This window comes from Pholcus phalangioides, unplaced genomic scaffold (assembly GCF_987345545.1).
Source record: "Pholcus phalangioides strain wild (caught in Gottingen) unplaced genomic scaffold, Ppha-v1.0 ptg000010l_1, whole genome shotgun sequence".
In the NCBI taxonomy this organism is placed as follows: domain Eukaryota; kingdom Metazoa; phylum Arthropoda; class Arachnida; order Araneae; family Pholcidae; genus Pholcus; species Pholcus phalangioides.
The window spans coordinates 10,083,034-10,221,782 of record NW_028301603.1 but is presented as its reverse complement, the minus strand read 5'-3'; the positions used below and the strand labels follow the sequence as shown (position 1 = coordinate 10,221,782).

Below are 138,749 nucleotides of genomic sequence, written 5' to 3'. Positions count from 1 at the left end.
ATATTATGATAATTACAATTATTAATAAGAATATGAATCTCTCACATTTGTCTTAGTGAACGTTTATTTCGTGGAATTCATTTAAATCCACTGCAATTTGCAGTAATGCTTTATTTCCCGCCATTTTGATTTTTACGTAATTTCTCCAATATTTGGCAACTTTGTTTACTTTTGACGTCATTTCTGGCGATAGTTGGCAATGTCCCGTGTTTTCCCGTATTTGGAATTCCGATTTCCCGTATTTCTGTCGAGGAAATATGGTCAGCCTAAGCATTCCTGTATATTTTGTAATAACGTCTGATCCCCCCCCCCCCACACCTCTTCCATAGAATACGTAAAATCGGAACTAAGTGGGTGCTCGGCCTCTGCGGGAGACTGAAAGGTTTCAGCCTAGTTTCTTATAATTTTTGTTTTTTTCACACTAGAAATTCTTTATCGAGGGACCAGTGAAAAATCTGGCCTCTTAGGCCTCAACAAAGATCCCAGCCTAGCGACCACTGCTGCAGGATGTGGGTGCAATCATAGGCGTAAACTTATTGAAAATGTTGGGGGGGCTCAGGCTCTAGTGGAACCTCGTTTATACGACGCGTCGTATAAATGCGAAAGCAGTACTGAAAAACGAACTTTTTCCGAAAATTACCCTCCCCCCCACTTTTTTTTTACAGACGTTTCCGAAAAAAAATTTTGTGAAAATCTGTCGTTTTGATTCAAAATCTTATGCTTGAGAAGAAATATACTTATAATACTATCATAACATTATTGTTGCTAAAGTCTCAAGCAATTTTACGGTATTCATTTCAAGATTTAACAGAAAAAAAAGCGTTATTTAAACGTTATGTAAAACGTCCTTTACTTGACAGAGAACACCGTTACAAAATTATCGAATGTGGGGGCGACAAAAATCCCAGTTACAGCCCTGGCTATCAGCATACCGTAGCCCGTTCAATAATTATTTCAGTACCTGTCAAAAGCCATGGAACACAGGGCCACAACTAGGGAGGAGCAGGCGGGTCTCGTGTCCCGGGCGCTAGACCGGATGGGGTGCAAATTTCATTCTAAAACCTCTCCTTCAACATTACAAGGGGGGCGTCAAAATGCGCGCTTGCCCCGGGTAACCAAGCATCTAGTTGCAGCCCTGATTGAACCAGTCAATCATTTTAAATTTTATTACTTTTTCAGTAAAAAATATGCATGAGAAACTACAGTCGATCCCGCTTAGTTTTTTCGCTTACAACGTTTCTTCATGATGGGTTTTTGAAAACTGTAAAACACTGTATTTCAGTGACACGTTTTCACCAATTGAAAAATTATGTGATTCGATTGATAGAAAAGGTGTTTTCCAAAGACTTGGGAGTTCGAATCGAAGTGAAAACGTCGATTAATTGAAGTGTATACAGGCAGGGCCCTGGGTAAAGCAGGAATTAGGAGGCTCTTGCGACAAGAGTCAAAGATGTTAATTGGTCAGTGAATGTATGTTGTTTGAATTTCGGGGGCTCAAAGTTATAAAGGCTTCATTTGCCCATGAAGAAATTAGGCCCTGTATACAGGGATAATGTATAGAAATGTATAGCAACTGAAGCAAAACCTCGTACAAATAAGTAAGGTCAGAAACGTAATAGGGAGATATATACAAAGGGTTCCATTACATTTTCCTAAATACAGTAAAATCTCCACAAATGATCACCTGTACTCAAACACAAATATGCATCAGTGGTCGCCTCTATTCGGCGTAAAATTTCTATGGTGGAGCCCCGTACGCTCTCCTTATATTCATTTATCGAATTTACTGATTTATTTTCTTCGAGTGGGTGCGGAGCCCCCGGGAAGTGTACACGGAGCACCGGTTGAGAACCGCTGCTTCAGTGAAAAGTCTCCCAAATTTTTTGTGTTCCATAGCTCTTCTTTAAAAAAAATTTCTTTCTCATTTCTCCCAACTCAAGCCCACCCATAGGATCCTATACTAAACCCATAGCTTCTATCGACCCTTTGGACAATTGCATCGACCCCTTCCCCCAGGGGTCGATATTTCACACTTTGGAAAGCACAGCTTCAGTGGCCATTCTTGGTTATTATACAACTTAATTTAATGAAAGGTCACGGGAAATTGACCTTTTTAATTTTGATTTATTCATTTTTTTTTTTTTGCACTATTTATAAATTTGTTATGATTAGTCCTGTTTGTTGCATTTATATAAATTAACCTCTTTTTAGCATTAATGTGTATATAAATGTATGTAATTGAAGAATTTTCAGAATAAGTGCAAATTTTCAAGTTGTGCGGAAGATTAATTAAATTTTTGTAATTTTTCAAATTAATATTGCTCATAATACAATAAAAGTTCGTTATAACAACAGCTCACAACCACAAGAAAAGTTCTCGCTGTAACGTAGTTCTCATTATAAACGAATTTTCACGTTTCGCTCTGTAAGGACATAAAATTATTGAAAATTGCTGCTTTATCTGCATTGGGACGTCTTTGAGATCATTTCGTTCTAATATTAACGATTGAATGGAACTCTAGTCATGTGAAATTGATTTTTGATCTCAAATCAGTTGATTCTCTAAGAGTATAAGACGTTTTCCATAGAATTTCGTATCATCAAAGCGGTTTAGATGACCAACTGAACAATTAAAAGTCTGAACTTATTACATTCATGCTCACTTCCATGGATTTATGGATCAGGCAACATCGTCTATCGAATCGGAAATTCGACATTTTCAAATAGTTTGGTTGCTCAACTCCAAGGACCTTCTAGCTACATGGACCATACCCGAAGCCCGGGTGCTTTATTTGCTTGTCATTTCTTTTTTTTCAAGTAAAAAGAAGTAAAATCTCAGGAGAAAAATCCGCCCATTTTTGACATTATTCATGTTTTGTTACTTGTGTGCACGTGTAGTTTGCTTCTTTTTCGAGCAACTTTTTCTTTCTATTAGTGAGCAGCTACAGTACTAATAAATAGAAATTCTTAAATAAAATACATGTAGAAATCATTTGCATGAGAATGTTTTTGCAAATGAATATGCACCGAGATAAATAGAAAAGATGCATTTAAAAACGCATTTGCGTTTTTTGCTTGGTTATTTGTTCTTTAGCACATATTTTCTCAGTTTTATTTAGCCATTTTTTTTAAGTGGAAAATTCGGGCTCCAATTACAGGCGAATCCCGTTTTAACGAATACCGTTACAGCGAAAATATCGTTTTAACGAATGGTTTTCTAATCCCTCTAATAAGTATACATAGGAACAATGCAAACAATCTGAAATTTCTTTATAACGAAGTGTTTTCTCCGGTTTCTTGGACTTCGTTATAACAGCATATTCGACTGTATAACAATCATTTAATGTATTGTTACCAAAGTGAATGGGACAAGGGCGTAGCCAGAAATTTCGTTCGGCAGGGGGGACCAAAGTGATAGAACAATAGATTTGGTCATCTTTTTCCCTTTTTTCGGTCATTTTCTCACATTTCGGACGAGGGGACCAGACCCCCAAGTTTTCCTCTTCGCTACGCCCTTGGAATGGGACTACCCCTGAGCATGAGCGTACCCAAGAAAACCAATCTATTAGGGGGGGGGGGACACGGAATTTCTTTCAGAGAATTTTTGAGTTGGTGCCAATTTCCCAAAAGCATTTAATTAACAAAAATTTATTTGATTGTTGGGGGCGTAGCCTTTGCCCTTGAGCCCCATTCTAGTTTGATCACGGTCCAAGTAAAAATATACTTTCATTCTCTCTCTCTCATTGAAACGAGCACAACTCCGGTCTATCGCCATAGGCAATTTATTCAGATCTAGTCATGCCGTAAATCTGAGTATATCCTCCCAGGATTCCCCCAGATCTCATGAATCCCGAAATCCCCTGGGCGGGGTCATGAAAATGACTATATACAAAAAATATATTCAGAACAGTATATGCATCTTTATTTATTCCAGGGTTGGACAAACCCCAAGTGCCAGGTCACCATGGTGACTGGAAAATCTGTATTCGCGCCTAAAATTTTGTATATGTGATTGCTAAATCAGAATCTAGTGATGGCTCAAAATTTTCCGATTTCATAATTGTCTTCCAACATGGAAAGGAGCAGAGCCACAACTAGAGAAAGCAGGTAGGTCTGGTGCTCCGGACGCTGGACCAGAATGTGAGTCGAATTCACCCTTTAACTGCTTCTTCTACATGCAAGGGACGCCGAAATTCCGAATTGCCCCAGGTGACAAAGTATCTAGTTGCGGCCCTGGGAAGGGGGTCATCAATTCCCAGAAAGGTTGAAAAAAGATTATTTAAGATACTTCTCTCGTGAAAAAACCATGCTTGGCTCTTACAAAATTTGGCTGGTGCCTAGATTTTTTAATGATTTTTATCGAGCCCTGTATTTATTTATATTTTATGATACAGTGTATATTTCCCCCAAAATCAAATTACATGTCACTTATTTAAGATTTATTTTGCTCTCATATATTGAGTCATATATCAGGTTTTAAATTAGAAAAATAATAATTTTTTTAGTTGCATAAATTTCTTATTAAAAACTCGATTCAAATATTGTCACTTTTACAAGTATGCAAGCCAAATGGAGTTTAAATTTTTCTTAAATAAATTTTAAATATGATTGAAAAAAATAAAACATGGTAAGTTTTATTAATTTATTGATATGTCTAACAGAAAAAAAAGTATTTTATACTACGCTTTATTGATTATAAGTATTAGAGGGCTGCAAAATCTAGATTGTTTTTGAAGATTCTGAATAAATTATCATTAAAGAAAATGTTTAAAATGCATGAATTTATCAAAAATGTGTAGCTATATTTAATATTGCTTACTTTTTCTGTCAGGAAACTGTGCGGAATCACGAGGAACTTTTCCGTTTTCTTGTAATACAACATGTTTTACTAACAGAAGGTTATAATGTACGTGCACAACCGAATGTGGTCCACACAAACCATAAAATACTGTGGAACTGTCTATCTCAACATTTGTGGGGGTTTTTTTTTCAGGGGAAAAACAAGGAGTTTACTTCAAGTGGCTCCAAACACAGCTATTCTTATTTTGCAGAATCGCAAACCTCGTCTAGATTTTTCTTCACCACCGTAATTTCTTTATATTCCAATTAGGATCATCTATGTCGGCGTCCTTCACGGATGGCCATCCATTAAGCACAAAAGCTTTTAAAGCCTTGACCGGCGGCGTCAAGAAGAATGTAGTTTTCAGGATCAGAAGGGGGGTCCCCATATGGACGGATGCCTCCAGGTGACATATTCCCCACATAAGGGACACGCTATACACTCCCCGTCCTTCTAATTAGGAAATGGTGATTGTATTCAGTAAACCTGCATTGAAGCAGCCGAAACTGAACCCTATTGAAATGCTCTTTGTCAGCTGCAGAAGGTGCGGCCCCTTTATCATGGAAAAAAAAAAAATACATGGAATAAAAAGTCCGTCAAAGCTCCCAGGCTAGAAGCCCTTCTCCAGTATGTGGGAGTCCATGGCCGTGCTTATAGCTCGCTGAGTGCCCCCCCCCCCCGGGAAACACGCCACTAGATGCCACAGACGGGCTGTAACTAGGAGTGAAGATCATTTTATTGTCGGGAAAGGGGGGGGGGAGCATCGAAATACCTCCTTGAGATCGACTGTGATGCCGCAAGATATTTAAAATTTCTAACAGTGCTGCGAACGTAAACAGGGCATGTAAAACCCCCTCTTTGCGGTCACCGGCTGGACAAATAGAAATTCGTCCGTAAAAAAGAATTGATCGGGAAAGGAGGAACCCTATTAAAACCTTGAGAATAATTCTTCATTTTGAAATAAACACAATTTTTCGAATAACATAAGTAAGAAATACTACATCCTTTTTGGAAAAATTCCCCAATTTAATTTGCAATGGGAACATAGAAAAAATTACAGTATTTTCCGATAAATAGAGGTCGCATCCTGTAAAATGGCCGGAAAAAAGTGTTTGTGGAAAAATCGCCACTTTTTTTTTTACATGTCACAGCTTCGTATAAAGGCCCAAACTCACTGTACTGACCGTGACGTGATTATTCCGAGTCTAGGTGTGGAAAACGTATCCATGCGATTTTTTGGGGGGGGGGGGGGGGGAGAGGGGAAGATTGAGCCAGCTCTCCGAAATTAATAAGAGGGGGGGGGGAGTCTCGATCCCATTGGCTTAAAACAAGTTACGACAGGTAATATAAGTTACGACTTAATGCACTTAACATACGACTTAATACAAGTTACGCTTACGACAGGTCCAAGCACTTCCCTGTGAAAAATCGGGGTCCTCGCGAAAGATCTGTCCAACGGCGACAGGATCATTTTAGTCGTGGAGGGAGGGAAGAGTATGTAATTTTTTCACCCTCTCCCCACTAAAAAAAACGATCGAAACGATATTTCTCGTCTTCCACCCCCCCCCCCCCAGAATTAGCAGTCCCCACAAGAATTCCGCCTGTGAAAACTGCCTTCTTCCCCAGTTCCGGCCCTGGCTACCTAAGTGTTGGAGTACTGGAAACAGGGCTGGGGGGGAGGGGTCGAATGTCTAGGGTGCCGGACCAGAGGGGGGGGGACGCAAATTTCACCTTTTAACCTCTCTTCAACATTTATTGAAATACCGTATTTAAAATTTCTATATAAGAGTGCTGCTAACGTAGATAGTTTGAGAATCCCTGATTTATAAGGAGGAAATTTCATATTCCTAGTATTAGAATGCAATGGTACCCGGCTCAGGGGGCTTTGAAATTTTCCATTCATTTCTTATTTCTTTTTTTTTGTGTGTTAATTTTATTTTACTATTATTTATTTGATTCCCCTCAAAGGCACCGGAACCTAGGAGTGGAGGATATTTGAGCCCAAAAAATTTTGTAAGGTGGTTGAGCCCCCCCCCCCCCCAATAGTTTTTAGAAGAACAATGCAGTGCGTCCTCTGTTTCCTGCGTATGTGCTTCATTTCATCCCCGTATATAGGGGACGGCCAGCAACTTTCAGCGCTCTCTCCCCACCCAATGTTAATTTCTTCATGTCAGCGCCTCTGTTGTGAAGAACTTGTTAATAAGCTTAATCATTGTTCACTTTACCTCCTCCCACTTTTTTTCTTTTTTGTGTTGTATCATGTCCCGGTAGCGAGTCAAAATCGGACGGGACATATGCGGACAACATGGAAATAGGGTCAAAATCGGACAAATTTTGCCGCGCCCTCGATGTTGGCGCTGTATCTCCCATTTGTTTCTCCAACCTGTTAAATGGCGACAAAATGGATACAACAAGAAACCGGGTCAAAATCGGACAAATTTTGCAGAGCCGGCGATGTTGGCGGTTTATCCCTAATTTTTCCACCAAGCTGCTAAGTGGCGATTTTCTCTTGGATGGACATTATAAAGACATGCAGAGAAACTTTTGATGAAATTTGAACAATGAAAGACATGAGTCGTCTACCAGTTGCCAGAACAAGTTAAGAAAAACCCGTCCTCTTTGAACCACTGACAAGTGACGGAGGTCACTTGTCCCCAAAGGTCACACTCAACAAAAGAAGGAAGAGATGCTCTTGAGTTTACCGACAGTGCAAGCAAGAGAAAGGTTCCGCCCCCCCCCCAAGTTATCTACACTGGTGCCTTCAGGCACCACTCTGGGAGGACGCAATTTAGGATGAATGGATGCTGGATTGATTCGGAGATAAGACTACTATTGTCACAGAACAAGTGCGTTGAGATTCTGAAGAAAAGTAAAAAAATAAAATTTCGAGCAGATGGATTTCTACTATTTAAAGAAATTTTTTGTCAAAAATTTTTTTCTGAGCCAAGTGTGAAAAACTTATCCACTCGAATTTTTGGGGGGGCCGAGCCGGCTCTTCTAAAATGTTGGGGGGGGGGGGAGCTCGGGCCCATGGGCCGGATACAAGTTTACGCCTATGTTCTACCCCCACCCCCAGTCAAATTTTGTTGTAAAGGGGCTTGAAAAATGTTTCGGCATCGGTCCTCAAGATCTGTTATGAATGGGCATTTAGAATGTGCTTTTTTCCCCAATATTTTTCAAAAAAACATTGGGGGGGGGGGGCTAAAAGTTATTGGTCCTCCCGCATATACCAGACTCAAACGTGTACGAAGGAGAGGAAGAATGCATTGCACAATGGTTTTTTTCAGTAATTACTGGGAGGCTCAGTCCCCTTACAAAATGTATTGCGGAGAGGGGGGGGGGGCTCAAATGGCCTCAGCCTCTAGGTTCTGGCACCTATTCTTTATAGAGTGTAATTTATTTCGGTTTCAATATCATTGCTTCCCAATTTTCAACCTTCCCCCTCCCCCCACCATGCATCTTTGGGCATATTTTCATGTTGGCGCCATGGCCGTCCTCCGGTCGCAGTGAACAAAAGAAGAGACACTCAGTTTTTGCCACAGGCAAAGAAGAAAGAGCCCCCTCAACACCTCAAAGAATCTTCCTCTCAGCCGTGCCTTCTGGCAGTAAGGATTGGAACCGATGGAGGGTGCAATTGGGGATTGAACGGCAGGGAAGAAATGAGATAAACGTATTGTCATGGAACAAGAAAGACAAAGACCATCCAGATTTTTTAAAAGAACTAAAATTTTGTGCAGATTGTTTCCATTAACTAATTCATAATTAGGACAACTTTTGGTTAAAAAGAAATTTTCATCATTGCAAAATGAAATAAGCCATATTCATACGAATTTTTGGGGGGGGCTGAGCCGCGTCTTCAAAAATGTTGGGGGGGCTCAGGCCCATGGGCCCTATAGAAGTTTACGCCTATGGGTGCAATAAATGAATCAGAAGTTCCTTATGTGGTGATGACGAAGCTCAGGTATAACAAACTAAATTCTTTATTCAGCTTTGCTCCTTATAAACCAAAGCCGCTTGTAAGTTAACTCTTAATGCAGCTTTGTTATAAACTGACCTGGAAGGTCAAACGTCCAGTTCAGTAATTTTTTCAAGACCCAAGGAGACTTCCAAAACAAAGGGCCTACACACAAGCAGACGACAGGTAAGATCGTAAAAAGTGAATTTTTCCCACTTTATAGTAATGTGCTGCCATCTAATCTCAAATTTAAAAGTGACTCATGTGGTGATGATGAAGTTTAAATTAAAAAAAACTATATTCTTTATTCCGCTTAGATCCTTATAAACAAAGCTCATAAACTGAACTGGAAATTCGAACTAAAAGCTCGGTTATTTTATTTGAGCATAAGGAGACGTCCGAAACTAAGAACCTCTTAATGAGCAGACGACAGACGGTTTGTTCGGTTCCCTACAAGCTAAGCTCACAAACAGAACTGGAAGTTCGAACTGCCAGTTCAGTAATTTTTTTAGGACACAAGGAGACGTCCAAAACAAGGAACCTAGAGAGAGAGAGAAGCAGACGACAGAAATTCTGAGGCTTGATTTATGTACTGTTTGTACTGCCATCTAATCTCGAAGTTTCAGGTACTCATGCGATGATGAGAAAAAGAGAGTTTTTTTTTCTTTGTTGTTTTTTTATTGCATAAAAGTTTTTATGTGGACGAAAATTTCGGTAACAAAATTCGCACATTTGCAACAATAGATTTTATGTAGAAAAATAATTTCTTTCCACAAAAAAATTTGGACAATATGTATGATCAAACAAATAAGTGAAAATACGAATTATGTGGCTTTCAGATAGGGTTACTAGATTCAAAACTCAAAAAAGGAGGACGCCCTGTGCGAACCTTAAGCAGTGCCGTCTTATAGCATGCCTCCCCCATCCCGCGCCGTGCCCGAAGGGCCTCAAGAGAAGAGATGCCTCAGAAAAACGAGACGTAGTTGAATTTTTCAGGTAGGCCTCCAAAAAATTCCTTGGCTCGGGGGCCCATGATGCTTTTAAGACAATCCTTTCTGTCAGTCCCACCCTTGTGGGCGTCATGGAATTCCAATACTTGATTCCTTCGCTTTTATTAATTTACATTAAACAAAAACAGCAATAAAAAATTCGAAAAATGATCAAAGTTATCGAATTGCAACATATATTTGATGAAGAGATGATGGAGCGCTTTAAAAGCATGACAAAAATTTGTCTTCAATATGATTCGAGCCCCGATGAAGTGTTAGCAGGTGGACCACACGCTAATTATTATTAATAATTTATGAATTTTGTAAAATTAATTTGAATGCTATTCCCTCTCTATGGATCGTGTATGATTACGATCCAGACTATCAACGCGTTCCTTAAATAATGAGTGTAATAAATGAGTAATAAAAGCGTTCTTTAAAAAAAAAAAAACCTTTTAAGATTTATGTTCGTAACTCGGAAAGTTTGCAAGTCGGAGAGCAACTATATAAATTTTTTTTAGAGGGGCCGCGAAATCCTAAGCCCGGACATGTGTTCGATTTTTGAATATAAATATCTCGGGGAATAATGCAGTTAAAAACGTAATTTGTTTGTTGGGCGCAGAAGAGAAAGTGCAACAACTAATTAGAAGTTAGAGGACGGGGTGGGGGGAGGATTCGTATAAACATTTAAATTTTTTTTATTTTGTGTACACTATATTTGCATCCTCAAAACTCGTACAGGGTGATTTCTGGTCGCATTTTGAGAATTTTTAAAATTAGAACCATACCACTATGACGAACGGTTGATTAGATAAAGGCTGTAACAACATTCCAAGAAGAAAACATTGAATCTTAAAATGGCCATAATATTACCAATAGGCAGAGGGACGCATCACAAAAGGGGCGGAAATTTAACCTATCCTTCAGCATTACGAGGGGCTAACCAAGTATCCTTGCGGCCCTGCCAATATATAGGTACCTTTCCTGTATAATATTGGGTATTTTTTTCTTTTAGATACATTCTCAAATTTGTAATTTACACCTGGTAGCATTTTTTTTTACTTCTATAGATCATACACAGTTGATCCACTAATGACTCACAAAAATCATGTCCTTATGTTGTAGAACTTGGTTTACTGCATGGGCCCATTTGGCACCGGGATAGATCTGGTTCCGATGTTCAAGAGTAAATATGCAAAAAAGGAATATTTAGCTAGGTAATAGTGCCTCTCAGAAAAATCGCTTTGTATGTTGGTGTAGGATAATGTTAAGAGAGCCCGGGGCGTACTTTATTAAAATTGTGAAAAGCTAATCGCGAAAAAAACTCAGCAATAATTTGTGATAATGATCTTCAACTATACAATCAAGTGTTCTTAAAGTTTTAATATGTTCTATAAGATGATCGATGTTAGAAAAAAAATTTTACATTAAAAAAAAAAATACCATTCAATATATTTTTCTGGTGTCCTTTTTGTGCCGATGTCCTAAGCACGTGCTTATTTGGCTTAATGGTTAATCCGGCCCCCTGGGTTGCTCCATTCTGTTGCAAAACGTTCATTTTCACCCAACAGTGCGATAAATTAAAAGATATCTCCGTACAGTTCCCCATCCACTTGTTTATTTTAAAAAAAAATGAACCCACACTTTCCTACGGCGTGAAATTGAGCAACACACCGATTTTCATCGAATACAAAGGCTTTCCACGATAGACGTGCAGATTCTCGATGCACCAAATTCTGGCATTTGATCTGGAGCTTTCATCTTCGTAACACGACAGGGTTAAAAATCAATTTCTTCAGTAATTTTTTTTAGTTTTTTCCTCTTTAGTTCACGCATTCGATGATGCCAATCGGAAGAATGTTGTCTTATTGGGCACAAACATTTCTGAATGCCTCAATAACAGCTTCAAACCGAAATGAGTTGAAAAATATTGTTCAATCAAAAAAAAAAAAATTCTGGCAAAAATCAATCTTGATCATACAGCAAAAAAGCCAGATTATAGGTGCACATCGAAAATTAAAGAAAAACTTTCCATCTTGAACAGTATAGTGCTGCTGCCTATGAAAAAAATTTCATTCACATCAGCAGAATTTGTCAATTTTTTTTATAACTGGTTGCGGCTTTTGGATCACCCTGTATAATTATTAAACATCTCAGCATCATGAGACTCCCCTCTCCCCATGCAATTAAGCCAGCCCTGTCGTTAAGCAAGATGCCTCGGGTAAAATCGGCACCTCCTAGAGATAGGGGCCTCCGCACTCTGCTTGTAACGTCAGTAAGTAGTCCGTTTCCCTCAGAATATTCAGAGGGAAAAAAATTCCCGGCTCGTGCCAGTATCATCGTTGTGAGGAAAAGAAATGATCGGGCTCAGAATTGGCGATTTCCCACATCCAATCACTAAGCGGTATTTGTGAGCCAATCAGGAAGATTCTACGCCAAAATAAGAAACGAAATAGGATGCTGTGTTCCAAAATGTAGAAAACTTGCTAAGTAGTCTGAATGGCGTTTATAGCAAACAGTGCAGAGGCCTTCTATCTCTAGGAGGTGCTGGTAAAATGCGCTCAATATAATTCTATCAGAACGACACCAACTCGCAGTTGTTAGGGATAATTATTTTTTTTATTAGCTTACACAAGAATATATAAATTACTTTATTTGAAGCACCAATATTTCAATTGAAAAAGGGGAAAAAAAGGAAGCACACGCACAATTTTTTTAAAATACAGTAGTTTTGAATAAATTCAAAATGAAATGGTTTTTTTTTTCATTTCATGGTGTATATATAAAATATTTCACTGTTTTTTTTTTGATTTGATCACATTTATACAAACATTCCATGATGTCAAATATATTTCAATACCCAGTATCGAGATCTCTACAAAATACAAGCACACCGTTTCGAAAAATTTATTGCTCCGACAATAAAACTGGGAAAAGAGATTAAATATGAATGACATATTTCACAAGTTGAAAGATTTTTTTCCACTTTTGTTAATTATGTTATCAATGTAGTTTCACAAAAAATGAAGTTAATTATATTAAATGTATTTTTATTATACATTTTATTACTTTCTTTCATAAGCTCTTAATCCGAAAATACTATCTGCTTCCAGACTCTTAGAATAAATATATTACTCTTTGAAACGCAGTCGTTTTTTTAATATAGTAAATACTCAAACGGCAGAATCGACTGTTCCAGATATAGAGATGTCTTCATACAAATTATCCCATATTCAGAAATGCAAGCATCTCAAGAATATAAATAGGCTTTCGACACAAAATATTGAGCTGAACAAAAAGTTCATATATCGGCACAAGTCGGTTACGAGCAATAAAATTAAGTGCATTTATGATAATACTGATCCATTCTTTCAATTTGTTCGCAAAAAAATAAAAATTATCACCACACGATTCTTGATCAGTGATTATGTAGACAATCATGATTTTTTTTTCCCCATAGGAAAACTACCAAAAAATATCACAGGCAACAGAACAAATTTCAAGACATGCATAAAATATAAAGATAATAAAGGTCAAAATTTAGGTGGGTTAAAGACATGATCATGATTGTTTTGACAAAAAACAAAAATCTGCACAATATAGGCATCATTTATATTCTACGCTAGATAAATAAAAAATGAAGATGTTAAAAATTACCCCAAAAAGTCTGATCATTCAAAAAAAAAAATTAATTTGTAGACTAATTGACCTATCCGCCTTATTTGAGGTTACTATACATCCTATTCCCCCCCCCCCCCCCAATAATGCTTCACGAAAGTTTTATGATTATCACGTTTTAACGAACAATCTGACTGAATTAAAACAAAAGAATTTTGTAAACATTCAAGAGTTAGGAAAAGTTACACTGAGGAGGATGGAATTAAGATTGTCCTTGACTTTTGTGAGGTGTCGGTAGGAAATCTGTTTTGCTGAACACACAAGGCAGTTTTCAAGTAATAACGTCGAAATACAAAATGTAAGTCCACAAAATATAAGTTACTATTAGGAAAGAAGAATGCTATGACTGTTATATTTAGTCTGACTTCATTATTGAAAAAGGATGTGATCAGAGCTGCGGGAAGAACATTTAAATAAAGTTTCTACCAGCTTATATTGATAACAGAGTGAACTATAGTTTTACCAGTTGCTAAAGCATAAAATATTTAAATTTATTGCTTCAAATAATATTGCATTCAAAGTTATTAGTAAAGACATCAAGGTTACTCTCGGTTAAAATTTCAAACAAAATCAGTCCTAATTCTGATCATAATTGTGTTATTGATTAATATCTCCAACAATATAAAATCAATTTGTGTTTATGTATTATGTTCAAATCTGTGAAATTCTACCCTCTAAATGCTTCCTTCAGGAGTCGCGACAAATAATCAAATTTTCTATAGAAGGAAAAAAGAATGCTACCAACCACAAAGTACAGTAAAAAAATCATTACAATTTGTAAAAAGGCGAGTTTGCATAAACATTAATAATAGCAATAAAATATGTTTATCAAAATTTAGCCTAGTGGCACAGGGGACACCATCGGTTTGCCATCTAACACTGCCAAAATGTTTTCAGCTGCGAGTTTGGCCATGTTAACTCTCACTGAGACTTCTGCACTGCCAACGTGTGGTGTCAGAACTAGAAGAAATAATTATTTCATACATGTGAGAATGGAAATGAACTTTCGGAACAAAATTTTAAATTTTCAAAAAGACATATTTCATGAAAGAATTCAAACTACTTACTGATGTTTGGCAATGTTGTCAGAGGGTGATCCTTTGGCAAAGGTTCTGGAAGCATGACATCGAGCCCAGCACCCCTTATCTTCTTGTTCTTCAATGCAGTAAAAAGGTCTTCTTGATTGACAACGCCTCCCCTAAAAGAAACCACCGTACGAAAAATTTAACTGAAAACATCAATCTTTTATGGATAAATACAAACTTGCAAATCAAATATTCATAAATCCAGCCAGTACTTTGGGAGCTGTTTATACCCTTTCCCCAGGCAGTTAAATATTTTATGGCCTAGCCAATTACAAGGATCTACACATGTAACCCTTTTCAACTAGTTTGGCAAATGCACATCAAATCATTCTCATCTGAAATCTTCTTCGCTATTCTGACATCCTAGCTCAGATTGTAATGCAAAATTGCATGAAACTGAGGGCATGGCAGAAATAACTCATTAAAAAAAATTTATGCCAAGACAGGAGTACCAACACAACCCCACTGAATTTTCCCTTGTCTCTTCACCATACAACAGACCCCGATTCACAAGTATACAGAGTCTCACACTATGTATATTAATGATCACTACTGTCCTGTGCAGCGCTGCTTTAACACATGGACCCACCCACAGCCCTCATAAAAATGAAGTCTGTTCAAAATTTTTGAGTGTAAGCATGCAAATTGAAAGGTGCAAATTTATAGCTAAGTAAAGAAGTCTCGAGAAAAATCAATTTGCCCGGGGTCTATTATGCTCTTAAGACGGCCGTGTGAAATACAAGATAGACTCGATTTATATTACTTGCTTATTAATTACCCTCTTACTGGGTCTGATCACCTGCTCCATTCCTCTCCCCTAATCCACACCTACTGACAACTGACTATCTAGCAAAACCATAATTTTGCTAGATACAACCAACCTCTAGCATTTTCTTTGGAGCAATCATGATTTCAAAGTTACGAAATTCAATTTTGAGCAGACAGATAATATTCAGATTTTTAGAGAAGGAAGAAAGTAAGTTTTGAAATGATACTTATAGCAGTCAAGTCCTTTCACATAGACATGCATTTCCCATTGCTTAACCAACAATATGGGCTACCGTGCGTTTTTTTCTGCGCCAACTAAAAATCATCTCAATTCTGAGACTAGTATAACTATGGGCACATGTGGAATTTGGACTGTCCTATTTAATATAAAATTGATGAGTTTTTGAAAATAACTTATCATTCCAAGCTTGTCATACAGTAGAAGCTCAGTTAACCAAACATACAGGATCCAAAAGTCGCAGATAACGAGATCCTTTTTAACAGAGGCACAAATGTAAGAAATAGAAAATTTATACAGACCCCACCAGTAATTTTATTTATCAACAAATACAAATCAAAATTTGATAATCAAATGCCAATTCCAAGAATATTTCCACTTCACACGTTCGATTGATTTTGTTACCCAAGGCATATACTGGGTGCCAGTTAGGTATTCTAATTGGTTGGCATTGGTCTGGCCACGAGAAAGTTAAGGTTTAATTCAAATCAAGGTATTTTACTGGACATTCTAATGTTCAGAACTAAATTTACCCTAATGAAATACGTACCTGCTGGTATTCACAAAAACTGCGGTTGGTTTCATGGCATTGAAAGCTTTCTCATTGAAAAGGTTACGTGTTTGGTCAGATAAATTACACATAGCCACAATGAAGTCAGCCTGCTTACACAGCTCTTCGAACTCAACATAATGGGCACCCATGTCTTCAGCTGAGAATGAAAAAAAAAAAAAAAAAAAAAAAAAATCACCACTATAATTCAGTAATTACGGAAAATAAATACCATTAATCTTTTCGCATCTGATTATAAAACAATCCTGCCCTTACGGTAATTTGTTCTAACTACCCACACATGTAGCTAAAACTTAAATATTCACATTTCACTTGGGATAGTGCAACATTTGTCAAACTTTATCATGCTTTATGCACATAGAATTCCAATACCAACTTGAAACCACAATGCTGATGAAACTATTTGTAACTTACTTCTGTCCCACCCGAACAATAGCATTCAAGTATACTACAAAGCAGGGCCTTAACTAGAAGATGGGAGTTTTTTTAGATGGGAACAAAGAACACCATTACAAAAAAATTTTAAAGTTGTGGGACGGCAAAAATCCTAGTTGCGGCTGTGCCACAGTCTCTTAGGATTGTGCACAGGTGTGGTCACAATATGGGACCCACAACAATATAATTTTTTCCATAAATTCTGAATTTTCATCAATTCCAGAATTATATAAAAATTCTGCATTGTATAAATTCTGGAATTATTTCTTTCAATTATTGAATTATCATGGATGCTTGAATTATTTATTCTTAATTTTCATGGGTGCTGAAATTACCTCTAAATTATATTTTTCTTATTTTCAATTCATCAACTTTGAAAATTTGTATTAATTCCCAGATAATTTCTTTAATTAGGTCCCGATTTTATTTGGTTTTAGAATTATTTCTTTCGTCATTTAAAGAAAGTTACGAACTAAAGAAAATTTTAAAATTTTTTGCTAACTTACATTTGATTGTATTTTCCAGCATCCCTGTGTATTTTGTAATAATGCATTGATTTTTGAATGCAGATTTCCCTTTCGCACATCGGGGATAGGGAATCCAAAATCAGGACTAAGGGCACCCCAAAATTATTACAATGCCTCCCACTATTACTTTCTCACTAGGCCCCACATCTGGTAACAGCAGTCTTGAATATACCAGAGTTATTACATCCACAATATTGCTTAATCTTAACTAGTAGCGGCCAAACAGTTACTTTGGTACCAACGCACGTAGAATTTAATACCTTTTTAGAAACCTAATTTCTAAAGAGCAATACCTGGCTTGATTGGATGGAACACATCAAAATACAAAACTTTGGAAACACCGAACGGTAGAAGCCTTTTCATCACAGCTTGACCTGTTAAAACAAAATTAAAGTTCTGAAAAAAGTTTATCGATGAAGGTTTGAAAAAAAAAAATAGACACTAATTTCTTTTAAATAAAAAGTTTTAATCCACAATTTTCAGAAGCTTACCAATACGTCCCATTCCAACGATACCAACAGTTGCATTCAGCAGACCCTGTCCACATAACCAGAGAGGGCTCCACGAATAGACCCATTCACCTCTGGAAAATATATTTCTTGAATTAAATATAAAATTCTGAAATATTTTTTCTGAATGAACACAAACGTCAATTTCTAAATACAAAACCGTGGCTGCTGAAAGTTATCTTCAGATATATTAAAAAATAAAACTTTAAAGTATTATGTTCTACTGAATGTAATATTTGCACATCCCTACCACTTTCATGATAAAAGAAAGAAAATTCTGTGGTAAAAAAAATAAGTCTCCCATAAAATTGCTCCTTTTTATCGCCTCCTTCCTATATCCAAATTGATTAAAAGAAAATATACTAATTTTTATATTCAGTTGATATATCCAGAGTTAAAAAATAAAACCATACAATTTAATTTTGATTTCAGACTGAATAATATTGTTCATCACGAGTATATTTAAAAAATATCCATCGGCAGCAGATGGATATTTTTCAAACGTGAAATACGAGACTAGCTTACTTTTTTATTGCTTGCGAGGCATCTATTAATCTACGTCCAACAGCTAATAGTAACGTAACAGTCAATTCAGCAACTGAATCAGTTGATACATCAGGTGTGTTGCTCACTGGGATGTTCCTGCAATGTATTGGAAAAAAAAAAAAAAATGTCAACTCATTACAGATGTAATTATTATGCAAAGTAATTCTGTTCTTTAAAACGATCATATGTAAAATCAGCTAGTGCAGGAGATGTTGAAATAAAGACTGTCTCAGGTTCATCAAAGAGATTCATTTCAATTTATGTATGGTAGCATACATTTGTTTTTGAAATATCCATCTCTTGTACAATATATTCAATAATATCTTAAGTTACCCTACATAAATATGACAAGCCTTTATGACTCGATTCCATGCAAAGGCTCCAAAAGTCAAGATTCTACTGAAAAGTGTTAAATGTATTTATAGAAAAAAAAAAATTCATAACAAAAGAAAAAACACAATTTTTACACTAAAAAAAAAATTTTTTAACAATTTCAATAGGATACCAATTACTACTATCAACTCACAGTCACTGAATTTCAACAAAAATTAAAAAATTTCCACATTACTTTGCTTTACATTCTTTCGTGTCTATATGGTCAAATCCAACAGACATAGTGGCAATTGCTTTGAGCTGAGGTCCTGAAAAGAATCGGTTTAAAAATAATAGGCTAATTAGTTTCTTTTTTATTTGGAACTCAGAAAACTGCATATTAAAATATTTTAATAGAAGTAAGACTACAATCCTACTTTTAACATTAAAAAAAATTACATTATTCATTAAGAAATCTATACAATTCGGAGAAAAAACTAACTTTTGTATAAAGTCAATATTATCAGTATATAAATAGGTGTAAAAATTTCTATCCAATAATGTCAGCAACACAGCAGGGCTCCCACTGAAAACATTAAGACAGGGAGGGAGGCCTCCCAGACAACGTAATTGTAGCATAAAAATCCTTAAAAAATTTTAGAAAGGAAAAAAAAAAAATTCATAGAGCACTATTTCAGTATCCTGTAAGATTGACTCAAGCCAAAGCAAAATGACAGAAATGACTTGGTAACAAAAACAATTTTTGGCCAAAATAAGGTATTAGCACAACCACAGATAATTCTTTTCCATCTCTCTCTCCTTACACAATATATATTAATTTTTTTTTTATGGAGTCTTCCACAGTCCAGTATATCAACTCTCTTTGACAATGTACATAGCAAATTATGAAGACATTAAGATTTTTAAGAATGACGCTCTTTCGAGACCACTTCCAAGAACAGTACAAATGTGTAAATCACACACAAGGTCTGATATAAATAATTCAAGGTGGACCAGATAGTTTTACTGTGTTGTCCCATCCTTTTTTTAAAAGGATTTGTTTAAATTTTAGTGTTCAATGCCAATGTAATCATTTTTGATAAATAAAGCACTTTCATTTCTAACCCTTGCTGAGCATTGTAAAGATCACTTATACTTGTGCATGCCCTAAAAATACAGAAGACAACTGAATGTTATCAGGTAGCATCATAATCACAAACCTTGAATAAGCTTATGTATCCAACTGCTTTATTATGCAAACTGTTGTCACCTATACACAAAATGTACACAATTTTGAATGATGAATGTTACTGTCCAAGACCATGAAGTGTGTGAAGTAAATATAATTTTTTTCAACCAGGAGAAGTTTTTAAATGACTACTCTGCTTGTTGAACCCTTAAAACTAACCAAATAGTCCACATACCCTCGAAAATAAAAAATATAATTTCTGTAATTAATGATTCTGCCAAAACAATCTACTACATTTGCCTAATTTGGCATTACATTGACGATTCCCTTTACAATTAAAATCGATTACACAAATTTTATTGATAGCTTTTGATAGAAAAAGTAGAACAAAACCGAGAAAGTAGGATATTTTACCGAAAAGTAGGATGAGTAGGAGCCCTGACACATGTTTAAAATTTGAATGCATGAATTCAAATTTTACCTCCTGCCAAAAAAACGGATATATAAATTATAAGGATAAAATTCATTCCGAGAGAAAAACTATCTGAATAAGGTTTTAAAACAAAGAGCAAAAGATTTTCAAAACTACATTTTAAACTCTTCAGAAAGTTTTATAATCAACTGTATAAAATATGCAATACAGAATTACTTCAAACTCTTAATTGTAAAAATCTAGGTTGGTTTATGCAGTTATTGCAAATAATGGCACATGCAAACATTTCGTGCTGATGCAACAGCCTATCATGTCTGATGTAATAAGCTGATGAAACATTAACTAAGAGTGAAATAGAGATGGACATGTTTCCTCTCATTAGTATCGTTTAACTCACGCAATCAACTGCTCCTTCATAAAATCAATTTGAAAAAAACTGAATCAAGACCGATGTCACTGTTCATGAACAACTGAATCTTACATACATGTCTAGAAAGGCTGCATATCTGATCAACAAGCTCTGGTGGTAATGCCGCAACCAGGAGTGCTGTTGGTACTTGAGCACTCTCAATGTTTTTTTTAGAATAGGACAGAGCACTCCTGGGGGAATAATTCTTTAATCAGAATTTTCTACATGTAGCTTGATCTGAACACACAGGCAGGGCAGTCTTGAGAGCATCACGGGCCAAGTGATTTTTTCTGAGGCCCTACCTGCCAAATTCTCAAAAAATTCAACTACTTTTCATTTTTCTGTGACCCCTCTTCTGTTAAGGTACCCGGGTGGACCCATACGTTAAGATGGCGCTGCACCAGGGTTTAAGCTGGATAAAAAATTCCTTTCACTAAAAAGCAAAAATGGGGAAAAGCTTTAGCAAAATGCTAATGTAATGATTGATTGATGGATGGATGTCTACTCGTTTTGTACCTCCTGTACGCATTTTTGCGAAAGTGACATTTTTCGCAAAATTCGACCGTAGCTTAAACCCTGCACTGCACACAGGTTTAACCCTTAACTAGTGTTGTGGGGGTCATTTTCACCCCAGCAAGTATTAATAATAAAAAAAAAATCAACAAAAATTCTTCATAAAAGCGATGGGTTTTTTCATCCATCAATTAATTAGTTCATTAAATAATTTTAATTTCTCTGTGTGTAATTATTTTCCCAAAAATTACTTTTATTAAGACACATTCGAAAAAAAATTGAGGGATACATGACTTTAAATTATATATTAAATTTTTAAATGCAATTTTCATGATTAAAAACTGAACAAATACAATTAAAATATATTTGGAAAATGAAATTTACATAATGTTTACTATATTTTCACAAGCATCAAAATTAATCTTATTCCAAGTCGGAAACACAATACTTGCAAACAACACCATGAAATACTAATCACACAGATCTTGTGTACAATTCAACTAACAACGTTACCTCATGCTAACCTGAGATATACGATGTTTCACCATTAACTTGAAACAATTAGAGAAAACTGGCACTCTTCCATAACACGATTGCTATCTCAACACTATGGCTGCCAGACAAAAAATGTCTTACGTGAATGGTGAGGTGGGGTCATGATCCCATTGAAACTGACAAATGAAATTCCGGAAAACAAAAAAAAAAAAAATAGAACCTCATAAATTTGTCAAACATTTGTAAACAACTGGCTTGAAAGATACTGATAACAGGATGCATCTTTATCAAAGGAGTGACATGTTGAGCAATGCATGGGTCAAAATGACCCCACCACCCCAGTTGATAGTTAAAACACTTCCGACACCCTTCAGGTCTATGCAGTATGATTCTCCCCTCCCCCTTCAACTAACACATGGAACTGTGCAAGGAATTTTACCTTTATCCATCATAAAATCCAATCGTGTTTGAGATACAAAGAATTGTTCATCAGGCTCAAATGATACAAACGGTGTCATCACGATTTCTCAGAAATGTATTATTTTTATTTCTAAACCCTTCAGGTGGTTTTTAAAATTTTACTGATCCACATTATAACTGTTATTTGTGCTGTACACTTAAAGACATAAAACCTCGAGGGGGTAAAAGGAAAAACCATTTCTTTCTCCTTCTGTCAGACTTTGAGCAAAAGCCGACTCCGCCCACTGGCAGTCTATCAGAAGGTGAGGGGGGGGGGGGAAGGAAAACATGTTATCAAAGGAAACTTTACAATGATATCTAGGCTCCTCCGTGCCGAAATGAGATGATGTTAAGAATCCAAGATACAGTCAAATCCCATTTTAACGAATAGCGTTACAGCGAAAATCTCATTTTAACGAACATTTTTCTAATCCCCCAAATAAATTGACATAGGAGCAATACTAGGTAACCCGGAATTCCTTTATAACGAAATTTCGTTTTAACGAAGTGATTCCTCCGGTCTCTTGGCATTCGTTACAACAAGATTCTACTGTATTTCAGGATTGCCAAAATAAAGTAGATCAAGTTAGACAAGATATCTCTGGATTGCCGCTGCAAGGGTCAAACAAATGTTTAATGATGAAAAGATTATGAATTTATGTTCGAATAAACCTATTTAACCCAAATAATTTTTATTACAGGTAAGTAGAGCCAAATTTAAAAAAAAACAATGAAAAATATTAAAAATCAACTTGCCAGCACACTGGATGACATCTTTATCGATAGGATCGGTCAAAAGACAAAATAGGGCATCTTTTCCAGGAAGCATCTTCAGCAAGTCTGCCTTTGGAATAGGTTTTTCTTCGCTGTAAATTTCTACATCGCATCTGCGAACAGAGAAATTCATATTTAGAGAAAGATTAAAGTCGCTCTGGTATCAAAATCACATGTAATGTTTCCAGATACAAGACATTTACGAAAAGTCTAAAATCTTTCTTCATCCAAATCTAACTTGTAAAATTATTCAGTTTCATAAAAAAAAAAAACTCATTCCCATAAGCATATAAGTAAATTAGAAATACACAAAGTCAATTATAATAAAGACCTCTACTAAGCGCCATCTAGCAATAAGGACAATGTTTATATCGTGGAAATTTTTATCCACACAGCGGAACCTCACACAATGAATCAGGACAGTCTTAAGAGCATCATGGGTCCCAGGCCAAGTGATGTTTTTTAGACCCCTTACCTCGAAAATTTCAACCACTTCTCATTTTTGAGAGGCCCTTCTCTCGAGGCCCCGGGCCGTGCCCATGCGTTAAGATGGCATTACAGTGAATACTCCCTGTTAGCTGCCACTTTTTAGAAAAAGTCAATAGATTTCAATGTATATAATTATTCATTGACAGACACTCCACGTTAGCGGACAAAATTCTGTCCCAAAAGGTGTCTTATCAAGAAATTTTGTGGGGGGGGGGGGGGGGGGGCAGACACGATTTTATCACCTCCTCTCTACTGTGAGAAATCTGTTTATTTTATAAAAGTGTTATTGATTCCCTCTCAAATTTACCACGAAAGGCAGCTCCCCACTTTTGGCCAATCATACTAAACTTGTCTTTTCAAAAAAAGTTTTTTTTCAGAGCAACATGATGTTGATGGTATGCTAATGGTGCTGCGATTTCCATGAACAAGCATATGTAAAATTGAAGAAACATTAATTTGCCCAAGGGCACACAGACGTCTCTGAAGTCCGGGCTGTCGTGGGAGTGCCACGAGTCCTGGGCCGATTGATTTTTCTGAGGTCCTATCTGGCAACTTTACTTGCTTATTCCTGAAAATTTCAACCAAATATCATTTTTGTGAGCCCCCAAGCCCCCGACTGGGCCCATGCATTAAGACGCGACACTGCTTCAAGTAAAACTCTGATACCTATGGGTACTCAAAATTGCTACATAGTAGCTACGGGCTATAACAAGAGTTATTGTGAATGCAGACATCATTTTGCCACTCCCTTCCCTACAAAATTTGACAACTTCACAGTGTTTTTGCCCCCCCCCCACCACCTAAAATTTGTTACCCAGAAGTGTAAACTGCTGTGAAAAGTAAACCACTATATTGTGCTGGATACAGTGGTTTTATGGGCATCTTTTCTCAGCCACCTCGTCAGGCATTTTGCCTGTTGCGGCATTGTATTTGTAAGTGCCATATTAGAAGGTTCTTATTTGTAATTTTGTTTTGCATGTTATTAGCTTTTAATCTCCTACAGAATGAATAGGGGGACCCCAGTAGCACAACGATATAGTACAATATCTGGACCATATCGTTATATATCGAAATGTCAGAGGAATATCAGATGTCATAACTATGATATAGAACGATCTCGTCTTATATGGTGCAAATTATTTATGATGTTAATTGATCAAATGTTTAATTTTTCAGCCGAATATGTATTTGATTCCATGTGAATAATCTCTACTTTGAAGGACAACAACTTGGGACAATAAATTATTTTAATATAGTTTGAAAAACATAGATCTATATCGTGCACCTGACAAAGATCTATATCAGATTCTCGATATAGACCTGATATAGATCTATCAAAGACGACATAGCTCTATATCCTGAGCATGACATACATCTATATCGTGAACCTGACAAAGATATATATCAGATACACAATATGCTGATATATCACCATATTGTGTGTCTTTAAATAAAAATATTGCCTTGAAATAAAAATTTGGAGAAAATTTAAAGTCGAGTGTACAATTTTTTGTTTGAATTGAAATTAAAAACGTTTGAATTTTTCATATGAAATTTTGATTTTAATAGGATTAATTATGTTGATATATCAAAATCATTTCGTCAGTTATGATTGAATCCTTACTGTGTATGTTTTACATCGTAGATGTTGGTATTTTAGAAGGAGCGAGAACTTATCCACTCTAACTTTAATTGCCACTTTATAATTGCACATATTTTTTAATTAAAAAAAATTGCTTTTGTTTTTGTTGTATGTGTGTTTTTCTTAAAATTATTTATTTTTTTCCTTTGATGTTTTTTTACCATACTTTGAGAATTTTAACTCTTTTGTGATGCATATTTTTTATTCAGTATTTTTTGTTTTATTAGCATATAAATTAATAATTTTAAATAAATGATATACTACACAATACATTAATTTATTTCTTGTGTTTTTTGTATTATATATAATTTCCTCAATTATAATATAATTTTTCTATTATCTGCCTCAAAATGATAAATATGTCTCACAATTTCTATTTTGTAATTTTTGTGCAGACATGAAAATGAATAAATTTGATTGAAAATATAAGTAAAAAAAATATCACTTGTAATTTAATGTTATAATACGAAACTGTAACCAGTGCTGTAGTGGTGGGTTGGTAAGATACAGAGTTAGAGATGGGAAGAGTTTAGTGTTCAGGGTACACGGGTTCAAGTCCACCCACCTCCAAATAATTACACTTTTTTTTTCTTCCGAAAGGGCGCCATCTATCGTCCAAAATGTGAAGTATTTGAATATATCACATTCACGATATAGATCTATTTATCTCCGACTATGCCTTTTTTAGCCAGAACGATATCGTGGCCCGATATAGATCTATATTGGAAACTGAAATTTTACGATATAGATCTATATCTTTGTGCTACTTGGGGACCTAACAAAAAAAACTTGACTTCATTGGCAACCCTGCTAGGGTAAAAAAGCATGCAGTCTTAAAATATCCCTCAAGGCATGGGTGAGAGTAAGGATTCAAGTGCGTCTCGGCAGGGCTCGTGTAAATGATATCCGATAGTCAGGGCCTGTCATTTGCTCCGATAGTTTGCATAAATGTTTTTTCACACTATAAATTCGCTGTAGAGAGCCCATGAAAAGTCTCTCTGGCCTGGAGGCATAGTACAGGGGCCCTGCTCTAGGATGAAGGGGATCAGTTTTACACATAGGCAAACGAGGCACGTGTTCTGGGGCCCCCCCAAAATTGACTGCATTTTTTTAATTTTAAGCACAGCCCACACATGCTCCTTTTCTCGTGTACGTCTCTCTGCCTCAAAGACCAACATATAAGGGCTCCCTCTTCCCCCCCCCCCCCCAGAAAATTAATTTGCCCAAGGCCTGAACTTAAGAAGAACAATCCCTGCTGATTGTAACAATGCGAATTGGAGAATTTCGTAAACTGGTACTTCCAGCCGGGTAAGAAGCCCCAGAACATTATTTTACCAGTGGCCATGGGCCGAGATACGGGAGGGCGTGAGCCCCCCCCCCCCCCAGCGTTAAGGGTGGAGTCGACTGATCTAATGTATATATGAGCTGACATCGTCATCATTGTGTCCCCCCAGCAATAACGACCTTGCCGCCCACCCCCCCCCCCAAAACTTCCAAGTCAATCTCCGCTTATGCCCGTGGCCCTGCTGATGAAGGAAATCTAAATTTAATACAATACTTACGCAACTGTAAAATAAAAATAACATATAGTTGAAACAAAAGCATTCACAGAGATGATAGATTCAATGGGGGGAAAGAAAATCAAATAAACATGGAAAACTTGACACAAAACATGAAAGATGGTGCCATTTATAAATAAATCCAGATAATTGAGTGGATATAAATCTTACTTTTCCTTCAACATATTAATTCCCTCGATAGGCACATCCGGCCTCGTTACCAACACTTTCGGCCTACTCATATTTCTTTACGGAATCGGATAATCTCGACTTAAACCGAAACTTATCACACACTCACTCACTGACAGGGAGAGCGGAAGCTGATCGGTGACAGCCGCCGGCGACACGACAGGGCAACTGATACAAAAGTCACCTCTACAACCAGAGAGCAACGGCGCTGAAGGTCAAATCCGAAAAGTCCCCGTGACGTCACGGATGATGACACGTGACCGACTAATGACGCAACCGGGCGCGAACCCGCACTTCACATATGGCGGGAGTATTTTTAAAAGAACGAACGCGACCCAGATTTTTATACGTAGGCCTATACGTTCGTTTTCTCCCCCTCCCCTTCCCCCACAAGCTCTAAATTTGCATCCGAGTTCGTAGCATGCCCTCTATCTTCCACGTGACGATCATCACGCCTTTTAAAACTGGTTTTTTTTTCTAACCGAAGTGGCACGGAACTGGTGAAAAATTTCACGCGTTCCCAATAAATCACCTTATCAAAAATTAGGGATAAAAAAACCTATTATGTGTGTCCCAAAATAAATTTTAGGGAATTGTGAACACTTGATTCTAGGCAGGGGGGGAGCCTTAAGCAACACGAGGTCTTAACGCATGGAGCAGAAGGGTCGAGCCTGGGGGGGTACTCAGTCAATACCTTCTAGAACAGCGGTTCTCAACCGGTGCTCCGCGGAGCCTTTTTAATCATAAAAATAAATCTATCTTTGACGAATAAATAAAAAAAATATGCCAACGGGGCTCCGGCATAGAAATTTTTTATTAAAAAGGGCTCCGTGAGTGTCAAAAAAGGTTGAGAACCACTGCTCTAGAACAGTGGTTCTCAACCTTTTTTTTGTCCATGCCCCCCCCCCTTTCAACCATTTCTCATTCCTATGGCTCCCTCTTGCGAACATGAATAATTTTCTACACCCCCCTCCCCACATTTTTCCATTAGAAGATAGTTATTCAAAAATTGTCTGAAGTATATAAATATGGTTGAATTTAATTTGATTAATTTTTAATCTATGAAAATAACGAAAGAGCAAAATAAACGTAATCTATTACGTTTATTTATTCTATAGAATACAGTAAAAAAATAGAATAAATTATTTTCAATCAATGCAAACTCTGCGCTTGAAGACGACACGTCATCAAGTACTGGATGAAATTTGTATTATTTCAAATTAGTTTATTTTTGTGTAAAATGATTATGGTTTCGTTGAGAAAATGTCAGTTGTAGCTTCCAAAATACGCATTCTTGTAGTGATTGATAAAAATCGCAAAAAGTGGTTGCAAGGAGTGTTATTAATTTTATTATCTTCATGCGGATAAAAGTAGTATATAATGAGGGAGTAGCCACACAGAAATGAATCACAATTGAAAAGTTCAACCTTTCACATCGTTTTCAATAATGTATCAAGGATATAGATTCATGTTGTAGCCATACTATGAACTTAAAAAAATTAACTAAAATACGTGTGAAAAATTTTTAAATATTTGTTTGAAACATTCATTCCAGAGAAATCATGTGCGCAGTCACAGGGCCGGACTAACCATTAAGCAAAATAAGCACGTGCTTAGGGCATCAATACTAAAGGGGCGCCACCAAAAAAATATCATATGGTACTTTCTTTTTAATGCACGATTTTTTTTCAACATCCATCATCCGATAGAAGATCCTAAAATTGTAACACTTGATAATATAGTTGAAGATCATTATCACAAGAATGGCACGAAAGATGAGAATCTAATAATATTGCAAACTAGACTTCACATTATTGCCAAGTTTTTCGATTAGCTTTTCGCAATTTTCATAATGTACGCCCAGGGCTGTCTTAACATCATCATACGCCCACATACAAAGCGACTTTTCTGAAAGAGGCACTACTACCTTGCTAAAAATTCCTACCTACCTATTTTCATATTTACTCTTGAAAATCGGAACCAGGTCTAATTGTCACTTGACACCCCGGTGCCAGAAGTGCCCAGATGGGCCCATGCAGTAAACCAAGTTCTACAGAATAAGGACATGATTTTTGTGGGTCATTAGTGGATCAACTGTGTAGTTTCATTCATAGAAGTAAAAGAAATGCTACCAGGTGTAAATTACGAACTTGACAATGTACCCAAAAAGAAAAAATACCCAATATATAACGGTGATTCGTCAGAAATAAGATACCTATTGGCAGGGCCGCAACTGGGTAGTTGGTTAGCCGGGCAACTACTCATTTATGCACACCCCCCCCCCCGTAATGCTGAAGGATAGGTTGAAAGGTTGAATTTGCGCCCACTTTTGTAATGCGCCTGGGGCACCAGACTCGCCTGCTCCCCCCCCCCCCCCCCACTAGTTGCGGCCCTGCCTATTGGTAATATTATGGCCATTCTAAGATTCAATATTTTCTTCTTGGATTGTTGGTACAGCCCTTATTCATCAACCGTTCGTCGTAGTGAGATATGGTTATAATTTTAAAAATTCTCAAAATATGACCAAAAATCACCCTGTACGAGTTTTGAGGATGAAAATACAGTGTACGCAAAATAAAAAAATTTAAATTTTTGTACGATTCCCCCCCCCCTCTAATTTCCAATCAGACAGTTATTGCTGTTTCTCTTCTGAGCCCAACAAACAAATCACATGTTTTTAACTGCATTATTTCCTGAGATATTTAAATTCAAAATCGAAGACAGGTCCGGGATCAGGAGAATTTCGCGGCCCAATGCAGAAAAAAAAATTCGCGGCTCCCTCTAAAAACATTTTATGTAGTTGTTCCCGACTTACAAACTTTTCGAGTTGCGAACATAAATCTTGGAGGGGAATTTTTTTTTCAGAGAGAACGCATTTTATTACTCTAATTTTTTTCATTATTTCAGGAACCCGTTGATAGTCTGGATAATAATCAAACACGATCCATTGAGAGGGAATGGCATTTAAATTAATTTTACAAAATTCATAGATTATTAATAATAATTAGCACGTGGTCCACCTGCTGACACTTCATCGGGGCTCGAACCATATTGAACAGACGTAAACTTTTGTCATCATCTCTTTATCAAATATACGTTGCAATTCGATAACTTTGATCATTTTTCGAATTTTTTATTGCTGTTTTTGTTTAATTAATGTAAATTAACAGAAGTAAAGGAATCAATTACTGGAATTCCATGACCCCCACAAGGGTGGGGCTGACAGGCAGGATCGTCGTAATAGCATCATAGGCCCAAGGATTTATATCATATAGCGTCATAGCATCATATAGCCAAGAGATTTTTTGGAGGCCCTACCTGAGAAATTGTCGAAAAATTCAACTACGTCTCGTTTTTCTGAGGCACCTCTTCTCTTGAGGCTCTTCGGGCACGGCCCGGGGTGGGGGAAGCATGCGTTAAGACGGCACTGCCTAAGGTTCGCACCAGGCGTCCTACTTTTTCAGTTTTGAATCTGGTAACCCTATCTAAAGCCCACATAATCCGTATTTTCACTTATTTGTTCAATCATACATATTGTCCGAATGTTTTTGTGGAAAGAAATAATTATTTTTTCTACATAAAATCGATTGTTGCAAATGTACGAATTTTGTTGCCGAAATTTTCGTCTCATAAAAAATTTCATGCCAAAAAATGACAAAGAACTCCATCTTTCATCATCTCATGAGTTTCCTGAAATTTCGAGATTAAATGGCAGCACCAACAGTATATAAATCAAGCCTCTGGAGAGAGTATGACGTCAGCGGTCTCCGCCTTGGCAGTGCTGAGAACTGTGTTCCCCAATATCTTTCGTCGGAACATCACGTGACTCGGTGGAAACAAACACGACCCCCCCCCCCCCCACCTCCTATTTTCTTATGGCATAAATAGGAGTTTAAAACAATAAATGAAAAAATAATTTCAGCTTGAACGAGATAATTCCAAAATTAATGAAAGTTATAATTTCAGAATTAAAGAAAGATAATGTCAGCATTAATGGAAGAAAATATTCTAGAATTAATGTAAGAGATAATTACAGCATTGATATAAGTGATAATTCCAAAATTAGTGAAAGAATTAATGAAAGCGATAATAATAAAGTTAATGAAAGATAATTCCAAAATTAGTGAAAGAATTAATGAAAGCGATAATAATAAAATTAATGAAAGATAATTCCAAAATTAGTGAAAGAATTAATGAAAGCGATAATAATAAAATTAATGAAAGATAATTCCAGAGTGAAGGAAAGAGATAATTCCAAAAGTTAATGAAAAAGAGATAATTCCAGAGTGAAGGAAAGAGATAATTCCAGAGTGAAGGAAAGAGATAATTCCAGAGTGAAGGAAAGAGATAATTCCAAAAGTTAATGAAAAAGAGATAATTCCAGAGTGAAGGAAAGAGATAATTCCAAAATTAATGAAAGAGACAATTCCAGAATTAATGAAAGAGACAATTCCAGAATTCATGAAACATAATTTCAGAATCAATGAGAGAAATAATTCCAGCATTAATAAAAGAAATATTTTCAGCATTAATGAAAGAAATAGTTTCAGCATTAATGAAAGAAATAATTTCAGCATTAATGAAAGAAATAATTTCAGCATTAATGAAAGAAATAATTTCAGCATTAATGGAAGAAAATATTCTAGAATTAATGTAAGAGATAATTACAGCATTGATAAAAGTGATAATTCCAAAATTAATGAAAGAATTAATGAAAGCGATAATAATAAAATTAATGAAAGAATTAATGAAAGCGATAATAATAAAATTAATGAAAGAATTAATGAAAGCGATAATAATAAAATTAATGAAAGATAATTCCAGAATGAAGGAAAGAGATAATTCCAAAATTAATGAAAAAGAGATAATTTCAAAATTAATGAAAAAGAGATAATTTCAAAATTAATGAAAAAGAGATAATTTCAAAATTAATGAAAAAGAGATAATTTCAAAATTAATGAAAAAGAGATAATTTCAAAATTAATGAAAAAGAGATAATTTCAAAATTAATGAAAAAGAGATAATTTCAAAATTAATGAAAAAGAGATAATTTCAAAATTAATGAAAAAGAGATAATTTCAAAATAAATGAAAGAGACAATTCCAGAATTCGTGGTATAATTTCAGAATCAATGAAAGAAATAATTCCTGCATTAATAAACGAAATAATTTCAGCATTAATGAAAGAAAAAATTCCAGAATTGATGAAAGCAATTATTTCAGAAGTAATGAAAAAAATAATAATTAATAATGGAAATAAAATTCCAGAATTAATGAAAGAATATTCAAAAAATAATGAAGGAAAATCCAGAATTTATGAAGGAAAATTCAAGAAATAATGAAAGAAATGATCCTAGTATTAATGAAATAAATAATTTGATATTTTTTTCACCTTTAGATGAGTGCTCGATCTTTTTTTTAAATCTTTAAAACCCAATATTTAGAGACCGAAATTCTATGGAAAAATTCTATGGACCATTTCTATGGAAAAATTGCCAGGCGGGAAGTTTGTTTTCACCGAGTCCCGTAATTTCCTTGCATTTGATGTCCTTGCAGTCGCGGTGGCTGGATGCTCCCTCTAGTAATAAGTCCGACCAGTAATGTCGTCTGCTTCTCTCCAGGTTACTCGTTTTGGGCGTCTCCTTGTGTCCTGAAGAAATTACTGAACTGACAGTTTGAACTTCCAGTTCTGTTTGTGAGCTTAGCTTGTAGGGAACCGACTTCTTCACTGTCGTCTGCTCATTAAGAGGCTCTTTGTTTTGGACGTCTCCTTATGCTCAAATAAAATAACCGAACTTATAGTTTAAGTTTCCAGTTCAGTTCACGAGCTTTGTTTATAAGGAGCTGAGCGGAATAAAGAATATAGTTTTTTTCACTTTGAACTTCATCATCACCACATTAGTCACTTTTAAATTTGACATTAGATGGCAGCACATTACTATAAAGTGCAGTGTGAAAAAATTCACTTTTTACGATCTTACCTGTCGTCGGACGTGGAGGTCCTATGTTTTGGATGTCTCCTTGGGTCTTGAAAAAATTACTGAACTGGAATTTTGATCTTTCAGGTCAGTTTATAAGCTTTGTTTATAAGGAGCGTAGCTGAATGAAGAATTTAGTTTTTTATACCTGAGCTTCTCGTCATCACCACATAAGGCACTTCTGATTTTGAAAGTAGGTAGCAGCACCAACAATATTTTTAAAAATGAATTTCTTAAAGTATTCTAGAGTATTAAATTAATTTTAATTCCCTTTTAAAATTGTTAGTGCCATTGTGAATTCGCGGCAAATGCTACAAGGCAAAAAAAAAAAAACCAAAAAAACTGCTATTGGCGGATGGCGTAACAGTTCGAGTCACCCGGTATATACGGATACGGATTTTGTCATTGCGTAACCGAGTGACAAAACTGTTCATGTGAACATAATAATGATTCATTATCAGGATGTCAAGCCCATCGGGAAATATAAATAAGGGGCCATTCAAGTATTACGTAAGCAGATTTTCAGCCATTTTTGACCCCCCCCCCCCCCCGTCAGCAAAATATTTCGTCAGCAGCTTAGAATATTTCATATCTTCAAAGAGGGGTGGTTGATGACGTACCCCCCCCCCTTACCATCAAAAGTCAGCAAATCCGAAACCCCCTCCCTCCCCTCGATGCTGACGTAATACTTGAATGACCCCCCTAATCAGATTTTCAAATAAGAAAATTATCAATTTGTTGACTTCAATTTCGATACGGTGAAAATCTGATATTTCGTTGGATGACAAGTTACCTTCAAGTGGCTTTTTGGTTCGTAATATGGCCGCTCTCTCGCAGGCGAACGAAGCAACGTGCGAGTTGGCTTAAACACAACACAATATTTCACATAATAATCTGTACTATATTTAATATACAGGGCGCATAGGTAACGGGGAATATGGCATTTTACTGGCGAACCATTGGTCCTAGAGGCATAATTCCAGTTGGAAAAAGTTCCCGAATAATGTGTAGTACTCAGATATTTGATTCATGTTGCCAGGGGGTTATATAGTTGTTGAAATAAAAATATTAACTTTTTATGTGCACACCCTGTTCCCCAAAATCCAATTGGAAAGTTGTTTCCCGGTCTCCAACAAAAAAATTCATCGTTTCTAAGTGCAATATTCACTGAGATATTCGAAGAAAGTTGGAAAAAAACATCATTAAATGCGAGGAAACCATTCTACCCGCGTTTAATGCTATTTTTTTCCCTCAAATTTCCTCAATTTTTCGAATTCGCATGTCTCGGTGAATATTGCATTTAGAAACGTGAAATTATTTTAGTTGGCATCGGGAAAGACAGAGCAACAACAACGTCTTAATTGGGTTCTTTGGCACACGGGGATGGTATAAAAAGTTTTTTATTTTTACTTTATAACTACACAACCCCTTACAACATGAATGACATATCTGAGTTTGGCACGTGATTCGGACACTTTTTCTAGTTGGGTATGTCTTTAAGACTAACGGCTCGCAAGTGGTGCCATACGCCCTGTTACCCATGCAGTCTACATATACACGTAAAAAAATACAGTCGACTCCCGTTTTAACGAATACCGTTATAACGGAAAAAATATCGTTTTAACGAATACTTTTCTAATCCCCCCCGGATAAGTTTACATAGGAACAATGTAAAAATCTGAAATTTAACGAAATTTCTTTATTACTCCTGTCTCTTGGAGTTCATTATAACGGGGTTGACTGTATTCCCACCAAAAAAATCTGATATTTTTGCAATTTTTGATGTGGAAGCAGTCCTTTTTATAATGATTATGTCATTTTACTTTTATAAATTTAAGAAGGAAACAAAGGAAAGAAAGGGTGGGGGAGAAAAAAAGAAAAAGGGCCAAGGGGGCTCGGTTGTGCGTAAATGCCTTGAAATTCCACTTGTGCGCAAGGGGATTCGGGCCTCACTCTCAGTTTTATGACAAAATTTCACATTTATGAGACGTTTGACTACGGTCACGATTAACCTCTTTATATAGCTCTTTCATTATTAAAATATTTCATTTATACGAAGAATAATTTCAATTATTTGACATTTTCATTTTTATTCGAACTCTCTAAATCTTTGGCATTTAGACATCATTTCGAACTATCAAATCCACGCAGTTTTTGCAGATTGTGAAAACGCGTCGCTGAATTGGTTGTGCATGCGTATTATCAACACTAAAAACCACAAATTTTAGGTTGACAGATACTAAGAATGAAGACTTGCGTGAGAATTTATTGCACTTTTCTGAGAAATCAACAGACGCAGTGAGTCTCAAATAAATGGATTTAAATTGCTTTAAATGGGGTCATACGCTATTTTAGATTTTTTTTTCTAATGCCCACAACATTGTTCTTGCAGGATAGGAAAATTGTATTGAAATTATTTGGGATGTTGCAGGCCAGCAGCAGGCTTACGTAGTAGGGCAGTTAATAGGAAGCATTACAGTATAGATTAAAAAAACTTTAAAGATGTGGTGTCAATCTTAGTCCTGCTAAGTCTCAATACATTATCTGCTTGGATTGCATATAGAAATCAATCAGCAAATCAAATGACGTTAAGATCGTCTTAAATATGTTTAAAATCACGTTTTTCCTGTTAAATTGAAATGAATGGCACATGAACACTTGCGATTTTGAAACAACAGCAAATTTATGCAATTACAGTTTCTTGAGTTATATAGCAATGTAGTTTTAAAAAATTTAATTTCGCGGGTATTTTTCCTCGTGTATGATTTGGTCTCTTGCAGTTCGTTATAACTGAATTCGACTTTATTTCTTTGCAGTGGAGGCAATGGGTGTTGGCACACCCCTCCCCAAAAATTCATTAAAAAAATACCCCGGAGCAATCCTTCTTTATTCAATTTTTATAAATATATTCCCCATCAGACCACTCAGGTTTGGAGGTTTCGCGAGTTCGATACCCGGTTCGTCCTTGTCAGAAAACTTTCCTGACACGGGGGTACAACAAAAAATGGCGACTTGACCGCAGCAAAAAATTGCTACCACACGGAGTCCCCCATCGAGGGGTTAGCGCACCAACCTCTCGATGAGTATAAGAAACAAGCCTGCCGTTCGGAATCGGCAATAAATTGCAGGTCCCGGGGTCTAATTAGCCCTGGTGTGCAGAAAATGACCGTGGTGCGAACCATGTCAAAATAAATTTGACATGAATTTTTGAATTTGACTCTTGTCTACAACAGCGAGTAACTCCCGCTATAAGGAGTTTCTTCAATATTTTCTTTCTTCTTTGTTTCTGCTACTGATGAAGGAACTTCATACAGTTCTGAAACGCGTATAGCCGTGTTCGTTTTGGAATTTTGGGTAAACCCAAGTGTCGATTATTTAATCGTATTAAATTTGCTAGAGTTCGTAATTTGAATTTTACACACAAAAAACTTTTTTTTTCAATTTTTTTTCCTTCAATTATTTTTCCCCTTTACCTATGATTTGGCGTTCCTCCTATCGTCGCGTCCTTTGCAGCCGCATGGGTCGTACAGCCCTATAGAGCCACTCCTGCACGGGGGGGGGGGGTATTTCAGAACATGAAAGAGTTAATAATCCTTTAATTCGAAAAACCACGAAATTCGTAACGCGTTTAGATACACAATGGGTGCCGTCTTCAGGTGATAAACCACGCTGACCGGAGATCCCACTTGGGTTGGTTACCGAATATTAACTGTCGGTTGTTAAACGGAAAAAATACGTCTGTTAGTGTCAGAAATTCTGACCCCGACGATTGACAAGCACAGACGTATTTTTTCCGCTGAACAACCGAAGTTGAGATTTTGTAACCAACCAAGTGTGATCCCGGTCAGCGTCATGGTGGTCCGATTTATCCTCTAAAATGGCACTCATTGGATGTCGAAACGCGTGAGAAATTTCGTGTTTTTTTTCCCTTTTATTTGCTCCTTTCGTTGGTTGTTGTTATGGAGGCAATGCCCCCCCCCCCCCCCCAGCGTCAAATGTGGGGTCGGCTGGTCTAATGTAAGGCGACTGGATAGGGGCTTATTCTAGTGGCTATAGGTAAGACGCCTTCATATACGTGTATTAAGGAGTTCTGGCTATAGGGAGGAGGATCTCCCTTTTTGGCGACGTCAAAATGATGCTTTTTGATTGGTTGCTGGTTTTGGGTCTATCGCAGGCTGCAGACGCACGTCAAATTTACTCTTTTTCCTTAAAAATTGTAGGAAGGAGGTTGCTGAAGTTGATGCAGTTGAATCCCGTTTTAAGGAATAACATTATAGCAAAAATCTCGTTTTAACGAATAACGTTATAGCAAAAATCTCGTTTTAACGAATAACGTTATAGCAAAAATCTCGTTTTAACGAATAACGTTATAGCAAAAATCTCGTTTTAACGAATAACGTTATAGCAAAAATCTCGTTTTAACGAAAAACTTTTCTAATCCCCCCAGATGCGTTTACATAGGAACAATGTACAAATCTGGAATTCTTTTATAACAAGTTTCGTTATAACGAAGTGATTTCTCTGGTCTTTTGGAATTCATTATAAAGGGATTCGACTGCACTAACCTGGACGGCAGAGTAAATTTTCGTTTCTAGTTTCGGCTTTGAAAGGATCATGGCCCGCCTCTCCCTGCGAAATAACGTTTCTACCCATGGCTCTCCTACAAGGTTGGGGGCTGACAGAGCTCCAGCCCTGTTGGCCAGAGACAATTATGTTTTTTTCATGCTATAAATTCTTCATAAAGGGGCTCGCCAAAGATCCTAGTCTATGGGGGGCCCTGCCTCTGGACGTCTGGACGGGGGGCATGTTCCTACCTGTTACTTCTAGCCAGGTAGGAATATAGGCTATTAATAGCCTATCAATTTGAATACATATAATCTCGAAAAAATTGAAACGGATCCCATTACCATAATGTGGTTTGACCCAAGGTCCATTCGTTAAGACGGTATATAGGGTATCTCATCAAGATAATTTTTGTTAGGGTTCGTTCTGCCACCTCGTCCACTGTAAAAAGTCACTTATTTTTATATTTTAGTAGCTTTTTTTTCCCTAAAAATTTACCATTACCCCCAAGATTGCTAATACTCAGTGCAATTGATCCCGGTTCCATCCTTACTTTCAGCCTCCCATGCCCCCTCCCCACAAGAGGGGCTGACAGGGCTTCAGCTCTCAGACGATTCTCAATATTTTTTTAATGGTGTAAATTCGCCATAGAGGGGACCCTTGGAAAGTTTTCTTAAAAAGTGGGGCCATGAGCCTTCCCCCTTATGCACCCCCCCTCCGACCATGGTTGGGTTTTTTACACGAGGATCCTCAAATGACCATGCACAGCACATTTAAGATTGATTGCAATAGACTTCGAAGTAACCTCAGAGCATTAGTCCCGGGAACCTATGATACTAATGAGATGGCCCTACCATTTATTGTTATTCCATCATGACACATAGCAATGAAAGGAATAGCAGGATGAAGAAAAAGCTCTGTGCGTCTTGAGAGGTGGAGAAACTGTTTTTTTTAGCACGGTCCAAGAACGATCCGAACAAATACAATACAGCTTTTCTCTCATAGACGAATGAATCTTGAAGTGTAGATCAATCTTCACGTCTGGAGGAAGGGCCGAAACTACGGTGATTGATTACAGTTTCCCCCAGGTGGCAAATAATTTAGGACAGGGGCGTCGGAAGTGTTTCTAAACTGTGGGTGCTCGTCTTTAGTTTTATATCAGAAAGTTTAAGTTCTGAATCAATACTAGGGGTGCTCGGATCCATGCCGCAAATTACTGTGGGTAAGCACCCAAAGCCAGTGCCGTATTAACGCATGGGCTCCTCCAGGCACGGCCCGTGGGGACTCAAGAGAAGGGGGGCCTCACAAAAATGAGATCCGGCTGAAATTTTCTAGGATTTACCAGGTAGGGCCTCCGAAAAACCACTTGACCTGGGGGCCCATGATTTAAGACGGCCCTGCACACAGCATCCCCGGCTCCGACGCCACTGCTTCAGGGGGGAAACAAAATTGACACAATAAAATACTCTCTGGGTTAAAAATAAAAAAAAATTCGTTCCCCACCTCCACCCTCCGACAAAATATATAGAATTCTAACTTGAAATTTTTACTTTAGAGTATTGGCATTAACTTGTATTGTTCCTAAGGTGCAAACACACACCCCCGCCCCTTTACAATATTTGTGACAATCTTTAATACCTATGAAAGTATAGGACCCGAGAGAGAGACCCCCAAATATTTTCAAGCTCTCTTAACATTTCCAGCAACTTTTGCAACTATGATTCTGTGGATGCAATGCCAGTTACTGCCGTGATTGTAAAAAAATTGAGTAATTATAATGTGCTTGCTAAATAAAACTCAGCAAATACACTCACAATAGGAAAAAAAAGTTTTATTTACACCCCCAATGTATATTTTCAGCATAGGAAACTATTTAGCATATGCTCTCCTTCAAGAGTATTTATTTATAAACAAAAGAAAAACATCATAGCAAATTACTGAAAATGGCAAACAAGGATGCGGCAGGAATATTGGTCTTGGCAACAGTTCAAAAATGGCAATACTGTTATGTGTATACTTTTCATTTTCTTTCTCAAGTTGATTGATAACACTGGACAACAATGAAATTGCATCTGACATGAAAATTCATACAATAATCTCACATACCATGAATAGAATTCCAAATTGTTTTGATCTGCTGAACATGAATACCACCACAAAGAAGTTTTATTGGCTCTCATTTAAGATACATTTATTAAGTGAAATGTTTTTTAAAAAATGCTTTACAAGTGGTATCATTTTGGGGAGCAATGGAACTATCTCTCCGCTCCGCATATAAATAAGAATTTTGAATGATTTCGACCTCCTGAACACGACTATCACCATGAAAAAGTTTTATCGACTCTTATTGAGATATTACCCAGTTAACGTTTAAAATGTGCTTTACGAGCGTTATTGTATGGTGAAAGAGAACAATGTTACCAGGAAAAATGCTTAACCTCAATTCTGGCTAAGTGTTGTTGGACAATTTTGATATGCTCCTTATGGTCAGTACAAGCAGAATGTAAAATGAAGTATGTCAGTCGCAATAAACAAATTATTATGCTGTGATACACTTGTTATTTCTATGAGAGAGAATTTTTGTTTTTTTTTCTTTACATTTATTTTATTTTCCATATATTCATGTTATGTTTCACTGTGTTATTATGTGTAAAAAAACTGTATAATTTCAAAGAAAATCATAGCCAATCCATTTTTTTTGTTTAATGGCAGGATTCGTGTTCAGCACACCGAATAACATACAAAATGACTATTTTTTGTTTTGAACACAGAAACTTCGTCAAAATTTGTTGTTCAGTGTATTTGGACAAACCAGAATTTATAAATTTTTCGGGAGAAACACTGAAAGTTTTATTGAAAAATTTCTTCTTCTTGACATTACAGAAAACTGCTCTCTCTTTTCCTTTTTCGAAGGAATTATGAGATTCAAACATGGTCATAGTCTACAAAGCAACACTTTTCCTTACATAACATCAAATACAAAGCCAATGTACAACATATGCAATTTGAAGAGAAATTTATTTTTCACTATTGTGTGGGATTATTACCACATCAACTACTTGCAAAAAACAGCATGGCTTGTGCAGTATAATTATCCTACATGAAGTGGCAAAGTTAAGAATCATTATGAGGTTACCCGATTCATACAACAATTTCGTTGAACTTGAAACAAACCACGCTCTGCTACAACTATTTAACTGGGCATGATAGCCTAGGCCAGAGCTTTTCAAAGTGTGTGTCATCACATCAACTTGTGTCACACAGTTGGTTTAATGATTTATGCCTGTTTGATACTTTAAAGTGGTTTTTTTCTGGGGAGCCGCTGGTCAAAAACAGTTTGACAACTACTGTCCTGGGCCAATAAGACATTTGTGAACTGTACCTAAGGCCCTAGTATTTACAAAAACCCAGACAATGTGATTTTTCATGATACTATAAACTTCTGCAATTTTTTTGAACTCTTTTGGCCAATTGCTCACTTACTTTAATTTTTGCAGGTCATATTTCCTATATTTTCAAGGACCTTTTAATGCAGGGCCAATCAGGCATGGACCCCAGGAGTCTCAAGTTCATAACATTGCTACTGATCAAAGGGTGCTCAGAAGTATCACAAGTCAAGTATTACAGTATGACCCTTGTCAGCATATTTCCAGTCACTAAAGTACAACTCACATGTTGCGATTTTTAGATAACATAAAGACTTTTTTTTTATCCCACCACCAATGCTACCACAAAACGTTTCCACACCAATATGTCTGGGAAAGATATGACGGAGTAGCCACACCAAATTGGCTACACACTGACAGCCCCAGCCTAACAACCCCTCATGTTTACAAAATGACTGCAGGCGACAAAAACGATCAAATTAACTTTAGACATGCCCTTAATAAGAGTGATCTCCACATATAAATGGGAATTCATTATAAAAATTGTTCCTCATCAACACTGGAATCAGTATATATCATGGAAACATAATATATATGCTAATTCATAACATATGCATAGATGAAATGGAAGCACATATAGTTTACAAAAAAAGAAGACAATATACAGTGACGATTGTCTTTAAAACAGTAGAATTAATCAACCTGCTTCAAACAACAAGAACATTTCCTGTTTAATAGCCTCATCAACTCAATAATTAGCATCAGCAAATCTAAACAATGAGAGTTTATAAATAACATGAACATGACAATAGGAAGGTAAGTTAAGAAAAAACAATCCAAAACAGTTATCAGGATTTTCAGCAAAAAAACCTGTTTGGTCATTTCCGTAACTAAAACTCCAGAAGAAAGAAGTATACAGTGCACATAGCTTAATGCAATATCAGGACTCTGAGTGTCTAAGAATAACCGATTGATAATTATATCTGAAAAAATCCTGGTATCAAGAATCACGATCATATGTCCTGTGTGGTCAAACGGGATGTATGAAAATGGTGCGGGAAGACACCTTTTTTTTTTTTATATGCACAACTGGCTTTTAAATATTGAATCCTTTTTTCATATTGTTCTAAAATGGGATCGTTTTCCTTTTAAACAAAAAAAATCTTTTGTTTTTATTCAGAAATTGTGAGGAGTGAGAATAGAACTGTCTAATGTATACCACAAATTTATACTTTTATAATGTAAGTTCCATGATCCCTTGTGAAAGTCTTCCAGCAAAGGAACTGTGAATATGGTCAGTTAAAGGAACTGACTAAGAAGAGAAGAAAACAATTTTTTTTACCTTACACATGCCTTCACTATAGAAAAGCAGCGCTATGCATACATGGATCATATCATGGACCAATTAGAATACTGTGAACTGAGTATGCAAATTTTTGTCAACAAGGAAACAATTTGATCTCATACATATCTTGCAGGTTGATAATAACTTATACAGAAAAAAAAAAAAGAGTCTGATTCAACCTCAGTTTCCAAATATTCAAGAACGGGGAAAAAACTTTTGACAAAAAAAAATTGATAACTGTAGTCCTAAGTAACAACATCAAATTTTTTCTCATGTTATGATATTGGACTGTTCCGTACTTTGCAAAAGTGATAAAAATACCTTAATGATAACATTATCCCTGATTCTAATAAGCAACGTATACTGTAATTCAAAATCTTAACCTTCCAAATTTTGCTTTCAAGTGTGTTTTTTTCCTTCTTCTTTCATGGACTTTTATCAAATATTTACATCTTTCTCCTGACTTTTGACAAATATTCAACATTTCCTCCAACTTTCCAGTTTGCTGAAAACCCTGAGTAAAATATCTCTATGATGTATCCTTTCTTCCCAGTTTTATTGGTAAAAAGTTATGTTTGTAATTTTCTCATCTTGAAATATATCTCTGAAACCAATGCACGGAACTTCCATGCATTCCAATGCATGGCACACTAAAAATGAAAAGTTCAACCAAGTCCACAATTTCAAATTGAAATGTTACAAACATATACAGTTTTTCTTTCATGATAAACAAAAAAAGGCTAAAATAAACAATTTCTGCAGACATATATCTAATGCACCAGATTTGAAATCAATGGACAGAGACTTTCTCGTGTTATTACATTTTCCCCTTCAAAATTTCCAAAACCTTTATATATCAGTGTAAACACAATTTACAACCCCTGAGAAAGTCACACTAATATTTAACGGAAGAAAATTGCATTCTAAGGAACAATTGCATGAATTTTTGCATTAGTCAAATGATCCTGTATAAACTATAAACTTAATATATATTGCACATTAAAAATTTATACAGGACAGTCTTTATGGAAGGTTTTAATGGCAGGAAACAATATCATACATTGCTCTATAAACATAGTGGTACCTTGAGAAATGAGTGTCTTGACAGGCAAAGTAATACAAGTTACGACAGCAAAGTTGTGCAAGAAATAGTTTAACTTGTGAGCTTGAAATGCAAAAGAAAAAGCTCACTTGACACTCTAGAGCTTGGGTGCTTTGAAAAAGATGATGCTGACAATCAGGGGTTATTGTTCGATCCGTGTTGTTGTTTGATTACAATTGTTACGATTTCTAAATATTACGATACTGAGTATATACATGTAAATTACATTATCTTGCTTGAGATGTTATGCTGATTTTTGTGATGTTGAATCTTGAAGCTGGCTTCTGTGGTTGTGCATGACTGGGAATTTCTCCTTAAATACCAGTTATGTGCTGTCAACATTCACTTCCTTTTCTGCTTTCTTCTACTTATGATCTGAGTAAAAGCAAAGTGCCTGGAGCACTTTCTGATCATATGGACGTTATTGGATATGTTTTACATTAGATGCCCACTGAAAGGTAATGCAGACCAGCATAGATTTCCTAGCAGTTTGGATGGGATTGCGTTGTCACAAAAAGGTTGTTGTGGAGCAGAAATAAACTACCAGAAATATTCTAGTTGGATTGGTGTTGACCATCAATCGGGTGAGATCTATCTAAATTACTGTGATAAACTAATTTTTGATATTTTATTAGTGTAAACTTTAAATTCTTGCAATGCGATTGTCGTGATTATTGAAAAGAAAATTAAAACTGTTGATGGAACTCTAACTAATCAATTGTAATAAATGATCAAGTGGAAAAATTTGTGCTGTGTAATTCTTTATTGTTGTCTATCAATGATTTTATTTTGGAAAACTTGAATTTAACCAGGCATGTACTGGATTGTTGCGCAGTTTGTATTGATTAAACTAGGTATCTATTGCACTGAATAGGCAAGGTTGCTTCAAGATACGAATATTTTTCCAGGGGTAAATTAAACCCATAACTCAAAGTACCACTCATTTACATTCAGTGGCATACATCTTGTATGCATTTACAATCACGAAAAATACATATAAAATAAATTTCTGAAATTGGCATTCAAAACACGAATTGAATTAAATAAGATACAGAAAAGCAAAAAGCCGTAACAAATCATAGCCCTCAGAATAACATTCAACTAACGTGTCTTGCATCAATATAAAATACTCATTTCCTTTGACGCAGTACAATATCCCCTCGTTACACCACACATGTCTGGAAATGAAGAAAAAACAGACAATTTTATCTAGGGTCTACTGCAGGAGTTCTTACTTAACCTATGGATTATGACCCATAGGTTATATGATAATAAACTTGATTTGCAGCAGAGTCTTCCTAGATGAGTCATACAAATTTACTTACAATAATAAAAATAAGTTAAAAATACACTTTTTGCATCACTGGTTTCGTTAATTTTGAAGAACAGTCTAATGGGCCGCAAAGATGATCTAGTTGATTTTGGGTCACTGCTAAAAAAGGATAAAAACAATTGCTCTAATGCAAGCTAAATTTTCAACAGCGCTTCAAATATTAAAAAAATCAGTTTAATATCCAAAGATGCAGTATAATGAGGGGTTACTGGTTTATGTATTTGCAAACCTGGAAGGTAACCGCGACCACAATAATAAAAATCTAACAATGAGAAAACATATATTTAACGATACAGTGGATCCCACTTACTATGTTTTCCATAAAACTGTCACGACAAAACTGTAAGCAAAAAACACTTTAAAACAGGAAATCTTGATGAGTATTAGTGAGAGTTGGGATGATGAAAATAAGTCTTACTAAGCGGGAAAACGTTTCAGGTAAGAATGTTATAAGCAGGATCCACTGAATTATCACCAATCAAGGAAAAGTAGAACTTGACTACTTTATTCAGGTGACAACCAACAAGATTTTACTGTACCGTTCAATATGAAAATGGAAGGATGAAAAACTACACAAATTTTTTGATATACAGCAAAGCAGATATACAAGCAAATTACTGTAAATGTTTAGGCAGGACACTTTGTGATAACAAAGAACGTGAAAGCGAATATTTTTGGCCTCTCCATAAAATTTTATCAAAATTTTTTTTTGAAGTTTCAAGCACCACAATGTGCAATAATATATTACTAATTGCATTCAATTAATTAATACTATAACTACAATATTTTTTTGCAAAATTCTAACACTGATTATAAAACAAAGCACTAATGAACTATTCTTTTGTGAACTATTGATATTAATCTGTCAGTACAATACACTTCAAATTCTAGGTAATATAAAAAAATTAATGGGGAAAAACTTGTACCATACTCAACAAAAAACATCATAATGAAGAATTGTGAAGCTATAAATGCAGTTCGTGAATTTAAAAAATATATGTGGTAAACAATGAAAGCTCCGCACTGTACATGCATATTTACATACACTTCTTATTTTCATATAGTAATACTGAATGAGAGATATGCTTTAACTAGCGGCGGCAATGATAATGTACTGAGATGCCTCAGGAAACGTGGGCCATGTAAGGAGTACATATGGTGTCGAATTTTCATTCTACAAATATGCTTCAGCAGTGACGGCTGACCTATAAGAAGAAAGTTCGATCAAATTTCTTTTTTCCAATATATAACAAATCTAGGAAAAGGTAACACATATAATCGAAATCAACGACTGCCTGACACTATCAAACAAATTTCAAAAAGAAAAGACAATGTATTGCAGGCAAACAATAAATGTAAAAAACTCTAATCAGTGTTTTGGCATCCATGGGTGCCATTTTCAAGGTAAAAACAAGAAAGGTTAAGCAATCAATGAAAAACATGATCAGAATGAGTCAGTATCTGAGTGGTCAGAGTTGTTTCAGTTCAGTATTTAATTCTCATTCTTGGCATCAGCATTCTTGCTAATCCGTTGTTAGTGATTTCATGATTAAATTGACCTCAACTAATTATGTTTAGGTGTTTTTTCAAAATTAAATTGTGGAAAGGCGATGGAATGGAGGGTGTTGATTTGGTTTCATTTAATAATTGTTTTTCTAATAAAAAGCTTCCAATATAGATACCCTCACTGAAATTCAATCATGTTTCAGGTAAGAATGTTATAAGCAGGATCCACTGAATTATCACCAATCAAGTAAAAGTGGAACTTGACTACTTTATTCAGGTGACAACCAACAAGATTTTACTGTACCGTTCAATATGAAAATGGTTTTTAAAATGGTTTTCCGCTTTAAAATATTTTTAAAGCGAATATTTTTAAAAAGTTATATAGAATATTTAAAAAAATATTTTCTAAAAAGCAAAATCAGTATCAAACTTTTTGGATCTCCATCACAGTCTCTGAAAAAGTAAATCTGTGGTTTTCACTCCAGCTGTTTAGTCACAAATTAAACAAAGTTTACCACAAATTTAACTTTTTTGGAAGCTAAGCTGATCCAAAGGCATGCATGAGAAATATGTAGGAGGTTAATTTTTAAATTTATTATTCTCCTGCAATATATATATATTTTTTTTCAGTAACACATATCACTAAAATGTAACTACCCCAATTTGAAACTTGATATTGCATTATGTTTCCATCATCATCTCAAAGAGAACAGGAATATGCAAAATAAAATAAGTTGATGCTTTAGTGGCTGCTTTTTCCCCCCGGATGGGCTTGAAAAGATGAGTAGCACTATTGATTTTAATATTGAAATTGCTTCAGAAATCGTTTTTGGTTTGACTAACAAAATTCAAGCAACAGATGCTGAACTTTAATGAGCTTTTGATAAAAATTTGAGACAAGTATTGACAAGACATTGTTACTCTTAGAATCATAAAAAATCACACGTGAAAAATTTATATCTTTCAATTCAACACGTGTATTTCATCTATAATCATTTTTCATTCCTTCAGCCCCAGCAAAATTATCATTGGATGTAGTTCAAACCAGGGAATGTACCACCTTCTGATTCTTAATAAGAATCTGCTTCTTAACTATGGATTTGGTCTTTAGTTAAGAATTAAGAGGGAATTTTGCTACCACATTCTTAACTAAGAATCGTTTTTGTTCCATAGTTAAGAATCGAGTTAAGAACCAAGGCTACCCACTTCTTAGCTTGATTCTTAGTAAACAATTTTTTTCTTCTATGCTAGATAACTTAAATTCTTTCTTTAATAGAAGTTTCTTTTATGATTCATATTTTAAAAAATGGAAAAAAAAATTAACAATGCATTTTTATTTCCAAATAAGGAATTCCTCAGACTTTTTAAGTTATCGAAAAGTTATCTGAAGGTTGTGTGGAAGGAGAGTTGAAAACAGTGTTAGTCTATATACAGCACATATATGTAGATAATAGTGATAAAATATCGGATTATTTCAATAAAGTTTGATATATTTTGCTACATTTATCACATTTACTAGTAATTATGCATAATTCTCAAATGTGAGAAGCCCACATTACAGAAGCGGTGACCATTTTTAATATTGATGTATTATCTGATCACTATTGTTATTTGACCACGAAGCAGCTATGCAATACATGTACATCACCACGTTCAATTCACCATGACAATTAATTTAAAGAAACATGAATATTATAAAAATTATTGTTAGTCTTGTAATGTTAACTTCACTTACATACATAATGTAAACACAATGATGACTCATTTATACCATTAACCATGGTTTGACAATTATGCATAATGACCTAAAAATGTGATAGATTCACGGTATATGAGCAAAATTTATCAAATTTACCGAAATGGCTAGTGATTATTCATATAATAACAGCTCTTTAATTCGAATCATATCGGATGATTAAGTATGGATATGTTTGTTTTTTACTGCAACATGTTAAAAAAAATATTATGTTTTTATAATTTCTTCTTCAACCGTATTCACATTTACTGAAATAATCTCCGCCATTTTTTCAGGCTAGCGTCCTCTAAAATTTCTTTTCCTCTCCATCTTGTCAACAACAAGTTATCGTTAATTTTTAGCTAGGCGCTGATTGGCCAATGGTGAAATTCCCCAAAAAGGGAAATTTATCGGCCTGCCCATCGTCACGTGACCTTAAGAATAACTTTTAACAATCAAACCGTGGTTGCATTCAGAGCTTGATTCTTAACATGATTCTTACGAACCGATTCTTACGTATGGATGATTGGTTATTAAGAATCAGAAGGTGGTACCCCCCCAGGTCTTACTCGATGATTCAGATCTTAACAAGTGTGAATCTATACTGTTTATTTTTCCAACAACAACTCTTCACTGTGTTTATGTTCATGTTTTTCATCTCCATTTAATATCATTAAACTTCAGTACTAAATGCTGATGTGTGTATGACAGCAATTCCCCCCCCCCCCCCGTAGCCCATAAACATATCAATCTTAATTCATTGTGATTGAAGCGGTAATTACACTTTTCCATAACAAAAAAACTTAGTCTACAAGAGGGTTAGCTTGCTTTATTTGTGTACTAGCTATAAGTATTACCCGTGGCTTCTCTCGCAATGATTTTGTAATCTGAAAATTCTGCCTTATAATCCTGTTAAGGGTTGAATTTTGAAAAATCAATTCTTAGTGAGTCTTTACATTGTGAAATAAAATTACTGACCAAATTTCATATTTATAGCTTCAGCAGTTCCGGCTTGGCAATGATGAAATGGTCAAGACATGTTATTTTATTATTTGCTTATAGCTGCCCTGCTTGAGGTGGGGAATAATAATAAGTCAATCTATTTTCAAGTTGGTGTAAGCTACTTGGAAGTTTTGAACAAACAAAAGAACAGTCAATTCACACAGGGCTGAGGGCTATTCAAGAAATTTAGTTCAACAATTAGATCTTTACAGACATCTTGAATCATACAGCGTCTGTGCCCTCAAACTATTTTACCTGTATGATTAATTATTAAAAATTTAAATTTTTTATCAAATAACATGACCTAAGAAATTTGCCTAGGTGGAATTGGGATGCAGGCATAAATTTGGAACTCACTTATTTGGGATAGAATCTCTTGTTCGAGACTTTCGGGTTCCGAATGGTGATGCTGGATCCTGGCTTTTTTGGCAACTGCATGACAAGCATTTTGCACGGATTCATTAACTGTAACAAACTGTAGGACAAACTGAAGTTTCCTAATCAGGGTTAATCTGTCTGTGTTCATGACTATCGCAGTAGCAAAAAAATTAATACTCTTTTTATTTTGAAAGCAAAGTTGTGGATCACAACCACACAGGAGAAGCAGTTCCATGTGATACTGCAGCACAAATGAAGCTAAAAATATTTCGTTGGTTTGGATTGCTGGGCGGCAAAAATTAACATCACTTCCATGATCCAACAGTAAATTTAGCATATCGGGACATGGTAGAGCAAGAGCTGTAATAAAGAATAAAAATGAAATCAGTTATCTAAAAATTATGGGTCTTTTTATCCAACAAATTTATTATGAACAAAAAATTTATTAATCTTCAAATCAGTGTTTCTTTTTAAAATATTGGTTTTATTGATGTGAATTGCAAATCTTGATCATAATAGTCTTCACATATTTTTTTTGAGTATTTATTGAGTTTTTTGAGTTATTTATGATTGGTGACAGAAAAAAAGGAGCATCCATGTGGTGATTTTAACATATGCACTAATTCTGATTAGTGTAATGTGAATTCTTGAATTGCACCGGGCTGGTTTAATTAGGAGTGCCAATCAGAACCTTGAGAACATGAAATACGGCAAAGCCATAGAGCACTTGGATGCTTTAGTGAGCACAGAGTTGATAAAGAGCAACTAATTGAAAATATCTGCTCTAGACTTCAGAATCCATGATTTGAATAAGGAAAAATTCAAATTATCAAACCCCCTCTTGCAATGGAATCAGTGTGATCTTGACTGTCCAGCGATGACTGCTAAATCATCTTTGAGCAGTCTAACATAAGTAGACAAATCACATGAAACATAAGAAAAGTAGATATTCAAGACAAATTTTTTAGATGTAAGTTCTGAGAGGAGAAATGCATTTGAAAATTTTCTATTGATTTACAGAAAGAATAAAATCAATTACATTTTTTGAAAATTATATTCAATATATTCATACATGATACATCACATTCCCCACATTTTATGACCACACAGAGCTGACCAAGAAATTAGATTCAAAAATCCTAGAATGGCAGTAAGAAGCATAGTAATAAACTGCCCAGAGCATACAATGAAGTGAAATGGGCTGAATTATGTTTTTTTTCTCATTTACCATTTGTCATAAAAAGCATAAACTTAAGCTTGATAAAAGTCATTGATGAGGAAGAAACAAAAAAATCCCTAATCAGCACAATCAGAGATATAAACATCCTAAAGATGAATTAATCTTAAAGAGATCATAACTATTGAGAGTATGAATGATAAAAACTTTGCAGACTTACCTCGCACAATGGGATGCAGAGTATGTGGGTATGTTGTCGGAACATTGCAATTTGCTCCGGCATCAAAAAGGACAGTCAAAGCTGTTTTATCCTCCTTGCAGACAGCAAAAGATACAGCCGAGTCATAACGACACATAAATTCTGGTAAGAAAAAGTCTGTTGGTAGATTTGTTTTAGGATGGATGCTGTCGGGTGAAAATCCGCAGTCCAACAGCATTTTCAAACAATTGTGACTGAGAAAAAGAAAAAAAAAACACTTAGCTGAGATCAGTCAACTTGACCAATGTTATCTGAAAATAGAATTTCGAAGAGTAATTTCAGTGCTCTCTAAAATTTTAGGGGGGGGGGGGTACTTTTGTGAAAAGGGGGTATCTTTTTAAATGAAAAACAGAGGAATAACTCTATGGGGAGGGAAAAACTTCCTAAAATTTGGAGTATTTTCACTCCTTAACAAAAGTTGGAGCAGTAAAATCGAATTTTGATGCGCATTGGCAAACACTGCACTTGACTAACAAGAAAAATGTTTGTTATATCAAATACAGTAAAACTCAGCTAATCCAAAAGCCCGCTTGACCCAAATGGCTCTTAAAAAAATGATGTGTGTGGGAGAGTTGAGAAATAAACAACAGAAAAAGCAAACATTCATAAATTCTGTATTGTATCAGATAATATTTTACATGATGGACAATGAATACATTATCATAGCTCTTGATAATGAATTACATAATTGAATTGGAAAAATCTTCCATCTTTATTTGACGAAACAATGTATACCTAGCAGATGATGCAGTTCATTGTCTCAGAAACATGTCTGCGGGGGTTGCATTACCATACTGCTCCACTTATTGAAGGGCAGTTTCAAATGCAGCCACAACCTCTGAATGAGTCTTCTTTGGAGGTGGAGCATCATAATCTAACCCATCACTTGGAGATTGCCAGTTGAACTCTGGAGACAATTTCTGCATCTGAAAATTTGACGGCTGTTGGAGTCTAATGATAGTACTTCACCCACATCTTTTTCTTCTGCATTCTTGCAACCAGGAATGTTTTTTAAAAACTGGAGGATTTTGTCTTTGCTGTTTCTTGATTAGCGTGGAAAGTGTTGACCATAGTTTTTTGCAGGTATTCTTCAGCAAGATTTCAGTCATGTTTTCCCATGCTTCAGCAACCAAGTATAAGCTCTACATCTTTCTCTGAAATTTTCTTCATTTTTTGGAGAATGAAAAAGGGAATCATTCTCACCTTGAATGAGATACCAAAGCAACATTTTTCTATACACTTGTTTGATATTTTGTAATGCTCCTTGATGCATTGGTTGAAGAAAAAACATAACATTGGGCAATGAAATCCCCTTTAATTTTCCTGCAACATAATTTTTCTGGTGAAGGACAAGTGGGTGCATTATCCAAAAGGAGTAAAAAGCCATTTCTTTCATTGAATTTTTCTATGCAGGAACAAACTGACAGGGGGGGTGGTGGTCAAAAATGGCTGAAAATCTGGTTACATAATACTTGAATGGCCCCTTACTGATTCTGTGATACATCTAAACAGTTTCAGTTCAAGCAGCAGCTGATTTTTTAAAATGGTATTAATTGCATAAATATTTCTCATTCTCACATTATTTTGCTAAAATTAATGTTACCGTAAATAGAATAGAAAAATTCTAGTTTTTATACGACATAAATGCATTTGTTATAGAGCATTTTCAACCAGTTTTTAAGACATAAAAATCCTAGCCCTACTCATAATATACCAAAATATACGAAAGGATTTTTAAACTTTTAGTCTCGTCTTTCTATTGGATTTATTGGTAAACAAAGAAATAAAGATAAAGCCGCCAAATATACCACATGATTTTTTTCCAAATTGTTTATATTTCCTTACACTAAACTCCCGATTCTTTTTACATCCTTCACATTCAACAATCAAGAAAAATTGAATTGAATGGGTAATTTCAACATTAAATTGGATAGAAAACTTGAGAGTTTTTGGAGATTTGAAAAATTTACAATAACTACATTTAAATCAGCCAAGTTCTGCTGTATCATGCACAACACAACATTGTGTAATAATTATCCTGAACACACTGCATCATAATGACACCAACCTACATAGTTACATATAACTAAATATTCTGCACAACTCAAATGACAGTAAATTAATTACTCAAGGGCAGTAGAGTTGAGCTATACACATAAATATGCATTTACCTTCCCCATTCCAAGGCCAAATGAATAGGGCTTGTGAAATCATCTTGCAAATTTTGATAATGTTCAACATTCGCAGGGTGGCACATATCAATAAAAGGCTTGAGATCCATATTTTCCATAAGCAACTGCAAGCATCTACATACATAAAAATCATGAGTTATCTAATAAGCCAATAATAAACAAATCAATGTTCTCAGATTTAGTAATAAGAAGTCATCATGAAATCAAAGAGATTCCCTTCACAATATATGAGGAAAAACTGAAAGTATCACAATCATACTCATGGAAATCCCCTTGAACAGCCAGGTGTAGAGCAGTTATGTTATCCGTTGTTCTGAGATCCGGGTTAGCTCCGTGAGACAGTAGAATCTGTACACATGCTTTGTAGCCCTGTTGAGCAGCTATCATCAGAGGAGTGGCCCAATCTTCTGCGCCAACATTCACTATGTTTTCTTGGCCTATAATGAATTTTGACAATGAAAATAAAAGCTGCTTAAATAAAACTGATGTATACTCATGTGAAAAAATTACAAAGTGATCATATTCAATAGCTTCGCATAAAAGAACAAAAATCTGTGAGAAACTCTCACAACAATTAGAATTTTTGAATACAATTTTGCATGTCATTACAAGTTGAAACCTTTTTGCATCATACAATGAATTTTTAAACACAGGAAGAATGGAAGAGAAAAAAAAACCTGAGTATTATTTTTGAAGCTACACATACTCATTCAAGAACATGATTCATAGGTTATAAAATAACCAGTTTATATTTCTTCTTTATATAAAGGGGAATTTCACTTGATCTTCCAAATGGAAGGGGTTGATAGACAAACTCACATGGAGCATGAAACACTACAGAAACTCTGTCCTATCTCTAACCATTTTTGAGCTTTGGTGGATAGAAAGGAAACGTGTCAAGTCTGAAAAAAACCTCAATTTGTGAAGTTTTGAAAGACCTACACGCCAACTAAGTACATATTTGTAAAGAGCAGGAAAAAATCGTATAATGTGACACCATTTCATAGATATCTGAATTCTGAATGGGGAGCTACAAGAGATAAATTGAAAATTTACTTTTCTTTTAAATTGATGGCTATAAACTCTAATATCTTTCCATACAAATAACTTACACAAAAAAACATGAAATTTTTAATTTGATTCAAATGTTTAGCAAAGACTAGAAATCAACTTCTTTTACCTCGTTCCTTTGCTTCCCTCAACAGCTCCCATAGACATTCAGCTTTACCATGCTGGGCAGCAGTGAAGAGTGGAGTCATCCCACACTCATCCTGTACATCGATTCTGGCTTTAGCTTCCATGAGACGCCTGAGTATTTCTTTGTGACCACTCATTGCAGCCTGGTGAAGAGGTTTCCACCCACTACAATCGCCGATATCTGGATCTGCACCATTAGCAAGAAGCTGTTGGACAACATCAAGATTCTTGTTTTTTGTTGCTGCAAGAATGAAAAAAAAAACCATGATTTTCTTTTACTCCATCCATATCACTGAATCACTTTTTTCTGAAAATCATTTTATTTAAATGGAATATTAAAAAACTATCATTTTGTTCATCATCAAGGACTATTGGATTATGTGGGTTATAGATACTTGGCAAACATAATTTTTGTTCAAAGTGCTACCATCTGTCTCCTAAATCACCAGTGAAAGATATGGCAGATGACTGAATTTTTATGTTTTGTAAGTATCTTGCAGTGGGTTTTGCAGTATTCCTTACAGACAGAAGCAATACAGCAGATTGTGTAAGAAAAACTCACAATAACAATGCAAAAATGGCACAATCTTAAAATACAATAAAAGCATGTGGAATGTCGCAATTCTGGTTATTTCTTTCCAACCCCTCATAGGGCTTATAGCCCATTATTTAGAAATGTATATCTAGATATCAAATAATGTAAATTAAGAGGTTTTAACCATATGGAAAATCTTGCAATCTAGCATACCGACTAAAAGGGCTGTTTCTTCTTCATTGTCAGAAAGATTTGGAGAAGCACCATACTCTAATAATAGTTTAACTGCATCGCTGATTGTACTTTCTCCTCTTCGCTTGCATACAAGAAGTAATGCTGTTTCTCCTTCATGCGTGACCCAATCAACATTTGTGCTGTCTAGAGGTAAAAAATATTGTTTTTTTAATTTTTTATACAGTTACAAAGAGAAAACAGCATTAACAAGCTTCTATTAAAAATGAAGAAAACAAATTATAATTGATTTTACATTTTTATCTTTTATAGCAAAAAACTAAAAAAACAATGCAGTAAAACCTATCTTTAATAAAATTTGTATTAACCTCGTTACGATTGCAGGAATAATAATACGTCCAAATTCCAGTGGAATAAATTCAAACAAGTTCTCTGTGTTTTTACTCTCTTTCCCCCCATCGCGAAGCTTTATAACAACCCTATTATCTGCGGAAGATTTTCCCCCACACATAACATATCTATCTACTATACATGTAAAAGCGAAAGAGAAAACCTAGGGTAAGGGTGAAAAAAAGGACTCTTAAAAAAATTCTTATCTATTAGCTATACTTTTTCCTTTTATAATTATTTCTCCTTTCCCCCTTTTTGTTTTTCTAACGTGTGGTTGGGTTAGGACAAGGTTATTTATCACAAATTCGTTAAATATAGATAATCCAAATTTTTTGCCAAATGCTTGGACTTCCTGAAGAAGCATGAATTTTCTTTGGGCATTCAGAGTGACCAGTTGCACATATTTAAAAAACACTACTTAAATCGTCCTACTAGGTGGTGGTCATGTGATGAAGTCCTTCTGCGGAAACTGGTGGCCGTTCATAAAGCAGAAATCTCCAACAGGGCATGGACGATGCTGGGATCAGCATTGTCCTCTTGAGAAGGCCAGGTGGCCAGAAGAGAGGGATTCAGCATCATAATGGAGCATTGCGTGCAGATGCTGGTGCCTTATTGAGGAGACCATGCCCACAGAACTGCCATCATTTCCTCAAGGCAGAAGAGAAATATCGGCCTACAGACCCTATAGTGAGACAGCTAACATTTCAAGACTCAAGTGACAAGAACACTCAAAAGGCACAACTGGAAAATCCTGACATACAAGTGGTCATATATTTTAAGGAATCTACTGGGAACAGCAGATCAACTTGGGAAGATGTCACCTCTTCCTGTTCCAACCGTCAAGATATATGGTCCTCTGGGACTCCTTAGAGATGAGGAACTGCATGCTCTAATGCCGTTGGGAGTCAGGGGCTGGAAAGATTTTCATAAGACATCATCATCATTGCCCCAGACACCGTGTAGAAGAAGTTTTGAAGAAGTTCCATGAAAGCCGACTGATGGACATTTCGGCATCACCAGAGCACTACAGAAGATTTGTGCACAATTCTAATTGGACAATTTTATTACCGATGTGGAAAAGTGGTGCAAAAACTGTAACACCTGCGCCAACCAAAAAAAGACTCCTAAGTGGACCTGTGCCCGTCTTCAATGAGATAATATTGGTGCATCTTTTCAAGAGAATTTTCCTGGACATCCTAAGACTGTTACCTAAAACCCATAATGGTTACAAATGCATACTTGTGGTAATGGACTGTTTCACCAAGTGAAGGCTGACACCGAGATACTGACACAAGTGTTGGTGCAGAATTGGGTATCTCGATTTGGAGTCCCCATGCTGATCCATTCTCAAAAGGGAATAAACTTTACGTCAGCTGTATAAACTTCTGGGAATGGAAAGAATACAAACTACTTTGCTTCATCCGGAATTCGATGGGATTTGATGTGGAGATATTTAACAGAACCATCCTGAACCACCTCTCACTGTTCATGTTGAAGTACCAACAAGATTGGGACTTGAAGTTACTGTTTTTCTTGCTGGCAAATAGGAGTGCTGTCCACGAGAGCATCAGATTCGCACCATCACATATGCTCATGGGATAGGATCTTCGGTTGCCAAGCAATCTACTGTTTGAGCAGGCACTCGATGCTCTCTCTCTTCTCATGGAAGACTAAATTAAGGAACTCCAGGTGCACCTCGAGGATGTACATTGCATCGCCAGGGATGGGATCAACCTCTGCTCGGAGAAGATGGGAGTTTGCCATGATGCAAAGGTCACGTCTCATGATTTTAAGGAGGGAGACCTTGTCTGGCTTTGGAATTTGAAACGGCAAAAAGGATGGTGTGTCAAAAACTTCTGACTTCACGGGAAGGACGTTATCATGTCATGAGGAAACTGAACATCATGATGTGGATTCAAAGGGCACCAGAGTTGAAGGTGGGTCAATGTTAACTGATCTAGCTTATTATCACAAGGATTACAGAAGATTAACCTATTTTGAAGACACCATTGCCTGGGACGAGCAACTGTCGAGAAGGGAGTAATGTCACAAAGGGTAGAAATTTGAAGAGGCTTTTTAACGCATGTAAGATACAGTATGTATGGCATGCGATTGTTTGAATAGAAGAGCGAGATTCTAAAAAATTCGGACTGGGGATTTTGAAGAGAGAAGACGTGTGTTGGGGAATTCTAGTTCCTGTAAATAAAGCTGTGTCTTGGTTCTCAAATCCTCCTTCTTGTGGGTTTTTATGTATCTGAAGTCTCTGGCGAAGAAGTAAGATGAGAGATTCATGACAGAACAATACACAATGCACTGGAATATTTGTCATTACATTTTAGGATTCTAAAGTCTTAACGGGAAATACAATCCTGATGAATATTTTAGTTACATGCATGTTAATGTGATCCATGGAAAGAAATAACAATGGACATGAGAAAATACAATAGCAATGATCGAACCAAAATGATTAAAAAAATACTGTGTTTGAGGAGTTCTTCCAAACAGTCCAAGTTTTCCGCATGAACAGCTGCTTCATGGAGTGGTCTCCACCCTCTATTATCAGCAACATCAACACAAGAACTTCTGATAAGCTTTTGCAGTTTCCTCATATCACCAGCTCTAGCTGCAAGGCCAACAGCTGAACATGTGTCATCCCATGCTTCGCAAAATTCCATCCTTCTTCTTTGATGTTATTTCTATAAGTGTAAATAGAAAAGTTACCATTGGCACCACCTTAGATATCATTCTAAATAGCATAAATAAGAGGGTTCATTAGCAACATACAACAGGAATTCTAATGTATTTTAGACAAATTTGCAAAAGCTCATCATTATTGATTATGATGGACATATACTAGCATTGCAATAGAATCAAATGGTGATACCATTCATAATTTTACATCAGTTTGGCAAAATATTGATAACATTGCCACCAACAGATTTGCTGATATAATATTTAGCTTTAATAATTTTATTTCATATTGTTCTTGCTGCTTATAGATGCCTCAAAATTAATTGTATAATCATTTTATCGCACCATGGTCATTTCCTAGCACATGAGGGCTAATTAGCCCGGGACCTACAACTTATTGCTGATTCTGAACAGTAGACTTGTTTTTTACACTCATTGAGGGGTTTAGTGCACCACCCCTCGATGTGGGACTCCCTGCGGTAGTAATTTTTTTTCTGTGTTCATGTCACTGTTTATGTTGTACTCCTGTGTCAGGGAAGTTTCTGACAAGGATGAACCAGGTGTCAAACTTTCAACCCCTCTAAACATCCTTTGGTACTTTAGGTGAGTATCTTATCGACCTGGGCTACCAACCCGGTAGCCCAGGTTTCGCTGGGAGGTTTTTGTTAGTTATTAATACCTTGTAACGGTTGTTGACAAGACCCCAACTTTGACTTGAGCTAAACACACGCAGGTATAGAGTGGGGGCATCCACAGCTAGAACTAAAGATGCATGGTTGATCAGCAAATATTTAAATTTCTGGCCCTGAACATCTAGAAATCAGGTCCTGATCATAGAGCTAAAAACCTACTGTTACTTCACTGCACACCAACAGAGTTCAAATAACCATACAGCAATTTACTATCAATTAAGTTAGGTCAAAAATGAATTTGCCATCTTTCTGTGGTCACCTCAGGATTGGGAGGTTAACAACTTGTTATCTATGTTCTACCTGCAGACTTGATGGTAACATTCACGGTGGTAGATAAGTATCTTACTACTCCATCACCTGGGTGCTAAAAGACTACTGCTGCTGCTGAAACGTTTCAGATAATTGAATGAGATTTATGTAATGAACACAACAATTGCTTGCTCATTTTCTCACCCTACAGACAATCCTCTTCCCAGGGTTGAATCATGGTGTGAGATCAGTATTGTAAATAAGGGAAGGTCAGGGAGAATTTAGAGAGTGGCACCTTTCTTGAACAGCTAAACCACTAGTACTCGATTTAGAATTTCTTTCCCATCTCACCCTACCAGTTTGTACTGGAAGGATTGGCAGCATCCAGTTAACTCTACATTCCCATATGCATGGCCCCCACATCCTGGAGCAAGCCCCCCCCCCCCCGCCAGCATTTTCACGGGCCTCTATAGTTATTTTATAGTGTGAAAAAAACAAAAAATGATGACAATCATCTCCAGCCCTGTCAGCCACACCCTTGTGGGGGGCCATGCCCCTATGGTTCTAAGGGCTGGGCCTGGCAGTGCACAACTATGTATGTATCATCATATAGGTACAATCATGATAAAATATGATTTCGCATCAAAACCACCTGCGGTGTCCCATAATCTGAAATACCAATTATAAATCTGCTCAAGCACTGAATTTGTAGTGGGAATTGGGGGTGCTGTGCAAAGCAAACATTGGGTGGGGGGGGGGGGGGGTAACTTAGGTCAAAGATGTTTGGTCAGCCAGTTGATGCATGTTAACTTTAGAGGTTCCCTAAACTATGGGGCTGGTGCATGTATGAAAACATGTTTATTAAAAAAGCATTAACTTGATCATTGTTTTTCTCACGCAATTAGTAATTCATAATTAAAGTAAAAAAAACTAGAATAGTAAAAATCCTCCAACCTAATCAGTTAAAAGTTTATCAGCGGAATGGCTCAAAATTACGTTGTGGGAATTTATTACCGAGCATAATTATTTCATATTTAAAAAATCTCACTCCAATTGCTTCAATACTTACTTAAAAACAATTATAAAGTAAAACTAGACCCATAGTTGTTTACATTTTGATTAACCTCACAATATCACTGTCTGTGACTTGACTCAACTGATTTTATCTCTTTCATTGTCTTTGCGTTCATGAGAGAGGGACAGGAAAACGAAACCCCAGAGAGGAAGGAAAAATTCTAAAAAATATTGAAAGTATGTCTAAAGATATATTTAGCATAAATGATTGAACTATAATCTACAATAAATTGTTTATTTTCTATATTTTATACATTTTATTCAAATATAGTCTTGAAAAATATTAAAAAGAAAAAAAAAAGTTATACATACACGGTTACGAAAGCCATGTAGGGTTTCAGCCACTATATTTTTATACAGTTTTTTTTAAATGAATTTTGCTTTTCTTAGTAATTTTTTCTTGAAATATGATTTTGGATTTGAAAAAGATAGATATTGTGATAGAGCCGTTTGTGTTCATAAATATTGTGGTTGCAGCCGTTCGTATTATGATAAGTTGTATTTTCTTTTTTTTTTGTCCTTTCATTATAAACATGTTTCTGTTTAAATGTAAAATATTCGAATTTCCAGCCAATATTCGATTATTATATAAATGGTAAATTTCATTTTTCCGATATAGTGTCAAATAGTTCATATATATTGCATCAAGTATTAATCTATGTTTAATACAAGGTGTCACTATCGCAAAGTCATTTATACTGACAAATGACATGATACTGCGAAAGCCTGAAGTGCGGGCCGGCAACTTCGCGAATTAGACAAGAGTTTTGGTCAAAGTCCGAATTACAGAAATGATTCGAACTTTGGCCGGCCATTTCGAGAAGTGGCAGGAGATCCCGGGCCAAAACTCGATGTGCCGATGCAAGACTGACTGGTAGGAGTCAAATCCATTTTTTTAAATCGCCAATGTGTAGTACACGTCTATATGTGGAAGTTATATTGGATTAGCCTAGCTCCATGTGACGAGAGAGAAAAATAGGTGAAATTTGAGAGAAAAACTATAAAAATAATTATATAAACATAATTTTTTTCTCCCAAATTTTGGAGAAAAAAACATTACTGAATCGTGACTGCGGTTTCATGAGTTGCCATAACTAATGTGGGCATAATTATCATGAAAAAATATGCCAACTTGACGATGATCCCGAATAATATTGTTTGTTATCAGACTTTCGCTAGGGATCACCGGCAATACTGTCTAGAGCAGACTGTCTACTCTAGACGGTATTGTCACCGGCCACTTCTCAAGCTGGTCAATATAACGTTCATTTTCAGCGGAACAAAGTTGGTCGTTACATCAAGCGTCTACTGCATATATATCAATAGCAAACAGGACTTAACTGAAGGGGGGGGGGGTTGGGAAGGGTAGGTGGATCTTCTGCCCCTGGTGTCAGACCAGAAAAGGTGCTAATGGGGAGGGAGGTGGGGAAAAGCAAAACATAGAGAAAGCCCAGGGTGGCCAATTTCAGTGATGAGAATGAATTAATCAAAAGGCAGCAAAATTTGTATTGCTCAACAGGTGGCAAAACCATAAATAAGCCTCTGCCTGTGTGGGCATACACATTTTTCGCTCAAGTATTATTGCTCCTGATATTGAACTTTGAAGTTTTTTTCTGCATGCAAGATTGGGTAGAAGAGAATAGGATATTTCATATTCGATTCAGATGTTAAATGTGGTTGAGCATGTATAGTTTATGTGGAGCCATTCTTTCCCAAGAGTGAGGCGCCCCAGGCCAAGATTTTTCACAAGCCATTTTTTAAATAAATTTTCAGAATGAAAAAAAAAAATTCCTCCCAGGGTTGAAGTCCTGGCAGTGTCATCCATGTCTAGGCCATATGCTTTTTTGATGTGGCTAGCTGTAGCTATCTTAGAGCTTAATTGAATAGGGTGGGAAATATGTTGTTGTTCCCATTTAAGAGAGAAGGACCTCCACAGACAAAGCTGTTGGAAATTTATTGTAAGTTATTCAAATCAAATCAGTATTTATTGAATTTTTAATATAGGAATCCCGTTTGTTAGTCACCTCTCTTTTACAGATAAATTTTCTGGTCCTGCTAATGATGAGTGGCCCCCTATATCATGAGTTTGGTCCCTAAATCATGAGTGGTATTGGTATTTTATGAGTGTTTTTCCCGAACATGTACCATAATTTTTTACTTTTTTTTCACACAATAAATAAAATATTAGGCCTTTGTAGTTAAAATTCTAATTTCTTTTCTTATCAAGTTAGTGCTGGAATGGGATGATGAAAGAAACTGGCTTCTGCAAAGACGGAATCATGGCAGAAAATAATAATTACAGAGATGATTTGTCGACAGAGACAGAAGGTGATTTAAAATTATATAATTAGTCTATATTATTAGCTGGTAAGTTGAACTCGTTGAATTACCATACATCCCACATTTTGCAAGACGAAATCATTATTTTTAATATTATTTTTGGCTCTTGGTGAGGAGGGGATTGCCCCTAACCCCCACCCTGGATCCATGTCTGATCATTACCTTTGAAGCTGAAGTTGAAGCATTTTCTCTTGCTGAGAAATGGGGGAACTTAAACAAAATTATATCAGCAATGAAATAATTTTATTTAATTTGTTCAGCAGGAACAGCTCAGCTCCAATGTTACGGCATTGAATGAAATCGCAAGTTACCCCGTATTTGCATGCAGAATTTGAAGAATCCTTGGCATATATATTATCCGCAGGATTAAAAAATAAATTTAAAAAACTTAGCTTGTGTTTCAATAATTGAATCACATTAGTGCACTAATTAATCAAATTTATTTATGAAACAATAGCATTATTTACACACGAAACAAAATTTACAGTTGAATCACAAACCTTCAAATTCAGACTCATCAGGCTGATATAATTTTCTGTAGATTGTCCGCAGCAGTAGATAATCCATATTTTTTTAATGTTTAACCACTTTTTTAACAGATAATTCGCAGATTATACAGAGGAAAATAGGGCATATTGGTTTTAAAATATAATTTTTTGCACGGCTCCTTAAAACTTGGCTGGAATTGATGTGTTTGATGTATAATGAAGATGTCTAAAATCAGAAAAAAATTCAGTGTTTCATAGCTTTGTCATTCAGGGTTGTAAGAAAATGAACTTTGTTTTATTCAATCTGTAGATGCACAATGCACAAAGAATTTTTTTCTCACGAAGTTTGACTAATAGAACTCGGGGAACATATAAAGAAATTAAATTTTAAAAGAAATTAACGTTTTCTTAGATGATCGATGACAAAATTTGAAATATATTTTGTCTTCAGAAGTTTTCCTCCAAGGTCAACAGTTTAGGCATTGGCTAGTCGACTAGTCAATAAGCCTGTATTGTATAGCATTATTTAATAAAAAAGAAATACTTTTTTTAAATACATCGAAACTATCTCTTGGCAATCATGATTACATTTTTTCTTGGAAATCTTATTGTAATAAAAGTGTTTCTTTCTAACAGTAACTGGAGAACTGACAGTTGCTTTGATTACGACTGGTTGGATGCCTTTGCATCATGCAGCTGAGACTGGAGAATTTGAATTGCTGAAATGTCTGCTGGACCATGGTATACCTTTTATTACTAAGATAAGAACATGCTAACTTGTGTACATATAGGGAAGAAATTTTCTGTGGGTACATAATAAAATAATGTTGGGCTATGTCTAGTTAGCTCTCATATGCATGAAATTACCATTGAGCAGGTGTATTTAATTCAAAATAGAATGGTTTTGCAAGCAAATTTACAGATATGTATATAAGAGAACAAGGGAAATTTTTATTAATTAGGTATAGAAATCGAGTATGAAATATGTTACTTCTGTACTAAACTTTTAATATGCCAATCAGATAATTATTTTGGAGCTTAAATATATGGTTTTGTATTTACACAGGGCATACAGTGAATGTATGCAACATGGATGGTAGAACTCCTTTGATGCTTGCGGCTGAAAATGGACACAGCGACTGTGTAGAAATTCTTCTTCGTTCTGGTGCAGATCCTATATTCAATTGTCCCAATGGATCAGACGTTTTTCATACTGCCCTGCACTCGTCTATTATGCAAGATCATTCAGAGTATGTGATGAATACCACTTCCTTATCCTCAGAAGATTCTAATTTAGTAAATCTCATTATATATTCTATAGTTCAAGTGCTCTAATTATATGCTCTATAGTTTATGATAGATTTTCATTATACATGTAAATTATACATACAGGGTGTTCTGTTAATGGACCGACAAACTCAAGGTTGTTAGTAGGCATCAGGAGAAACAAAAATTGCAATGGAACACAGTGTCGCAAACCACGTTGAGAGGGTGAAATTCACAAAAAACACATGCAGGCTCTGAGTCCAGAGGAGACAAAAGGTGGATATCAGTCGCCAGATCTCAATCCGTGTGACTTTTTCCTATGGGGTCACCTTAAATCACTCGTTTATGCAATGCCTGTGGACACGCTGGAAGATCTCATAGCACGGATTGTCGTTGCTGTGGCAGACATCAAAAGCATACCTGGTATCTTCGAGCGTGTCTGAGAATAATTTTTACGTCGTTGTAGACTGTGCAATGATTTCAGCGACCATCACTTCCAGCAACTCTTGCAATAACTAATCAAATAAATCTCTTTGTAGTTATTATTGTACTTTTTGTCATTCCATCGTGACATCGAAACCTGCATGCGTTTTTCACGATTTTCACCCTCTCAACGTGGTTTGCAACACCATGTTCCATTGCAATTTTTGTTCCTCTTGATGTCTACTAACAACCCTCTGAGTTCGTCGGTCCATTAACAAAACACAATGTATATCATATGAAATATGTTCATACAAACCTAATATTTTAATTTACTAAGTTTTTTATTAATCTTTTGGTGCATTTAGCTGTTTAGAATTAGTTGCATCAAAGACAAATCTAGAGTATTTCATCATGGCCTGTCATCCCGGCCCAAATGCTGGCACTTATTCGATGGCAAAGAAAAAAGCCTGTTCGCATTATACAAACTTGGTGTCTTTTTCCATCGAATACAAAAGGTGCATTTTTTCAATCTATACGTTTTTTTTTATTCATTATGAATTTCATTCCATGAATTTTTTTTCAAAAATTTTCCAAACATCAAATTTATATCTTTTCAGTTACAAATGTTTGAAATTCTTGCTAGATCGTGGGTTTTCACCGGATAGTTTGATCCTTTGCAATGACCTTTCTGTTGGACTCTTGTCACCCGTAGACCTTGGCTGTCTGGAGCCAGCTATATCGTTTGCTGTCAGCAAAGAAGACGCCAAAGCCATGTCTATTCTACATGATGCTGGTGCTATGTCTGATACATCTCCTGTTCATAGGTGTTCATGTATTCATCCGATTGTTAGAGGTAAAATTATAGTTTTTCCACTTTGAATATTATGCCCCTCTGCTCCCCGCCCATCTGTTATATGGTGAGAACATTTTCTGAAGAAATCCTAAGAAGATGCTTGAGAAATGGTCTGGATAAAAGGTTGGATTGCATTTACACACATAGCACATAGAATCATGAATTTTTTATTATGTCAACCAAGGGTATCACAATCTTGTAATGCCTATAAATAATAATCCAAAAGACGTTCCTTATCCACACTGTATACAGAGCAAGGGGAAATTTTGGCACCAGCTCTGTGAACAAGCAGAATATTCACTCCATGTGTACAGAGAAATTCAAGGAGTACAGGAAATCACTCGCTGAGATTCGGATTGAAGTATTTTACACTCGTAATGGGGCACATTGCATTTGTAAAAAAAATTTTTTTTTTTTAAATCGCAATACAGTGACAAAAACATTAAATACTTTCATTTTATTACATGAACAGTATTTTTCATTGCGAAAAAAAAGGTCTATTGATGCGTTTTCTCTCCCTGAATAAAGTATTTATTTCCAGCATTTTACAATTGATCGAGCTCTATGAAATTCACATATCAAAATGTATTGACATGGAAAAAAATTCGTAAAACTGCTGCAGATGGTTGTATGGTATATTAGTGTTAGGTGTAGTTTTGGAAGAAAAATATGAATAAGATGGGACTCGATATGTCAGATTATCAAAACTGTTCTTCTGATTGAGGAGAACAGTTTTGATAATCACAATTTTTGATGGAGTAATAATATCACATTCAAGAAAACCAAACAATTTTAACTAACCACTGCAAAAATTTATGTGTAAAAATCAAAGCAGTGAGAAAGCGAACATAATTCCAATCATCCAATTACTGTGCACTTTTTGCAGGAATCATATGTTCACATAATTTCTCTGAATTATTAAGCTGAAATATCATCATGAATAACTAAATTTATGCTTAAATATGTGTACTTAGCCCTCTATAATTCATCCCTACAAGAACGTATATTGAAAAATGTTTTTTTTATAAAAATGGATGTATACTCATGTCCAAAAGTTAAGCATAATGCCTAAACAACCAGTCTGGACTGTACCTTCTGAGACGTATGCAGACTCGAATTTTGGTAGGGGATACAAAAGATTCGGGAAAGGAAAACACAAGAAACTCCTCTAAAGGAATTTTGAGTTACTAATCTTCTTAAAGCATTTTAAATTTACAGAAATTGATTAAGATGACATGCATAGGTGTTTTCTTTTGATATTTTCGATGTGAATATGTCTATTTAATCATCTGACAATACTTGAGAGCATTTGCAAAAAGTTGTGTGACGAAATCCTTTAAACGCTCATATGTCAGGAAGTATCCAACGTAAGCCAAACACAATGGTATCATCAGATGCACATTGCAAAGGGGCATTTGATGATATCACTCCGATTTCACTATCTGTACCCATGGAGCACCAGGCCCGCTGCCCTGATTGGTAACAAATTTTTTTCTGCCATATCTCGAGCAGTTTACAAAAAAAATAGACGGCATTGATATTGTTTGTTATCCATTCAAAAAACAAAGCCGTTGATAATGACATACTTGCATTATGTCAGTATTTACCACAGGATTCAAAGTACAAAAAATGTATTCACGTCAAAACTTGTGGTCATGTCTATGAGACAGCCAACCCCTATTTTTTTTCAATTATTCAAAAATGTTTTCAATTTCCAATGGTTTTGTGGGAGAGCACGTGCCCCCCCCCCCCCACATGTCCGTATGACCACATCCCCACAAATTCTGATGGGGAAAATCACCAAACACAGTATTACACTAGTATTTCTTAAAGTGAGCAATTTCGTCCTCTGGGTGAAGGTAATAGTTATGTATGCAATGTATGATGCCACTCAGGGAAGGGGGGAGGAGGTGATAGGAGGAAAAATTTTCTGGGGTTGAGGAGGTGATGAACAAAAAAGATTTAAAAACTACTATGATCTACACAAATTTGGTGATTTCCCCATCAGAATAGGTGGGGACATGGCAATAGGGGGAACGCCCGGGGGGGGGGGGGCACGTGCTCCCCTTCCCACAAAACCCTCAGAAATTGAAAACATTTTTGAACAATTTAAAAAAATTAAAATATTAAAAGAAAACGCCTTTGCATACCATCTTAATAAATTTCTGTAAATTTCAAATGCTTTTAGAAGATTATTAATTCAAAATTTTTTTAAAGGAGATTCTTGTGCTTCCGCTTCCCAAATCTTGTGTGTCCCCTCTGAAAATTTGATCCTGCGTATGCCTCAGAACGTACAGTCCATAGTGGTGGTTTGTGCACCGTGCTTAACTTTTGGACATGAGCGTCAATTGGTGCTATTACCATATTTTTAATTGAGACACTACATCAACAGAAATTTAATTAGTTACAGTGGATATTTTGATTGGTTAATGATTAATTAAGGGAAATGTACAGCTTGCCTTGATTTCCATGTTATCTGTAAACAGATAAAATCTTGCTTAGCAAAGTTGAATAGTTTTTTACTTTACACAATTTAGTGTGATTTCATAAATCTGTGAATATGTGAAATTCCAGCAGCCCTCAAAAAATAAAACTGAAGAAATCAACTCTTTCTAGATTTAAAAAAAAGTTTCACTTATAATTGCTGTATTTTGTACTGAAATGACATGAAAAAATACACTTTCTAATATGCCAAAAAAAGAAATAATAACTTTGAAAAGAAATAGGTATAATGGGGTTTAAAAAAAATTGAGGGGCGCAGTAGCCCATGATGGATAAGATATTTGCCTGAAGTACCAAAGGATCTTTAGATAGAGGTATTGCGAGTTCAATGCCCAATTCACCCTTGTCAGAAACTTTCTTGACACGGGTAAAACAGAAACAGAGACGTGACCACAGAAAAAGATTGCTACCGCAGGGAGTCCCCATTGAGGGTTAGCGCACCAAGCTCTTGATGAGTATAAAAAAAACCTGCCATTCGGAATCTGCAATAAATTGTAGGTCCTGGGTTAGCCCTCGTGTGTAGAAAATGACTGTGGTGCGACAAAAATAATCAAATGATTAAAAACAAAAGTTGAGAAAAGAAATAGGTATAATGGGATTTTTTTACTGCATAACCCCCACCATGTATATTCACATATACACAGGACCATAGAGTAGTGATTTTCAAACAGATAACCTGCAGCCCCCTTTGCCCAATTCATGATTCATTGAAGGCTCCCCAGAATAGTGTAATAGATACTTTCCCGCATATAAAAAAAGAACCTTTTCAAAGCATGAATAGGCACACAAAAAGTATCTCTAGCTCACCCTGATGCCCCTAGGAGCCATGATGCACTTTGAGAAACATTGCCATAAAGGGTTAACTATGAAATTCACTTTAAAAAAACCCACTCATTTTCTTACTTACTTACTCTTTCATACTTTGTATAAATGTTTTTGTTGCTGATAAAATTTTGATTATTTATTTATTTTTTCCACAATGTTTCAGCTCTCGATCTTTCGAGTCCGGACATGCTGAATACTCTTTTCAAATTGTATGGCAACAACTTTGGTCAGAGGTATTTCGAATGGCACGAAGTTTTTCTGGGCTCAGTGGTGAAGACTAACCGCATCAAGAACTTACTCATGCATGGCTACAACCCAGAGAACTATCTGGGACGTGATTTGCCTTTCACTGTTTTCCGATTTGCCTCGTTCGTCATGACCAATCAGTTATCACTGGTGAAGAAACTAGAACTCATCCTCGAATTCGTTGTGATGAACACCTTGATACAGGCGGAGTGTCTGGCTGTTATAGAAATTTGGAGGTCCCTCGCTTGCTTCGACGAATGCTTGTGGCGGAGTGTCATTTCAAAAATAAGTAAGCCTTATTTTTCTGTTATTCCTTTTCATTGTTTTATGGTGTTTCTTTTTGTTCCCTCGATATGCCAAGATGAATTGCACGCTTTATGTCAATACTATTTGAGTAAAGAAGACTCTTTATAGTCTGCCCATGTGCTAGTCTGGCTCTTTCAGTAATTTGAAATTTTAAGTCTCCTTCTTTCAAGTATGAAAGAGGAAACATGTCACTGCATGTCTGTGTGTAGAAATTTATTTTATTGAAAGAGATTTTTCCCTTTGACCCTCCCAAACTAAGATTGGTCAGAGATGATGCCACTTTCAGTTATTTTCTACTCAGTGCTTCACACTACTGTATTATAAAAGAAAGGAGTCAGTCTCTCTCTCTCTCCTTGTGGTATATTAATTTGTACATACATACTCAACCCATAACCCGCAGGCCAAAAATGTAACCTTCAGAGCCATATGAAGTGGCCTCTGACCTCAAACATAATTTTGTAAAAGTGAAATAAATTTTCAGATCAATTAAGTTACCCACAGTGCAGTTACACATCACTTAATTGGCCTGTGACATGTTCCCAGATCTTTTAAGTTATCTGTGGCACAGTCATACAGACCAATTTATACAAAGCAAGTGACCCATGCTGCTGTTTCACATCACTCAAGTGGCCTGAGGCACATTCCCAGATCATTGAGCGACCCTTTGCATATTTACAGATCACTCAAGTGGCCTGCATTACATTCCTAGATCACTAAAGTGGCCCACAGTACATTCACAGATCACTTTAGTGACCACCGGTATATTTACAGATCACTTGAGTGACTTGCAGCACAGTTTCAGATCACTCAAGTGGCCCACAGCACATTTACAGACCATTTAAATGATCCATGGCACATTTCCAGTTCCTTAAGTGACCCGCTGCTTATTTGCAGATCATTTGAGTGATCTGCAGCACGGTTCCAAAGCACTTAAGTGATGAGCAGTCTATTTACAGACCACTCCAGGGGTTTGTAGTACATTAACAGATCACTTTAGTGAACCACAGCATATTTACGGTTCACTTTAGTGACCCACATCACTCAACCCACCAGTGGTACATTTTCAGATCACTTTAGTGATCCATGGCATATATACAGATAACTTCAATGGCCCATTGCACAGTTCCAGATCACTCAAACGGCTCGCAGCACATTTACATATCATTTAAGTAACCTGTAGCCCTGTTCCATATCACTTAACTAAGTGACACTTTTTTCCTAACAAATGAAGTAGCCTACGCTCGTCCGAAAATCACCATCATCCTTGACTTGTTCAAAGCATCTGAGCTTTCATGTGTCAAATAAGCTTTTCCCTCATGAAATTCAGTCATGTAAACCGAATACTTGTTCACATGATAACAAAGATTGTTATTATTGATCTTTTTTTTTTTCAGGCAAGCCTTCGCTTTTAACACATATCTGCAGAATGACTGTGCGGCATCATTTGTACGCAGTTCATGGCCCTGGATTTGTAAGACTTCTCAGCAGTTTGCCTCTTCCGCCAAAACTCAGGGACTTTATGTCATTCACAAAAGTTGCCAAAGAGAATCTAAATTAGGGAAGGTTTAGTCTGTATGGAAGACATTAGGTTGATTACTTTTTTTTAATCGGTGCCATTTTTGTGTATTGTATATAGATTTTGCAGTTCACACATGAGTTGTATAGCAGGTGAGTAGAGATTTCAAACGAAAACAAGAAATGCTCGAGATATCACATCATCAATCAATCCCCTGGCAACTTTTTAGGGTGCCTAAATTATTTAAATGTCAATGGTTGCTGGGAAAGTTCACTTGTTTTTAGGTGTTTCTGTTTGGGGGGTGGCATAGAAGAAATCTGATACTTTGAGCATGTTCCAAAATTCGTGGCAGAAATGTAAAAGGGTGATAAAACTCGACTAGACAAGCGTATATCACCTTACAATGCATGCTTAATACTGAAGCGATGAAGCTCTAGAGGTACGGCCAATGAGGTACTTGCTGTGCCATTAAATGATGATTATTGCAGCAAACTACTGGAATGTGCGGTCACCAACAGTAATGGTGTGTTTGGCTCCACACCATCATATGCAAAACATGGATGGCTTAGAACATTTTCAGCATTTTTCATTCTGTAAAAATGTGTTTTCTGGCTGTCTACCATCATGGGGAAAAGTCACAAAATAAGAAAAAAGATCATGGGAAGTTAAGGAAAGATCACAGAGAGGAAGAAAGAAAATAAAGTCGCCAATATTTTTTAAATTAATTTATTTTCAGATTTATCCCGGTAAGTTCCTGTGCTAGATTTTATTGCAGAAAAGCATTGCCCATTTATGATGGATGGCTTTTGTTATGAAGCCTAATAGGCTTCCATCGCAAAAGCCTCATAGATACCTTAATTGTGCAATCATAGTTGGCTGAAAGTAGGTTCTCTCTGCTTTTTCAACTTTAAAGTGCAAATACGAGTCAATTTCTGTTAAAAAGAAAAGTCGTCGCCTCAGTGAGCAGCAAAAGCAATTGGAAATTGCTGATCCTCATTGCACCAGATCTTGACGATTTTTTTTTTTGTGAGCAAAAGAGCTATTCTGCCAAATAATGGCTGCTGAATCACCAACATCACCAAATAACAAATGTTAAATTGCCAATGATATCACCAAATAACAAATGTTAAATTGCCAATGATATCACCAAATAACAAATGTTAAATTGCCAATGATATCACCAAATAAAGATTATTGAATCACCAAATAAGTCACAGAAAAGACAACATTTTCCTTTGGGTATTTGGTAGACATCCTGCTTTTGTTACTTATGGTGTCCTGCTTGTCATTCTCAAAACACTTTTTTTGCTGAGTTGTTGGTGCAATTTTCAAAGGGTAACTCTGATTTGTCATGTGTTTTGTGTTTCGTTGGAAAGTGCTCTTGGTACAATCTTTGAGCTTTTCTTGCATTTCCATTTGTAGTCGTGTACATGCAATGCATATCAGGCTATTGGAGATTAGTATATGTATCCATCTCATTGGTAAGCTTCCACACAAATGGTAACTACTGCTGTGAGCAGCTCCAACGTTTGCATAATGAATTTTGGAATACATTGTATATAGATCAGTGGTGTTACAAATGGGGCTTTAACATACTGTGTGTTTTCTTATAGTCAGTAAGTGAGTCTGTGTTAACTTTTCATTTATTAAGCAGGGTAATGCATACTCTCATGTAAAATATTAAACTAGATTTGTCAAAGATGTGTACATGTGCAAACTTTTAGAGTGTTGTAATATAATCTGCAAATACTAATTGTTACGTGTTTGCCCTGATATTGTGCAAGCGTATCACTTTTGCTATCTGCGTCGTCATTAATTTTGTAACCTACGGAGAAATTGGAATAATTGTGTTTGATACTAGTATGATAAACAACCGACAATGAGGGCAAATAACAAGGAAAATCATAAATCCTAACTTTTGGATGCTTTATGGGTTTTTAGAACAGAAATGAAAGGATTCAAATACCTTAAATACAGTTAGACACACAGTAGGTGCCATTGAAGCCTTACTTTTCGACTTTATCCCTCTAATGACATGAGTCTATTTATCCTCATAAGGATAATTTGACCAACGACATCCTTTAAGCTTGAAAAGTTGCTCTTTATCTGATGATGGCTAGAAAAACCTTATCAGATACAAATAGGTGCCATCTTCCAAAGACAGAGATAGATAAATAATCTCTCTGATCAAGGACTAGCTTTTTTAGCAAGGACCTTTTCGAGGACTAGCTTAACACTTCTCCACAGGTTGCTTTAGCTGACAAAACAAAAATAGGCCTATGTCTTATCAATTCAGATGCCAAGGCAGAAATGAAAGGGAGCTCCTGTTTATGAATTTGTCAACGATGGTGCTTTCCTGTTTGGTCGTTGTTGTTGTGTTTTCATTCTGAAAGGGGAGCAACACGGGAAGCATCAGGGTATTTCTGACGGAGACCCCAGGCCAGAAAAATCAAATCATATGATCGTTTGTTTGATATCTCTTTCCTCCAAAGATAGCACCCCATTGTGTGTCAAATTACATGTAAGAAAAATAAATCCTTTTTATTTTTAATATTACTCCTATACCCTTTTCTTAACATTCGTGCCTCTGGGTCTGGATGCTTACCTTGGGAGGGCCAGCTTATGAGTATACACAGTAGATTGATTTTTTATGGGATGCATAGTCTTATGTTGGAGAATTCACATCTTTACTTAACTATCACTTTCTGTATTGTTTTATATGTTGTCAATATGTAGGTCTGTACTGTGATATCAATAAACATGACTTATGTTGTTCAAATCACTCTGGCTTCATGCAATGCGGACAAGCTGGTAGATTTGCTTTAATCCCAATACAAGACCTTTTAAGTAACTTCCAAAGGGGTTGTATAGTTATTTGAATTAAAAAAAAAAACTTTTTATGCAGACACCCTGTGCTCAAAAACCCAATCAGAAAGTTGTTATCCTGTCTCTCCTGATTCCATCAGAAAAAATTCTGTTCCTAAGTGCAATATCCACTGAGATATTTGAATAAAAAAACCGGAGAAATGTTGGAAAAAACAGGATAAATGCAGGGTAAAATGCATTTCATTTTACCATTGCATAGCTATATCAAAAAATTTGCATTGGGCATGACTTATTAAGATAGGGTTATCAGATTCGAAAACAGAAAGGATGACGCCTGCGAACGGGTGCTCTTGGTAAGTCACTTTTCCCAATTTTCACAACAGATGGTGCCTCTATACTGCCAAAAAAAAAAACAATAATTTTTCTGTTTTATAACTGCTAAAAAAAGGTACAACTGTCAGATCCTTCCTACCTTTAGAATAAATTTCTCCCACCATCTGGACAATTTTACTGCTGATCTTGGAGAATAACGAGAGATCCTTTTTGTGTTACCTATCTTTTGCTTCTGTATCGAAATGAATGTTGTGGTTTCTCTAATGTCTTTCATATTATTCTAGAGCAGGCTGGGTCTTAGAATAGCATCTGCCCTGCTTAGAGGGAACTTGGGTTCTTGTATTCTGTAAATTTCGACGATGATTGTTCGAAGTGTGGAAAAAAAACCCACTCACAGAGTTGTCTACTGCTACGGATTGTCTGTAGTTACTACCAGGGGTGTCAAATTTGCTCCCCGGGTAGATACCCATTCCCCCCCCCCCCCCCCGGGCTGGGTTTTTTTGGGGGAAAATGGGTTTTTTGTAGGAAACATTGTTTGTTTTCGAAGAAAATGTGTTACTTTCAGGTTAAAATTTTAGTTTGAGCTTAGTTTATGCATTCCAAAAATTGCTGCATAGTGCAGTGTTTAGAATATGTATATTTTGATATAATTTTTAATGATTTTTTAGGAACAAAAATGTGATAATAAATAATTTCTTGGAATTACAAACACCCTTTTTATAATTCTTCTACCTTTCTTATGTAAGCATTTAGGTATGAGATCCACATATTAAAATATTTTACAAGAAATCGCAAACAGAAAATTGTAACCATGGACCTTAGTTTAAAAAATATACCTGATATATGTGATAAGCATACCTACAGAAATTTATTTATAATACACAATAATTTTTCACACACACACAAATCCTTGTATAAATAAATTGAAGCATCTGTGAAGAAGTAAACCAATGTATGTAAACTGAATTTTCATTCAAAAAATATTTACATGTTTTTGCAATACTTTCTTCTAAGTTTTATACAGGTACATCAGACTTGTTAATGACTTATCTCCTCTTAGCCAGGTCATTTTTTAATTATCACTGCTCCTTTAAAAATATTTCAGAATTTAATTTAATGAAGTAGCGATATTCTTTAACAGTGAGGAATTTAAGAAAAAGAGAAGCACAAGACTTTAGCTCCTGAAAGTTTGGATTAAATTATAAAAAAAAAAACTGGTTCTGGTTACATAGCTGAAAGGTTTTATTTTTGACTTATCAGGACACTTTTGGTTACATTTTCTGCGGGGTCTGAAAAATGTGGAGAAAAAAAATTCAGGCACCACATTCCGATTTCTGAATTTTCATTATCTCCAAATTCATTTATTTTACCACACATAATTTTCTTGCTGCAGTTCTGCATACAACTCAAGGTTCAGATATAATTACACAGAAGTGTGTGTTTTTGTGTGTGAACAATTATTCCCTTACTTACAATCATGGTCAATTTTATTGATCAAATACATAGTTTAACATTCACCAAAAATGTATATTTAGACATAATATAAGATGTACACATATAGGATATGCATTAGGGTGGGTCAAAAAAAAACATTTTATTTGCAAATCGCTATAGTGCGAAAAAGTAGCCTCCTTTAATAAAAAGAAAAATGACATAAAAAAATTTAAAATCGATTGACATCTTCCGGTCATGCCCCGTACTTGAAGTTTATGAAAATTGACAAAATTGAACACTTTTCTTAAATTCTTTTAATACTACTTAAAATTTGATGATTGATGTGCAAAAGTTTCTTATGCTTATTTTATGGTTCAATAAAGTAAAATTAAAACATCATTGATATTGCAATGTTTATCGGTCGCACAATATGTTCGAAAAACTGGAATTGACCAAATTTTTGCAAGTTTCCTTGTACAGCTCTTCGCATGCTTTGTCAGAGCAAAATGACCCAGAATTAACCATGAAGAGGTGGCTGCACATTGAGTTCCACCTACACTCTATCCAATCAACCATCCAAAGTAGGAGAGTGTATGTACTGTAGTGACCTTATGTTCTTTGAATAGTGAGCACTCATGATGACAAGCATAAACAGAAATTTATTAATAAAAAAAAATAAAATAAGAACGTTAACATGAGACGACGATCCTACTCGATCGCTTTTTCACACCCTCTCTCTCCCTGTTTTTTTCGAATGTCCAATTTTGTTTTTGCAATCTTCCGTCTCCTGAGGCTTTTCTTCTTCTTGCGCTCTCGAGCCTTATACCATATTGTTACGTCAAGGTTCTCAACTGAGAGACGCGCTACAGAACACTACATGTACTTTACATTATAGTTACCAAAATTGACTAGGATTTACTAGTTTACAGTTTCTTCTATTGTTTCTTTTCCAAGTGTTCACGTTTAAAGTCTAACTTTTGCACAATGAAACTTGCAAAAATTTGGTCATTTCCAGTTTTTCGAACACATTGTGCGATTGATAAACATTGAAATATCAATGATGTTTTAATTTATTTTACTTTATTGAACCATAAAATAAACATAACAAACTTTTGCATGTTGTAAGTAATATTAAAAAATTAAGAAAAATGTTCAATTTTGTCAATTTTCATAATCTTCAAGTAGTATGCGCGACCGAAAGATATCAACTGATCTTAAAATTTTTTATGTTGTTTTTCTTCTTATTAAAAGAGGCAACTTTTCCGCACTATAGCAATTTGAAAATGAAACTTCATTTTTTTTTCAACCCACCTTGTTGCACATAGGTACATGTTTAAGTTACATATTTTGAAGTTGTGGAAAAAAAAAATACAATTTTCCTCCGGTTTTGCCCAAAAATCCCGCCTGGGCTGTAAGTGAACAATTATTCTCTTATTTTATTATTCCCAATTTTATTAATCAAATACATAGCTCAACATGCACTAAAAATATATATTTAGGCATAATGTAAGATGTACACATGTTTAAATTAGATATTTTGTGGTTGTGGAAAAGAAAATTCAATTTTCCCCATTTTGCCCAAAAAAACCCGGGTTTTCTACCCAAAAAACACGGGTTTTTTACAACCCTGGTTACTACGGACAGCCGCAATCAACTACGGAGCTGCGGGAGACACTCTCAATACTACGGAAATCGGATTAAAAAAATCGGGTCTTTGAGTTTCTTGTAGTGTTCACTCATTTTGATTATTATTTTTATAAAATTGCATCGATCTTTACCGTAACGATGAATTCGTATATGCATGTGAGAGAATTCGAGAGAGAAGACGAGCTCGGAGCCTGTTTTGTCTGTGCGTGGAGGGCAATCTGTAAAGCCGCGTCTAAACCCGCCGCTCTACCAACACCTTCTATAGCAGAAAGCCTCCGCGTGAAGCTTTGACGTCACTGAAGTCGACCATTTCACTTGTAAGACGCCTTCATATACTGTATTAAGGGGTTCTAGATAATATAGAAAATATATAAAGTATTTCGATTAATTTATTGTAATGGTGTAAATTAATTAATTGAAAGGGTTTAATTAATTAATTGAAAGGGTTTAATTAATTGAAAGGGTTTAATTAATTAATCAGTTAGATGGTTTAATTAATTAATCGATTAAAGTCGTTTTAATTAATCAAATGAAAGGTAATTGGTTGTCCATCAATTATCTTTTGAACGAGTAAATTATTCCAGACCGGGCCGTAGACTAATAGAAATTTGATTCACTGGGTCGCGGTTTCAAAAAGATTGAGAAACACTGGCCTACGTACAGGGCCGTCTTAAGAGTATCATGGGCCCCCGGGCCAAGTGGTTTTTCGGAGGCCCTACCTGGTATGTCCTGGAAAATTTCAACGCTGACCTCACCTTTACGTGAAATAATGAGTATAGTATTGGTTAAGGTAATCCGAAGTAAGGGTGAAGCCCTGTAACTGGTTTTTTACCTATTCTTTTCGAAAAATTAAGTGGCGTCACGCGACCATATCCCGTTGGAATACCAAGTTTTTTCATACATTTTTTTGTACTGTTCTACTTCACAAAATCATTTTTTCTGAGTATAGCTGCTACAAATACCGCTGATTTTATCAAAATATTTTTTGCACCATATATATCTGCGCCATGATAAACGGATTCTCCTGTCCGTAGAAGTGAGCGGGGCGCAAACAGCAGGTCTTCTTGCAAACAACCCTCTCTCATGAAGTCTTTTAGAAACAGTCACCCTTGATACACGGGATCCTGTGGCTGCATACAAGTCACGAGAGAGCTGAGAAGCTGTAGCACTCCTATTACGCCTCGCTATAATCGACAAATGGCGATCTTCTCTGGCCGTCGTGGCTCTTGGACGACCTTGCCCAGGCTTTCTCTCGATGGATCCGGTATCCTGGAACTGTTTCCATAAGTTACACACGACGCTGGGCGTTAAATTGAACTCTCTACAAATCTGGACTTGAGATTGGCCTGCTTCTAGCCTCCCCACAATTCGCCACCTCATTCCATCATCTAAACGTTGGTGGTTACTCATTTTTACTGTTACAATTTGAAATTAACCGATTGCTGCAAAATAACACCAAGAAATTCGCCGAGGTGTGCTAGCGAACGAAATGCGTCTTAACTTACGCGCGCTTATAAAGCCTGTTTCTCTACTGGCTCCGCCTACACACACGTGTACGCTTACGTATTTGACGTACAATATTAGCATTTTTGTCTAGAAGCAGTGGTTTTACATTCAGTTCAGTTCTTTTCATGAAATTCGATAAAATATGCAAATTCTATTAATTTATTTCACCAGTGTACATTACTCCCTCACGTATTGCTGGGATGTTGTTTAACATTGTATCACCAACAGAACTATTGATTATGTGTGATGAATGGGTTGCTCTACAATCCAAAGAATTACAAGAGAGATTTCTTACATGGAATGTCTGAATCACTTCTCCGTCTAATGATGTTGCTAATTTCACCTTTACTTATCGAAAGTCCATGATCCTTGCACTCTTTTATGATTGCACTGAAGCTGAACTTCGTGTGGAAAAGTGCTACAACATAGCAAGGGCGTAAAGTTATTGAAAATGTTGGGGGGGCTCAAGCCCCATACAATAGAACCTCGTTTATTCGTCGCGTCGTATAAACGAGGTTTTTAAGCACGTCGTCGAACAGTCGGGTCAAAGCGTCGTATAAATGCAAAAATCGTATAACTGAAACGTTATCTCTACCTTACTCTTCCGCAAAAATTTCCCTAAGAAAACTAAAAATTATTGTAATTCAAAACCATATTTCATGAAATTGAAATCAAGAAAAAATTATATTACAAAAAAAATTACTCGAAATACAGCACTGAGATTGACATAACATTGCTGTTTCATAAACCTCAAGCACTCTTATGATGTTCCTTTCAAGATTTGAAATACAAAAATGCGTTATTTATAAACTTGAACAAAAAATTCGTCTGTGTTGTTCGATTTCTATATTCAAGAAAAAAGTCAATAAAGCATCGAGTTCAGCTCTTCTGAAAAAAATCAGTTCTGTTTTAAAGAACTGTTTTTGCGTGCATCTACGGTCAACAATCAACCTCCGTTAGCAGTCAGTTCATTTCGGAACTTGCAACAGATATTGTTGAAGCCACCTCCATTCCGTGGTCACATCCGCAGGAACACTTTGAAAATGATTATAATTTTTTTCAAGGACTTTTAAAGACTTGAAAATGAACTTTTTCTCCAAGGATTTTCAAGGAGGGTACGAACCCTGTCCCTATATATCAGGGCTTGACAAATCTCGGGCTCCAGGTCACCATGGCGACTAGAAAATCGGTATCGGCACCAAACATTCTCTGCATGTGATTGCTAGAGTGGAATCATAGGATGACGAAAACAGTGTGGCTTTCAACATGGGAGGGGAGGGGGGTCTCCGTAAGTCCTGAAAAAATCTAAAAAACATCATTTCGGACCGTTTTTCTTCAGCAAAAACCATGCTTGGCTCTTCAGGAATATGGCTGTTTCCTACATAGTTTTTGATTTGTCAAGATCGGCTATATATTCAAATGACATCAAAACAGAAATCATTCAATGTTTTAAAACAGTATTGAAATTTATACTCGATGAAAAATTCAAAAAGCATGGTCATATAGGCTTATGCAGCCAGAGCCGCTATCCTATAAAATGTTTGACAAATGATTTTACTTCATGTTCATTTCTTTTTCTCTTTAGAGGTGGGGGGGGGGGGGTGAAGAGGACAAAATCACTGAAAATATTACGATTTGATATTTTGGTTTTTTGTTGGTCGGCATTTCTTCGAGCAGAAATACTTAATTTCGTTTCATTTGTGTTCAATAATGTGCATTTCAATATAGTACAGGAGTACCGTATTTAATTTGCAAAAAATTCAATATAAACAAACAAAACAAAAATATTAAAATGTCTGAGTGAGTACAGTGTTTAAAGAGAGGAAAAATGCGACACCATACTGGGCTCTTTCGCGTATTAATAATGAGAAAATTATTATTGCGTAATTAATGACAAAAGTTCGGTGTAGATAATATCTGATATGGTGATAATCTCATTATGAAATCAATGATGCAATAATTTTATTGCATCAATTAAAAAAATGTGAAGGAAGAGCAACTTTTTTGCGCATTAACCCTATATAGTCCCGTTGATTTTTGAATAGACATGGTAAATGGTCAAAAAACACAAACAGGTTTTTTGGTATTTCAGAAAGTACATCCTTTAGTGTCATTTCAGTACAAGGTACAGCTATATAATTACAATAATTTTTATCTATCTAGAAAAAGCTGATTCCTTGTTGGTGTCATATTTGAGAGCTGTCCCAATTTTACGTGCTCAGAGATTTATATTATAGCACCAAATTGAGGGAAATGAAAATAAAATTCAAGGACGAAACTATTCAACTTTGCTGAGCAAAATTCTATCTGTTTACAGATAACATTAAAATTAAGGCAGACTATATTTTACCCTTAATTAATTATTTTAGCTAGTTAAATCCAGTATAATTAATTAAATTGCTGTTAAAATATGCTAACAGTGCCAATTTGCATCGGTTTCTGGAAAAAAAATAATTTTCAATACGTTTTATGGAGGAGAACCATAGAGGGTATAAAAACATTGGTTTCGATTTTATTTGGCCAACATAGGTGATCAGTTGCTATTAATATCAAACCAAAAAATTTGGGTGTCATAAGATGTTTTTTTTACACAAATTATTTTAGACTTATTTTGTTCCTTGTTATTAGAGACCACTGTTTAAGCAAAACAAATTTGAATAATCCAACTCGCAGTTTTCCAAACTTTTTGTTTCATCGTCCTCCTCTTCAGAATTTGTTTTTTTCTCAATCCCCCCCCCTGGACCTTTCCATGCCCCCAAGGGGCGATATTGCCCATTATAGGATACTCTGATCTAACTGATCATAACTTCAATAACAATCTCTGTTCCCATTCTTCTAATCACTATCACCGAATATTATTACCAAAATCTCTTGTGTTGTCTGATCAATAATTTCATGGTCGGTTTTCTTTCACCTTTCGTAGTTTTGTAATTTCTGAACTCCGGATAATCCACCCTCGGATAATCGAGGTTCTACTGTACTTTAGATTTCTTTAACAATCTTGTTCCAAACAATGTTTGTCGTAAAAGCTTTTGGCCTCAAGAATATCTGTATAAACATTTTATGCAATCGCAAAATTCCCAAAAAATTAGAGAAACTGCTAATGAGGTTGTACTTACCAAGATTATTATTGCTCTGTTACAAATTGGGCTTTGATGATGATTCCTTCATCATGAAGGATGAGTAAGGATGCAACGATCGATCAGCGTTGACTTAAAAATTTGTAACATGAACACTCAACGATGACACTTGTATTCAAAAACAACTGGATGTTTCTTCCTCTTCTTATATGCTATATTGCTATAGTTAATATGGCAATCCTGTTTTCGGTATTGTCAACTCTGTACAGAAAAATTTCTCACGTCTTCGTGCGCAACCATTTGTCGGCAATTACCTTTTGTAACTACTATAGTTCTGCTGGTCAAATGGTGATTTGACCAGCCGAATTCATCTTTTGTGACCATTTCGGATGTCTTTTATTCTTCGTTTTTTTCTCATGGTTAGTACATCTGGACAACATAAAAATGTAACACTGTGCTAGCTTCCTGAAGGAGGGACACGTAGATGTGTGTTACTTAAACACCTATAAACACATGATTCAGTTAGATGGCGGTATCCATGACTGAAAATTTCGGGAAAGTTCTCACGCTTCCTCAGGGAAAAATTTCCAATACATCTGGCTGCCCATTCGTGTGTGTCTTTGTTCGGAATTCGCCTATATATATGTGTGTGTTTGTGTATGCTCCGCCTCGCTTCAGGGCAGTTGTATTCTAGAAAGGCTACTAAATTTCTAGTGGAACAAAAATAGTCAAAGCGCCGCTGACAGGAAAACTACAACATCGATCTCGTTATTGCTATCATATAATACATTGCTACCTCCAGAGGGGTGTACAAACAATGAGGAAGGAGATCGTACAGGAAGCCATTACCATTACCATGAACTTTTATGTGAAGCGCCGGGGCTTATCCCCACATCTTCTCCGTCTTGGGTTGCATTTGGCAAATAAGCATGGCTTTATGTTCATTTTAGGATATAAATGAACATAGTTTTTAGACAGGTGTTTTGTTGATCGAAAAAATAAATCATTGCTTATTCCTGAGTTCAATTAAGGACAAAGTCCTTGTTTGTAATGGTAAAGAATCCTGATTATATATTATGTACAGTATACATGCGGTTATATATGGGGTAAATATACATGGGATATTTTCTGGGGTCATTTTTATGTTCTGAAATCCCTTTGGTAACTTTCGTCGATTTTCCAATGTTTATTGACGATTATATCTTCTTTTCACTATCCTGATTATGATACAATAGATCGATATCTGTGGTTTTACGAGTAAATGTGATTATAATAAGTATTGATCTGAGTTTTTTTTAGTTTTTTATATATATATATATATATATATATTTTTTTTTTTCTTTTTTAATATTTTTTCTTTTTAAATATAATATATGCGCAGATTTCTTGGCTAATATAAATTTCTTTGCACTCTTTACAGAAATAGTATGGGTATTTTTCATTTTGTTCCCTATGCCGCCATCTGTGCACACAGGGAGGTATCTAAACCGCCTCCTCTGTGGATTTTTGTTGATTATGCTGCTTCGTCGAGATTTTCTGGATTAGCCGTTTTTTCGTTCCAGTTTTTCATGAACTCATTTCACTCTATCCCATGGTCCAGCAACGACACGATCTCCACCGCTCGATGCAGGGCCGGGACTAGAGGACTTAGTTTTCCGGTTTTCTTCCTTTTCCTCACAAGAAAGGAGCCCAGTAACAAGACAACCTCCGTTGCTTGATGCGGGGTTCTACTTAATTGCGGTACTTAGGGTCCATAGTTATATTTCAACGGTGTAACGCCGTGACCTCCGTCAGGCGATTCACCATTATTCTATGGCTTTCAACCGTTTGTTTAGGCGGTTCCTGATGTCAGTATTGCATCCTTTTCTTCCCTGATGCCTTCCAATCGATGTTTCAATTATCTGTTCTTTTCGTTCTTCTTTTCTGTTTCTAGCAGTATAATTTGCTGTGATCGTTTATATGTATTATTTTCGTCTATCTGATAATAGATTTTTCATTGGTATCTGATATTTTGATTGTTTAGTTCGCTTTGGGTTTAATTATACTAAATCTTTGGCGCCATCTATTGATCGTTGTTGGACTGATGAACTTTGGGGAATTTTAATCTCGTTGAATTAAATTAATCTAGTATTAATTGGCCTGAGGGTGTCGAGGATATGTTGATCATTCTTATCAGTCATATTGAGTTACCCGAAGCGGTCTCGCTGAGGCTCGCTGCGTCTCCTTGGCTTAGCGTGGAATTTCGCACCGGAAGTTGATTGTTTATTTTAATTATCAGTTTTTAGATTAGGATGTTCTTAGGTACATAATGATTTAAAACAATGTGTTACTTGTTCTTGAGGATACATTTATGGTATCGCTACATCTGTTGGCCACGTTTTTGTATGTTGGTAAGCCGTATTTATTGGAGATAGTCATCCTGAGGCCAGAGAATGAGTGGATTAATGGGTCTGGAAGCGATATAGACCGGTCAACCAGTTCCCTAGTTAACAAGTGAGGGGGGGTTGGGGTGTATTCTGTTGAACAGTTTTCTCCTTTTTTTTTCTTAACTCATAATGGGTATCTGTCACAGGCATAGTACAGAAGTGCATTCAAGAGGATTCACTGATGGCATTTTCTACTTCTGTCGCCAGCCGATCTACAGAGACAGTAAACAATGCTCAGCTAAGAAAAAATAAATTAGTGATTGCTCTTTCTGATGCCCGTGTCAGAAGTACGGGCTTTGTTGTCCTCAATGGTTAATGCTGATTGCGACTCAACGCTTTTCTTTGATCTTGTCCCAAAGCGATTTGCCTTGTCCTATCTACCCGCGAAAGCTGGTTGTCTGGAATAACTACTATATGGTCATACAGGCCCCCCTAACTAGGCTGGGGCAACCGGGGCATTGCACCAGGGCCACATGCCTAATTGGGCGCCACAAAATAATGTACATTTATTTTGCATAATAATAATCCTTTCCAAGGGCCCCCAGAAAAAGTGTGCCCTGGGGGCCCCGAAAAGGCACGCTATGGTCCTGTGTTCATAGAAAAAGAATTTTCTCGCTAAACATGGAAAGAAAACCTATAATTTTTTTCTTTGTTGAATTAATTTTCAATTTGAAATCTTATAAACGGATGACCGAGAGAGAGGCTTGAAAAGATCTCTCGACCAAAGATCTCGTTGTAAAGTCATAACTATTAACATCATCAGACATCAGACATACATTGCACTATAAACATGCCCCCCACCCCGCTCAACGGTGGGACTAACCAACACCTTCTAGAGCAAGCTGCTTTAGAAGGTATTGGACTAACAGGGCTCTAGTGCGGGGGGACGATTTCCCCCCCCCCCCTATCATTTTTTGTTTTTCACACGAAAAATTCACTGTATCCACCAAAGGCCCTGATGCAGGATAGGGGATGCCTATAACATCTCTTTTATAGTCCTTGCCAACAAAATTAGTGAAATGGGAATACTCGTTATCAAGTTATCGCAGCTTCCGGTCATTTTTATTTGGTCCCCGAGTGACGTTATACCGAGGAATGACTATTTATGATTTATTGAATTTTAAATAGATACATTTTGCGGCACTTACATACCGATATTGTGCATGCATTTCACTATTTATAAAGGGGTGGCCAACCTGCTTCCTGAGGTAATTGAAGATTAATTTTTACTTTTTAAATTGAAGAAATTCTTTTCAATTTGTGAGCGATATTTTTCTTATGAATGAATGAGTCTTGTAGCAAACTTGTAGGCTATCTCCCCCCCCCCCTTACCGATAATGTGTAGTAGGCCATCTTTGCAATGACCTAATTGATAACTTTTTATTGAATTAGTTTTAGTTTCGTTTCTCATCTTCGAAATTCCCAACCAGATGAGGAGCAAAGCCGCTTGAAAGATAATCTTAATGCAGCTCTTAATGCAGCTTTGATGGGGAGAAAACGTTGAGGGGGCGGGGATATCACATACCTCATTGGCGTTGCTGTCACTGCCTTTTCAGTCACCTCATCAATAAAAATTATACAGTTTGTACAATTTTTGTTGATACACATGCACAATTTAGATTAGGATGTTCAGTTTTCCTACTCAAAAATTCAAAAAAAAATTCTAATTTTCTTTCCTAAATGAGCATTCTTACGAAAACGAAGAGCCAGTCAAATTATATTAGTGGAGGGTGCAAATCTGTTCCACAAAACAAGGGTTATGGTGTTGACTACACTCTTTAGGAAGACGTTGGCTGAGGTGTTGGGCAACATTTAAAATTTCCATGAGTGCTGCGAACGTAAATAGTTCAGGAATCCCTTAGTTATAAAGATAATATTTTGTATTGATTGTTAAAATGTAGTGGTGACTTAACGAATGGGCCAATAAAGCCCGGTCGAGGGGTTGGTCTTGGACCTTTGAAAAATTATCATTTATTTTTCATTTCCTTTTTTAAAATCAATATTATAATTCACTTGTTGTTTATTTGATTCTATGTTCTACCCCCACCCCTAGTCAAATTTTGTTGTAAAGGGGCTTGAAAAATGTTTCGGCATCGGTCCTCAAGATCTGTTATGAATGGGCATTTAGCACCTATTCTTTATAGAGTGTAATTTATTTCGGTTTCAATATCATTGCTTCCCATTTTTCAACCTCCCCCTCCCCCCACCATGCATCTTTGGGCTTATTTTCATGTCGGCGCCATGGCCGTCCTCCGGTCGCAGTGAACAAAAGAAGAGACACTCAGTTTTTGCCACAGGCAAAGAAGAAAGAGCCCCCTCAACACCTCAAAGAATCTTCCTCTCAGCCGTGCCTTCTGGCAGTAAGGATTGGAACCGATGGAGGGTGCAATTGGGGATTCAACGGCAGGGAAGAAATGAGATAAACGTATTGTCATGGAACAAGAAAGCCAAAGACCATCCAGATTTTTTAAAAGAACTAAAATTTTGAGCAGATTGTGTTTCCATTAACTAATTCATAATTAGGACAACTTTTGGTTAAAAAAAAAATTTTCATCATTGCAAAATGAATAATCCATATTCATACGAATTTTTGGGGGGGCTGAGCCGCGTCTTCAAAAATGTTGGGGGGGGCTCGGGCCCATGGGCCGTATAGAAGTTTACGCCTATGCAACATAGCCTTCCCAAAACGAATTTATTTTAGGTGCCATAACTTTGCATTCAAAACTTGCAGTTCAAAAAAAAGAATGTCCTCACTCTACACATTCAAAAACACAAATTATTTCCACTTGTTGGAGGTTAATCAACCTATATTGCAGATATAGTTCGTGTTCAGTTCTGCTCCATTTTCAAAATTTCTGCTCCAAAAATGAAATTTGCTGTTCCGAAATGGATGAGGAGCGCTTGCACCCCTGCACCCAGAAAACCTGCTGCTAGGAAAAACCCGGCTTAAATAATATATTTTAACACATAACAAAGCAAAAGAAAGCCTCATCGGAAACGAAATTGTGTTTCAATCCTCTATCGGAGGGATACTTCGCGGAGCAAAATATTTAATTAACAAATATTAATACAAAAAGGAAATTTAACTCGCCTGTGAGGAGTCAAATGCGCCGTGCATTTCGTGGATCTCTTCACTTTTGTTGTGTTTTCTTTCCTTTGTCTCCCTCTTTTATTGTGCAAAAATACGTGGATATACAGATGACAGAACATACGATGCGCCACACTAGGAAAACACAAATGCGTAGTGTGATAAAATTACACGTTTCTGCCTACGCGAAATGGTCCTCTTCAGTTCACGCGGCGCAGTAGAACCGGGAAAACCCGGCATAATGACAGTGCCGTCTTAACGCATTGGCCCACCCGGGGGCCTCAAGACAATACTGGTTACAATTTATTCGCGGTTTTATACACATGGTTGCCGTATTGATTGAAAAACCATTGTTATTCTCTGACAATTCCGTGGCGCAATCTGTTGTGAACATTTGTTAATGACATGATGCGGGAGTCTCGATTTTAAGTTTGGCAGTTTGGTAACCCCATCTGGATTGAGTTTTGTACCGGATCGGACAAGTAAAACCGATATGAAAGCATCAGGGTCTGTTGTTTTGTAATAAAAAAAATCCATCATTCTCATCGAGCTTATATTACTGGAGAGAGTATGACACTTCAGCGGTCTCTGCCTTGGCAGTGGTATGGTTGTCGCCCCAACCGTTCCGTCGGAAGATCACGCGACTCGGTGCAAACAAACACGATCCCCCATAGAGATCAATGTTAAAATTGCCGATTAAATGCTTCAAATGCTTCATAGAAATGAAGCATTTAGTGGGGTTTTCCGCCACATAATTTAAAAAATTGAATTGAATTTTTGATTTTCGAAATATTGAATTCGCTTAGAGATACGAAGCCCAGAAAATTAAATATAAAATAATGAGCCAGACCCACTTTTGAGAGAGAGAGAGAGAGAGGTGGATATCCATGCAATAACATTGATTTCAGCTTTCTATTTATGTCTTCTTCAGCATGAAAATGAAAATTAATGTCTCCGTATTGTCTTACATTATCCAATTGCATCAATCAATGTAGTTTAGGATGTTTTGAAATTAATTATGGGCCCGTATAAATTACATTGAAGAAATTCCGCAGCTTTAATCAAGCATTTTTTGAAGCAAAAACAGACAGATCGATTCATTTCTATGTTTCTTTAATTTAGATTTGTTCCTTTCATGAGTCGCATGTGGCATTTCTTCCATGAGAGTAATTAAAGATAATTCCAGAATTAATGAAAGATGTACTTTCAGCATTGACGAACTTGATAGTTTCAAAATTAATGAAAGTGATAATTCCAGAATTAATGAAAGATATTTCCAAAATTAATGAAAGAGATAATTTCAGTTTCAAAATAAATAAAAGAGATAATTTCAGTTTCAAAATAAATAAAAGTGATAATTCCAGCATTAATGAAAGATAATTCGGAATTAATGAAAGATAATTCGGAATTAATGAAAGATAATTCGGAATTAATGAAAGATAATTCGGAATTAATGAAAGATAATTCGGAATTAATGAAAGATGATTCCAGAATAAATGAAAGAAAAATTCTAGTTTTAATAAAACAGATAATTTCAGTTCCAAAATAAATGAAAGTGATAATTTCAGCATTAATGAAAGAAATAATTTCAGCATTAATGAAAGAAATAATTCCAGAATTAAGAAAAAGGGATAATTCCAAAATTAATGGAAGAAAAATTCTAGAATTAATTAAAGAGATAATTCCAAAATCGATGAAAGAGGTAATTTCAGCATTAATGAAGTGATAATTCCAAAATAATTGAAAGCGATAATTCCGATCCAGCATTAATGAAAAATAATTTCAGATTGGTGAAAGAGATAATTCCAAAATTAATGAAACAGGTAACTCCAGAATTAATAAGATATAATTTCAGAATCAATGAAAGAAATAATTCCAGCATTAGTAAAAGAAATAATTTCAGCATTTTAATGAAAGAAACAAATCCAGAACTGATGAAAGCAATTACTCCAGAACTGATGAAAGCAATTACTCCAGAAGTAATGAAAGAAATAATAATAAAGGAAATAATTCCAGAATTAATGAAAGAAAATTCAAGAATTGATGAAACTTTTCAGCATTACAGAAGAAAATTATTCCAGCATAAAGAAATGATTCCAGTATTAATGAAAAAATAAATAATTTAATCTTTTTTCATCTTTGGATGAGTTCTCTATCCTTTTTTTTAATGTTTGAAACCCAATATTTAGAGACCGAACTGTACATTTCTATGGGCAAACGAACTTTGTCACGTGCGGAATGCAAGGAGTTTTGCGCCGAGTCTTAACAGACACGTAGTCGGATGCCTCCCTCCAGTAATATAAGCTCGATGATCATTCTATAGTTCAGTGGTTCTCAAATTTTCCAAGCCCGCGGCCCGTTATCATTCATTTTTGTGAGTCGAAGGCCCGGTCAAACACGCGACCAACGGAAAATGAATGAGGAAAAATGAAACGGGTAGTCACTCGCGGCCCGGTACCGGGCCGCTGCCCGACGGTTGAGGACCAGGACCATAATTGGTAGGCTGGGGTCCCAATCGCCGCTGTAGTAGCGGCCTATACCCCCTTCATCTATTCTCGCCATCTGCAGTGCCTTAAGAGAAGAGGGGCCTCACAAAAATGAGATCTGGTTGAAATTTTCGAGAATTTGCCTAGTAGGGCTTCAGAAAAATCACTTGGCCTGGGAGCCCCATGATGCTCTAAAGACGGCCCTGGCCATCTGCTCAGAGAATTCGCGTGAAGCCATAGCGTTTGAGCAGATTGGTTAAATTTTAATGTGCTTTTCTTTCAAAAACTAGCGTCCGTGGGGCTGAATTAATTAAGAACTTTACTGGTCAGTGCTGATGCTCATTTCGTCTCACAATTATTCACAGGATAGCACAGGGCCGTCATTTCAACTTTTTCGGGGGGGGGGGGCAAAGCACATGTACTTAATGCATGTAAATATATATATACCATTTTTAGTGTATTTTCAAAAGCCATTGGGGGGGGGGCACGGTTTCCCCCCTGGTCCCCTAAATGACGGGCCTGGGATAGCATAGAACGTGGACTGCCTACAATACTTGTAATTCGTTTCGCCACTTTACTTATTATTAGTAGATTGCCTGGAGCTTAGCCTCTCGTGGGGGGGGGGGGGGGGGGCGTTAGTAGACCCCTTTCTAGACGCGGCGATTGGGAAACACTGTTCTATCTTATAGTTGAGTTCTGTTGCAATTTGGTACTAACGACCCCTATACTATAAACTAAATGAAACAAACATAGATGGCAGCAGCTGTATAATAATCAGAAGCCAGGTTACTTGAAGCACGTAGTGCTTTGAAGGGGGAACCCCCTCCCCCCCTAAATAATTTCAAGTTTGCTTTCAAATTAAATTTTTCGAATTATAATAAATTTTGAAATGTTCAACTCTTTCAATTTCCTAAAGTAGTTTTTTTTTTTTCTTTCAAGCGTTCACTGAATCTAGTGTTTGATCTTCGTTGATCCTGTTTACAAATCCGGGGCATAAAAAAAAAAAACGGCCTTGATTGTTTCGGTTTTTTGTTTACATCGGGTAATTTTAATTAAATATGTTTGTGTTGTCTATTTTTAACGTTGAAATGGTTTGCAACTTTTTATTTTTAAACTGTGCTGTTTTTATCAAATTGTCATGTTTTTCCTATGAAAGTTTTTATACACTTGAAATGACAGCACCACAGACTTCACTCATAACTAGCTAACTTATTTTAAGCTTTAAAACTATTTAAGTTAGCTAGTTATACGATAGTCAATGTCAAATGTACAGTGTATATATTTTGGTTTTTTTTGTGAGATTTTGTGAGAGAATGTTTAAAATTTGCTTACCATGGGGACTTACCAAAGGGGAGGAACGCATCAACATGACCCCTCACACCTTACACACACACACACACACACACTGCAGCAGAGGCCCCTTGGCTAGGTTCTTTGGTGAGCCTTCGATCCAGGATGATGTGTCAGGAATGGTGAATTGTAAGTTTGTTTGATCGTCCCGTGTTTTATGAGGCGGGTAAATTTCCCCTGTTCTTGGGAAGAGCGGTCGTTCTCACCGCCTTGTCTGGATCCACGCCTGAGCGTAAGCAAACATCTTCAGCTACGAATAGAGTGGAGACAGGTATCTTTAGCTACGAATGAGATGAGGTAGACATCTGCAGCTGAGAATAAAGCTGAGGTAGACATCTGCAGCTGGGAATAAAGCTGAGATAGACATCTTCAGCTTCAAATGGAGCAAAGGCAGACATCATCCGCTGTGAATGAAGCAGAGGCAGAAATCTTCAGCTGTGAATGGAAGGGAGGGAGGTGGATCCAGGACAAAATATGTTACCCTGTGTTTGAGAAGCGACTCATTGTGTATGTCAGGGGTGGCCAACCATTTACCAAGCCATGCCACAATAAAGATTATTTTCAATGTGCGTGCCACTATGCAAATACTTAACACCCAAATCATACATCCTTTTTTACAGGACACGAGTATTCTTTTCGTTTCTGCACGATATTGTTTGGCCGTACTCTTAGTTTTGCAAAAAATGTTCAGTTTGATATTTCTTTCTGTTCTAAATTGTTTTCATTTTTGAATCACAAGTTCAATTATTATCATTATGCAGATTGTGTATGTAGGTATATCGGTAGAAGTTCATTTTACCTGTAATTCCTCCAGACCAACTGTAGGCCCCCACTCTGTCCTCCTAGGGGGATGCATTTTACCTACACCATGTTCAGCATAGACACCGGAACCTGAGGACTTTGGGCCGTAGAAGGTGCTTTGGGCCTTACTCCCCAATAAAATTTTTAAGAGGGATATTCGCCCTTCCCCAAGGATTCATGTATATACAGTCAGTCCCACTTAATTGAATGACAGATACCCCACTTAAATGAAGAATTTTCCGCTGTTACCAAAATTTCTCCCATAGAGCCAAGGTTAAAGTTCTCCCACTTAACATGATAACTTCAATGACTTTCCCCTGCTTAATCAAATAATACACCTCACATTATTTAAGAGTTGGGGAGAATTTTTTTGACTGGAAATAGATTTTCAATTTTCATCTCATTAATTTTTGAGAAGCACTTGTGTGTCACTCCTGATACCATGGCGTGCCGTGGGTTGGCTACCCATGGTGTAGGTCATCCTGTATTTTACGGACAGATAAATTTTCCTCATATTTTTCTGCTCTTGGGAGGAATGATCGCCCCTCCCTGGATCAGATTTTTTCACTGGCCCCAATATTGTGAATTTATAGTGTGAATAACAAAAAACTATAAGAATCACCTCTGGAGCCACTTCCTCAATGCTGCCCCCCTCAAAGGTGGGGAGGGGGAAGATAACAAGGACTTGTTTGGTGGAGTTACGAGTTCCCCATAGCTGGACAAATATACTGTCTGACATGCCAGGGGCATGAAAAATTTTTCACCAGGTTTTTTTTTCAACCACATGCCAGATGCTAGCATGTAAAATATCAAATCAGGCATGGATATTTTAAGTTGGGCATGTTTAGAGGTTTTTCCAGCCTCGTGCCCCCCCTCCCCCCCACTCCCTGCAGGGTATTATGCAAAGATGATAAATTTCAAGTACTTATTAAATTTACCAAAGACGTTTTGGTTATTATACATAATTGCAGGTAACAGTGATAATTTTTTAGTATTTATGAAATTTACCAACAAGAGAGAGAGAGAAACGCTTGGGTTTCGCTTGTGGGGAATAGGTAAATGTTGGCTCTTAAAAATTTGGGCGTTGCTTAATTTTTTTTATTTTATTTATTTATTTGTCAAACCCTGTTTATCATTCAACTTTTGAAATTTCCCTCGACTTTGCCGACTTTGCTAATGAAAATGTTGGTTTTATCCGAAGGCTTTGACTGTCAAGTACATATCTTACATGAAAAACAGTGACTGAGATAGACGTATACAGGTTATTATGTATGTAATGAATAAATGTTGTAAATTTATTCATGCTTTTCTACGCTTTAATTTTTGTATTCAAACGTGGGTTTTTTAAAATGTTTCTTCTCGTAGAACATGGATTCACCTGGTGTACAAAAGTTCAGACCTTCACCAAGTGCCTCGACTTCACAGCATAATGGTAGTATAGTTGCGGAATTTTATGACATTGAAACTTTTTTTGATAAGTTTTCAATTTTTTTCTCATTCACTGACATATCTGGGAGGGAAAAAAGAAGTTTAATTTTTCATTATGAAGGTGATTCAAGTTCGGATGTTGTTGGGCATATGAATGTAAAATGTGTTTTATGCACCCCTTGGTGTTAGATTATCTTTTCTAATTCTGATGTATGTTCCCTTTTTCGGGTCAACTTTAGCTATAGACAATTTTTGGGACATTAAAATTTTGCTGCTTCCGGTCTTGTTTCAATTAAAAAAAAAACCCCTGGTCTATGCAAATTTTAGCTCAATTGGACTACTACTAAACCACACAGGTACCCCTTTATCGGTAATCCTCGGTAGAACTTCTAACAAATTGGTATATGTTGGAATCTGCATGTTGTGAACGTGACACTGAGTTTTGTTTCTGTCTTGTGCTTGTTATACTGCCCCCATATATTTTTTCCAAGTATGTTTGAGTGAAGTGTAATGATTGAATAATGCCATGCATAATGTATATGCATTAATTTGTTCTTATAGTTATTATGCATTCTATCTACTAACATCATTTCAGGTTGTGACAGCGATGACTGGTCAGACACTGATTCAAGGACAAACTTTTCTGACAGCTATGACAAAGAACAAACTGCCTTGTTAGTTGGTAGGTTTCACATTCAAAATCTTAATCTGTTCAAAATATTGTGAATGTAGTGCAATAAAACCTCTGTAACGGCCACCTTCCAGTGGAACCGATTCTTCCTGGATTAGAGTTTGTTTTTATAATAGTTGCCACTTGATTTTATGAATACAAATACAAATACAAATACAAATACAACGCCACAACAGGCAAATTGCCCAACGAGGTGGCTGACTTAAGAACATCATGGATCCCCGACCCATTTTTTTTTGGAGGCCCTACCTACTACTGCTACACCACACATGCACCCCCCCCAGAACCCCCCAACGAACCCCCAACGAATCGATGGATCCCCGACCCATTTTTTTTGGAGGCCCTACCGACTACTGCTACACCACACATGCACCCCCCCCAGAACCCCCCAACGAACCCCCAACGAATCGGTAAATGCGGGAATGTACGTGTACGTGTAGTGCAACCTGACGTAAAGTTTGTTTCTGTGTAATGCTTGTTATGTGTAGTGCTGTCATCTGCCCCCAGTTTTTCTAACTATGAGTGAAGTGTTATGGTTGAATGATTTACCGTTGTAGGACTGTTGCTCTCTGTGGCGAGACTTTTTAACGGGGAGATCGGCTCGCATTTGCGCCTTGAAGTTGGGAACCACAGAAAACCAACTTCAGCCGACCACCACTGTGGGGTTCGAACCCGGATCCTCGCATCACGAGTCCGGCACTATAACCACTCGACCACCACAGCGGCTGGACTGGTGTGTGCCGCTGAATGACTGATGACTGACAAATGAACTGACAAATTTTTACAAACTAGTTTTGTTTTTCTCTGGTACAACTAGCCATTTCTTTTAAGCATCTTTCCTGTTTGCATGAACAACTAATCCATAGGTGCCAATGCTTTTAATTTACCTGGAAATCTTCGGATTTTTAGCCTTATAAAAATCTTGATAAGGCAATAACTGGATTCTTTTGGTTTTTTTAACTTTATAGAAAAATCCTATTTTTTTGAATTCATAGAAGTATGAATACAGCAGTGGAAAAGAACTCTAGAATGAGGTTATAAAAGTGAATAATGATACACGATAATAAATAAAATAGCTAATGATGTAAAAGTGGAATTTATCGTTTTATCGAGTACAGTTGTAGTGAGGTTTCACTGTAATTAAACACTGCAAGTGAAAGCATAGACATTGGACATAGAACTCAGAGTACTTGAGTCTTCTTCCCAGCAATTTATTAGCTTGTAATGTAACACACCAATGCTTCATGGTATACACTTTTCATTCCCACGTCTGACAATCATAGCCCAATTCTGATGTTTTTCTCATTTTAGCACTGCTTTGGCAATATTTTCGTATCACACTGTAAAAGTTTTTCAAGGATAATTTCCATTTTTTTTCAAGTCTTGCTATAACAGTGTAAGATAGTATTATATGTATAGGGCAAAAGAGTTTTCAAACTGTGAGGCATGCTTACTTGCGAAGCTTCCAAAGTTTCCTTTGAAGGGTGCATGGGCAGAGATATGAAAGGGTGGCACCTCTTAGCAATTCCCCCCCCCCATCATTAATGTTGGAGCTGACTGATTCGCCGTATATGCACGTCTATATATATGAATTGCCATGATTATCAACACACCCTCCCAGCTTTTGATTATTGTACTCCTCCTCCCGCCTTTCATGTCTATCTCCGCCTATGGGAATGTGTCAGACCTTTCAAGTTTTTTAAGCAGTTTATTGATAGTTTTTTTTTCATGCTACCTTGATGAAAAACACGGCATGGGGAGGTGCATGATGGCATTTGGAAGCTTTGGGAAGTTGCTACTGTTTAACTGTATCTGCACCTCTTACAAATTCCTTTGTAGAATTTCAACAAATCCATTCATGCAAGAATGTGTGTTTTCTGAGTGTACAAGGTTTGTTCAAAAGTATCTGATCATAATTTTTTGTGTGAACGAATGAAGCTAGTGAGGCTGGTGCACATATATAGGCAATCCTAGTGTACATGCTTGAATTTTTTCCTGCCATCAGACCGCAGATGAGTGAGGAGGTGCAAGTGAACAGCTTTTCATCTTTCTTTTCAACAAAATTGAAGGAAAAACTTGAACAACGCTATTGCATTAATGGAGCTGCCAATTATGACGCAGAACCTCTTGGTGATGGTTGTGCTGTATGGTGCGTACTCGTGATGAACCACGGCACTGCAATCAGAGAAGACGATCAACATGACTTTGACATTGCATCTCCTGAAGACCAAATCATTCCTCAAAATGGAATGAACGGATCCAATGCTAATGCTCACCTCGTCTGCAAGTTCTGCGATCATGATTCGATGATTCTGCATCACCAGAGTCCTCACTTGGTCAATAACTATCTCATTTCTGGATGTTGAGGGCCTACCAGAATGTACTTCACTCCCCATTCATGTGCTGCCATCTTTGAAGTGGTTGTATCACTCTTTTATTCATGTGGTGCCCATTTTTTCATCTCCGATGGTCTGTTGAATCTTGTGAATTGTTTTTACTCAAATCACCAAGCTTCAGACAAAATTTAATGTAGTGTTGTGTTTAAGTTTTTCTTGCAATTTCATCAAAAACAAAGACATGATGGTGCTGACTTACACTTCCTCATTCATTGGTGATCTGCTAGTGACTGGCAGCTTCCAGATTAGAGAGTCCAGCACGATGCCCACACGTCCGCACAGGGACAGAAGGAAGTTGCTTCTGCAAAAAGTTTAAAAACCACAAAAGTTTAATGTGTCGTTCTCTTTGGGTTACTCCACCCGAGCAGCATTACACTATAATGAGTAACAATAATATTGAAGACAAAAATAAAGGATAAACTGAAGTTACACTTATGAATAGAAATCATATACAGGCAACGTTAAATTTTACAAACTGACATGTTTTTATGTTTAAGCATCATGGTTTTTAACGATATGCCATTTCCACTTACAAACTAATTTTTCTAGTCCGTATAAGTTGTAAAATTGGAACGTCAGCTGTGTTATCAAATCTCAAACATTGAATGAATGGATTTGACAATAAAATGCAATATTTTACCGAAGTCAAGATGATAAATATTTATGACACTTGTTTTATTTTTTTATCTCTTTTTTTCTCTTCTGTGCAGCTGCACGAAATAAGAATATTTCTGCTGTCAGACATCTGCTGGAGAAGTGTTTCAATCCAAGCGTTTCCGATTCTCAGGGATGGACTGCCTTGCATCATGCGGCAAGAATGGGCCACGAGGAAATGCTGTTGTGCTTGTTGGAAGCAAAAGCCAAGATAGATGCCCAGAGTCAGCGCAACGAGTCACCGCTATATATTGCAGCTTGGCAAGGCAGAACTGAATGTCTCGAAATACTTTTGAGGGAAGCTGCGAAACAAGGCATTGAAAACAAAATATATTTAGTATTTTACTTTTTTTTACCTCAAAAGCTAATTACATGGCGTTTGATAGTACAGGGTTGTGTATGGAAAGCCAGCCTGCATCGCTCTGGCTTGAACTCCTTCAACCAGGGCTGTCTTAAGATCATCATAGCTCCCCCACTTTGTTAGAAATACTTGCCCACCAATTTAAATGATGGCTCTCAAAAATTGTATTCAGATCATGTATCAGATCTTTTATTATTATCATGAGGCCATGAGTTTAGACTACTCTACCTCCAACACCCTTGTAATATGTCTATCCCTATCTTTTATTTGACTATTCTTGAGCAATTCGAGACAAACAGAACAAGAGCATAAAGGAGGTTTCTATGTCCAACCCTTCATGTTTATTATGACTACAAAATATTGTCGTATATGACTTTATTTCCCTTTTCTTTTACGCTTATCTTTATATGCTGTGTCTTTTAATTGAATTAAATACTTAAACTTTTAGGCAAAGAAAGTATACTAAACTGTTCAGCTGAAAATGGAAAGACGCCATTGATGGTCGCTGCACAGCATGGCCATGCATCTTGTGTGCAGATCCTTTTAGATAACGGCGCAGATCCTGCCTTGACAACCTCTAGTAAGATGACAGCGTTGCATCTTGCGGTGATTGGAGATCATGCTAGGTATACATGTTTTCTGTTTTTTTTAATGTTCAACATTATTGTTTGACATAGTAAATTTTAGGAAACAGAACCTTCACAAATTATATACAGGCCATACTTATTTTTTATGACCTCTCATTCCCTTGAAAGCAGACACTATATCGGATGGTTATTATACCGAAAGGATAGTCGGTGTGAGTGAGGTATGACTGAAACGCTTTCAATTTCTTGGATCAAGGTCTCTGATTGATAGTTCCCCCCCCCTCTTCTTCAGGTGTTTAGAAATAATTGCTGCAAAAATGGATTTGCGGCCGTTGATTGAGTCCTGTCATCCAGAGAGTGTCAATTTGGGTATAGATCGCAAATACAATTTCGTCAGCCCCATTTACCTGGCAGTCAAATGGCAGAGGTAAGAATATTCTTTCATTTTGATGAGTTAAAGATGTTAACTATATCTCATTGTTGTTCGTGGGGAGGTATTAAATTAAAGACTTGATTGATAGATGCACAAATTATAATCATTTAAGCTTTTTTTCAAAAAGAAATTCAAAATTCAAAATTTAATTTCAGGGATGGTTTTTTCTTTTCCAAATGTGTTTGTTAATGCTAATATTTAATGATGCTTCACCACTTTTTCAGTTACTCTTGTCTCAAGTTACTCTTGGAGCTTGGATTTTCACCCGACAGCGTACATGGAAACACAGATCTCCCTTCCGTGTTTATATCGCAAGCAGATTTCGGCACTTATGACTCGGCCGTATCTTTTGCCGTGAAAAATGAAGACAAGAGAGCTTTAAATATTCTCTTCGCTGCTGGAGCGAGTTGCACCAGTTCTCCCTGCATTTGTGCTTATCATCCCATTGCAAGAGGTGATCAGTTTCTCATCATACAACTTTCTCTGTTTATAAAAACGTATGTGCAGGGTCAGACTTAATCATTACGCAAGGCCGGAACTAGAGGCAGACAGCTGCCCCAGGTGGCAAAATTTAGGGGGCAGCACTTTTTTAAAGGGGAACAAAGAACACAGTTACAAAATTATCAAATTTTAAAGTTGCAGGGGTGGCAAATCAGCATGGAATTAAACAATTGCACTTAAATATTTTATGAATAACATATTTCTAGATATTTTAATGTAAAGACACAATATATTCAAATATTTATTACAATATTTTCTTTTAACTAAGGTGTACTACGACTCGCCATCGGGATTTCCACCAGCAATCGGAGGAACCCCTCATGTTACACTTCCAGCATCCAGTATCTCCGGCACTCTTTTCCGTGCGACCAAAAGAAGAACAATAAACTGTATATAACCATCCTCTTTCTCCCTTCCGTGTTTCTTTTTCGAAGCTATCTCGTGAAGGCGTGGGATGGACCATGCTGAAGCAGCACCATCTATAGCTAGATCTGTGCTATAAAAAGTGCTGGCCGAAGAATGTCAGTAGTTAGAAATGTATGGGGTGACCATATGACCCGTATTTTATGGGGGCACAATTTTTTTTAATCACGACTTCATCAAATTTATTCACTGAAAATTAATTCAGTGGTATTATATTGTAATCAAGTCATTTGAAGAATTGAATCAATAGTGATTAAAATTTTCTTAAGAGGCACATGCTTTTGCGCCTTCTTCAGGAGCCGCCCCTGCCTTAAGGCACATATACATTAGCGTGCGGATTATGCAATGGAAGCATTCACAATCGGTTGTTCAGTAATTTGTACAGTGTAGCGAGGGGGGGAACTTGGGGGTTTGGTCCCCCCCCCCCCCCCGAAATGTGAGAAAATGACCGAAAAAAGGGAAAAAGATGGCCAAATCCATTATTCTCTCACTTTGGTTCCCCCCCCTAAATGAAAGTGGTCTCCCTCCCCCCCCCAAACGAAATTTCTGGCTACGCCCCTGCAGTGTTGTGAATGATTCTTCAGCTGTTTTCACTGGACCCACCTGGAATCGGTTTTTTCAACGAACACAAAGGAAGTTTGTGTATCCACGAGTGGATTAGAACTGCTGCAGGGGGTTGTGCGTTACAAGATCTGTGCGCTAGTGTATACGTGTTTAATTAATTGTGGATCTCCCAAAAGGTAAATTCAAGATTTGGGAATCCCTTTGTAAGACAAGAGGGTCCACAGGCAATGGGTGTATTACAAGTTTGCTAAGGATGCTTTTTTATTTTTTACCTCTCCGATAAGTACAAGCTAGACTCTGCTAAGGAGCAAGCTGTGCACTTGTGTCCAAATAGCAGTGTATAGAGATAGACGATGATGACCAAGATCACTGTTTTTCCCCCAGTGAGGTAAGGGGACTGAGAAATGTGCAGGCGAAAGGCACCAAGTGCTTATGGCTGAATGTCTCCTTTGAGAGGTGCAGCAACTAGTATGATATAGTAACTAGTATGATGACTTTCTCTGAACAGCATTGAAAGCTCTCAACCTTTAGTAACAGAAAACTTTCAAAAATCTTAAAAAAACTGCCAGAATCTCATATTTAGCTCATTATTGAATGCTTTGGTTTTACAGGAAAATTTGAACAATCCTTTTTGTGCGTTTAGAAAGTTGAAATATTTCGCAATCTGACATTTAGTATTTATGAATGTTTTTTCTAGCTCTCGATTTACCTCGCACTGATATATTGGACATCTTACTGGACCAGGCAGATAGTCCCAGATATGGGCGTAAGATTTTTGAACTCACCATCGTCCTACTGTCTTCAGCCACGAAACCCAATCGTACAAGGAACTTATTGTTGTATGGGTGTGATCCGAGGATCAGCTTTGAGATGGAAATGACTAACATTTTTTCCCACATTGCTCCCTTTGTGATATCTGACCCTAAAGAACTGGTTAGTAAGATCGAACTTTTCTTACAATTCTCTATAATCAATGGCACTGTTCAGAAGGCTTGCAGGCAAGTCGTCGAGGGACAAAGAGTGAAATCAAACTTCTGCGAGAGTTTATGGGCGAACATCGTTTCCACCATAAGTGAGTTTTTCCATAGGAACTCCTTTAATATTTCTACCATACTCTTTTGTAAGATTATGTAATTACGATAATTATTATATTTAATCTTATAGGTAAACCCTCGTCTCTCAAACACTCATCAAGGATGGCAATACGGCAGTATATGTATTCATTGTATGGCCCTGGTTTTGTACGAAAACTTCCCCAGCTTTTCCTTCCACCATTTCTCGAGGCTTACATATCATTTGATTTGTTGCCGAAATCAACATGACTCGAGCCGAGTGCTATTTGTTTTTGATTACTTAATCTGATTTCTTGTTCGTATTGTTTTGTTTAGTGGTGTATTATAGAACGACATCTTTCTCTTTTCGCCATTTTTTTGTGCATTAATTTAAATTTATTGTTTAAAAGATCAGTTATCTTTTATATATTTATTTTGTGACGATTGACAGAAGTGATTTTTTTCATTACGTCACTGAAATATCTCAGGTTGAATCATCGATTTTAAATTGTGTTTTTTCTCGTTTTTCTCTGGTGAGATCGTGTGTGCGTGTCAGAGAACTTGTTTATTTTATTTTAGCATGCAGTTATGTTGGAAATTATAAATGTATAATTTTTCTTTTTTGGGGCTTTTTCCCAAAAATCAATAAACCAAGTTTTTTTTCTTATTGTTGCTTATCAGTAATATAATTTTTATTTTTCGAGCGGAATAAGTGAAACATTATATCTGCCGATTGCAACTTTTATAGGTTTTTTTTAAATTATAAAACCCTGTTACGGTTGGTGTTTATGAAGTTTCAAACCTGGAAAAATTCTTTATTTTTCCTTCAATACAAAGCATTACTATAATTACATGCATAACCGACAACCGTTCATGCTAAAAGTCAAGATCAAATTCCTCTAGAGAGTTTTCTTCTCCTAATAATTTTAATGTTCACAAGTCTCCGGTAAAAGGAAAACACACAGTAAAAATTACTGTGTGTCATCATCAACCATTTTCAATCCACTGCTGGATGAAGGTCTCCTCTAAATTTTTCCATGTTATTCTGTCTCATGCTTTAGCCATCCAGTTGACTCCCTCCACTTTCCTGATCTGATCGATCCATCTTGTGTGGGGACACCTTCTCGGACGTTTAACACCACGGGGATACCAACCCAGAATACTTGTGGTCCATCTGTTGTTCTGTCTTCTTGCAATATGTCCAGCCCATTTCCATTGTAAAAATTTCATTCCTTCCATGATAATGTGTCACTACAAGAAGCCACACTTTTGTGTGGTGATTCGTTTGTAGTCCCTGATTAATTAATTCATATTCCTTGATTACATCCCATAATTAATTCATATTCCTTGTGTTTCTCTATGAGTCCTCTGATTGTTTGGATGCGATACATTGTACTAAATCCACTTTGAAAGCTTGCTTTTCTTTTGGTTGGGCTTCATCACAATGTGGGTTCAAGTCTATATGTCAGCACTTGGTGAAGATTTTATAAATTACTGAGATAAAAGACTGATTGGTTTATAATTCTTCAAGCCCACCTGAATGCTGGCCTTTGCCAGTTCTTGTATCATTTCTTCTAGTTCGTCTGGATTATTACTAATAATAGCATTGACTTCGGTAAAATGCAAATGGTTGAGAAATTCTCCATTTATTTTAATTCCTTTCTCATCCCAATCCAGTTTTCTGAATACTTCTTCTAAAACAGCAGTAAAGAGTTTTGGAGAAATAGAGTATCGTGCTGTCTGATTCCTTTTCTGAGTTTAATCTTTGCTTTTCCTTTATCCAAACGAATCGTTGCAGTTGCTTTGTCATATATTTTCTTGATGATATTGATGTGTCTTCTCTATCCAATTACTTCTAGAGCCTTAACAACAGCAGTAGTGAAGACAGAGTCAAATGCTTTCTCAAAATCAACGAAGGCCATACACAATGGTAATTCATATTCCTTATGTTTCTCTCCGAGTCCTCTGATCGTTTAGATGCGATACATTGTACTAAATCCACTTTGAAAGCTTGCTTTTTTTTTTTGGTTGGGCTTCATCACAATGTGGGTTCAAGCCTATATGTCAGCACTTGGTGAAGATTTTATAAATTACTGATAAGAGACTGATTGGTTGATAATTCTTGATATCCTCTTTTTCTCCCTTTTTTGTAAAGAAGAACCATCATTGCGTTATTCCAAGCTTCAGGCTGTGCACACAGATACTACTGTGTAGATCTCCTTCTAAACAGCTCACTTGTTACTACCCTTTATGTCTGGATTGAGATTTTTCGATTGCTCAATGTTTGAATCTCAGATTACTGTGATTCTTAACTGTGCTTTTGTATCATGGACTTTGAATCATTAAGATTTGGTTAAAATCACTGTGCATAACAACAGTCAATGCTTGTTATAACAAACATGCATTATAGTGATTGTTTCTTTACAATGACTGGTTAGATGAGACCCGAATATACCATATAATGACTATAATTTATATGTTTCATTTTGAAATGACAACCACACAATATAACAGAGTCATTTTCAATGGAACAATTGGGGATCATTATAACAAACATCAGTTGTATACATTGATATCAACTGATTGCAGTGTTATTATTATTTTGTTATCAAACATTAAGTCTGATAACGAAAAAGTACAAGCACTCAGGGATCTGTCCAGCCAAAATTTGGGTCTTTTTTGTGGACCCTTCACAGATTTCTGGATCTGAAAAACTGACCCTTCACAAAATTTAAATTCATGAAACCATAAATTTGGCATTTCGTTTCTTTCGTGATAAATTAACTAGATTGTTTTGTTTCTCACAAAATTACTTATTTTTCACAAAATTAATCACTCTTTTCACAAAAATGAGTAAAGTTTTCACAAAAACAGGACCCTAAAAGTCTGGACAGACACCTGACATTACTACTGCTAATCAGCCATACATACACCTTGCAAACATTCCTCAGAGGAATTTCTAATGATACAGTGTATGGCGGAATGCGTTCTGTGTGTATATGTGCGCCCTAACGTATTTATATTGTCAGAATTATGTATACTTCACTTTCTAGTGTGCTGCCATCTGACTTCAATATTGGAAGGACCTGACGACACTGAATGATGTGCGTTTAGCATAAAATATGTAAGAGTATATACTGAACTATATGAAATGCCAAAAGAATAGGTTTCACAAAAAAATGAACTTGTGCAATTTTTGCATGAAACGATTTATTGAAACACGATTTTAGGAGGAGGATAAAAAAAAACCTAATGTCTTTGGGTATTCACACTTTATTATATCATAACCGATTTTGGTTCTCAAAATACAGAGCCGTTCATTTAAAAATTTTTAATGAAATCTCTTTGCGCTTAATTAGCATTAAATGCCTGCTTGAGAAACAAAGTAAGAAATGAAAACTCTATTGCAATCCATGTTGTCCAATTGACGGACTGTGACAAATTGCTATTTTGTCGAGGCCTACTTTACAGCTTCAAAAATGGATTAAATTGTCAAATAAAAGAGAAAAATCCAAAACTTTCTTTACTATGTATGTTATAAACATGTCTTGTGGTCAGGACCGCAAGGGGGAAAGGAATCGGATCAGAGGGGGTGCAAATTTCGCTCTTTAACCTATCTTTCAACATTACAAGGGAGCACCAAAATTTGTGCTTACCCCAGCTTACCAATCCTCTATTTGCAGCTCTGCTTGTGGCATGGGCGGAGATACGGGGGAGCCAGAGTCAAACGGGGAGTCGACTGATCTAATGTATATATGTATAGATGAATTGACATCATCATCGTCGTGCCCCCCTAGACTTCCAAGTCAATCTCCGCCTATGTCTTGTGGTATAGCACCATCAAGATGTAAAATTTTGGACTTTTTTTTTCAAATTCTCAAAAAGAATAATCATCTTCACCATGACAAGCATTCTAGTTGCCAAATATAATAATTTATGCCTGTGTTCGCCAGTTGATTCATTTTGATGCTAAAAATGTCATGTATTTTTGACCCACCCCTGTATATAACATCTCTCATAACGAGACTATAATGCAGTTTGTTTCACACTGATTGGTCCATTATCCCCCAGAAGGTTGGGGGCGATTTTCATCTTTTTCACGCTATGAATTCACTATAGATGGGGCCCGCCGAAGATCCCAGCCTACAGGCAGGGCCGTCTTAAGAGCATTATGGGCCCCCGGGTCAAATGATATTTCTGAAGCGGTACGTGGCGATATATTGGCCCTTATGTGGCGAATTCTCGGAAATTTCAACCACATTTCATTCTCTTGAGGCGCCCAAGTGGGCCCATGCATTAAGACGGCACTGTCTAGAGGGCCTTGCTTCTGGATGTGAGGTCAAAGCCGCTTGAAAGGTACTCTTAATTCAGCTTTGTGCGAGGGATATCATGCCACACAACACCTCTCCTTCCCCAATTGGATTTTTCTCCTATCAGCGCTCCCCCCCCCCCCCCATCTTCAGTTAAACCGGATTTTCGTAGGAGCAGGTTTGTTGTGCCGCGTGCAACGTGAATCGCCCAGTGCGACACGCCGTCCATTCACCAATAAGAAAAGCAGTATGACTGTTTTCCTAAAAAGCGCAATACTGCTCACAGCGGCGCTTTACGTCGGGCGTGATTAGCCGACTGCTTCTGGAGGAGTCAAATGCGTCGTGCGTATTGCCGATGTTCTCTTCACTGTTGTGTGTTTTCTTTCCCTTTCCTTCAAACCGGAGCATGCAGACGACAGAGTAGCTGATGCCAAAGTAATATACTTTATATAGCCACCCTGATCTGATGCGCCACGCTAGGAAAACACAAACGCGTAGCGTAATTATGCGACACGTTTCTGCCGGCGCGAAATGGTTTAATTCGGTTCACGCTGCTCAAAAAAAAAAATCTATTCCTAGGAAAATCCGGCTTTAATCTGCTGCTACCCCCCACTCGGTAAGGCGATATTGCCGGGTTTTCCTAGGAATACGTTTTTTACTCCGCGTGAACCGAACTGGATCATTTCGCGTCGACAGAAACATGTTATATAATCACGCTACGCGTTTGTGTTTTCCTAGCGTGGCGCATTAGATCAGGGTGACTATATTCTAGAAACCTTGGACTATATTAAAGAAAATTGCCCTGGCATCAGCTACTCTCGTCTGCATACTCCGATTTGAAAGTAACACAACAAAAATGAAGAAAAGATCGGTGAAACACGCAGCGCACGACGCATTTCACTCCAGGAGCAGTTCGCCAATCACGCTGTTGTGAGCCGTATTGCGCTCTGTAGAAAAAGTCGTACTGCTTTTCTTATTGGTGAGTGGACGGCGTGTCGCGCTGGGCGAATCACGTTGCGAACGGCACAGAAAACCTGCTCCTAGGAAAACCCGGCTTAATCGAAAAACAAAAGAAAACATGATCATATCTTTTACAAGACTTTAATATACAAATATAGGCTGTTTACAAACAAATGAAAAATATAAAGACTGTTGCCAATTTTCAATTTACTAGGACAGAAATGTTTCTGTATCTAGTAGTCCCTACTTGCTAAAAAACTAAACAACTGAATTTGGATTAAAATCTTTTAAAATTGTTTATAAACTATCTGACGAAACTTTTTGAATATTTAGTACAGCTTGGATATATTTTTATCATGATTTCACAAAAAACAAAACAAAACTGCGCTTCACCTAATTCAGTTGTACCGACGAAATTCAGATATGAACAGGAAAAAGCCTCGAAAGCCAAAACCCTGAATAATAAAAACTGATGATTGAAGATAATTGTAAACAAAAGTTGCTGGAATGAACTTGATGCTAGAAAATGCTCAAATATTACTTTTACACGTGTTTGTGCCTTGAACATGAATTAAATGTGTTACTGTTGGCTTATACTACCGTGAAATTATATCACGTTTCACTTTAGATTAATTAATCATTAATAAATTAATAAATAATTTTTGTGTATGTTTTTCTATCTATTGATGCACTATATTCAACGATTGAAGTGCATCGTGATGCTGATTGATCTGCATAAATGAATGGTAAACAAAAAACTTTATTTCAAGCATGGAATAAAAAGAGCTACGTCAATACCGAGCATGAGCAACGGGATGCACAGCCAAGCACTTCGCGCAACTGCGGCGACGAAAACGATTTCCAAGTTCGTCAAAGCATCGTCGCCAACAATCCCAGAGCGGCGCCAGGATTTGACAGCGATGCTGGTAAAACATGGATTTACCCCACAAACTATCCCATAAGGGACTACCAATACAATATAGTGAGAGAGGCTCTATTCAAGAACACCATGGTTGTGCTACCCACTGGCTTGGGTAAGACATTCATAGCTGCGGTGGTGATGTATAACATATATAGGTGGTATCCGGATGGCAAAGTGGTCTTCATGGCACCGACTCGGCCACTCGTTGCTCAACAACAAGAAGCTTGTCTTAAGATCACTGATATTCCCGAAGAAGAAACATCAATCATGACAGGTAAATAAGAACTTAATACTATGATTTCGAAGTCAAAGGTGAGCATAAAACACTTTGGTGTATTTGGAGCATGCAAAATAGTATGTTTGTCACTGAAATTTGTACATATTTCTTGTTGATTCTGCATTCATTCATTCTGTGATTCTTCATTCATGTTGATTCTGCAATAAATAGACATTAGTTACAAATTGCCTGATACTGAGATTTTTTATTGCTTAAAGCTCATTTACATTTGGCAAGTTTACTACCTGTTGTGTGGCAGTAGTAAACTTGCTCACCAGCTACAGGCGAGTGAATAGGTTTCAACTAGCACAGAGAGTTACAATTACGAACACTGAGGGATTAGCGCACCAACCTCTTAGTGATCATAAAAAGGCAGAGATGTCGAAGGCTGTTGTTTGGAAATGGCAATAAACTGTAGGTTCTTGTCTAATTAGCCCTCATGTGCAGAAAATCACTGTGGTGCGACGAAAATGATCAATACACGCACACAAATAGTAAAATCGCTAACTGGATGAGCAAGAATCTTTTTATTTCCCCCCTTCCTTTTTTATTGTTGTCTATCTCTTTCATTGCTAGTCAGAGTAAGTAGAAAGAAAAGTAGCCTCACCCATATCACACCTGGGAGATTGCAAAAACGCTGGTGAGTAGGAAGAAAAGTAACTCGCCCCTCAACTTTACTTGTACTAGCAGAGCGAGTTTACTGGCTCAGATAATTATGTTATTACACTGAGCGACTTTGGTAGTAGTGAGGAAAACCACGAGTAGTTAGTAAACTCGACCAGTATAATTGAGTCTTAAGTTACATGCCCAGAATATAAAAAAATAATTTTAATCATTATTACTTTACATATCAGTGAGTAAATATAAAGTTATATTTAGCTCAATGCAGTGGTTTTTTCAGACCATGTGATGTGCAGCGTTGTTTTTTGTTTTGACTTGTATCGCAAAAAGTCACTTGCTAGAAAAGTTTGGATTCCATTCGTAGGCCAAGAACCTCTGGCTTAATAAGTTTCACATTGTAAAATTTGAGGTGTTTCTACACTGCATATGATGGATGTTTAAGACAGTTATATGTAGACCCTTTCAAAGTTAGAAATCTGGTAACCCAAAGAAGAAGAACCAATAGGGATTTTGATAATGATTAGTACCAACTACTGTGAAGGCAAAATGTTGATGGCAGTGACTCCTAAAGCATTTACTTAACTGTGTTAATGATGGGTTGCTCAAAATGCAGCAATAAATATTGATGTTTTTCCATTAAAAAAATTATTGTTTTGCACTATCCTGAAGTTTTTCTGTGCATATTCAGCATTACATTTAAAATAATTTTTGCTAGGACCAATTTATTTTGGAATTTCTTCTTCCCTCAGGTACTGTTATGCCGGAGCGAAGAACTTACTCATGGATAGAAAAGCGAGTATTCTTCTTGACACCTCAGACTTTAGCCAATGATCTCGCTCGCAGTATATGTCCCGCAGCTTCAGTTAAATGTGTTGTCATAGATGAAGCACATAAAGCCTTGGGTAATCATGCATACTGTGAGGTAAAATATCCTTTCTTCATTTGTCAAATCATGTCTGTTTAATCTTTCAAAATAAGTATTTATTGTATATGCTCATGTACAAGCCAGGATTTTATTATTCAAAAATTTCTTATATTTGAGGGGGGTTGGCTTATATACCGGTCTGATTTTGGGGAGAAAAATTCAACCATAGTTATACCAACACCCTTGCCCCACTATAGCAGAAGTGAACTAATTCTGAGTCGTAAAGTGGGTTCCACACCTGGCCCACAAAAGTAGAGCCATCTTCACAGTTTAATGTGGGGTTCCCAAACAGAGCAATGCTGTATGACATTTAAAAGTTGAACACAATTGATGATAATCGCTATGCAAAGTCATCCGAGGTCTCTCATCCACCAAGAGACTCCAGGGCAGCCCAGGTGAGCCCATGAATTAAGATGGCCCTGCATGAAAGGTGTTTCCAGAAAAAAGTATCAAACCACACACCATGATCAAGTTCACCAGTGTAAAGGGAATGAGGCGGTTGATGACAAACACTTCCTTCTACAATTCGAAGATGTAATTAACATTTATTATACAATTAAATTTACAGAACCTACAAGAACTAGCGGCCGTCCGTGTGACTATCTCGTTTGAGTTTCAAAACCCAAGTCCAGCCTCACCATCGCGCAGCTATTTTCCCTATTACGCGGACAACGCCATCCAGTGGTGGACACTGTCACCTCAGTACCCCTCCCTTAAGTGATGGAGTCACATTGTTGAGTAATTTAGTCTATTCGGAACGGGTACGTTGAGTAGTAGTAGGCGCAAACGACACGTGTCGGGTGGTTGGAATAGTCATCGTCATCTGCTGTTCTGGTGTTGATGGAACTACGATGTCTGGCCCGTCCAGGTACTGGTTGTTGAGGAGATAGGCCGGTTTGATTCGGTCGATCGAGATGACGGTTTCCCTGTTCTTGACACGTACACTGAAAAATTTTTTGGATCATGGCAGCACTTCGAAGGGACCTTCGTAGGTCGATTGTAGAGGGCGTCGGTGCGAATGAAAACGTGTGTATAGGTCATCAAGGCTTGTGGGAAACAGACATTACAAATCTCGCCTGTCTTGCCAGTGTCTGGGAATTCCAAATTTCATTTGATTTTGAAAAAATTCCCATTGTTTACCCGGCCGTTCAACCCGAAAGTTGACCCACCTAAACATGATGTCCTTCGTTGTATCGACACTCAGGAAAATTCCCCTGTGCAATGCAAGTCCCGATGGCTCACTCCTGAACAGTACGCGTTCATCAAAAATGAGTAGGCCACATGTCTCGATCTTGGGGTCACCACTTATTGTAGAGGGAATGAGGCGGTTGATGACAAATACTTCCTTCTACAGTTCAAAGATATAGTTAACATTTATTATACAATTGTGGCCGCTGTGGTGGTCGAGTGGTTATAGTGCCGGACTCGTGATGCGAGGATCCGGGTTCGAACCCCACAGTGGTGGTCGGCTGAAGTTGGTTTTCTGTGGTTCCCAACTTCAAGGCGCAAATGCGAGCCGATCTCCCCGTTAAAAAGTCTCGCCACAGAGAGCAACAGTCCTACAACGGTAATCATTCAACCATAACACTTCACTCATAGTTAGTAAAACTGGGGGGCAGATGACAGCACTACACACAACAAGCATTACACAGAAACAAACTATACGTCAGGTTGCACTACACGTACACGCACATTCCCGCATTTACCGATTCGTTGGGGGGTTCCGCGGGGGGGGGGGGTGCATTTGTGGTGTAGCAGTAGTAGGTAGGGGCTCGGGGATCCATGATGTTCTTAAGTCAGCCACCTCGTTGGGCAATTTGCCTGTTGTGGCGTTGTATTTGTATTTGTATTTGTATTTGTAATTAAATTTACATGACCTACAAGAACTAGCGGGCCGTGTGACTATCTCATTTGAGCGGCGAAACCAAAGTCCAGCTTCACCATTTTGCAGGTATGCTCTTTTCGCTATTACGTGGACAGCACCATTCAGTGGTGACACTGACGCCTTACCAGTTTACGGCCCGGGAACAGTAGTCATCTCACTTATCCAACCATTCAACTGAACATATTGTAAACCCATGCACTCTTGCCCACTGTAAAATGTCAGCTGAATAAATGGGATGAGAAGAAAGGTTTTGAAGGTTCTGATTATTTTTCATTCTTTCATATCTTAGGAATATTTATTTTTGCTCTAAAATATGTTTAATTTTTGGGGGTCAGCTTATACACAAGGTTGGGAATGGGGAGAGGTTGGCTTATACACAATTATATATTGTTGGTGTTCAAGCAAAAGTCACTAAACGAAGGTTTTTAACAGCTAGCTGATGTGAAGATATATTTAGGAAAGAGAAAATTCAACTGCCCTTACGGGAAATCGAACCACAGTCCTTTCACTTTCCAGGTGAACGCCCTAGACCGCTAGACTACAAACGCAATGAATATCTCAATCTTTTCTTGGAGCTCATGTGCACTGAACGGAACCATGCTCGAAAGAACATGGGTCTGATTCCCAGCAAGGGCAGTTGAATTTTCTCTTTCCTAAATATATCTTCACATCAGCCAGCTGTTAAAAACCTTCGTATGGATAGCGAAGAGTGATATAGCCCTCAGAAAAGCCACTAAGTCCACCAAAAACTTTTTGATGCACTACTTTAGTTGATTAGAAATTGCAATTAATTATTTCATAATATAAACAATAATGAACCACAAATCTAAGCATCTCTAACCTACTGTAGGAGTTAAAAATCTTTAAAATAATTTTTACTATTTTTCATAACTCAAAAGTTAAAATTGACGAAATCTCAAATCTGGACTTAGTGACTTTTGCTTGTATGCTGACGATATATATACAGTAGATTCTAGACTATTCAGTGTAATGTAGTGGAAGGGCAGGTGGGATGCTTCAGAGCATAGGCCGGAGTTTGATTAATACAGTGATCCACGGATTAAGAAAATGCTTAAAAGAAACTTTTTTAATTGGAACTGTAACTAAGCATTTGTCTATAATACATTTAAAAGAGGTCCAGAGGGTGTGAATATTGTTAGAAAAAGATATGGATAGGAAATCATTTGGCTTTTTCCCATTTGATGACATCACTGAAGCAGTGTTGCTTTTATTAAAAGCACAAACCCTCATATTTTCTGAGAATATGTATGGCATTCTATATTTTATATTTCACGCTTTTTTTGAGTTAAAATAAGTTGAAATTACATCTAGTAATGGTTTGACATTAAGTAGAGACTTCGAATTTCAATTGATATCATTTATGTCATAAATTAGGCCTATACATATCATAATTAGTAGGTCTTGGATTTTTATAGACTTAAAACACAGTGTCGTTACCTTACCATTCTGTAAGGACATTGTGTTTTAGGTTGTAAAAATCCTAGCCCTAATAATTATAGTCTTTGATTACCAATTGGTTCAGTTTTTAAAAGTCATGCTTTTATGTGCAGTTAATCATAAGTGATTCCTCATTTATTCCAGGTGATTCAGCAGCTTCAGATTTATACGTCCGAGTTTAGGGTTCTTGCTCTCACTGCTACACCGGGTAGTGATACACAGGTTAGTTATATATCAGATAAATAAAATTGTATTGGTTTATGTGTGTGTTTTTTCTTCACATCCCCAAAAGAAGTTGAAGGAAAATTGATTATTCTTCAATTAATTGATAACTTTTTTTTCAAGTTACTATTATATGGAATACATATACAAATGGAAGGATTATCATTTTCCTAAAAACTAATGGGATTGGCAACTTCTTCATAATGGTAATACAGATGGGTAACAGAAATTTGCATGTGTGAACTATAGGGAAACACCCCTCCCTCTAAGTAACAAAATTTTAATGTGCAGGTTCTTTGCCACTTCAAATTAAAGACAGGAAATTATAGTACTATAATTTACTCAAATTTGATGTATACTTTTTCCTTCTAAAATCAAACCTGTTAATATGAGCTCATGTTAGAATCGGTGACAGTATGATACATGTTGAAGCTGAGAAATAAGATACCTATTAGATTCAGGGGGGTACATTGAATAATACCAAATTTTATTATTTATGATCCTTTTCGATCACCTTTTTATTAACATTTATTTTTGATAATTACATGAGTTGCGATATCAGGATGCGTGTAAATATTCATTATGCTCATTAAAATGTCTCCCTGATACTTTTCTTCTATTCATGGCTCCAATGGTTTTTCTTTTTCAACTATAGGCTGTCAAGCAAGTTATATCAAATCTGCTGATCGAACATGTCGAATTAAGAACGGAAGACAGTGATGACGTAAAACCTTATTCCCATGGCAGAAACGTGGAAAAGATCGTAGTTCCTCTTGGAGATGAGCTCTCATCACTGAGAGATAAGTTTTTGGATGTAAGTCTGCAGCATAATTTTTTTATGACTTAACGAAAATGGTGTCACCTTGTAAAATTATTTTTTTAATTTGTACCTTCTTTTAAAAAAGTGTCTTTTTAATCTACCTCAGCACAAAACTCTTCAATTTTTTTCACACAATCAGAGAGAGAGAGAGGAAGTGAAGTTCAGCAGGACATGGATCCTTACCCTGAAACATCAGGCCCTTTTTGTTCCATGGCAGTCGTCAAGCCAACCATTTGTAGTGGTCAGCATTTCTTGTCCTAATGAAATAGCTATGATCGTAAAGATGCTACTCATGGGACATCAGTTCAGTACTCACTACAACCAATCAGAACAGGCTGAAAAAGCATAAGTACATGTTGGATAGTCTTTGACTGTGGGCTAGAGACAAATTTAGTTTAGTATTAACTTACTTAACTTAGACACTTCCTAATGATGGTAACTGCTGGTGTTGGGAAAACGTTGAGGAAAAATGAACGCACAAATGACAGGTTTTTGCTCCAAAAACTTCAATTTTTGTTTAATGTTGTTTCTAGTGAACTCTTTTTTTCGTTTTTCATTTTAATGAAAAACGAACGTTGTGGTGACCTGCCCACTTTGGAAAAATCAAATGTCTTGGCTAATAGAGACTAAATTGAGGTTCACTGAATCATTAACAAGATTAACCCCATAACATAGCTTTGTGGGACTATGGAGTTGAGATATTATTGTATAAAGAAATTATTACTGTTTTGATATTTCAAAACTTACTTATTGCATTTATTTCTCCCTCTAGATTATAAATGTATATCTGAAGCGGCTGAGCATGCGCAAAGCAATGAGTCCAAAGAATCCTTCTACTTTGTCAAGATTCCAAATACTCAAGCTGAGGGATTGTTTCAGAGATAAATGCCAAGCAAACTTTGACAGTAAAACATTTGGTTTATGCATGGCAGATTTCTCATTGTGCATAAGTTTGTATCATGCTTATGAGCTGTTGCTGATGCATGGAGTGAGGCCTTTCCATAATTTTCTGACTGGTAAGATGTGATTCCTTTGTTTCAGTTTTTTTGTTTGTAAGCATACTCTATAGTGCTGTTACAGTATTCATTCAGGTCTATTATGCACTCAAACCTAATATGCACCTCATTTCTTAGCTGTGGAGCTACATATTTTTTTTACCAATATAGTGATACTTTGGTTAATGAGGATAATTTATTCCAAAATCACATTTGTCAACTATATTTCCAATGGGTTTCTAATGAAAATCGATAAATTTTTTCGATGCTGCCCAAAGTTTGACTTACAAAATGACAAATTTTATTTACATTAAAAAAAAGAAGGAAAAGGGACAAAAACAGACTGAATGCTGCGATAAACAGCTTCAAAATATGATGGAAGAGAATTTAGAGCAACATGAGAAACAAAAAATTTTTATTTTACTTTAATGTACACAACTCACTTGGGTTCGTAGATGTCTGTATATGTCAGTGGTTCTCCAAAAACTTTTGTCACCTGTGACCAGGGTTGATAAAAAAACCGGTTTTTTTGAAAAAAACCAAAAAACTGGGTTTTTTTGGTTTAAACCAGGTTTTTTTGGTTTAAACCAGTTTTAAATAGTATTAACATTAAAAACAATGAAATTTCTGAAAAATCATTCAAACTTCCAATAATTAACGAAAATAAAATGTTTATTAATGTAATTAACACTATTCCCATGCTAATTAATCAATAAATGTTTATTAAACTGTAACAAAAACCAACTTTTGCCATTTAATTATTTTTTGCTTAAATCAATGGATTACTGTGTAATTGAAAATTCTTTTAATGTTATTATTAATAATATAATATATAAAGGTTTTTCTCCAGTTACTTTCAGTATACTTAATTACGAAGCTATTTTGCAAAAAGTAATAAAAATTAGGTGAATATAATGTATTTAATGAAGCATAAGTAATGCAGATTAATTAACAATGATTTACGATATACAGGGTGATTATAACTAAGGTTCTGATTTCAAAACACTAAAAAAAGAGCGATTGTCAGAATGTCTTGAAAATTGACATGAATATTCCTGAAAAAATTCAATTTTATTTGATAAAGGGGAAAAAATACTTAAAAATGTAAAATTAATGACATCATCCAACATGTGGGAAATTTGCTCGCAGAATGGAAACGATAGTCAGTCAAGGCAAAATTATAACTTAATTATAGCATTGCACGAGTCCATAATTCACGGAAACATCACAAAAAAAAATGAAGTAATTGAACAAATAACTACAACTTACTCAAAAAATGTTAAATATGTTGTCCACCGCGTGTACTGGCTATGAGGTTGAAAGCACAAAAATTCTTGTTCAACAGCAGAATCGGAATATGCCATGGTCATAATGTGGATGTGCTTGCAATTCAGCTTTATTAAACCAAGCGCGCCCCCTTTCCCCCGTTCATATTCCTGAGGAATGAGGAACTTCTAACATATAGGGAATGTGCTGGAGATTACAATTCATCAAAGTTTGCAATCTGACCACTGTTTATAACATTTTGAGGTACCCCCACAGCCAGTAGTTGCAAGGGTTAAGGTGCGTCCTGTCAAAATGGGTCTTCAGCAGCTGCTTTGCTGGTATTGCAATGTGCATCTTGATAGAAGTTCTATCCACACACTGACGCTGTGGAAGTGCCGAAATGATGTGGCTGCACAAAATAGATTATACTGCTGGCCAAGTACAGCATCATTTACTTGCACATTTTGCACTTTTTTCTTTTGCGAAAGAAACGTCTATTGCTTCAGGAGTATCCATGCAAATTTTCAGGTCATTCCGATCAGTACTTATTGTATAGTTTTGGAATCAAAACTTAAATTATAATCACCCTGTATATAGCTGATTATTTTTCATAAATATGTTACTACTATACAGTAGAACCTTGATTAACTGGGCTTAACAGTGTGTGTGTGTGTGAAAGTATAAAAAAACAACTATTGAATATTAAGACTGGGAGATATACAGTAGGAGATGTGCTACTTCTTATGGGAATGAAAATGTATGTGAGGTAATGTAACAACTAGTACACTGGTCTTTGTCCTTTAAGGACAGCTGGTGTCTTTATTGTATTATAGGACCACCTGCCCCTAGCATGATGGTGTCACTACTGTAGCTGCTTCTTTGTGAAGGGAAAAAGAAACCCTGTGAGATAATACACCACTACATTTAGATGTGTGATGCAATCCTTATTCATGAATTTGTTAAAGATAGAGCATCATAATGTAGCCAAAGGTTAGAAAATGTTGTAAGAATGAGAAGTTTTGGCTTTTATATATAACTTTAAATGACTAAGATACTTCATATGAAAAATATATATATATATTCTGGCCACTTTTATGAGACTTTTTGAAAAAAACCACTTATAAAATCTTATGTCATTTAAAGATATACCGTCAGAATGTACCCCAAGGATATAAAATGAGGTAAAAATGAAACATTTTGGCTAATAATGAACAAATATGATATTTTTCAGGGAAAAAAATGATATTTAGGCCACTTTTATCTGATTTTTTGAAAAAAACCAAAGTGGTTTTTTTAAAAAAACCAGTTGGTTAAAACCAAGGTTTAAACCATGGTTTAAACCAACGTGGTTTAAACCAAACAACCCTGCCTGTGACTCCATTGTGCAATTCATGATTAATCTATAGCTCTGCAGAACAGTTTGGTAGATATTTCCTCCATATAAAAGAACCTCTTCAAAGCATAAATAGTTGCACAAACCAATATCTTCAGCTCGCTGCGATGCTTCTGACAAAGTTTGGCGATGCTTATTTTGAGAAACTACTATATGTGGTATGGCCAGCTCAGTTTCATACAAGCAGATGGAAAAGATGTGCTCCTAGAATGTCTGGCCATTCAGTTTGATGTTAAGAGTTACCGTGTGCACTAAAAACATTCTAGTCTGTGCTTTGTTTTTAATGCATTTTCTTTTAGCATCGTCATTTATTTTACACGAGATGGCTCAAAAGTGCTCTCTGAAAGAAAAATTGAGATGTACTTGTGCTCAATTCACAAATGCATTTAATTAAAACTCTTCCATAAATTTTCCGTAATAGTGTTTTTTACACAGAAGAGTTCTTTTCTTAAAATTCTTCTTGAGATTGTTCTGTACACAGTTTTCAGTATATTCTGCTTTGGGGCTTATTAACATAATGCTTGGTTTTCAAAATTAGCGTAAACAGTATGGCCCATCCCAAAAGTCGCTGCAACCCAAGTTTGGGTCTTGATCTATAGGTTAAGAACCTCTGGCTTTTTAATAATTGGCTTTTCTTTCATGTTTAGTACATTCATTTATTCACTGCGTAATCTGAGATACACACTGTGCTCATGAGCTGTATTCAAAATATTTCAGGTGTTTTGGAAGGTGAAAAATCAATTCCTCATGCTAAAGCGGAGCTCTTGAAAAACTTAGATTTCGAAGAACTGATGCAGCTTATTAGTGAAAAATTCATCCTTAAGAATCCAATGTTGGCAATATCCTCTGGAAAAAGTTCTCAAAATTCTGTGAGTATGATGCTAAATGTTCAGTATAAAAATGGCAGTGAATTGCCTTAATGTCTGTAGCCCTGAATAATGGATGGTCAGAAAAAAAATGTATGAAAATGACCAAATTCAGTTATGGAAATTAGTAGAAGGTTTTATATGGTTACGGGTGTATGCTGGTTACAAAGAGGATTCTATAGTGGGGGGGGGGGAAGAGGGGGAAATGTGTGCCTCTTTAGTTTTATAGTTTTAAGGCTAAATATGTGAAAAAAAAGAAACTCCCTTAGGTGGCCAATTTTTTTCAGAACGGACAATAGGCTCCATAGAAATAGTACAAAAATCACTCCCATTCCGCAGCCACCTCTGTATGTGGTTAGCGCCCAACCTGTCTGCGGCCACTTCCTTGTAGATAAGAGTTTTAAAAAAAACAAGTTTTGTGTGTTATTTTTTTTTTCCTAGTGCATTCAGAGCTGGTAGTTCTTTTTGTAAAACCTTATCATCTTTATACATCAGCATAAATACATTTTCGGATCTATCAGATTTTCTATTCATGTATGAGACTATCAAGTTGGAAAATTTTTTAAATAGGATGGTAAAGGCTAATGTTATATGGTTGCTGCTAACTGATAAGACAGTTCAAAATTTTGCTCCCGGAATGACATGGTAAACCATACAAATAACCTATGATATGTATTTACTAAATAGGTCAAGGATGTGGAAGTTTTGGCTCTGTGGATACTTTCTTTACTTTCTAGCATGCAGATATTCAGTAGAAAAACAGTGAGGAAAGAACATAACTTGCTATAAAGAAAGAACAGATCCCGGATAATACAGATTAAGGAATTGATAGGATGATCTGGTATTTCAAGTTCTGCGTAAGATACAGTAAAAACTCGATATACATAACGATACCGAACCAAGGAAAAATATCTTTCTAGAGGAATTATCACTAAATCTACAGTCAAAATTATCATCATGTGTCATCAAATTTATGCTGCTGTTGGCAACTTTTCTAAATTGAAGTTTTCAGTATCACCAAAAAATGAGCTTTTGAGTATTTTATTCGCTGCAAAATATTTTAATTGATTAGCTGATAAAAGAAATTCAGTTAGATGTGTATTGCTCCTGTAAAAGGGGTTATTACACCAAGGTGTATTGTACAAAAGAGTAGCATACCAAACACTTTCGGTGATTAAGTGATGCCCAGCACTGATATTATTAGACGTCCTCGGAAGAACTGAAACATGTGACATGCGTTATAAAAAGTATATACTGAAGGATATTTCAAGCGAAAAGTAAATAAAAATAATAACAGTTGTAGTGGTTTCAAAATAATCCTAAAAATATTGTTATAGAGGGATTTATCATAGTAAACAATATTGTTGTGTTGAGAGAAGTTTACCATTACAGACTATAAGCTGTTCCGAACAATATTTGAAAAAATACTGTTGTAGAGAAATTTATCGTTATATCGAGTATTGTTGTAGCAAGGTTTCACTCCATATGTATCTGTTTTGCAGGTATTGTGAGCAAATTGAGCATATGATTTTTTTATGACATTGAAAACCGTGATTTTGACACGTCCCTGAAATGTGTTTTTCCTGTCATACAACCTCTATTCAGCGGTCACTTCTACAGATGATCACTTTTTGCGGAACGCAGAGTGGCCGTCTTAGAGGAGTTTCACTGTATCTATAACACTATCCATATATAGGAAACTCCCTCCATCCTTATTTTTGGGACCCAATTTTTGGCAGAAAGGGGTTCCTTATACACTTTAAAGTATAATAATTTACGGATTATATAAAACGGATAATAATATACGGATAATATACGGATAATAATAATTTCCTATAGTGTGGATTATAAAACTGCATCTTATCTCCAGCTACTTTTGTCAAAACATTGGGATGGAAATAACTATTTTTGAAATTAATTTGTGTAAAATGATATTTTAATGATTTATAGATAGCATATAAATGTATGAATAGGAGGATAATTTTTTTTCTACAAAAACAAATGAGACAAACAATCAATCCCATATATTTCTTATGATTTTATCATTGATGAATGAAAATTTCCACATGCGAATTGTATGTCAGTATAGACTATAGAATGATATTTTTTCTTTAAATGGGGGAATTTGCATTCACGGATTATTGTACTCAGTTGGAAAATCCACTTGGTTGCCAACTTTTCAAGAAGGCAAAACTTCTAAAACAACTTACCCAGATACTGTTAGGCAGGGCTTGACCAATCCCAGATAAAAACTCACTATGGTGAGTGAAATATTGTTAAAATGCCCCTAAAAATGCCCATGCATGGCTAGTAAAAACAGTCTGAGGATAATATTTTTGGAATTTATGCAAGCATGTCTTCCAACATGGGAAGAAGTCATCAAGTCCAGGAAAGGTAAAGAAAAACATTATTTTTGACTATTTTTTTTGGGTAGAAAGTGTGTAGCTTCGTCTAAAGAATTTGTCTGACATCAAATTTTTTTTCTTTTTTTATTTGTCAAGCCTTGCTTTGGATTCACAAAATTTTAAGGCATATATGGTTACAAATTATGTAGGTAAATGTTTATGTTGTACACATGTGGGGTTCATAATATTAGTCAAATTTCCAGTAAGTAAAAAAAGTTTCTTTGATCTTCCAATTATTAATGTTTTTCTATTGTATTTCCAGAACCAGCCACTTCAATCTAAAGCATTAGTTCCTGGTCATCCGAAATTGAAAAAATTGGAGGAAATTCTCTTGGCACATTTCCGAAAATTCACTGGTGAGAACTTTAAAATTTAGGTTGTATTTACACTCAAGCTATAGTCATATAACATGGTTTATGGATCATGGATATAATGGCTCTTTTTTTCATTTCAGTAGTTATGAAGGGGAGGAAAAAAATCTTTTTCTATGAATCGAAAATTTTTTAATGTAAAATACACTATGTTGTTAAAATTTGTCACTTATTTGTTCTATATAGGTGCTGAAGGTTCAGGAACTAGAGTCATAATATTTTCACAATATAGAGACAGTGTCAAGGAGATAGAAGATGCATTGAAGCAGCATAGTCCTTTCATTCGAGCCATGAGTTTCGTTGGTCAGTCGTCCAAATCTGGATCCAGTATCACTCAGAAACAGCAGCTTCTGGTAAGGAGATGGAGGAAAAACTATTTGTATTATGATCTAATGATAAAAATGAGTAATTTTGATGAATAATACAGTCGATGCTGCTTATTATAATCATGGGTAATGTTACCTTTTTTGCCAAGAACAGAACAGAGGTAGAGAACATATCGTTAGGAATCGTAATCACATAGGAAAGCATGGTTGGAAATGGGTAGGTGCCACTGTACGGACATTTGGAAGTAGTTGGATTGTGATTGTTGGTCCTGGCGCATGCCTCCCCCCCCCCCCCCCCAGATCACCTGATTTTAACTCCTCTTGATTTTTTTTTTTCTGGGTGCCTTACAAGGCTGTAGTTTACAAAACGGCAGTAGATCCAGACATGGACTTGGTGGCACGAATTGCCATCACTGCTTCTATGATCTGCAAAATGACCAGTATCTTCGAAAATGTTCAGCAATCCATGCAGCGCAGATGTCATGTGTGCATCAATGCCAATGGACAAAATTTTGAACACCTCATGTGATGCGTGTAACTATTGTACTCCTTTTTGGATAATGAAGCTCTTTATGCTATTTTATATATTGTGTTCTTAATGCATCTTTATGTCTCTTTATCACTTGAGGGTGGCATTTCTGACCATGATTTCCTATGTGATTATGATTCCTAACGATATTCTCTATCTCCCCTCCAATTTTGTGCATTGAATTCCAGGACACCCTGTAAAAAACAAAATCTAAAAGAAAATCAATTTGTCCATAGGTTGTGAAGAAGTTTCGTGAAGGTGGTTTCAACACGTTAGTAGCGACTTGTGTTGCTGAAGAGGGTCTGGATATCGGTGAAGTGGATCTTATAATATGTTACGACTGTCAGAGATCCCCAATTCGTCTCATTCAGAGGATGGGCCGCACAGGACGTTTGAGAGAAGGTCGTATTGTCATGCTTTTGGCCGAAGGAAAAGAGGAACAGGTATGTTAATTTTTCTGGTTGATTGTACAATTATTATTCATTGTAAGGAAAAAATGTCAGCTTATTTCAAGATTTCAGCAATCCCAGTTTGTTACGGTCTCATTTTAATATTAGATTATCTGAACTCTGTTGTATATTACTAAGTACAATTGGCTGGATACCAAGTACAATTGTCATATCCAAACGATTGTATTGAATAGTTACCAATATTCGAGGAATGTGAATTTTCTTTCCCAAATTAGTCTTTGCTTGGTATTCAGTCAGTTGTACTTTGTACAATTAGCGGAGAAGTTTATTGTTTCATTGTCTGTTACATGTTGTCACAAGGCTGAAACTAGAAAGGGGGGGGGGGCTCCTGTCTAAAGTGGCAAATTTTAGAGGGGGAGGGGCAAATGTCAGGAAAGAATAAAAATAATGTTATGAAATCATCAAATTTTGTTTTGGTGGGGGCGGCTTAACTGTATTTGTTCCTCCTCACAAAAATCCTAGTTATAAGTACCCTGTGTTATTATAAAGCTTTCTATGAGCTCCAAATTATGCATGGATGTTCAATGTGGTAACATTAATTTTTTGTTTTTGTTTTTAGCTTTTCAAAAACAGTGAATGTCAAAAGAAATGCATTTTTAAAGCAGTGAATAATCTATCATTCGCCGATTTCTACCAGGATAGTCCTAGATTGGTTCCACCTGGCATCTACCCAACTTGTGTGAAAAAAAGAATGGAAATTCAGCCTAAATCCAATTTGATTTCTAAGCAAAGTAATTAAATCTTGTGTTTGATTTCTGATTCTATGTAAAGTCGAATTATGGTTGATAAAAAGAATCATTTTGTTTTCATATTATTAAATACTTCTCTTTTAAAGATAATGTGTATGTCACAGGGCTGTCAAATTTACTAGATATCCATTATGCCCGGGGTGTTTTTTTTGGGGGAAAATTGTTTGTTTTCGAAGCAAATGTGTACCTTTCAGGTAGAAATTTTATTTTGAGGTTGGTTTATGTATATTTAAGTCTATTTCAAAAATTTCTGCATACTGCAGTGTTTAAAATATGTATATTTTGAAGTAATTTTTTAAATAATTTTTTAGAAGCAAAAATATGATAAAAAATAATTTCTTGGAATTACAAACACATGTTTTTATAATTCTTCTGACTGCCTTTTTTGTTTATGTAAGCATTTAGATACAAGACTCACATATTAAAATATGTTACAAGAAACCACAAACAGAAAATGTAACCATATACCTTAGTCCAACAAATATACCTGATATGTAATATGCGATAAGGATATCCACAGAAATTATTGCTTATCCAATAACACAGAATAATTTCTCTCTCTCTCTCTCACTCACTTGCATAAATAAATTGAAGCCTGTGTGAAAAAATAAACCATTTACATATCTAATAAATAAACGTTATAACAATCGAACCTGGTATGCAAGGGGACCTGAGTTCGATTCCCAGGGGAGACAAATCACTTATCTTTTGAAATATTAGTTTCGGCATGAGATCCAGAAAATTCAATTTCTTATGAAAATTTTGTTCATGTGACGCATTCTTTCCGAGACAAGGAAAAATATACGGAGGGGGAAACTTCAATTTTTTTCACTTCCCACCATCTACCACTATCGTGTTATCTCTGACCTTAGAAAGTAGTTCTACTACCTTGAAGTACAAAGTCCTGTACTGTTATTGGTATAACCCGCGGGCTATCAAAGTCCCTGAATGAATATGTTGAATTTTCAGATTTTGGAGAGTGTTTTTTCTGCTGTGAGTTATATACTGAAAATAACGTTAATTTCATGGCTACCAACCTGCATTCAAAGAGAGCATATCTAGGGTGTAAATTTGCTTTATTTCCCATAAGATTGCACATGCTCCATTTTCAAAGTTTTTGCTCCAAAAATGAAAGTTTTATGCTTCAAAATGAATGAGGGGTGCTTGCACCTCTGCATTAATATTCAGATTCAGATTAAAATGTCACAGTTGAAAAATCTCAACTGCTTTTTTAAAATGTTCTGAAACATTTTTTACAATCATTTTGCAGCCACCAGTGTATCAAATTCCTCCGGCTTTCTCGACGAGCAAGAAAAATTATATTTCAAGCAACATTTCGAGTTTCCAGAGAATGATACTCCTGTGCTGAAAACCCATGGGAATTTTGTCACCTTATCGAAAAGTCGCAATAATACGGTATATATGTATTTTTGTAAAATCATCACTCACATTTCATTACTCTAAATTATGCAATGTAAATACTGATAGTTTTTAGTTTTGTATTTTTCAAACATTTTTCATTGTATACCTTCAGAAAAAAAATTCCTATTTCTCCCCTCCCTGGCTAGTTCAAACCAAAGATCTCACCTTATATTGATAGCTTTTACCTCCTCCTCCTGGTTCATTCCATCGCTTTTCCGCAAGATATAATATCACCATTTAGAATCACTGGTCCAATCTTCACCACCTCAATCAGTTCTACAAGCCATAGAACTGTTGTTACAAGCTGTGGCATTCTGTTCACGGAATGCATGTTGTAATACTAATTTATGTTATGTAAGGTGTTTTGCATGTCATTTTTTTCCCCATAATGATAATATGAAGCCCCTTGGAAATGAACTGAAACTCAGTTAATTAAGGTCTTAATATCGGCTCATTAGTTCAGAAAAGAGAGGCAGACTTGTGTTCAAATGAACTTGCTGAAGTCTCTGAAAACAATGTGGTCATTATTCCCTGACTACATTTTCACCTTATCCACATCTCTCACTCTTCATAGACTTTACATAAATCTGTATTTAAGTCTTGCTAAGTAACTAAACTCTTACATTGTGTTATATTGATATCATTTTCAAGTGATAAAAATGATTTTGGTTAAAATTCATTATCAATGTGTGAATCAAAATCATTAGTCAATGTGTTGATTTTTTTTATTCATAGGTGACTAACACTGCTGATGAAGATAGCAAATCGAACAAACCACTACTTTCTGTCGATAATTGGAGACCATGGCAGACCATTCCTCAAAAATTCTTTGTGGTTTCACATTCTCCAAGAACTATGGCTTTTGTGGAAATGATGCAATTACTCCAATATCCACAAACACTCCCAGATTACATCTCCGAATCATCCCCTAGAAAATTTCTCAAACCAAAAGCACCTGCAGCAAAGAAACGGAAGAAAAATAACACAATTAATTGTCTAGAAAGTACTTCCAAGAAAAGAAATGATAGGCAAAGTATGAAGCAAACAAATAGTCCAGCAAAGACCGGGACTGTTTCAAATGATGATGAGTTATGCTCTGTTGATGTTTGGGAAATGGATACAGATGAATCTGTTGGAATCATAGATGCAGTTACTGATTCAGATTCAAAAAACATCACAGACGAGGAGAAGAAATCATGTCCTGTCAACAGGGAAGCTGTAGTTGGCGAATCACTTTCATCTTGTTTGAGCAGAGAAATTAAGAAACATTTAATCGCCAACATTAAGCCTAGTGTTAAATCGCCCCCATCTTTGACTGAGCTGACGTCATTTGATTTTGACAGCATCCTAACTTGTGATACAGATTTTTCAATTTCAAAATCACGTCTTGAGACTAATTTACTGGCTATCTCTTCGAGATTGCAAATAGTCAAGAAGCCTATGTTGGAAATCATAAGGTTAAAATACGGCCTCAAGGGGCTTGTTTCCCTACCCGACAACTTTTCTATTTCATACTTGGATAAATTACCAACTACAGATGACTCAGAGAAAAATTTCCATCAGAAAGATTCTTTGAAATGCGAGTCAAGTAGCATACAGCAGGAAAACGATTTTGATGCAGAATTAGAAAAGATGGAATTTGCAATTGATTTATCCTGTGAAGACGTAGAATGTGAAGTTGCGGAGCAAGAAAATAGCATTTATCAGACTGAACTGAATATAAAGCAAGCTGGTACATCTAATATTGAGCTGCATTCTAAATCAGCTAAAATCAATACTGTTTCATCCTTGGTAGTTGAAAAACAAAAAATTGAATCCAATGGACACAATTGCATTGCAGACTCTTCAAATGATATTATCGGCGTAAACTCTGGGAATCCTCAAAGACTGCAAAATGTTTTTGATGGAAGTAGCTCAGATATATGTGAAACATCTGAAATGCAAAAGAAAGGGAAACAAAACTTTCAATCGAAGTCTGTTTTCTCGATGTTCGAGGAAATTGAGACAAAGAAACCTCAAATTGTGGACGATTGTGTTACACCAACTTCAAAATATTTGGAAAAGTTGGATCTATCTTGTGACCTTTTTGAGGACATTGAATCACCAGCAAAGAAATCTATCTTGCCTAGTAAGAAACCTGGCCTCGCAAATAATGGAGATAATCGTTTGGTCTTGAAAACCACTGAAGGTCAGAAAAACCTACACCTCAGCACTGGTGATGACTCTGTAGTACCAGTTAACACTGAACCCTCATCTGTGAAAATTAGCGAGACAATATCAAAGTCGAGTTCAGCTATACTCTTCTCAAAGAGGCAAGCAACTGTGATGAAGGCATCCACACTGTGTGATGAAGTAGATTTTAAAAGTGACGAAAATAAAAGTTCAGAAAGAAATCTGACCTTATCAAGAAATCAAAATGATATCACTGAAATACCTCTTGAAAATGCCACGAAATCTATAGTGTCTGAAACTCGAAATTCTTACAACAGAAGCAAAATATTTTCTGTTCTAAAGAAGAGGACTTCAGCTGTTGAGAAGAGTTTTGATCCTCTGTTTGGCCACAAAGATTCTAAAAGTAGCGTTGAAGCTGCAGTGAACAGTAAGTCTAACATTGTTGATGCTCTAAGCATTAATTTTCTTGCAAACGTTGAGGCTGAAACGAATATAAAAACCTTCCTGAATCAAAATAGTGATAGAGCTCTACATAAGACCAGTGATTCCTTAATAGCAGGTGGCTCGAAAGATGGTCATAAATCTATGATTCAGGAAATCAATGAGTTGTGTGACAGCTCTCTGCCGCTCATAGAGGATATTGACGAGCATGATGATGATGATTGTGTGTTGCTGTGTGTTTTGGATGATGCCAATCAGAAAAAACAGCCTAGAAATAAAAGTGAAGTCGAAACAGATCATCAGCAATCTTCATATTCCAGAGCTGCTTTCCCTTCAACAAAACCGGAGGATACTACTAAAGCAGATAAAAGGAAGAAAAGTGCTGAAAGTTTGTCATCTACTGCAAAAGTCGTTCAAAATTCACATACCATCAATGACATTTTTGATTTTTCTCTTGCTAGTGGTTGGAAATCTGTACCCGAAGCAACGAAAAGTGACTTTGGAAAATCATGGCTTAGAAGACGGTCTAGTGAGATTATTGGAAAAGCGATACCCAGCTCAGATAATCATCAGACACCAGACTCTTCCTCTGCCGTAGATGATAAATCTTTGTGGGAGCCATCTGTGTCTAAAACAATCAGTTCAGTTGTTTCATCTGGCAGAATTCACGATCTGAAAAATCATGATCCTGTAAAGATGAAAAGTTTCAACACAAATATTAAAGAGGACGTGCGATCATTATCAAGTTTCAGGCAGGCTGATTGTGCCAAAGCCCAAAACACTGTTTCTGCTGATAATGAATCAAGACTGTATACAAAACTGGGGAAAAGTACCAAAAGTGAACCAACTAAGGCAGATCCTTCCGTGAGTTTTTCATTAGCGCATGGTTTCACTTCTGTAGGGGGGAAACGACCTATATTTCAAAGCGACAACAAGAGAACTTGTGAATCTTCCAATTTCAATGTCAGCACTCAGTTTACAGCCACACAGTTAGCCTCCCTTGTTGATTGTTCCATCAGGCCCGCTCTGGAGGACCAGTTGGCTGGTATCAGAGATGCACAACCCGAAGAGAAATGCATCATCGATCTATGTGATGAACCCCTTTTCTTGAGTGATTCAGATAATGGAAAAAGCCCGATCCGGGTACATCAGAATGCCTCAAGTGCTCCAGTTAATGATAAAAAGTTATTGACTACAGATTTCTCGAACTTTCAAGGGGCTAGCGATGAAATTTTAGCATGGGATATCGACGACGATCCTGAATTTGTTAAAGATCTTGAGACAGAAACTTCGTCTGCACCTGTTGACTCCCACAAATCAGTAGACCTACATAGATCTGTTTTTAACAGTAGAGATTATGTGTCATCAGCTACACCAAAGAGGAAACCTCCCGCAAAAATGAATGATAGTTTAGATTGCAACGATGTACTAGACCTTGATGTATCGTTTGATATTACTTTCACACAGAAAGAGAATTCTCAAAAACATGCCCTTAAACGTGAATCCAAAACTTTTCCTGGATTGGGTGGAGACAAGACGGATACTTGTTTCAAGTCGAAAATATCTGATATAGAAGATCATTCAATAACAAAGAAAAGAACCAGCATATCAGTACGAAATGTTGATGGTAATGACACTGATGATGATTTCAAGATCCCTATGAAAAGATCCAGGTTATCGAAAACACTTAAAAACAATCCCTCTAAGAAACCTTTGCACACAGCTTCCACGAACTCTGAACCTGTGAAGTCCAAGAAACGAGCCACAGTTAATGCCAAAGATTTCATAGTTCGAGAAGCAGAGGTATCTGATGGCGATGCTTCTGCCGATGAAGTAGAAGGAAGTCAAATGGATCATCTTGAGTCTAGTTTTATAGATGATAACTTCCATCTGAACGACGAGAAAACAGACATGCAGGCTCATTATCTGCAGTCGGTGAAAAACTGCGTTGGGCAGCCAAAACGCTACAAGTTCAAATTTAGCCCTTGTACAAAGGATGTCTTCTCGCAGGTAGAGATGGATCACTCTGCAGATTACGTTCAGGACAGCTTCTGTGTGGGAGACGACGAAATCATTTATCTCTCTTCTGAAGAGGAGTCTGTAATTATAAAGAAAAAGAAAAGCAAACATAAAAAGCGGAAAAGGATTACAGTCTCTGATAGCAGTGACAGTGACAATGAGCTCCAAAGCAAACATCTAGGTGGAAAGTGGGAAGATCTGAAAAGTAATGTTCCTTCTCGGTCCATGAATCATTCTCAAGTCTGTAACAGTGCCGAACAAATGTTACTTTCCAAAAAACCAATATTTCTGGAGCTGCCTGCTTTTTCTAATCCCGTGGCTTCGACTAGCAAAACTGATCATAAAAACAATGAGTATTCTGCAAAGGTATGTGCATCCATGAAGCAGAATAATGTGCTGTCACCCATCGGAAGCAAATGGAACAGCCATAGCATTACTTCAAATAGTCCCAAAAGTTTTAATGCAAAACAGGTGATGATGATGGACAGCAAAAATATTGGAAATAATCTGAATAATGATGCCAATTTTGATGTTGACCCATCACTTGCTTTTTCTTTTGATATAGACTGGGATGATATAAAAGAACCGACTCAGTCAAGCAGTCCTAAAGATTTTGGCAGTCATCATAAAAACAAACTTCATCTGGAACCAAAGAGCTCTTCTGTGAAAACTGCTGGTAGTCATAGTTTGGATTCTCTGAGCAGGATATTTCATTCTCCCAAAATGAAAAGTATGATCAATGCTACTAGTGTTCCTCAATCCAGCGTAAAATTTCAGAGTGATATCGCCTCGAAATCTAACCAGTCTACTTCATACTTATCACCATCTATGCATTATAAAATCCTACAAGAATCAACTATTGCCAACCATAGCCTTGCCGATCGTGTCCTGCATGATAACACATCTACATCAGTTGCTTCAACTTCGTTCTTCACCTGCCAACAAAGTCCTTGCATTAACAATGATGCCAATGCTACAACCAGCCAAAGTGGCAATTCTTTAGCAGTTATGATACTAACCAGCTCTCGTGAACTTGCCAGGGGCAAGAGCGTTATGAATGAGCTAAAACGTCTACACGATGTTAAAACATTTGTGATGACGCTCCCGGATACTGATTATATAGTCAGTAACAGATTGGCTGTTGCCAGAATCATCATAACAGAATTCACCATGCAAAATAGCATGGCTAAGACTTTCCAGAAAGTCAAGGCCATGAAGGAGCTGTATGAGAAGTGCTGCATCATCATAGAGAAGGAGAGCCGCAGGTCTTCCAACAGTTACACTAAAGACATCACTCGCCACTTGGAGTTCGCGCTCGTCATATGGTGTAACTCTTCAATAAAAATACTCCATTCCGAATCCCCATCTGAGACAGCAAAGCTCTTGTTCGGTTTGGCTGACGGCGAGAAGAAGAGGGGTTTGCACATAAACGTTCCTGTCCGTCTCGAGGGCAAAAAGCAACAGATGTTCCAGTTTTACAGTACATTGTCACTGGTCAGCCCAGTGTGTGCTTTGTATTACGTGGAGAATTACTGCACCATCGGACACTTCCTCAAGAGCAGCCCTAAACAACTCAGCAAGAATGGCTGTATATCGCAAGCAAGAGCGGCTGTCATATACAGGAATCTGAACTCAAATTTGAAGCTTTGATGTGTATTATTTTTCTAGTCCTGTTTGTTTAAATATTTTGTAAATTTTTATGGGGACACTGCAGATCACCGAACTGCAATATGTTTTCTTGGCATGTGACTGTTCAAAACATAGGCTATTAAGATGGAAGTTGAATCGATGTTCAGTCTGAAACCCATGAGCATCTATTTGATCAGTTGTTACGACTGGATTTGGATCAGTTCTTCTATGAAGATGTATCCATTTATATGTATTTTAATCAAGTTCTCGTTCTTGATTGAAATGTGTTTTATGTGTATATATATTGGAATAACTAATAACCAATTATTAAGCTAATTGATTGCACAAATTGAATCACAATGATCAAATCACTCACAGATCGATGACTAATGTCATGGCCCGGCGGTTGACAGGTATACAGCATGTGGGTTGATCCAATTCATGCCTATGCAATTCACCTGAAACATTCATCCAATGTTGGAAATTTCCTTTCCTTGACTTATATTTAATTATATTGCGTATGCATCATGCATATACAGGAGTTATATTGTATCTTCCAACTTGAATTAGCAAGTTGTCCGAATATGAATACGTCCAAATATACAGAATGTGCACTAGCGTTGCAGCTACATTCTGTAATAGCAGGGAGTTAGGCCAGGTTTCCCAATGACTTGGAAAGTCATGGAAATGTAAATGGTCAGAGAGAGTAATGGGAAAAATGTAAAATATTCAGCAGAAGTCAAAACCTCGGGGAAAGTTTTGTAAAGTGAAGAAAAGCGGAAACTCACAAACAAAAATTTGGAAGGTGGGGATTTTTTTAAATTATATTTCTTTCTTCTGGAGTTTTGTTCAGGCAAATGATCAAACAGATTTTGCTGGGAACCTTGTGGGCGATTAGGAAAGCCGACTTTTGTAGAAAATCCTGAACTTTTACATGAATAGTCTCGGATGAGGTATGTTCTGCAAGTTGCAGGAGTTTAATTAATTGGTCTGGATGATACTCCTCTTCCTAACCAGATGATCATGACTTGCAGCTCTGTCTCAATGAATAGAGCGGAGGGGGGGGGGGATTAAAGAAGATCTGGGTCATACCAGAGGCTGTGCATGTATGTTATGTGTTGTGAACCTAAGGTGAAGTTTGCATATGTGTAATGTTTGTTATAGTGCTGCTATCTATATTTTTAACTGATAAAACTACCATAGAGACTACCGTTGTAGGCCTGTTGCTCTCCCTTTTAATGGGGAGATCGGCTAGTATTTGTGCCTTGAAGTTGGGAACCACAGAAAACCAACTTCAGCTGATCACCACTGTGGTGCTGGTTTTGATTCGAATCCAGGTAGTCGGAATGTGTATCTGTTACTATGACCACTCGACCACCACAGGTGTATGGTTGATACTGGATGTGCAATATCTGCAAGTTGGTCTCCCATTTAGAACAATCTCTCCACAGAGAGCAAAAAAATCTTCAACATAATAGGCTTACATACATAAAACAAAAAATGCAAGCATCTGTGATGTTCAATTACGATATAGAAGGTAGATGGCAGCACTTCTTGAATGTGAATCATGCATAACTCCAAAATCATGAATACATTAGAGCCATGCGCACACAAAAACTTTCCAGCATGCAACGGTTTGTTAGAAATTCCCCAGAGGCACATGTTTGCAATGTGAGTGTATGGGATTTAGTAGTAGTAGAAAACAGTATCATTGGAGACAGAGGTGCTCAAGCATCCACAGTAGTTTGTTGCATGGGTTTGAGCACCCCCCAGATTTGATTTTCAAATCAAAATCTCCCATATAAAGCTCCAAACAAGCACCTACCGGTCTGAAAAGCTTCGGACGCAACTCGAAAATGAAAATCCTTGCTACAGGAGATCAGCTGTCTGATTTTGGCCTCGTGTAAGGTATTTTATGTAAAAATTAAGAATTTCCATGATAGCCACATTCAAACCAGCCAACGTTCCATTGTATACTAATTACTTAACCTCAAAGAACATAGGTATACTACTATGAACAAATTCAAGTTTGTAGATACAATATCCGCCGCCTTGTATTTATTTTGTTTGCTATTGTGCATGCACTGTCGTTGTACGTTTTTACAAAAATTGTTTTTTTTTTTTTTGAGTCATTTTACAACTACATGGTTGTGATATTGTTATTTAGGGTATATTTTATTGTTATGAATAGGTTTCTGGTCAATGTACAATCCATGTTTTTTCGCCATTATGAATGACCCACAAGTGATTGTTTTTGTTTTCGGGAACACATGTGTCCAGAAAGTTCGGTGAGTATAGCCACACAGAGCCAGAATAACCATTAAAATTGTTTTTATCAGACTTTGTGAAACTGATACCAATTGATTGGGGTCACAACACTCTTATTTGCGGGGGGGGGGGGGGAATATGGGCATCACTCCACTTCAAAAGTTACTAATATTGGTAACCTTTCATGTGAGGATATCAAAATTTCATAGATGGTAGATGGTGTATACCCATAGATGTATCTATGAGAGATATTGGCTGCACTCTCATTGCGAGGATCCAGGTTTGGAACCCTATTGGAGGCGCAGTGGTGATCGGTAGAAATTGGTTTTCTGCAGTTTTCAAATTTTGAGTTGGTCTCCCATGTGAAAAAGCTTTTCTGCAGAGAGAAGGCAGACCTTCCTTAAGCAACACAAAAATTCAGACATCTGCCATTTCAAAATATGTAAGACGAATGGTGGCGCAAGTACATGAAACATGTATAACTCTGACATAGTACTACTCTGACATTCACTCTAAAGACCAATTCCTTAGCGATTCCACAGGGGAATGTGTATGAGATGCATGTGTATACGATCAAGTAAGTAGTAGGCAGCTATATGATATCAGGTGAGTGATTGTTAACTTTTTTTTGCTAGACTTTCATCGTGCGCATCCAGATTTGAACCCCATTGGTGGCACAGTGATAGCCAACTTAATTTGGTTTTCTGCAGTTTTCCAAATAGAGGTGCTAATGCGAGCCAGTCTCCCATTTGAAAAAGTGTCTCTGCAGAGAGCAGGCAGTCCTACAACACTCGATACTGACATAACATGAAAATTTAAGCATTTACCATCTTTACTTCAAAATATGAAACACAGATGGCATCACTAGTAAGTACACAAAACAAGCAAAAGTTGGACAACCTTTGTATGTCAGGACCATGCATATACACACACTCACACAACATGTTCTGACATGTACCGATTCGTTAGAAATTTCCTCATAGGAATGTGTACGAGGTGCATGTGTGTTGTTGAGTAGTAGGTGAGTGATTGATGCTCCTCTATGTTCCTTCATGTTCATTCACATTTTCGTATGTGTACTATTGCTAAGACAGCTGGCTATTCTCGCTGAACCTTTTGGATGCACATCTACGATTTTCCTGCATACTTTTACTTCTTAATAAATGTACGAGTAAATATTCATGTTGTTAATGTACCCTGTTATCATAGGCACTGGAACTTGGATATGGGGGGGGGGGGGGCTTAGGCAATTTTAACCGCTCCCCACTAAATTTTGTGAGACGGGGAGATCCCTCTCCCCCAATAATTAGTAAATAAACAATGCAACCCCTCCTGCATACAAGTTTCAGTCCCGTATGTGCAGGATCACTGGCAACTTCTAGGGCCCCCCACCACCTTCAATATTTTATTTATGTCGATGTTTCTGCTTGTAGTTCTGTAACTACATGTACAGTATATTGTAAATCAGGAAAGTGAAAGATTGCGCGGAAGATATTTTCTATGAGAAATAAGTATATATTTCCTCAAGAGATCTTATATTTTAATAAACAGAGAACTATTTATCAGAAGAACCGAATCCATATTTATAAATATTTTGTAATAATTCATGTAAATATATGTATATAAATGGGTTGTAAATGATTTTTCCCCTCGAAGTTTATTGCTTATCATTAAATTTTGATATTTATATTCTATTAAAATTTCTATGTGTTCGACTTCTTATTAAATTTAGTTGTACGAGTCCTCTTTGAGACACTTACTTCTTGGCCATGTGCATTCAAGTAGAATAGTGCTAATCGGAGTGAACTGGGACCAGAAACTGTTCGGAGAATTTATTTTTTCAACATTTAATTGTACCTATCGGATGAGAATTGGGGGGTGCTGATTGGGCGCGGTAGATACTCGCCTAAAGTAATCAAAGGATGTTTAGAGGTGTCGCGAGTTCGATACCCGGTTCGCGTCCTTGTCAGAAAATGTTCCTGACACAGGGGTACAACAGAAACGGCGACATGACCGCAGAAAAAATTGCTACCGCGGGGAATCCCCCCCCCCCCCTCCATCGAGGGTTAAGCGCACCAACCTCTCGATGAGTATAAAAAACAAGCCTGCCATTCGGAATCGGCAATAAATTGTTTGTCTTGGTGTAATTAGCCCTCGTGTGCAGAAAATGAGCGTGGTGCGACAAAAATTGATCGGATGAGAGAATTAGACTAATTTCAACTTGTTTTTTTTTTAATTTACCATATTTTAACGTCTATAAGGAACCCCCCTTTTTTGCCGAAAATGGCAAGGGAAGGGGGGTTCTTATACATGGATAGTATTATACAGAGTGTCCTGTAAGTGTGATGTCACATTCGGTAAGATATTCAAATTCAAAAACCAGAGAAGAGCTAAGAATGGGCAGCATATATAAATGGCCGCTGTGGTGGTCGAGTGGTCATAGTGACGGACTCGCATCGCGGGGACCCGGGTTCGAGCCCCACCGTCACCACAGTGGTGGTCGGCTGATGTTGGTTTTCTGTGGTTCCCAACTTCGAGGCGCAAATGTGAGCCGATCTCCCCGTTAAAAAGTCTCGCCACAGAGAGCAACAGCCCTACAAAACAGTACAAATATTCAGTCACTACACATCACTCACTTCACTTCTGAGATATAGATGGCAGCACTAGACACGCACTCAAACTGTTAGGTACACACACACTTCCGGCACAACTCACTAGGTAGTAAATTGCCTATGGCGATAGACCTGAGTTGTGCTCGGTTTGAAAAAAAAAACATATATAAATGAGGGGGAAAGGAGCGTTGTGTCCGTTAGTTTTTTGCTGTTCTTTCATAACTTTTCTCCGATTTTTTTTAATTCGAATATCTTAGTGAATATTGCACTTAGAAACATGGACTTTTTTTTTCTGTTGGCCTCGTGAGTTCGCGTGCGAGTAAATTTTCAGAATGTCCAAGTGCAAAGCGCTTTCTATAGCTTTCAAAATTGAAGCTATACAGTGGGCTTACAGCCAGAAACGGACCAAAAGTGAGGTATCAAATAAATTCGGGATTACTCGAAGTTCGTTATTCACGTTTTTGAGGAGTGAAGAGGAATTCCAATTGAAAGAGGAGAATCATCCGATGGTGATCTGAACATCTGTAAGGCCGGGATTAGGCTATAAAAGTTAATTTATAAAACTTGAAAAATGCAACCGATAAGGTAATCAGTTACATTTGAGTGAATTTACTCAAATATTATTGTTGTTGGTTTTTTTTTCAAGTTTTGTAAAAGATCTTTTATCAAACTTTTATAGCGTAATACCGGCCTTAGAAGAGATTCAGGGAAGGAGCTCACACACCGATACGGAGGCAGCTCTTGCATTGTTCGGAAAAAAGTGAGAAGGAAATACTGTACGTATGTTCCACATTGACCAGGACCCTACTAAAGGAGAAGACTTCACATTCGGCATGCTCATCAGGCAAATACAGTCGAATCCCGTTTTAGCGAATAATTTTCTAATCCCCTTCGATACGTTTACATAGGAACAATGCTAACACCTGGAATTCCGTTATAACGAAGTAATTTCTCCGGTCTCTTGGAGTTCGTTATTACGGATTCGACTGTGTGTTTTTAACACAAAACATCCAACGTCCAAAATCATATGAAGGAAAAATAAACTAGTAACAATTAACATCTTTTTGTTCACGTATTTAAATTTATGGAAATTTTTTTTAAAAATGCACCGGATTAATTTATATAACAATCTATTTTTAAAGTACTTATTTAAAAAAATGGACATGAGCTTGTGTTAATAATGTTTCATTTTGCTTAATAGTACCATTTTCCAAGCCAGTACGGATATAATGAACAAATTCGCTGTTTTTTTTTCCCGACTTCGTTATAAGCGGGTCCGACTGTATATCCAATGGATATAGGTGAGATCAAGACGCCTTCATATACCTATAATTAAGGAGTTCTAGGTGAGATTACCTTCTTCAGTGACGTCAGGTGCTTCGCGCGGAGGCCTTCTGCTATAGACGGTGTTGGTCCATGTTATTATATCTAATGGTTTTTCGATTGTGTTGACGCCCGTAATCAGAGACACGTTCATGATTTCTCCCCCCCCCCACCCACCCCTGTGGGATATATACATTTTTCCACCCTTCTCCCACTCTAGCCTTCATTTTACCACTCATTCCTCAAATTTTTCGCCCTGGGTTATAGCCCGCTTGACACCCCTCTTGCCAATATGTCTGTGTCTATGTCACTCTTTTGATCGTTCACATACGTTCCTACTCTTTAGGTCACTCTTTTGGTCTCTCGCTCGCTAGGTCCCTGACATGGTTCCTTGCTCTTTGCGGGTCACTTTGTTTTTGGTAACTACCATGTTTAACACCGTTTCAGCATATTCTCTTGTGGTCAATATTTCGGTCACTCTCATGCTTACGTTTACTCTCATGCATTGCACTGTCTTGGTGATTCGCGTGTTTCCACACTCTCTAGGTCACTCGTCTGGTCTCTCATTGACCTAGTCCCTCACTCCTGAGATCAATCTTTTCAATTGACTATCTCAGGTCAGTTACTGATTTAGTCTCTCGCTCTTATATTCCTTTCTTTTGGTCGCTCGCATGCTTGCATATCCTTCTAGGTCATGCATGCTCAACGCATGGCCCGCTGTCTAAATCTAGCTAATCGAGCTAACTGATGTGGTCAGCGACTTCAAATCTAGTTTTGTAAAAATGAACAAAGCTTCACATTTCAAGATCACTTAAGTGACACACAGTACATTCATAGATCACTTCAGTGACTTGAAGCATAGTTACAGATCGCTTAAGCGACCCGCGGCACATCCGAAGATCACTCAAGTTACATGCGGCACATTTCCAGATCACTTGAGTCAGTGGTTCTCAACCGGTCCCGCGGGACCGGTTGATTTACATTTTTTGGGAGTGAAAGGCCTGGTCTTACACGCGACTAATGAAGAGAAAAATGAAACACTGGATAACTCACGGCCTGGCTTGACTGGCGTCAGAGGCGGTTGAGAAACACTGACTTAAGTAACCTACGGGGCTGTTCCAGATCACTTACTTAAGAGGCCCGCACTCTCCAGAAGGTTGAACACCCTTGTCCAAGCCTGGCCTATCCACGGTAGAGGGCTCACCCGAGCCACCATGTCTAGAATAGTAAACGTGGTCCAGGGCCTTAATTTCCCGTATTTTTCTCGATACGATATGGTCAGTGACCGTTGGTCACCTTTAACATAGGTGAAATAACTTTTTTCTTTGCATTTTCGTTATACAGTAAAACCCCCCTTAACGGACACCCCTCAGATGCGGTCATCCCTCTTTTACGGCCAAATAATAATTTCCCCCTTACATAATAAAAGTACGCATTTCAAACCTTTCATTAACGGTTGCTCCTCTTTTACGGACGAATTTTTTTTTTGTCCCGCCGGTGTCCTTAAAAGAGAGGTTTTAATGCATTTTTCACGTTTAATGTGTCTTTGAAAACGTCCTTTCTCAGTTGCAACGAGAAAATTTCAAAGAATCTTCGATGTCGTTATAACCGAGTTTAACTATTTTCTCCGGACCGTAACGTGCTACATATAATAACATGCTAAGATAAATAGCCATTTCTTCCATTTGACTTGGTTGTATAATTTTTCTGGGGGAAAAAAAATAGTAAATTTATTTATTTTTCAATTTCTTCTGCATTTATACGGAAAAAACGAGCAGATAAATTTATTTTCTGTCTCTCGATATCTTATTACGCTGCACCGAGTAGTTAGTGAGTGACCTTGACGAAATGGCTTCTGGGAAGTTCGGTTATCGAATGACCGACTCGTTGGAAAGAAACCTTCTAGAATCGGTTCATTTCTTCTGAGCTGATAATAATTTATCAATGGATTATATTATATATAATATATCAATTGACTCTAGGGTTGCCGCCGAAGAAAACAAGCCAAAAGAAGCGTACTTTTTGGAGGACGTGGAGAGGTAGCGACACTCTCGATTCTATCTTGACCGGGTTTTTCGTACCTAAACTGTGGCCTCTGTCGGCTTAGGTTTCACGGAACTGTTGTGTAGGCCTGTATTCGGCTATGGAAATAATCTGAAAATTGGGTTTCCTTCTTAAGGATACAATTCTCGGTTGGAAATTGATACCAGAAAGACCTGTCGGTCACAAAAAAGATATCTGCACGGCGTTCGTGAATACGATAATATTAACTTTTTTGCATTCATATTTGTCATGGATTTAAATTCTCTTTAGGACTGGAATTGTCCGTCGGGGCAAGATTTATTTTGGCACCCCCCCCCCCCCCCGAAGTATTGAACGAATCAATACCTTCAAGATACTGTAGCTCAGCGGTTCTCAGCCTTTTTTGACTTTTCAGTATATAATTTCTATGGCGGAACCCCGTTTGACTCGAGGAGCCCTTTTTGTATATAATTTTTATGGCGGACCCCTGTAGACCTATTTTTTTTTATTCTCTGTCAAATTCACTGATTTATTTTATTTTCCTCGAGTCGCCGCGGAGCCCCCGGGAAGTGCACATGGAGCACCGGTTGAGAACCGCTGCTGTAGCTTATTGAGTAGTATCCGGGAGGTGTTGGACAAGTGGTCAAGTGAAGGCAAAGG

The 138,749-nt window shown here is 36.6% G+C and overlaps 5 protein-coding genes across 9 annotated transcripts; 3 read left to right on the top strand and 2 right to left on the bottom strand.

Annotated features, from left to right (window-relative positions):
* Positions 1-12,381: 12,381 nt before the first annotated feature.
* Positions 12,382-26,896, bottom strand: LOC149080888 (glyoxylate reductase/hydroxypyruvate reductase-like). Its single transcript, XM_089237561.1, has 9 exons — positions 26,587-26,896; positions 22,708-22,838; positions 18,710-18,782; positions 18,121-18,237; positions 17,578-17,669; positions 17,380-17,460; positions 16,104-16,263; positions 14,530-14,660; positions 12,382-14,422 (listed from the first exon to the last, which is right to left on the bottom strand). Exons 1-9 carry the CDS (start codon positions 26,655-26,657, stop codon positions 14,298-14,300), a joined length of 981 nt encoding a protein of 326 aa, XP_089093687.1. The 5' UTR covers positions 26,658-26,896; the 3' UTR covers positions 12,382-14,297.
* Positions 26,897-41,628: 14,732 nt separating this feature from the next.
* On the bottom strand, positions 41,629-59,657 carry LOC149080887 (ankyrin repeat and SOCS box protein 14-like). 2 transcript variants are annotated; one of them, XM_089237558.1, is made up of 9 exons: positions 59,575-59,657; positions 57,353-57,569; positions 54,505-54,669; positions 53,740-53,997; positions 52,819-52,996; positions 52,539-52,673; positions 50,329-50,561; positions 48,911-49,291; positions 41,629-45,515 (listed from the first exon to the last, which is right to left on the bottom strand). In XM_089237558.1, exons 2-9 carry the CDS (start codon positions 57,546-57,548, stop codon positions 45,367-45,369), a joined length of 1,695 nt encoding a protein of 564 aa, XP_089093684.1. In that variant the 5' UTR covers positions 57,549-57,569; positions 59,575-59,657; the 3' UTR covers positions 41,629-45,366. The 2 variants fall into 2 exon arrangements, with proteins under 2 accessions (XP_089093684.1, XP_089093685.1); XM_089237559.1 differs by lacking the exon at positions 48,911-49,291 and having other exon boundaries at positions 45,243-45,515.
* Positions 59,658-60,043: 386 nt separating this feature from the next.
* On the top strand, positions 60,044-70,386 carry LOC149080886 (uncharacterized). 2 transcript variants are annotated; one of them, XM_089237557.1, is made up of 8 exons: positions 60,044-60,174; positions 61,807-61,907; positions 63,044-63,148; positions 63,474-63,657; positions 64,462-64,611; positions 64,714-64,949; positions 68,440-68,811; positions 70,223-70,386. In XM_089237557.1, exons 2-8 carry the CDS (start codon positions 61,823-61,825, stop codon positions 70,384-70,386), a joined length of 1,296 nt encoding a protein of 431 aa, XP_089093683.1. In that variant the 5' UTR covers positions 60,044-60,174; positions 61,807-61,822. The 2 variants fall into 2 exon arrangements, with proteins under 2 accessions (XP_089093683.1, XP_089093682.1); XM_089237556.1 differs by having other exon boundaries at positions 60,105-60,174; positions 61,811-61,907.
* LOC149080885 (ankyrin repeat and SOCS box protein 14-like) lies at positions 70,300-101,078 on the top strand. 3 transcript variants are annotated; one of them, XM_089237555.1, is made up of 9 exons: positions 70,300-70,416; positions 92,687-92,753; positions 93,345-93,431; positions 96,547-96,804; positions 97,300-97,477; positions 97,731-97,865; positions 98,096-98,325; positions 100,057-100,431; positions 100,524-100,785. In XM_089237555.1, exons 2-9 carry the CDS (start codon positions 92,690-92,692, stop codon positions 100,679-100,681), a joined length of 1,485 nt encoding a protein of 494 aa, XP_089093681.1. In that variant the 5' UTR covers positions 70,300-70,416; positions 92,687-92,689; the 3' UTR covers positions 100,682-100,785. The 3 variants fall into 3 exon arrangements, with proteins under 3 accessions (XP_089093681.1, XP_089093679.1, XP_089093680.1); XM_089237553.1 differs by lacking the exon at positions 70,300-70,416 and adding an exon at positions 90,031-90,212 and having other exon boundaries at positions 100,524-101,078; XM_089237554.1 differs by lacking the exon at positions 70,300-70,416 and adding an exon at positions 92,523-92,590 and having other exon boundaries at positions 100,524-101,078.
* Positions 101,079-108,253: 7,175 nt separating this feature from the next.
* On the top strand, positions 108,254-130,013 carry Fancm (FA complementation group M). The gene is made up of 11 exons (XM_089237552.1): positions 108,254-108,423; positions 111,914-111,991; positions 112,647-112,805; positions 113,584-113,827; positions 117,183-117,334; positions 119,999-120,092; positions 120,294-120,460; positions 121,199-121,405; positions 121,992-122,163; positions 123,452-123,597; positions 124,339-130,013. Exons 1-11 carry the CDS (start codon positions 108,259-108,261, stop codon positions 129,883-129,885), a joined length of 7,131 nt encoding a protein of 2,376 aa, XP_089093678.1. The 5' UTR covers positions 108,254-108,258; the 3' UTR covers positions 129,886-130,013.
* The last annotated feature ends 8,736 nt before the right edge of the window (positions 130,014-138,749 follow it).

What these genes read in the sequence shown, in the direction of transcription:
- LOC149080888 (XM_089237561.1), bottom strand. Translation starts at nt 26,657, where the DNA reads ATGAGTAGGCCGAAAGTGTTGGTAACGAGGCCGGATGTGCCTATCGAG. An exon ending in AGATGTCATCCAGTGTGCTG is followed by an intron (nt 18,783 to 22,707) that starts GCAAGTTGATTT and finishes GATTCTTTTCAG; the next exon opens with GACCTCAGCTCAAAGCAATT. An exon ending in ACGAAAGAATGTAAAGCAAA is followed by an intron (nt 18,238 to 18,709) that starts GTAATGTGGAAA and finishes AATACATTGCAG; the next exon opens with GAACATCCCAGTGAGCAACA.
- LOC149080887 (XM_089237558.1), bottom strand. Translation starts at nt 57,548, where the DNA reads ATGGAATTTTGCGAAGCATGGGATGACACATGTTCAGCTGTTGGCCTT. An exon ending in AGAAACAGCCCTTTTAGTCG is followed by an intron (nt 53,998 to 54,504) that starts GTATGCTAGATT and finishes TCATTCTTGCAG; the next exon opens with CAACAAAAAACAAGAATCTT. An exon ending in TTGGCCTTGGAATGGGGAAG is followed by an intron (nt 50,562 to 52,538) that starts GTAAATGCATAT and finishes TCTTTTTCTCAG; the next exon opens with TCACAATTGTTTGAAAATGC.
- LOC149080886 (XM_089237556.1), top strand. An exon ending in GAAATGTCTGCTGGACCATG is followed by an intron (nt 63,149 to 63,473) that starts GTATACCTTTTA and finishes GTATTTACACAG; the next exon opens with GGCATACAGTGAATGTATGC. An exon ending in TATTCATCCGATTGTTAGAG is followed by an intron (nt 64,950 to 68,439) that starts GTAAAATTATAG and finishes ACAATGTTTCAG; the next exon opens with CTCTCGATCTTTCGAGTCCG.
- LOC149080885 (XM_089237553.1), top strand. Translation starts at nt 92,690, where the DNA reads ATGGATTCACCTGGTGTACAAAAGTTCAGACCTTCACCAAGTGCCTCG. An exon ending in CTCGACTTCACAGCATAATG is followed by an intron (nt 92,754 to 93,344) that starts GTAGTATAGTTG and finishes ACATCATTTCAG; the next exon opens with GTTGTGACAGCGATGACTGG. An exon ending in GAACATCGTTTCCACCATAA is followed by an intron (nt 100,432 to 100,523) that starts GTGAGTTTTTCC and finishes TTAATCTTATAG; the next exon opens with GTAAACCCTCGTCTCTCAAA.
- Fancm (XM_089237552.1), top strand. Translation starts at nt 108,259, where the DNA reads ATGCCGGAGCGAAGAACTTACTCATGGATAGAAAAGCGAGTATTCTTC. An exon ending in CTCAGAAACAGCAGCTTCTG is followed by an intron (nt 120,461 to 121,198) that starts GTAAGGAGATGG and finishes ATTTGTCCATAG; the next exon opens with GTTGTGAAGAAGTTTCGTGA. An exon ending in CCGAAGGAAAAGAGGAACAG is followed by an intron (nt 121,406 to 121,991) that starts GTATGTTAATTT and finishes TTTTGTTTTTAG; the next exon opens with CTTTTCAAAAACAGTGAATG.